General features: G+C 40.4%; 2 protein-coding genes across 2 annotated transcripts; both read left to right on the top strand.

Annotated features, from left to right (window-relative positions):
- The first annotated feature begins 17,864 nt into the window (after positions 1–17,864).
- Gab3 (GRB2 associated binding protein 3) lies at positions 17,865–68,177 on the top strand. Its single transcript, XM_042054371.1, has 13 exons — positions 17,865–17,875; positions 19,750–19,957; positions 21,843–21,947; positions 29,935–30,238; positions 44,031–44,250; positions 44,748–45,229; positions 48,890–48,945; positions 49,608–49,815; positions 51,728–51,809; positions 53,595–53,694; positions 63,630–63,746; positions 65,113–65,222; positions 67,823–68,177. Exons 1-13 carry the CDS (start codon positions 17,865–17,867, stop codon positions 67,848–67,850), a joined length of 2,031 nt encoding a protein of 676 aa, XP_041910305.1. The 3' UTR covers positions 67,851–68,177.
- Positions 68,178–110,032: 41,855 nt separating this feature from the next.
- Positions 110,033–111,324, top strand: LOC119805548 (EKC/KEOPS complex subunit LAGE3-like). Its single transcript, XM_038317513.1, has 3 exons — positions 110,033–110,445; positions 110,849–110,977; positions 111,154–111,324. Exons 1-3 carry the CDS (start codon positions 110,126–110,128, stop codon positions 111,296–111,298), a joined length of 594 nt encoding a protein of 197 aa, XP_038173441.1. The 5' UTR covers positions 110,033–110,125; the 3' UTR covers positions 111,299–111,324.
- Positions 111,325–122,112: the final 10,788 nt, after the last annotated feature.

The raw sequence follows: 122,112 nt of genomic DNA, 5'->3' as shown, positions 1-122,112 counted from the left end.
AATGATGATAGTGGTAGAGCAGAGATAAGGTAGTAGTTGAAAGTCAAAGAGAGAAAGGAGAGGAGAGAGGACCATTTTATTTCTCATAAATAAAAAGCCAGTGACCTAGGTGATGAGACTCAGGCTTAACAGAGAAAGAAATAGAGCCAAGTGATGACAAAACATCAAAACAATTCTAAAAGGGATGTACAGGGCCTCAGTCACATGCTTTAGATGAGTTCTGCTTATAGGACCTTGGAACACTAAGGATAGCACCTTAATGGGGAAGCCTCCTGAAAAGCTCCTCCACAGTTCTTTCTCTGAATTAGTCATAACCTAGAGCACAAGTAGAAGAATAAGATAGTGACCTGGTTCCTCTGCAGGCCAGATTTTTTTTGAGGGAGCATAACTCTAAAAGGCATTTGTGAGTAGTCTATGAATGTCATCAATTCATGGTTTTCTACAGAAAAAAATATGAGTTCATAATGTGAGAAGCGATGTATGCTGTGAATATGTTTTATTGCCATTGGTTAATAAAGAAGCTGGTTTCAGCCAATGGCTTAACAGAGTAAAGCCAGGCTGAAAGATATATATATATATCTTTCATATATATAGTATATATATATATATACACTCTCTCTAATATATATATATATATATATATATAGAGAGAGAGAGAGAGAGAGAGAGAGAGTAGGCAGAGTCAGGGAGAAGCCATGTAGCCCCACTGGAGACAGATGCCGGACAGAACTTTACCTGGTAAGCCACAGCCACGTGGTGATACACAGATTAATAGAAATGGGTTAAATTAAGATATAAGAACTAGCTACCAATGTTTAAGTGATTTTCCAAGCAGCGATTTAAATAATATAGTTTCTGTGTGATTATTTCAAGTCTGAGTGACCTCCTCCAAGTTCATTTTAGCTTGAGTAGACTCTTTCTCTTCCAGTAACTGCGATCTGCAATTCCTGTTTTAGGCCTGCTATTGGCTTGTCAGAAATCTTTTTACTTATACTTGAAAGAACTGAACATGCCTGGGAAATTGTATGCCCCATCCTTTAATTAGGAAAGGGAATGGACAATATTCAAAACATAGATGACTTGTTGAGAGCCCAGGGGTGAGAGGTATAGTGGATAAAGTGAAAGGAGTGATGAAAGGGGATAAGGGCTCAGCTGCATGAACTAGGGAGATGAGCTAGGTCAGTCATGATTGGAGTTCTGTAGATGAGGAACAATGATGACTACTACTAGATATAGTGAGTAGAGCCAGTAGAAGTCTAGGAAGATATCTTATGAACAGTCTGTAATTTAAAAAAACTTGGTTTTATTTAGAAATTTATCATCGTTCGTGTTCATTTTACTCAGACTGACAAATAGTATAAGAAAACTAAAATTCAAGGGGCCATCCATTACATACAAGAGCACAGAGGTTTTGAAGGTATAAAAATGGAAGTAGGAACAGACTGGGATAAAAGGGAATATGTTGTTTGGTTATTCATACCAGAATTTATTTAATCCTTTTCATGGACATTTAGTTTCTACTTTTTTGCCATTGCATGCATATATGAATCTTTTCCAATATGATAGACAAATATTTTTTCAAAAACTTTTTTTGTCTTTTCAGACAAGGCTTCTCTGTGTAGCCCTGACTGTTCTGGAACTTAGTCTGTAGATCAGGCTGGCCTTGAACTCAGAGATCTGCCTGCCTCTGCTTTGCTAGTACTTGGATTAAAGGTGTGCACCACCATGCCTGGTTCCATAAAATGTGTCCTAATATTTAGTTTTATTCTGTTTTACTTTCTATGAAAAGCCTAGTCATGCCTTTTGACCTTTTTCTATTAAGTCACTCACTTATATTTATCATGGTGCAACAGACAAGCCCTTTACATGTTTCACTTACTAAACTGTACAATTCCCTGTGTATTAATCATCTCAACTCTGTTCATAGCAGTTCCTCACCATAGAAATAATTTTACTCTTAGTAATTAAATCCGTTCCTTTATAGTTCTTGTGATTGGTTTATCCCTTTATAATGACATTTATATAATAACTAAAGGTTTAAAAGAAAATATTTTTTATAGTCTTGATCCACAGAAGGCCTTCAAACTCTTGAGGCACCCCCTAATTCAGTCAGGCTAGGCAAGCTAAGGGCGGTGCTGGAGTGGAAACAGGAATCAAAGTTGGTTTCCTTCCCCTGTGGAGCACCCTTTCTGTTTATGTGTCTGTCTCCCTCCCTGAGCTGTCAGCCTGTGGGCACAGGGGCTGTGGTGTGTTTGCTCAATCCCATTGTCTCCCCAAGTCCTAGTGTGGACAACACCAAAGTTGGGGTTTCTTCTCTTGTGGGTTGTACCCAATACCTTGAAAACATACTGTTTCTGGGAGAGGATCTTCAATACCAGACAGATGTCTGTGAATTCAGGCCTGCCTGGCCTACAGAGTGAAGTTCCAGGACAGTCAGAGAAGTCTTGTCTCAAAAAACAAAACAAACAAAACATGACTATAACTATATATAAAAATATGCATGTACTGGCTTTGTGGGAGCCTAGCCTGTTTGGATGCTCACCTTCCTGGACCTGGATGGAGTGGGAGGGCCTTGGACTTCCCACAGGGCAGGGAACCCTGACTGCTCTTTGGACTGGAGAGGGAGGGGGAGGGGGAGGGAAATGGGAGGAGTGGAGGAGTGGAAAGTTTTAATAAAAAATAAAAAATAAATTAAAAAATATATGTAACATGTATATTCCTCCAAGGTAGAGTCTTATAAGAATGTTCCAGTGACCTGTAAAGTGTGTGGGCAAAAACTTCTCTACCCTTTATCACAATGTCTATCAAGATATATTGTGATTATTTTACTTATTCATATCTGTAGCCTCAGTACTAAGCAAAGCTTTTCACTGAAGACTTTCTATTAGAGTAACTTAGTTTGTTACGTCTTCGCTGTAGATAAGAATTTATCTTTTTTATGCTAATGTAAAGCTATCTAAAAGGCTGAAGCAGCAACATGATACCAAAGCTGCTTTCTCATGCCTTCAAATGGATCCTTCTGTGTAGTTATTTCAGTTCATCACCACAAGGTCATGATTTCCTATTTCACAACAAGTGAGTCTGTTATGTTGTGGCTTTCAATGCTAACAAAAACACAGTGGTTTGGGGGCATTTTGACAATGAGAATGGTGTAATTACAAGTAAATTCAATCTAACTTTTCATACCAAATGAGACTTCCTTTTTTTTGACAAAACCTACACATTTAAAAATCTTTGTCTCCTAAAATCTAATCATAATCCATATTATAATATAAATATAAATGAGATGACATCTGAGAAAGGTATCTGACTCAGAATATTTTTATATTTGAGTTCTTCTATACTTAAATAACAGTTAATATTTGTCTTGAAGTTACTTAGAGGGAGATAAAGACTTCTTTAATATTTTTGTATGATGCTACTATGCTCTAATATCAAGTTGGATAAGGAAATTTCAGTATGGGAAAATATCAATTAATATAGATATGAGAAATATATATTAAATAAAAATTAAATCTATATTAAAACCAGCTGTTTTTCATTTAAAGGCAAAAAATTAAATTATATAATCTTTAGACAGAACATTTTAAAATTTATTCTTTGTGTTTTCACATCATGCATCTCCATCCCATTCATTCCCCCATCCCTTCATATTTACCCTCTGTCTTTGCAAACTGTCCCCAAATAAAATAAAATTTAAAAAGAAAAGAGAGAAGAAAAAAAATCAGTCTCATCATGGAAGTTGTAGTGTGACCCAGTGAGCCATGCAGTAACCCTTTTTTTATTCATATATCTTCACTTGCCAAGTGTTCATTGCAAAGTGTTATTGGTCTAGTTCAAGGGTTCTGGTTTCTGGTACACTATTGATGGTGGGTTCTCACTGGAACTCCTCTTGATTATTCTGCTGTTGTCTTGTGTAGTGGAAATCCTGTGACTTTGGGTCTGCTGGACTGGTCCCTTCACGTGCTAGAGCAGATCACAGATTGGGTAGATGTTGGGGGTGGGCTGACCCAAAAACCCTGGTTCTGGACCTGGGTAGTTGCAGGGTTGGTCAGCCTGCCAGCTCTCCTTTGTCCTCACCACCAAGGTGAGCTCTCCTGCATTGTCCTGTTGAGTTCATCCCTTGCAGGGATGAGCAAGGAGTGGGTCCAGTTCCACTGCTTTCATCTCTTCACTGTCATATCCCCCACACCTACATCTTGAGGGTCAACTCTACTGTGCTGCCAATGCAAGGTGTAGGGCCTTAGGGAGAGAACATTTTAAAACATAGTAGTGGAATAAAAACTTGAGAGAGACTTCAAGTTTTTGTTATACAAAAATAAAACTTGTGTAAATAATAGTATTTTCTATTTATTCTTGGAAATTTTCATATATGTGAACAATGATTTTTGATTGTATCCTGTAGCACCAATTCTAAATGATCTTAATAATAAAAAACCCAGAGTCAGATAGTAGGGGGTGAAAACTAAAAGATCAGAGAAACAGAGCAGCAGCCAGCCACTAGTTCTTACCTCTATAAATACCTCAGACAGAATGGGGTATCCTGTCTCTACAAGTCCTCAGACTGAATCTTGAATCTTGTCTCCTCCTGCCGTATATTCCTCTCTCTGCCCAGCCATATCCCTTCCTGTCTCTACTACCTACTGCTGGGATTAAAGGTGTGTGACTCCCAAGTCCTAGGATAAAAGGTGTAAGCCATCACGTCCCAGCTCTGTTTCTCTTTGAGACCAGATCAGTCTTGGGTAGCCCACGGTGGCCTTGAACTCACAGAGATCATCTGCCTGCCTCTTCCTCCCAAGTGCTGGGATTAAAGGTGTGTGCCACCGCTGCCTGGCGTCTATGGCTAAATAGTGGCTTGCTCCACACTATGATCCTCAAGCAAGCTTTATTTGTTATAGCACAAACAAAATATCACTACAGTATCCACTCTACCCCTACAACTTCTTCCAGGACCCCAACTACTCTTTTTGAAAAAAATAACAACTAAATTCAATTAGTGCTATGTCTTAGTTAGGGTTTACTATTGCTGTAAAGAGACACAATAACCACAGAAACTCTTATGAAGGGAACAATTAATTGGGGTGGCTTGCTTACAGTTTCAGAGGTTCATTCCGTTATGATCATGAAGGGGAGCATGGCAGTGTGCAGGCAGATGTGGTGCTGGAGCTGAGAGTGCTACATCTTGCAGGCAACAGGAAGGAAACTTGAGAAAAAGACCTCAAAGCTCGGCCCCACAGTGACACACTTCCTCTAACAAGGGCACACTTCCTAATGATGACACTCTTTTGGGGAGACATTTTCTTTCAAACTACCACATGCTCCCCATATGTACATGGGTGTAGGGCCATCTGATGGGTCATGTGAAACCTAACAGTTGCCATAACACCAGAGCAAAGAGACACTTCTTTCTCCAGTAGCCATCAATAGCCTATAAGTCCTCAGCTAGGGATGGAACCGCAGGAGGCTTTCCTCAGCTAGACTAGAATTTCATCTGGCTTGATCTGGTGCAGATCTCAGTCAGGTAGCCACAACTGCTTTGAGTTCATGTCTACAATGCCTACATCATATCCAGAAGACAGAATTTCACAGGGGTCCTCTGCATACTCCTATTCTTGCATTCTTTCTACCTTCTCTTTCTTTTTTAATAATAATAATAATAATAATAATAATAATAATAATAATATCACAAATTTTCACCTTCTCCCCTCCTCCCATTTCCCTCCCCCTCCTCCCCATTCCCCCTTTCCCTCCCTCTCCAGTCCAAAGAGCAGTCAGGGTTCCCTGCCCTGTGGGAAGTCCAAGGTCCTCCTCCCTCCATCCAGGTCTAGGAAGGTGAGAATCCAAACAGACTAGGTTCCCACAAAGCCAGTACATGCAGTAGGATAAAAACCCAGTGCCATTGTCCTTGGCTTCTCAGTCAGCCCTCCATGTAAGCCAAGTTCGGAGAGTCCGGTTTGATCACATGCTCCATCAGAACCAGTCCAGATGGCTTGGTGAGTTCCCATTAGATAGGCTCCACCGTCACAGTGAGTGGGCGCACCGCTTGCGGCCCTGACTTCCTTGCTCATGTTCTCTCTCCTTCTGCTTCTCATTTGGACCTTGGGGGCTCAGTCCAGTGCTCCAGTGTGGGGCTCTGTCTCTATCTCCATCCATCGCCAGATGAAGGTTATTTATTAAAATATTTATTTATTTATTTCTCATGTATACAATATTCTGTCTGTGTGTATGTCTGCAGGCCAGAAGAGGGTTTGAGCCTTGGGGTGGAGGAACCAGGTATATAAAGATGTCCCATCTAGGACTGAGTACTCACATTCACTTATTCTCAGACTTTTGGCCTGTTATCAGTCTCTGTATTAGTTGTTAACTACTACAAATAGAAAGTTCTATGACCAAGGTTGAGAGCAGCACAAATCTGAATATAAAGCATAGATATTTAGAAAATGTTTTGACAATAAGATTATTTGGCAAAACAAAAATTGTAGTTTTTCCTGCTAAGCCCAGTGACTCCCTAAGCCATGTTTTTTTAAAACCAGGTTTATAGTAATAGACATGAATTTCTTCTGTGCAGCAGACCTCAAATGAAAAAAAAAAGCAGTTGGTTACCCCTTTAACTGTTGCACCAGGGGTCATATCTTACCCAACAGGGCAGTACTATAGAATGCAGGGTCCAGTGCTGGGTAAGATCATTGGTATCTTTTCTTCCTAAGAAGCCTACCTAGAACATGCCAGTACTATACAAGCTAACCAGGAGGGAGAGAGCTTCTTGGTCAGTGCAAGATTGAGTTCTCTATGTCCTACAACCAATGTGTGTAGTTTCTTCAGCGAAGTTTTTACCATTGAGTACAGGTTCTTTATCTAGGTATGAGGCTATTTCACCCCTCATCAATAATCTTTTTACAGCGATGTAGGCTATTACAGAGATCCACAAGTAGCTAAAATGCAGAGAATAAGTGATTGTAGGGTGTCCAGCTCCAGTTGGTACATCTACAATGAAATCCCTACACCGAAAACTCATGAAACATCATTGTTAACCAGGTCTGAAAAATTGTAAAGACCAGAGGACCAGGATACATGCTATGAGATAGTGCCTTCTAGACACAACAGGAAGCTGCACCCATGAAATTTCAACAATATGGTTGCCTAAATAAGACCTGTGTAATGACACCAGTCAACATTTCATTGAATCTGTATATGCTTTTTTTTATAGGATGGCCTTTTGTTTTGGTGGTGTCTTTAGGGTTTTTATGTATAGAATTATATTATCTGAAAATTGGAATACTTTGACTTTTTTCTTTCCTATTTTTATCCCTTTTACTTTTTTCTCTTGTCTTACTGTTATAGCTAGATTTCAAGTACTATATTGAATAAGAATGGAGAGAGTTGATACACTTGTCTTGTTCCTGATCTGAGTGGGTATGCTTTGAGATTTTTTTCACTTAGGGTGTTGTTGCATATTGCTTTCATTATATTGAGATATATTCCTTTCATGCTTAGCCTCCCATGATTTTTTTATCATGAAGAAATGTTAGATTTTGTCAGATGTCTTTTATGCATATGTGGAGACAATTATGTGATTTGAAATAACCAAAAATAGTCCTTTTTTAATAAATCAGTTTTAATAAAAGGAGAAAGAGGGACACTTACAAAGCCAAGGCTCCAGCGAAGCAAAGGGTCAAGTGGGGGAAAAAACAGGGCGTCTGTCTCCCACCCAGTTCTTTTTAAAGGTACCCCTCTCCCCTGGGGCAGCCACGCCCCTGAACGCAGGGACTGGGCCAGCTGCCCCAACAGTGATAGTAACATTTAATGATTTGCAAATGTTGAATTATTCCTGAATCTCTGGAATGAAGCCAATTTGGTTATGACAAATGATCTTTTTGAAATGACCCTAAATTTGGTTTGTGAATATTTTATTTAGAAAATTTACAACTATGTTCAGTTAGAAGAATGACTTGTAATTTTCTTTCTCTTTCTTTCTTTTTTATTTCTTTCTTTCTCTCTCTCTTATGTGTGTATATATACATATATGTATACATAGACTACCCTGATGCCAAATATATATATACATACATATATATAAACATATACATATATATGTTTAGGAGCTTCATAAAAATGTTTAGGAGCTGTCATTTTATGAGATAATTTGAGTAGTATTAGTTATTTAAAATTCTTGTAAAATTCTGCAGTGAAATCATCTGGTCCCATGCTTTTTTTTGCAATTTTCATTTTTCAAGTTAGGAGAACTTTGTTAATAATTTTTTTGATGTAGGCACAAATTAGAAATGCCTTCATCGTGTCCTATAAATTTTGCTATTTTGTATTTTTGTTTTCATTCAGTTATAGGAATTTTTTATTTCTTTAGTGATCCATTTATCAGTCAATAATGTGTTGTTTTATTTATGCATTTGTGAACTTTCTGTAATTTGCTGTTTATAGCTAGCTTTATTTCATTGCAGTTAGGTAGAATACAAAATGTTATTTCAATATTACTGTATTTGTTCATATTTGCTTTGTATACTTCTGTGTAGTTGACTTTAGAGAAAGTTCCATGGACTTCTGAGAAGAATGTATATTCTTTAGTGTTTTAGTATAATGTTCTATAAATTGAATTTCTTTAATGATGTCATTTAATCCCAGTGTTTCTCTGGTTTTTTTTTTGGGGGGGGGAATGCACTATCACTGTATTGGGGTTAATATGTGGTTTTACATCTAGTACTCCAATGTTCAAGAGATGCTACAGTTATTAAGAACACATACTGACTGCTCTTTCAGAGGACCCAGGTTTTGTTCTTAGCATCCCTGGAGCTGCAGTTATGGATGGTTATAAGCTGCTTAGTGTGGGCGCTAGAAACTGAAGTCAGGTCTTCTGGAAGAGCAGCAAGTGCTCTTAATCATGAAGCAATTTCTCCAGTCACTCTTACACCTTTTTTGTTGAATTGTCCTGGTATTGTTTGTTACATCCTGGTTATTGTTAAGTAGGGTGATCTCTTAGGTATGCTTATCCTTGTCTTCTGTCCAAAGTATTCCTTCCAGTGTCCTTCATAGAATGTCCTCTATGGCTTAGTGCTCATAAATTCTTTTATTATATTTTTATCATGGAAATTTTTTTAGATTTAATTTTAATGGATAGTTTTGCTAGGAATAATAGTCTGGGTTGGTAATTGTGTTCTTTAAGAACATGAAATGCATCTTTTCAGACCCTCCTGGATTTAATGTTTCCATAGAATCATCATCTGTTGTTCGGATAAGCCCATCTGTAAATGATTTTACCTTCCTCTCTTGCAGTGACTTAATGTTCTATTTCTGTGAAGAGACACCATGACTAGGGCAACTCTTATAAATGAAATTATTTACTTAGGACTTACTTACAGTTTCAGAGGTTTAGTCCATTATTGTCATGGCAGGCAGACATGGTACTGGAGAAGAAGCTGAGAGTTCTACATTTGGATCCACAGACAGCAGGAAAAGAGAGAACCACTGAGTCTCACTTAAGCTTTGGAAACCTTAAAGCCCATCCTCAGTGACATACTTCCTCCAACAAGGCTACACTTCTTAATCTTTCTAAATAGAGCTACTGACTCCCTGATGACTAAGCATTCAAATGTATGAGTCTATTCTTATTCAAACTACCACATTCTACACCCTGGTCCCATAGGCATGTAGCCACATCATAGTGCAAAAAAAATGCATTCAGTCCAACTTTAAAAGTCCTTAAGAGTCTATAACAATCTTAACAATGATTAAAAGTACAAAGTTCAAAGTCTTTTCTGAGACTCATGGCAATCTCTTAACTCTAACCCCTGTACAATCAAAATGAAAAAGCAGATCACATACTTTCAATAAACACTGTCATTTGATATACATTACCATTCCAAAAGGAAGAAAAGAGAGCATAGTGAGGAAATACTGAACCAAAGCTGAAATTACCTGGTGCAAGTGAGAAGGAAACATGGAACATGCAACAAACCTGCTTAAGAGTTTATTAGCCGGGACGTGCATAGGCCTGGAGAAGTCAGTGTGCAGAGAGAGAGAGAGAGAGAGAGAGAGAGAGAGAGGAAGATGGTGCATCCAGGTTTTAAAAGCTGCCTAGAGCATGTGCACAGGGGGATTGACATGGCTACATCATACACAAATGATGGGGCTCACGCATGTGCACAAGGGCTTAGCTGAGTCATACTTGGATGATGCAACCATACATGTGCGCGAGGCCTTAGCTGAGTCATACATGAATGATGCAACCATACATGTACACAAGGGCTTAGCTGAGTCATATGTGGATCACGCAGAACCCTTTAACAACCCCGGGGGCCATTAGGCACTTCTGCCTGAGGGCTTGTCTGCACCTGCATGACCTCTAGAACCCAGAATTATCAGCCTTATGTGGCTGAAATCATTACAAAAGCAAGAAAAAAACAAGAAGTACAAAATACCAATTCTGCATATCCATGTCTGATGTCAAAGTGTTACAAGAAGGTGCTTATTGGTCCCTGCCACCTGGCTAGTTGAGAATCTAAATAACCACACAGAAACTGTATTAATTAAATCACTGCTTGGCCTATTAGCTCTAACTTCTTATTATCTAACTCTTACATCTTATTTTAACCCATCTCTATTAATCTGTGCATCACCATGAGGTCGTGGCCTACCAGCAAAGTTTTGGCATGTCTGACTCTGGTGGGCAGATCCGTGGCGTCTCTCTGACTCTGCCCTTCTTTCTCCCAGTCTTCAGCCTAGCTTTCCCTGCCCACCTAAGTTCTGCCTTGCTATAGGTCCAAAGCAGTTTCTTTATTCATTAATGGTAATCACAACACACAGAGGGCACTCCCACATCACCTTCCCCCTTTTTTTAAATAAAAAGGAAGGTTTTAACTTTAAAATAGTAAAATTGCATATAACAAAACAGGTATCAAACAAGAATTAGTTACAATATTTATATCTATTTTATCTTTTATCATAATGAAGGAAAACTATAACTATAACCATTTATTCTTCAACTCCATCAAAGACTCCAGAAGGATATAATATTACCTAAGTAAACAGGAAGTACATTGTGAGCAACTTCCAAAACTCTAGAAATGACAGAGACATCTCTCTGCCTGGACTGTCACCCAAAGTTTTTCTGTAACATTGGGGCATCCATCTTCAGCCTACAGGTCCATAGTATCCAACAGACTTTTCCATGAAGCAGGAAATTTCAAAGACAATTCTACTTATATTGGCAGTTTGCCAGTCACTTTCTTTTGTATCCTGCAGAATGTCTAGTAGAGCCTTTTATGAAGCAGGAATCCCGGAAGATCATCTCACCTTTAGGCAAGTTCAGCAGTCCTCTCTCTGCGGGTTCTCTGTGCCCAGTTTATGCATCAGTCCAGGCAAGAGCTGTTTATTGCCCAAATGGCTAGCCAACTCCATAAGGAGCCTCTTTGATACCCATCTTCCTCTTGAAGTAGCTTGTCCTGCCAGGAGCTGATGTATCTCATTGTCATGAAAAGTCCTAAGTTATTAAAACATTTTAAATGCCATATTCTGAAGGTCTCTGAAAGATTTGAAGAATACTTATCTCACTGAAATATATTTCTATACATCTAGAAAATCTAATTAACATGACTATAAGCTTGACTATTATAGATAAGTATCTATTAACTTATATTTCTTAATTATACATTACATTTTTAAATGAACTACACAATCACAATAGCTTAATCAAGAGCAGAAATATACATATTACAAAATTGACCTTAAATTTGTACCAATAAACCAAGATCCATATCAATGCAAATATCTATAGCAGATCCCCCTTTAAATGTAAACAAGCATTTATAGACAATATTTGGGAATATGGACATAGTTTTGTCCAAACTTCTTCTTGATGTTTATTGGGTAAAGTAATTTTTGAGGGGTGTTCACGGTGACCTCTCTGGGGGTCGTGGTCTATCAAACCATATTAATCTGGAAGGATTCCACAGGTTCTCATCCTTTGTGGAAACAAAAGAAGAACCTCTTTTCCAAAGTAACATATCCTTAGACTCAAATTTTGAATTCAAGATACCTTTGAAATATATATGCTGGATTAGCTTAGCAGTCCCCAGAATCAAATGTCTCTCTGCAGTCAAAAAATTCAAAGATAACACAATAATATACATAATCCAGACTCCCTGTGAATTTTCCATATTTACATGGCTTATTTTTCTTTACTCCTTTTAATTTATGACTATCTGTACTCTGTCTTTTTATCCTTTTTTAAAGCATTGACTTTATTTTATAACTCTCTATATTCTCTTTATTCTCTCTTTCAAGCCTATGTACATTTATCCAACACTATGACTCATCCGGATTTATCTTTATTGCATGTCTTTAATTACTGTCCAGGAGCACCTTTTAAAATGCTAAGTGCTTCTTAAAAACTTAACTGCACCATTACTATGATATATACGGTATTTTCTGCTTGCCCACCCAGACCAGCATGGTAGAGCTGCTCGAGCCTCTGAGAGCCATGCACACAGCCAATCCATGTCAGCAATCAAGCCACAGCACGCTGCTTACAAACCCCATCCAAATGCTTGGTTTCCTGAAAGAGTCAAAATTCGTGCTAGCAGCACAGCCCATGGCCGGGAAGCTGCCATTTTGAAGCTACGTGGGTGCTACTGCTGAATCTTAAGACCTCTCTCAAAGGAGCCACAGCATGCTGCCTCAAGCAAAGCCCATTTGGGGAAAAATGTGGCTAAACTTTGTTTTTTTAGTGTCTAGAATTTCTTTTTAAGCACTCTTAGGTTTTAAGTGGATTTTAGTTAACCATGTTGGCGCCAGTTTGTTGCAAGGAGCTGCTTGTTGGTCCCGGCCACCTGGCTAGCTTAGACCCAAAATAATCACACAGAAACTGTATTAATTAAATCACTACTTGGCCTATTAGCTCTAACTTCTTATTGGCTAACTCTTACATATTAATTTAACCCATCTCCATTAATTTGTACATCACCATGATGTTGTGACCTACCAGCAAAGTTTTGGCATGTCTGACTCTGGCGGCGGCTCCATGATGTCTCTCTGACTCTGCTCTTCTTTCTCCTAGCATTCAGCCTAGCTTTCCCTGTCTGCTAAGTTCTGCCCTGCCATAGGTCCAAAGCAGTTTCTTTATTCATTAATGGTAATCACAGCACACAGAGGGGATTCCCACATCACCAAAGTATTTTTTAGATCTCCAACTCCTTTTAGCTTTATTGACTGAAACATAGTTAACTGTTTTTTGCTGATTTTGTGCCCAGTCTGAAGTTTTCATTGGCAGGTATCTTACAACTATGGCATCTCCAACATCTTAGGATTTCGAACAAAAGCCAGGCTTCACCTTCACAGCTTTATGTAGTGGCCTCTTAGGGTCTCTGTGCAGGGGCACCCTTGATATATACCTGGCCTCAGTGGTTTTCCTTAGCCACAGGGGGAGATTCCACAATCCTTTTCTTCTATCCTTGATTCTAAAGCCAGAACCATATGGCCAAAGAGACAAACTTTTCTGCTTTTTCAGGCTGGAACTTGGCCTTTCCTCGTTCAATTACATTTCACCAGCTTTCTGTTTTCAATGATTTTCTTCACTGCTTAAAATTTTCATTAATTCCTTTTTACAAGTTGTAAGGTTAGCTGGGTGGGGTCTTGCCCTGAGGTCACCACTCCCTTTATTATATTTAGCATCAGGATTTTAAAAAAAACTTTTTATCTCTTTGAGCACTGGACTTACTCCTTACTTCCTGATGCTCTTTTTCTCCTAAAATCGCACATTTTGTATTTTTCCTTGCTCAGCTTGCTCTTTTTCATTATAGATCTGCACCCTATGCACTAGACCTCAGTTCGTGAGCTTTGGGCAAGGGGCTGGAGGTTGAAGAATACAGAGACAGACCGACACACAGACCTTTAAACACTGGTACCAAAAGCCCCTCTTTATTAGCACCATGTAGGCTTAAATACACTGCTTCTTGTAACTTCAATTAGAAGGTTCTAGGAGGGAAGAGCAGCTGAAGGCTAGGACTCATTAATCCCAACATCCAGCTGAAGGCCAGGACTCATTAGTCCCAACATCTCCCCCCTAAATTTTTTATATAACAGAAGACCCTCCTGTCTTAGGTCATCTCAGAAGAGTAAACCCTTACCCCTCTTTGGGAGGCCCTCTTCTGTAGAAGTTGCCTGTCTACGGAGGAGTCTTCATAGTTTGTGCAGTATTTGCAACCAACACTAGAGTACATTCCAGTTACTAGCCAAAAGGCTCAGAAGGACTTGCTAAGTGACCATATGCTGCATTCTCATGGGTTGTCTGATAACACAGAATTCAGAAATGAATGGCAACAGGCATTAAGATTGCCAGCAAGTGTAGAAGGAAGCGGCGGGGCTGCATCCCGCCACCCGGCCGCCGGCTAGCTTTACACCCGAAATAATTACATGGAAACTGTATTCTTTTAAACACTGCCTGGCCCATTATCTGTAGCCTCTTATTGGTTAATTCTCACATCTTCCTTTAACCCATATTTAGTAATCCGTGTAGCACCACGAGGTGTGGCTTACCAGGAGAGATCTTAACCTGCGTCCATCTCAGAGAGGAGAATCATGGTGACTCACTATGGCGACTGCCTGAAGTGTCTCCCCAACTCTTTCCCAGAATTCTGTTCTGTCTATTCCGCCTACCTAATTTTCTGTTCTCTTAAAGGGCCAAGGCAGTATCTTTATTAATAATGAAAGTAACACATAGACACTCCTCCATCAAGCAAGAGGGTCCCCAATCACCACTGGACCCAGCCTCCCATTTGGGCTATGGTATTCTACCAACTCTTTGACTAACACAGTTACAATCTGGTGTGCTAATTGTAACATTTCAAGGGCTATTCAAGTAACCATTGAGTTGTTTCACCACATAAGAGGCATTAGCAATATTAACAGATGTCATACAAATGCAATGGTAAGTGTGAACAAGACATTTGTTGTACTAGTCATAAGTCCATCTGCTCCTACAATAGGGCAGTCTGTTGATTTAAATTCGCTCTGCTGCAGACTCTTTGGTGTGCAGAGCCTGGAACTGCCACTGCCTTTTCCTTGCCCCGCTACATTCTCGGGCAGCCCAGTGGGGTCTGTGCTCCAGCTTGTCTCAGCTCCAGCACTTGTTGCATTTGCTGATACTTCTGGCACTGCTGTGGCATCCGCCAGGCTGGGCACCAACTGAGCTGAGGCAATGTGCCTTCCATCACAGCCACCTAGCAAAGCTCTGCTCCAGCTGCCTTCTAGCCCTAGCTGCATTCGTTCTGGGTCCAAACTGGTACATGGAGTGGAGCAGAACTCAGGAGAGCAGGCTTGCTGCTCTAGAACCACTGAAGGGGCCCCACTTAAATAATCTTTTAGGGAATTTGGGCGTTGTCAATCTGTCTGGCTACTTCCTGCTGAGCGGAGATGCTGCGTTCTTGGGGGTATTTACTGCAACATTTCAGGATGTCTCGGTGAATCAAACCACATGAATCTTGAATAAATCCTCAGATTCTCATCCTCTGTGGAGACAAAAGCAGAACCTCTTTTCCAAAGCATCAAACCCTTAAGCCCACACTTTAAAGTCAAAATACCTTTCTTAGCAGTTCCCAGAATCAAATGTCTTTCTCCAGTCCAGAACACAAAAGACAACACAATCAACATATCATACATCTGTACACATCTATCTTTTTGAGCTGTATACATTCTATCTTTTGGAGGTCATCAATTCACCCTCTTGCCTCCTGTTTCAGAGGGTGTGCCATCTTATTTCCCCAATACGTCCCCTCCAGCCGGGGACAACCCTGTTCGCTTACCCCTCTTTCTCGGTTGGACTTGCAGCACTTGCTGCCTGCGTGGCCTGGAACCGAAACCTAGGAAACCTAGCGAAGGACATCAGGATTAACACATACCCCAATCCACCCTCAACTTCTGAGGGCGACCTCTCAGCGTTCCCTAGTTCCCAAAATCTCGGTGGGGACCTCCAATTGCCGCACACTGCGGCCCCCGTGTCTGTGCTCTGTGTGCTAGAACCCAGTTTGTGAGCTTCGGGCAAGGGGCTGGAAGTTGAGAATACACACGCAGAGACAGACCGACAGGCAGACCTCCCAATGCTGATACCAAAGCCCCTCTTTAAGGTGTTCCCAGGTGTCCACAGAGATGTCCCCAGCTAGATCCTTGGGCATTTGAGGAGAGGGAATATCATGCATATCACCATAGAACCTTCATCTGGTGATGGATGGAGATAGAGACAGAGACCCACACTGGAGCACTGGACTGAGCTCCCAAGGTCCAAATGAGGAGCAGAAGGAGGGAGAACATGAGCAAGGAAGTCAGGACTGCGAGGGGTGCGCCCACCCACTGAGACGGTGGGGCTGATCTACCGGGAACTCACCAAGGCCAGCTAAACTGGGACTGATATACCATGTGATCAATCCAGACTCCCTGAACGTGGCTGACAAGGAGGGCTGACTGAGAAGCCAAAGACAGTGGCACTGGGTTTTGATCCTACTGCATGTACTGGCTTTGTGGGAGCCTAGTCTGTTTGGATTCTCACCTTCCTAGACCTGGATGGAGCAGGGAGGACCTTGGACTTCCCACAGGGCAGGGAACCCTGACTGCTCTTTGGAGTGGAAAGGGAGGGGGAGGGGGAGGGAAATGGGAGGAGGGAAGGAGGTAGAAAAAAAACAAAGCCCCTCTTTATTAGCAAAATGTAGGCTTAAATACACTGCAGTCAATGGCCAACAGGTGAAAATCCCATCCTCTGATCCTCTAAGCTAGGCACAGTTTCTGGTAACTTCAATTAGAAGGTTCTAGGAGGGAAGAACAGCTGAAGGCCAGGACTCATTAATCCCAAAATCCAGCTGAAGGCCAGGACTCATTAGTCCCAACAACTAATAACCACATATCAGAATCAATACTAGTCAATATAGATTTCAATACTTGAAATCTTCTTTGCCAATGATATTAATCTAAAACTCTTTAATTTAGCTTCAGGCAGATTCTTTTAGACAAGGGCAGAAAGCAGTCACATTCTTCCTTGAGTTATGGAACACCCCCACACCTGTGTGCCTTACCGTGGGTCCCACCCCAAATATAGATTTAGATATATAGATGATATAGATATAGATAAACAATATAGATATAATAAACTGGTTTTTCCTCAATGTCATATAAACAAAGTGTATGATAAAGTATGAAAACTTAAGAAACAATGTTTATCAATTATTATAAAAAGATAAACATAATAGTTATAAAACATATTACTAACAGTTTACATATGCCTTTGAAAGGAGTCCACACATAGGAAATAATATCTAGCTTTATTAGGCATCAGATGAACACAAAATTAAACAAGATACTCTTGTTTGGCCTACTAACACTGACAAAGTTTAAAAAGATGTTTCTGAGAAAGATATAAAAATGAAATTAATATAGACTAATAAGTATGTTTATATAAATCCTCTCTGTTGTCTCATTAAAAAATAAAAAGTATTTAAAATCAAGAAAAAATATAAAATCAAGAAAGAAACTCTAGATTAGCTACACATCTCATGTTCCCTTAGAGATGGCACAAATTTGACATAAGAAGAGAAAGATGTCTGAATAATTTCAGAGAAAAATGTTTAACCTGAAGAGGAGATGATTATGTCATGGATAATTGTCTTTCTTAGGGCAATAAGACAAAAAAACAGAATTTGAAGAAAAAGATATGTTTTGGAATAATCTTTTTCAACACTATAAAGATATCTCACTCTTATTGATTTCAAAATAAGCTGAATGGCCAATAGCTAGGCAGGGTGTTTGGGACAGAGCGGATGCTGGGAAGAAGATGAAGATGCTAGGGACACAGAGAAAGAAGGATGGGCACTATGGAGATAAGGTAATAAATTCATGAGGCAGAAAGAAAATTAATAGAAATGGGTTAATTTCAGTTATAAGAGCTAGTTAGTTAGAAACAAGCCTAAGATATTGGCCAAGATTTCATAATTAATAATAAGTCTCCATGTCATTATTGGGAAGCTGACAGTCCCAATAAAAAAGTCCAACTACAAAGCTAAGAGAGGGAGAAAAAATGGAAATCAAGGACTATCTTACACCAAAGAGAACTTTGAGATGAGAGAGTAAGGTAAATTGCTTGTTTAATTTATTTTTAGCTTGTACTAAATGTTCAGTACAGATAAATTGTTTAAGCTCCTTGTACCTGTTTCTCCATGTATATAGAATGGTATATGAGAATATGTATCTCGTGTGGGGTCACAGAGAGTATCAAATTATATAATCAACCCATCTAAAGCATTACAAATAATTTGAGGACACATGTTTCCTATTATAAGTTAATATTTTGAGGAGTCTGTTACTCTAGGATTTTTTGTTGTTACTTTGATTATAATAATCCCCTAAAAGTATGATAATATCTTTCATTTTTATTCAAGTAAAAGTATACAACAGTGACTATATTTTTTTTCATGGTTTATTTTTTTTTTATATTTAAAAATTTCCATCTCCTTCCCTCCTCCTCCCCCCTCCCTCCCCTCCTCCTCCCCCTTCCCTCCCCTCCTTCTCCCCCTTCCCTCCCCTCCCCTCCACCCATACCTCCCCTCCCTCCTTCTCAAGGCCAAGGAGCCATCAGGGTTCCCCACTCTATGCTAAGACCAAGGTCCTCCCAACTCCCCCCAGGTCCAGGAAACAGTGACTATATTAACCATTTGTCACTGTGCAGTTCAATGACAATAAATGCTTTCATATTGTGTGGACATTATTGCTATTTACACCTAACAATTTGGTGTGAGAGTACTTTTTAGAAAACATATTCTTGGGCTAGGAGATAGCCCTGTGGGTTAAATGTATACTGTGTAAGTATGGGAATCTGAATTAATTCCTGAAAACATTTTATATGCCTTCAGTATGGTATTTGTCTCTTTCTTCTATGCCCATAACTTGTTTACAGTTTATCCCTTTTCTTGAGTTCGACCCCTAGTACCCACATAAAAAAAGCCGAAGCTGGGCATGTGGGTACACATCCATAATCTCAGCTCTGGGAGTTGGGGAGAGGGAATACAGGTAGATCTTTGGGACTTGATAGTCAGCCAGGCTGATTAAATTGATGAGCTACAAGTTCAGTGAGAGATCCTGTTTCAAAAAGTAATGTGGAAAGCAATTGAGAAAGACTTCCAGTGTCAACCTCTCACACACATATATGTACCACAAAACAAAGTATATTCTCATGATTTCATGCCTTTGGAAGTACCTTTGTTTAGAGTATCTTCCCCTCTCCCACACTAGTAGTAGTTCAGCTCTGTCATCACAGTTTTCATATTAAACATCTTTGAATCTGTCCAAACTTGATTATTTACTTTGTGTTTCCATTACACTTCAGACTCAATCATAGTGTTTATTAGAGTTTTAAATGTAGTTGTTCCTGAGTTGGTTTTAGTTCATCGTTCCAACCCATTTTGAATCTTGATGCTGGTACACAATATATTGGTGACTGGTGACACAAGTCTGTAACCCTCATGAGTCTATGTAGCAGTTCTTATTGATTGCTAAGAGTATCACCCAAGGAATAATGAGAAATAATGCATAAAGAAGGTCAAACATGTGTCATGTAATGTGGCTGTGCTTGAACACAACCCTCTTGACTCTGTACTGAACATTTAATCTCGGGATTCCTCCTCCCAAGGCCCACATCACTGCAGAGATACAAGATTTCCCTGCCTCTGTTGACAAACTATGGAAGTAGATCCTGTGGGCCAGGTCATCTCCAGCACAATCACAGGAAGTTATCCCATGCCTGGGACAAGTCCCAATTCTATCTGGCAGGGAGCAGAAGGTTACAGACCATCAGGCTGAAGGGGCAACAGCAATCCCTGGGCTACTGGAACTTATCCAGGACAGACAGCAGCAATGCAACCTGCTCCTGGAAATTCCCAACCCTCTGCCCTTGGGTCCCCTGACCCCTTTGGCAAGGAAATAGAGTAAAGCTCAGCAGAAAATAGAAGATTAACCAGAATTTTGTTTTTTTTCAATGATTTTTGCCTTTTGCAATTTTTGAATATACCTAAACTTCCAGAGTACATTCAAGGTGCAATTACTGGAAAGAAAATGGGATCTCAGTGTAGAGGAACAGGTCTTTGAAAGTTGCTAAAATCCTCCAAGTTGTCGCCAAATGTTTTCTTTCATTTATGTTCTGGGATCACATCCAAGATTCTTAGAGGCCTTACAAATTGCAGTCAGTAATTGAGCAGTTAGATTTCCTAAAGACTAACCAGAATTTACTAAGTATATATCGTTTGCAGTAAGAGAAATGGAGCAAGGAAAATTTTTTCAGAATCAGAGAAACAAAAATGAGAAAAGACCTAAAAAGGAAATGAAGAATCAGTAAGTCAGACAAGATCAAATCTTATTCTTCTTTCCTTTCTTTCCAGTGTGTCTAGAGAGGCCAAAGGAGAAGTTTATAAGTGAAGTGAAAGAAATGTTTTGAGTATAAAAGTAAATTTTGAAAAAGAACCTTGATATTTCTATGTGATAGAACAGAATTTGCTGAAAGTGCTCTGAGCATGTCCTGCTATATTATTTATATATGCTATATATTACTACATTTGTATTCAAGTACCTCCCAGTAAACTTCTAGGTACAACAAGAGCACCAGCCTGAAAACCTTTCTGGTACGGTTTTAAGCTATCTTGAAATCTCATCAGCTAACTTAAAGGATGTACCATCTTCCTACTGTACCTCTGGTTTTTTAATTTAAATTTCCCATGTACGTGTGTGTGTGTGTGTGTGTGTGTGTGTGGTATGCATATGTGTTTGTATTTGTATGGACACACATGTATGCTAGTGCACATGCACATGTGTATGCATGCATGTGGAGACCAAAAGTTAACATCAAGCATATTCTTCTTTATCCACAGCATTTGAGGACATTGCTTTAAATGAATGAGAAAATTAAAAATAAGAGACAGGACTAGGGAGATAGCTCAATAAATAAAGCACTTACCACACAAGCGTGAGGACTTGAGTTCAGATCCCAGCACCCACATAAAAGCGGGGTGGGTGTTGTGGCCTGCCCGTAATCCCAACACTCAGGAGTCGGAGACAGGATCCCCAAGTCAAGCTGGTTAGGTAGACTGTACTAATTAGCAAGCTCTGGGTTCCACAAGAAATACTATGCCCTTGATAACATGTTACATGATAACAACATCTTTCAAATGCAAGTCAGATGCCTATACTTCAATCTGGAACCCTTCATCTCCCTTGAGGCACACATATGGTTGGTGACCAAGTCCTATCAATTAGGTTAACTATTTGTCTTCCATCATCTGGCCACAGCAACCTCTCTAACTTCAGTAACTTCACTTTCACTTCAAACCTCCTGGTGTTTGTGAACTTGGCTCACTGAACTTCTGTCAGCACTGCAGTTTCACACATCCCAAGGTTTAGCCCACAATAGGAATTCAATAAGTACTTTTTTTTAACTACAACATTGAGAAAATTTCCATTTAAATCAATGGTTTATGCTTTTGGATTGGAATCCAACACATTTTATGCTTTTTTACTTGTCTTACCTTTAGGACTTTTTATAATATAGAATCTATATTTTAAAATAATTTTGTATTGTGTATCTTTTTTAGGTTCATTATTTCAAAACCATTAGATTCACAGGAAGTTGTAAAAAGGAACATCCAGGAGGTTAGTGTAATGTTTTCCCAGTTCTCTTAGTATCAGCTTCTAGCAGTCTCACAACAAGCAAAGTACATTGATACCTATTAAGACCTACTGTAGGGGGCTCCTGATGTATGTGCACTTGTGTATTCATGTGTGCACAGGGTTAGCTCATTACCTTGTAGATTAATGTAGCTACCTCTTTGGCTCATATACAGAATTGTGCCACCTTAGAAATCCAAGAAGCATTGGATGCTGACATGTGTTCATTGGCTTCTGGAGATTTTCTGGTAACTCCAGATGTTCTCAAACTAGTTCCACTCCTAAACTAACCTTTCTTCATATGTAGTAGTGAGGAACATTGGGCTAGACCACATGCTATTGGAAGGTAAGTTCACAGTGACAGGCTTTCTCTTCATTTTCCTCTAATATAAGGCATCTCCTAAAGGTGTCTAATAAGAAACCACTGAAAAAACAGCTCAGAGAGATATCAGTGCCTGTAAGCAATCAGAACAATGAGAATGTAAGCACACACTCCTCGACAGGACAGTGTGTAGCACATCTATGATTCAAGAAAGGAAGAGGCCCACATAGGTTTTTTTTAGTCAGTTAAGTAAGAAAAACAAAAATAAAACTGCCATTGCTGAAATGACAATAATGAAAGATCAAAACCTAGAGCTTGAAATGAAGATAGTTGTGGGTTTTGCCCTCTGAGTTCGAAAGCCTGATTGTGGAGGCAGGTTACTGACCCATCCTGTGTACATGTGAAGGAAATGATTTCATAGCTTAGGGATTTCACCACTGCAGAGGGGCAAGGGGCCAATTCCGTTGAAACAAAGGGACAGTAATCACTCTTGCCAGAAAACAGTTTAAATCAGAGGCGTCTCTTTACAGCCTCAGATACTTTCAGGATGTTTCCCAGTACATTTCAGTGTCTTTTGACAATGGATACAATCCAGACAGGCCACTTCATTTTATTAGAGTGAATTCTAAAGCCAAAAAAGTGAAACTTGTTATAAACCTGCCAGGTTTGTTTTACTGTGCAAGTATAACTGAGTGCAGGAATAAAATGGTCCAACTTCAGCCTCAATTGTCCATCCTACTGATTAATAAATGTTCATCCTGAGTATGTTCTTATAATGTCTGATAGTCACATTTAAGCCTTTTCTGGCAGCCTTAGTTCCAGGTTAGAGACCATGTGTATCTAGTTGCTCCTAGACAATAAGTTTATGATAAGAAAATACTGTATATTAGGTTCATTATAAATCAATAAAGAATCTCTCTCTCCCTCTCCCCTTTTCCTTTCTTCAATGCTTCTGGTACCCTGATTATCTAGTGAACTTATTCAGATGCTGTAATATTTTGTAACCTCTGCAAGTTCCATTTCTTCTTTTGTATATTTTCTATTCTCTCATAATGTACATGTTTTTCTTTAAATATCAAAGAGTAATAGTTGTTTTAAAGTTATTTATCTGTTTATTCCATAGTCTTTCTCATTTTTAGATGTCTTTCTGATGATGATTGATTTTTCTTTTGGTTATAGGTCATATTTTCTGGTTACTTTGCATTTTAGTAGCATTTTGGTATATTATATTGTATTCTCCTAAATATTGTTGAAATTTTGGGCAGGAATTTCAGTGATTTGTATATCAGTTTTATCTTTCTAAGGCTTCTTTTAAAGCTTTATTAGAGCAGACCAAGAGTAGCCTATACTGTGGGCCTAGCTTAGCCTGTCTCTGAGGGTTAGCCTTTCTGGAGTTTGATGAATGTTCCAGGATTCTCCATCCTGGCAGATCAGAATTTACTATGTGAGTTCTTATAGTTACTCATTTTGTGAGTCCACTGAATTGAAGAACTACTAAGTTCTTGGAATTGTATTAGGGAATTTCATTGTCCATTACTGTATTCAGCCCTGTAATGATTGTCTTTCACATTGCATCATTTATTGGAATAGTTTTTAAATTGATTTTGTGGGTAGGAAACAAGTTCCAGAATTTCAATGATTCCACATTTGAGAGATTACAATCTGAAATTAAGGTTCCAGCAGAGTTCATTCCTTTTTAAAGTAGCTATCTTATCCCCATGGTTTTTTTTCCCGGTTTTTCAAGACAGGGTTTCTCTGTAAATTTGGAGTCTGTCCTGGAACTAGCTCTTGTAGACCAGGCTGGTCTTGAACTCACAGAGATCTGCCTGCCTTTGCCTCCCGAGTGCTAAAATTAAAGATATGCACCACCACTACCTGATTTTTTTTTTAAAGAAGAATCTTGTCCTGGAAGCTGAAGTGTAGCCTGGTGAGTCACACAGTTTACCCTTTAGTTCATACATCTTTACTTGTATTCATTGCTATGAATCATTGGTCTGGATTGAGGCCTATGGTTTCTGCTACACCCCCACATACACTTTCCTTCAGAGTTTTTCTTGTGTACAGCTTTGTGTCCTAGTATCTCTTTTTATAAGGACATCGATATGTAATGGGCTATAATCATATGTAATTATAGCTCACCCTAATTGTAGTGATGAGCTGTGGGCAGGCCTGCTTTTCGTCCTGCCCAGCTCCCGGCCACCTGGCTAGCTTATGCCCCGAAATAACAACACACAAATTGTATTCATTTAAACTCTGCCTGGCCCATTAGTTTCAGCCTCTTACTCACATCTTGACTAACCCATATCTAACAATCTGTGTAGCACCACAAAGTGGTGCCTTACTGGGAAGATTCTAGTGTACGTCCATCTTGGGCCGGAGCTTCATCGCGTCTCGCTCAGAGAGGAGAGGCATGGCATCTGCCCCAGAGAGGCGAGGCATGGCATCTGACTAACTTCCCATCATTCTGTTCTATGTACTCCACCCACCTAAGGGCTGGCCTATCAAATGAGCCAGGCAGTTTCTTTATTAACCAATGAAATCAACTCAAACAGAAGACCCTCCCATATCACCTAATGACCTTACTTTAATGTGGTAAAGATCCTATTTTTCAATTGGGTGACACTCACCCTATTTGGGAAGAGGGAATACAACAATTTGTGTAGGGAAATATAATACACTTATAATAGGGAAACATATGTTCAAGTGTCAGTCGCTCTTCTATAGAAAGTGTATCATGAGTTATAGGCTAGACTGGGCTACATAGAGAGCTCCAGACCAGTCTAGATTATACAACAAAACCTTGTCTCAGCAAAAAATAACATCTGTTCACACTTAAGACTATGATACATCTTTTCAGTTCCATGTAATTCACAGATCACCTCTCTATCATGTTATTTGTCTTTCAAAAATAAATCGTATTACATATATATATATATATGGTTTTATAACATAATATGATAGTGAAATGGTTACCATACTAAGATGTATTACCATATATCTCACAGCTATTGTTTTTGTGATAAGAGGAGCTAAAATCTAATTTTACAATAATATCCAATATAATATATTTTTAAATTATAGTCTTCTATAAATTAAACTTTAGATCTCTAGATTTCTTTAGCCTAAATGTCTGCTACTTTGTATACTTTGGCCTATACCTCCCTATTTCCTTGTATGCTTTACCTTCATTTACCACCATTTCATCATCTTTGGGCATTTGACTTTATAAAACAATTCCATAAATGAATGGAATCATATAATGTTTTTCTTTGTGTTTAACTTATTTAACCTGACATATTTTTCAAATATTCCTGATAAATGCTGCACTCCTTCCTTTTTAAAGACTGAATGGGGGCTGGAGAGATGGCTCAGTGGTTAAGAGCATTGCCTCATCTTCCAAAGGTCCTGAGTTCAATTCCCAGCAACCACATGGTGGCTCACAACCATCTGTAATGGGGTCTGGTGCCCTCTTCTGGCCTGTAGGCATATACGCAGACAGAATATTGTATACATAATAAATAAATCAATAAATAAATCAATAAACAAACAAACAAGTATTTTTTTTAAAAAAAGACTGAATGGCATTTCATTGTGTAGATGTACCACATTTTTTAAAACCATTTGTCCACTGTTAAACATTTCTGGTATGAACATGACAATGCAGGCATATTTACAAGATGTTGATTTTGTCTTCTTTTTATATATATCCAGAAAAGGAATTTCTGGGTCATATAGTAGTTCTAGTTTTAACTTTATAATAATCATACTAATTTACATTTCCCACTAAGAGTGTACATGGGTACCCCTTTTTCTCCACCCTCACAAACAATTTTCTTTTTAATAATAGATAACCTAACTGGGGTGAAGTAATGTCTTTTTGTTTTAATTTGTGTTTCCCTAATGATATTGAACATTTTTAATAACGCTTTGCCATTAGTATATTTTCTTTGTAAAGCTTCTCTTTAGATCCTTGTCTATTTGTGTTTCTCTTGAGACAGAGTCTCACCATGTAGCTCTGAATGACTTGAAACTCACTAAGTAGACCAGGTTAGCCTTGAGATCACAGAGATCCTCCAGTCTCTTTCTGCTGAGTGCTGGAGTTAAAAGTATATGCCACCACACCCATCCAGTTTAAGTGGGGTTATTTGTTGTCCTGATATTGAGTTGTAAATATCCTATCTTAAAATTTTTATTCATTTTAAATATTTATTTATTTTTAATTATGTATTTGTGTGTAAGGTGTTGTGTACCTGAGTGCAGGTGCCCTTGGAAGTCAGAAGAGGGCTTTCTGGAGAGCCCCTGGAGCTGAGGTTATAAGAGGTAACAGATGTGGGTATTGGGAACAGAATCTGGGTCTTCTGCTAGATCAGCATGCACTCTAAAGCAATGAGTCATCTTTCTAGTCCTAGAAGTTCTTTGTACATTTTAGAAGTTAAATCTAATCAGCTGGGTGTGAAGGTACATGCCTTAAGTCTCAGGACTCAGGAGGCAGAAACTAATGGATCTCTGAGAGGGAGGCCAATCAGGTTCCCACAGTGTGAATTTCAGGATAACTAGAGAGTTACACAGAGAAACCATGTCTCAACAAGAACAACAAAACCAACAAACCAACAACAAATCCAATGTAATCAGAAGCGTTGCTTGCAATTTTTTTCGCAGTCTCTTTTTCACAGTCGCCATTTAATTTTGTCATTTCTTTTACTGTACAGAACCTTTTTCTTCTCCATTATGTGTTGAACCTTGGTCTTTGACCTACTTACTTAGCAAACAGCTCCTAGGACACATTATTTTGGCTTTTGTCCAATCATAGTTCTCAGGCAGACATTTTAAAACCTAGGGAAACTCATGCTAGTAATCTTGTTTGATTTAGCATCAAGACTGCATTGTATCTTCCTCAAGTTACTTATGTAACTCTTTTTCCTTCTAGCCCTGCTGAGCTACTTATGAACAACTTCATGCCTTTTCCTTCTTTGTGTTTTTGTGCATGCTCCTCCCTCTGTATTGCTTTAGTCATAGTGTAGTCATCACTTCTCTTTGGAGCCTTCCCAGACCTTGATCTGACAGGGGTCTTTCTTTTGTGTTCTCTCTTAGTATCTTGGTTTTCTTTTATTATAACACTTGTCTCATTGACTACAATTATCTGATTATTCATCTTCCCACTTCCCCTGCCACCCACAAGACTGGGAGTGGCATGATGTGTGACTTGCTTGATTTGACTTCTTCAGTATTTGCATAGTATGTAGCATATTATTATATCAACTGGTACTTTTTGAATCAATGAATTATAATGTCTGTGTCATCTCCCCTCCGTGTTAAAAGAACTTAACATGAAACTTGCTTCTGTGCTCAATTTGATTTCCTCTTTTGGAACCATTTTTAAAGAAGTAAAACAAAGTTCCTCTTCACATTTCCTCACCAAAGTGGCCCATGGAAAGTTTGGGGTTCTCCAGGCCTTCCCTGGAAGCTTTCCTTAGCAGGCATGCAAGATATCATCCCGTCCTTTGTCCCTATTAACCCCAAAACTGTTTTCCCACCTCCTATTCTAAACCTCAGAGTGAGGTGAATTCCTCTCCTTGCTAATGACCTACTTCCATTCAGTTTTCTTGTTTCCAGTCATGTTTTCTTGTTGTTATTGTTTTTTGAGACTGGGTTTCAATTTGTAGTCCAGCTGAACTGGAACTCACTTAGTAAGGTAAGATAGCCTTGAACTCATTATGTCCCACCAGATTATGCCTCCCAAATTCTAAGATTAAATTATACCATGCCTGACAGTGCCTATTTTTGCAACAGGCATTTTTGAGTCATTAATTTTTCTCTTCCTCCTAGACTATTCCCATAAAATATTCATGCTGTTGTTTCTCCTGTTATACTGCCTCCATCTTCTGAGAGACAAATCTCTTTTCAGAGATTTACATGCATGTAAAAGCAGATCTAGGGAAGGGCTTTTCTGTCTCAACTCAACTCAGTGACTGTCCTTTTGCTTGCTATCCCTTATCACAGCCTAGAAAGACTTTGGATTCTTAAGTATACTTATGGGTCTTTTGTGACAACTGGTCTTTGCTTTTCAACAAAGACCATTTTTAGAGTCTCTGCTTCCCTGAATCTCATATTATTTGAATAGAGAGAGAATTGAATGTACTCCAAATGATGATTTTTCCTCCTAGCTTCTTGGCTTAAAAACTAGAGATACAGAGATTGAAGAAATTGTTCAGGGTTAAGAGCACTGGCTGTTCTTCCAGAAGTCCTGAGTTCAATTCCCATATGGTGGTTCACAACTATCTATGACTGTAGTCCCATGGGATTAAAAACCCTCTTGTGGTGTTCAGACAAAACACTCAGACACATGAAAACAAACAAGCAAAAACAAATCTTTTTGTTGTTATTGTTAAAGCTAGAGTTACAGAAGACTTCCTATTCTGTTGCTCACCATGCCTCTTAGCAGAACCACACATCCGGCTGTCACACATGCCATCACTTGGAAGAGAAAAACCACAGAGCTATAAATCTCTTCACTTGCATTTGTTGTTACCCTGTTGCCCTTTTCTGTGCTCATTCCCATTTGGTGCTAATATGTCCAATTGCTACAGCATAAAGTATATCTATGTTATGTATGTGGGATGGTTCAGTTGTATGAGGTAATGAAGGGATACCTTAAATAAAAAGGTGTGGAACTCAAGTTCCTCACTTCCTTCTCCAAACTGTGTCTATAAATTGTATCATTAGCCTCCCCAATACTGACCTGTCCTTAAAACTATGCAGTAAAGCAGATTTACAGATGGTATATTTTTTCTTTAGTACCAAATGTATCATTAGGAGGTTTGGTATGGTTATGAACTGTAATACCAGCACTTGGGAAATGGTGGCAAGAGAAAATCAGAAACATAGTATTAGGTTTTCTATTGGTGCAATGAAACACCATGACCAAAAAGCAAGTTAGAGAGGAAAGGGAGAGAAGATTTTATTTGGCTTACACTTCCATATCACTGTTTATCACTGAAGGAAGTCAGGACAGGAACTCAAGCAGGGCAGGAACCTGGAGGCAGGAGCTGGTGTAAAGGCCATGGAGGGGAGCTTCTTACTGGTTTGCTCCCCAAGGCTTGCTCAGCCTGGAATGGCACCCCCCCATCAATCACTAAATAAGAAAATGCCTTATGCTAGGTGATGGTGGCACACACCTTTAATCCTAGGACTTGGGAGGCAGAGGTGGGTGGATCTCCAAGTTTGAGACCAGAGTCTCTTGGTCTACAGAACAAATTCCAGGACAGCCTGGGCTACACAGAGAAACCCTGTCCTGGAAATAAAAAAAAGAAGAAAAAAAGAAAAGAAAAAGAAAATGCCTTACAAGCCTGCCTACAACCTGACCTTATGGAGGCATTTTCCTAATTAAGGTTCCCTTCTCTCAGATAACTTTAGCTTGTATCAAGTTGACATAAAACTGTCCAGAACACACACACACACACACACACACACACACACACACACACTACATTTACTTATTTAATATGTGTGAATGTTTTGACTGCATGTATGTCTGTGTACCACATGCATACCTGGTGCCTATGAATTCAGAAGAGGACATTGGATCCCCTGAAACTGGAGTTAAAGGTGATTGTCAGCTGCCATGTGGATGCTAGGAACTGAATACAGGTTCTCTACAAGAGCATCAAGTGTTGTTAACTACTGAGCAACTAGTCGAGCTCCCAGCCCCTTAAATAAAGAATTTGAGGTCACCTTTGACTACACAGTGAGTTTGAATCTATTGTGCCCTCTTTAAGACTCTAAGAAAAAGTGTTACTTTAGGATGACAGTTTTTCTTCTTTCTTGCTGTCCTTGTCCCTGCTATAAGGTTCTTGTCAGAGCTTAAGAAACATGAACAATTGGTCTAATAACTTCATGTCAAATTTTCTCTGCAGGCTTGGCGCAAGCGGTGGTTTGTTCTCCGGCGAGGCCGTATGAGTGGCAATCCTGATGTCTTAGAGTACTATCGCAACAAGCACTCCAGCAAGCCTATCCGTGTGATAGACCTCAGTGAATGCACTGTGTGGAAGCATGCAGGCCCTGACTTTGTTAGGAAGGAATTTCAGAACAATTTTGTGTTCATTGTCAAGACTACTTCCCGTACATTCTACCTAGTAGCCAAGACTGAGGAAGAAATGCAGGTGTGGGTACATAGCATCAGTCAAGTCTGCAATCTCAGTCACCTAGAAGATGGTGCAGGTAAGAGCAGGGTTGGAACTTCTTGAGCAAAGGGATTGTCCAAGATGCTTTGTTGGTGCTGGAAAACTACTGCAAATAAGTGGTGCCTGCCTCTGTGAGGTGTTTTGGCAATCTAATGTATATTACCAAAGCTAATCCTACTAATACAACACTTGAAACTGTCTTTTGCTTAGTAGTAGGATTCAGTTCCAAATGTGAAAAGGCAAAACTTGCCCATACATGTAACATTGGAGATCTCTGCTAGTAAACAACCTGAAAGTTGGCTCTGGGTCACTTTTTGGCATTGAGAGCAATTAACTCAATTCTTTCTTCCTTCTCCTTTCTCTTTTTTCCTTCCTTTGCCTTCTAATTCCACACCACCTCTTTCTCCATCTCCTTCCCTCCCTTGTCTTTGACTCTGTCTCCACATACTACCATTCCCATGTAATATACAAGAGGGTTATAGCCTAGGATTATAATTTACTTTCCTTTGTAGATTTTCTTTTTGAGCCTGTATTAGTCAAGGTTCTCTTAAGTAATAGAACTGATAGAGTGGTGTGTGTGTGTGTGTGTGTGTGTGTGTGTGTGTGTGTGTGTGTGTGTGTTTATTAGAGTGGCTTACATGTATGGTCTGGCTAGTCCAACAATGGCTGTCCCCTGATGGAAAGGCCAAGAATCAGATAGTTGTTCAATCCCGTGAGGATGTATATGCCACAGCTGGTCTTCATTCTACAATGGAATCTTTAAAATGTAGGTTCTAATACCAGCAAAGGAATGCCTCAGCAGCAGGATAGATGAACTTCCCAGAAAGAGTGAGGGAAAGCAGGCAAAACATAAAAGCTTCATCTTTCCATGTACTTTTTATGTGGACTGCTACCAGAAATTGTGACCAAGATTTAGGGTATGCCATCTCACCTCAAATGATTCAATCAAGGAAATCCTTCACAGCTTTACCTAGCCACTTGGGCTTTAGTTGATTCCAGATGTAGTCAAGTTGACAACCAAGATTAGCCATCACAGTTCCCTAGTATTATCTCACCAAATTCTGACAGTTGGAATAGGGAATTTTGAATCTGACTTCTTTAGCCTCTTTGTTTAGTAGAAAAAATTGTATCCCTAATTTTGGCACATACATCAACATTTCAGTAACTCTTAACTCTTTTTACTATCTACCATGAAAATATCCACATTATAACACCAGGTGGCAATGGGGAGTCAGGGTTGCATTTCTTTTTTTTTAAATTTTTTTCTTAAAATTACTTTTATTTTTTGAAATTAAAATATAATTATATCATTTCTCCCTTTCTCCCTCCCTACAGTCCCTCCCATAATAACCTTCCCCCTTTCTCAAATTCAGGACCTTATTATTATTATTATTATCATTAATAATAATAATAATAATAATAATTAAAAATTTCCACCTCCCTGCCTCCCATTTACCTCCCCCTCCCCCACTCCCCTCCTCCTCCTTCTCCAGTCCAAAGAGCAGTAAGGGTTCCCTGCCCTGTGGGAAGTCCATGGTCCTCCCCCCTCCATCCAGGTCTAGGAAGATGAGCATCCTAACAGACTAGGCCCCTCCAAAGCCAGTACATGCAGTAGAATCAAAACCCAGTGCCATTGTCCTTGGCTTCTCAGCAGCCCTCATTGTCTTCCATGTTCAGAGAGTCTGGTTTTATCCCATGCTTTTTTCAGTCCCAGTCCAGCTGGCCTTAGTGAGCTCCCATTAGATCAGCCCCACCATCTCAGTGGGTGGGTGCACCCCTCATGGTCCTGACTTCCTTGCTCATGTTCTCCCTCCTTCTGCTCCTCATTTGGACCTTGGGAGCTCAGTCCGGTGCTCCAATGTGGGGTTCTGTCTCTATCTCCATCCATCAGGGTTGCATTTCTAAGGCAAACATGCATGTTTGTAGTCCTTTCATGAGTCAGCAAAGCTTATTAAGTGATACTATTTAGTAACATTACTGAATTTTGAAAGCACTCAAATAAAAGGAAATGAAGTGACAGCAAGTACTTTATCTTTGGTATAACAGATAGAGCTTGCAAAGTCACAGTATATCCATCATGCCTAGAGCCTGACATCAAGCAAACCTAGCAGAGCCTCCCTGACCAACTCTTCCATTGGTGCTTGCTGCTGGCTCTCCACTATCCTATTTTCTACCTTCAGCCAAACTTTTTTAACTTTCTTTTTTATTTATTCTTGTGTCTTTCACATTAAGCTTCTTGATCCCATTCATTTCCCATCCCTTTGTATGTGCCCTCTGCTCTTGCAACTGCCCCCTCCCCAATAAATTAAAATAGAATTTAAGAGAAAAAAGAAAATATCTCGTCATGGAAGCTGTAGTGTGACACAGTGAGTCATGCAGTAAACACTTTCATTCATGTATCTTTGCTTGTAAGTGTTCATTGCAAAACGTTATTGGTCTGGTTCAAAACTTCTGGTTTCTGCTACACTTTGATATTGGGCCCTCACTGAGACTTCTCTTGGATATCCGGTTGTCGCCCTGTGTCGTGGAGATCCTGCAGCATTGGGTCTCTAGGTCAGGCCCCTTCATGTGCTCCAGAAGATCATAGATGGGGTGGATGTTGGGGTGGGCCAACTCATAATCCTGGTTCTGGGCCTGGGTAATTGTAAGGTTGGTCAGTCTGCCAGCCTCCCCCTCCCCTTCACCACCAGCAGAAGCTCTCCAGCTTTGTCTGGGCTAGTTCACCCTTTTCAGTGATGAGTAAGGGGCCAGGCCAGTTCTCCTGCTTTTAGGCCCTCCGGGTAGGCTCTTCCACACCTACACCTTCAGGGCCAACATTACAGTGTTGCCACTCTCCCAAGTGCTGCAGCTGGTGAGGAGCAGGGACAGCTCTCTAGCTCCTCTGTCCTCAGGGCCAGCTACAGCCACAGGCAGTGTAGTGGGGTGCCACTATGTGGCAGATGAGGGGTGGGGCCAGATCTTCCACACCCCCCTTGTCTGTAGGGGCCAGCTCTATTTTGCTGTTCCAGGCAAGAATCAGAGACCACTTTCCCTGAGTGCTGCAATTCGTAAGGAGGAGGGCCAGCTCCCTCACCCATCACAGGTGGCACGGGCAAGAGGGGTGGTTTACTCAAACTTTTACATCTATTTTTTTTCACGCACACTCGAATGTATCTCCTCTTTCTTTTTTCATCCAGCAGTTGTCCCAAAACATATATGTAGGATATTTCTCAGTGACTCCAAAAGGAACAGGAATAAAGAACCAGGAAGAACCTAGACAACCCTGCCCTGTTATGGAGTTGGAAGAAACCAAGAAACTTTCCCACAACTCCTTTTATTCCCTCTGTTTTTAGGAAAATGTAAAGATCAAGTCCTTTTCACCTGAAATCCATATTATAAAGGCTTTATTACAACTTTCCATATGCAGCTGCTCCCTTTATTTACAGGTGTTGGATTTCAAAATCTCTACTAGATGCCTGAAGCCTCAGAAAGTGCCAGTCTCTATTTTCGATGGTATATCATATTCTCTACATATATACACACACATTTAATGCCTTTCTATCTTACATAAGTGTTTATCATACATTATGACTGTCACCAGAAACTTTTTCATTTTGAAGTGGGACAGAAAAATAAATACCTATTTTTCTTCACAATTTTATGAATAGAAGGTGCATTCCTCTGTCAATCTTGCAAACAATATAAGATTTTTTTCATATTAAGTGAAAATGTCACTTGTTTGTACTAACTGAAGCTCTTTATGACATTTATTTAACACAGTTCTATTACTGGGATCATTACTCTTACACATTAAGGTTATTATTAAGAAAAAAAGTTACTTAAAAACAATCACCATGGTGCCATGACAACTAGATAAGAGAGGGCTGCTAATGCTGAGTGGGTACAATAGTGTAGACTGTGCATATACTGGACAGAGAGAAGATTAAAATCCCAGACAGAACATAGTGTATGCACAAAAATTTATCATAATGCCTCAGAATTTCTTTTTTTTAAATTTATTTAATTATTTATTTATTTATTGTTTATTTTTTTTTATTTTTGCATTAAGAATTTTTTTTCTCATGGTTTATTTTTTTTATATTTAAAAATTTCCATCTCCTTCCCTCCTCCTCCCCCCTCCCTCTCCTCCTCCTCCCCTTTCCCTCCCCTCCTTCTCCCCCTTCCCTCCGCTCCCCTCCACCCATACCACCCCTCCCTCCCTCTCAAGGCCAAGGAGCCATCAGGGTTCCCCACTCTATGATAAGACCAAGGTCCTCACAACTCCCCCCAGGTCCAGGAAGGTGATCGACCAAGCTGAGAAGGCTCCCACAGAGCCCGTCCATGCAGAAGAATCAGAGCCCAGAGCCATTGTCCTTTGCTTCTCAGTCAGCCCCCGCTGTTGGCCACATTCAGAGAGACGGGTTTGGTCGCATGATCCATCAGTCCCATTCCAACTGGAGTTGGTGATCTCCCATTAGTTCTGTCCCACCGTCTCCATGAGTGAACGCACCCCTCTCGTTCCTGACTTTCTCCCTCATGTTCTCGCTCCTTCTGCTCCTCATCAGGACCTTGGGAGCTCAGTCCAGTGCTCCAATATGGGGCTCAGTCACCTTCCCCATCTGTCGCCAGCTGGAGGTTCCCTCACGGTCCTGACTTTCTTTCTCATGTTCTCTCTCCTTCTGCTCCTCATCAAGACCTTGGGAGCTCAGTCCGGTGCTCCAATGTGGGGCTCTGTCATTTTCTTCATCTATCGTCAGGTGGAGGTTCTATGGTGATATGCAAGAAATTCATCAGTATGGCTATAGGAACTGGCCTTTTCAGGCTCCCTCTCCTCAGCTGCCCAAGGAACTAACTGGGGGTGTCTCCCTGGAAACCTGGGAACCCCTCTAGGGTCAAGTCTCTTGACAACCCTCAGGTAGCTCCTTAAATTAAGATATATGCTTCCCTGCTCCCATATCCACCCTTCCTATATCCCAAGCACCCCATTCCTCCGAGCTCCCCCCGTTCTCCCCTTCACACTTTTCTCTCCCCATCTTCCCTTGGCCCACTCTTGCCCAGCCCTCAAGTTCCCAATTTTGCCTGGCGATCGTGTCTACTTCCAATATCCAGGAGGATTACTATATCTTTTTTTGGGAGTTCACCTTCTTATTATCTTCTCAAGGATCCCAAATTTATAGGCTCGATGTCCTTGAATTATGGCTAGAAACCGATTATGAGTGAGTACATCCCATGTTCATCTTTTTGGGTCTGGGTTACCTCACTCAGAATAGTGTTTTCTATTTCCATCCATTTGCATGCAAAATTCAAGATGTCATTGATTTTTACCGCTGAGTAGTATTCTAATATGTATATATTCCACAGTTTCTTCATCCATTCTTCCACTGAAGGGCATCTAGGTTGTTTCCAGGATCTGGCTATTACAAATAATGCTGCTATGAACATAGATGAGCATATGCTTTTGTTGTATGATTGGGCATCTCTTGGGTAGATTCCCAATAGTGGAATTGCTGGGTCCTGGGGTAGGTTGATCCCGAATTTCCTGAGAAACCGCCACACTGCTTTCCAAAGTGGTTGCACAAGTTTGCATTCCCACCAGCAATGGATGAGTGTACCCCTTACCCCACAACCTCTCCAGCAAAGGTTATTATTGGTGTTTTGGATTTTAGCCAATCTGACAGGTGTAAGATGATATCTCAAAGTTGTTTTGATTTGCATTTCCCTGATGGCTAGGGAGGTTGAGCATGACCTTAAGTGTCTTTTGGCCATTCGAACTTCTTCTGTTGAGAATTCTCTGTTCAGTTCAGCGCCCCATTTTTTAATTGGGTTAATTGGCATTTTACCGTCTAGTCTCTTGAGTTCCTTATATATTTTAGAGATCAGACCTTTGTCAGTTGCAGGGTTGGTGAAGATCTTTTCCCAGTCAGTAGGCTGCCTTTGTGTCTTAGTGACAATGTCCTTTGCTTTACAGAAACTGCTCAACTTCAGGAGGTACCATTTATTCAATGTTGCCCTTAAAGTCTGTGCAGCTGGGGTTATGCGTAGGAAACGGTTCCCTGTGCCCATTTGTTGTAGAGTACTTCCCACTTTCTCCTCTATCAAGCTCAATGTGTTCAAATTAATATTGAGGGCTTTAATCCATTTGGACTTGAGTTTTGTGCATGGTGATAGATATGGATATACTTTCATTCTTCTACAGGTTGACATCCAGTTATGCCAGCACCATTTGTTGAAGATGCCCTCTTTCTTCCATTGTGTACTTTTGGCTCCTTTATCAAAAATCAGGTGTTCATAGGTTTGTGGTTTAAGATCTGGGTCTTCTATACGATTCCATTGGTCAACTTCTCTGTTTTTATGCCAATACCAAGCTGTTTTCAATACTGTAGCTTTGTAATAGAGTTTGAAGTCAGGGATGGTAATGCCTCCAGAAGAACCTTTATTGTATAAGATTTTTTTTGGCTATCCTGGGTTTCTTGTTTTTCCATATAAAGTTGATTATTGTCCTCTCAATCTCTGTGAAGAATTTTAATGGGACCTTGATTGGGATTGCATTGAATCTATAGATTGCTTTTGGTAGAATTGCCATTTTTACTATGTTGATCCTCCCAATCCACGAGCAGGGGAGATCCTTCCATTTTCTGGTATCCTCTTCAATTTCTTTCTTCAAAGACTTTAAGTTCTTGTCAAATAAATCCTTCACTTCCTTGGGTAGAGATACTCCCAGATATCTTATGCTATTTGTGGCTATTGTGAAAGGTGATACTTCTCTGATTTCCCTCTCTGCTTCCTTATCCTTTGTGTATAGGAGGGCGACTGATTTTTTGGAGTTGATCTTGTAACCTGCCACGTTACTGAAGGAGTTTATCAGCTGTAGGAGTTCTTTGGTGGAGTTTTTGGGGTCGCTTATGTATACTATCATATCATCTGCAAATAATGAAAGTTTAACTTCTTCCTTTCCAAATTGAATCCCCTTGATTCCCTTATGTTGTCTTATTGCTATTGCTAGAACTTCAAGCACTATATTGAAGAGATAAGGAGAGAGTGGACAGCCTTGTCGTGTTCCTGAATTTAGTGGGATAGCCTTGAGTTTCTCTCCGTTTAATTTGATGTTAGCTGTTGGCTTGCTGTAAATAGCTTTTATTATATTTAGGAATGACCCTTGTATCCCTAATCTCTCCAAGACCTTTATCATAAAAGGGTGCTGAATTTTGTCAAATGCTTTTTCAGCATCTAATGAGATGACCATATGGTTTTTTTCCTTCAGTTTATTTATATGATGGATTACATTGATAGATTTTCATATGTTGAACCAGCCCTGCATCTCTGGGATGAAGCCTACTTGATCGTAATGGATAATTTTTCTAATGTGTTCTTGGATTCGGTTTGCCAGTATTTTATTGAGAATTTTTGCGTCAATGTTCATGAGTGAGATTGGCCTGTAATTCTCTTTCTTGGTTGAGTCTTTGTGTGGTTTAGGTATCAGGGTAACTGTAGCTTCATAGAAGGAATTTGGCAGTGACTCTTGTGTTTCTATATTATGAAATACCTTAAGGAGTATAGGTATTAGGTCTTCTTGGAAGTTCTGGTAGAATTCCGCATTGAAACCATCTGGTCCTGGGCTCTTTTTGGTAGGGAGGTTTCTGATAACAGTTTCTAATTCTTCGCGACTAACAGGACGATTTAGAGCATTTACCTGGTCCTGGTTTAACTTTGGTATATGGTATTTATCTAAAAAACTGTCCATTTCTTTTACATTTTCCAATTTTGTGGCATACAGGCTTTTGTAGTAAGATCTAATGATTCTCTGAATTTCCTCTGTGTCTGTGGTTATGTCCCCCTTTTCATTTCTGATCTTATTAATTTGCATGTTCTCCCTCTGCCGTTTGATTAGTTTGGCTAAGGGTTTGTCAATCTTGTTGATTTTCTCCAAGAACCAGCTTCTTGTTTCATTGAATCTTTGGATTGTTTTCTGTGTTTCTATTTTGTTGATTTCTGCCCTCAGTTTGATTATTTCCAGTCTTCTACTTCTCCTAGGTGAGTCTGCTTCTTTTTTTCCCAGAGCTTTCAGGTGTGCTGTTAAGGCACCAATGAGTGCTTTCTCCGTTTTCTTTAAGTGGGCACTTAGTGCTATGAACTTTCCTCTTAGCACTGCTTTCAGTGTGTCCCATAGGTTTGAGTATGTTGTGTCTTTGTTTTCATTAAACTCAAGAAAGACTTTAATTTCTTTCTTTATTTCTTCCTTGACCCAGGTGTGGGTCAGTAGTTGACTGTTCAGTTTCCATGAGTTTGTGGGCTTTCTGGGGGTAGCATTGTTGTTGAATTCTAATTTTAATCCATGGTGATCCGATAAGACACAGGTGGTTACTAATATTTTTTTGTAACTGTGGAAGTTTGCTTTGTTACCAAGTATATGGTCAATTTTCGAAAAGGTTCCATGAGCCGCAGAGAAGAAGGTATATTCTTTCCTATTTGGGTGGAATGTTCTATAGATGTCTGTTAAGTCCATTTGGTTCATTACCTCCATTAAGTCTTTCAATTCTCTGTTAGGTTTCTGTCTGATTGACCTGTCCATTGGTGAGAGAGGAGTGTTGAAGTCTCCAACTATTAGTGTGTGTGGTTTGATGGCTGCCTTGAGTTCTAGAAGTGTTTCTTTTACATAAGTGGGAGCTTTTATATTAGGGGCATAGATATTCAGGATTGAGACTTCATTCTGATGGATTTTTCCTGTTATGAGTATAAAGTGTCCCTTTCCATCTCTTCTGATTGATTTTAGTTTGAAGTCAACTTTGTTGGAAATTAGTATGGCCACACCCGCTTGTTTCTTAGGGCCATTTGCTTGATAAACCTTTTCCCAACCCTTTACTCTGAGTAGGTGTCTGTCTTTGTGGTTGAGGTGTGTTTCTTGTAGACAGCAAAATGTTGGATTCTGTTTTCGTATCCAGTCTCTTAGCCTGTGCCTTTTTATAGGTGAATTGAGTCCATTGATATTAAGTGATATTAATGACCAGTGGTTGTTAACTTCAGTCATTTTTAGTAGTAGAGTTTGTGTGTTTCCCTTCTTCTCGTTGCGCTGGTGAAGGGTTGCTAGATGCCTGAGTTATTGTGGGCGTTGTTGGACTCCTTGGTTTGTGATTTTCCTTCTATTACTTTCTGCAAGGCTGGATTTGTGGCTGCGTATTGTTTAAATCTGTTTTTGTCCTGGAATATCTTGTTTTCTCCATCAATGGTGAATGCAAGCTTTGCTGGGTATAATAGTCTGGGCTTGCATCCATGTTCCCTTAGTGTCTGTAGCACATCTATCCAAGCTCTTCTGGCTTTCATGGTTTCCATTGAGAAATCAGGTGTAATTCTGATAGGTTTCCCTTTATATGTTACTTGACCTTTTACCTTTGCAGCTCTTAATATCTGTTCTTTATTCTGTATGTTTTGTGTTTTGATTATTATATGGCGTGAGGATGCTTTCTTTTGATCCAGTCTATTTGGTGTTCTGTAGGCTTCTTGTACCTTCATAGGAACATCCTTCTTTAGGTTGGGGAAGTTTTCTTCTATAATTTTGTTGAATATGTTTTCTGGGCCTTTGAGTTGTAATTCTTCTCCTTCTTCTACCCCAATTATTCTTAGGTTTGGTCTTTTCATGGTGTCCCAGATTTCCTGAATGTTTTGTGTTAAGAATTTGTTAGATTTGTTTAGTTCTTTAATCTGTGAGTTTATTTCCTCTATAGTATCTTCAGAGTCCGAGATTCTTTCTTCCATCTCTTGTATTCGGTTGGAAATACTTGTCTCTGAAGTTTCTGTTCGTTTACTCAGAGTTTCCATTTCCAGTCGTCCCTCAGATTGTGTTTTCTTCAATACCTCCATTTCATTTATCAGGTCTTGTACTGTTTCCCTTACCTGTTTGATTGCTTTTTCTTGTTTTTCTTGGGTATCTTTGAGAGATTTATTTATTTCGTCTACCTTTTTGTTTGTCATCTCCATTTCTTTATGGCAGTTTTTTACCTCCTGTTTAAGGTCCTCTATTATTTTCATAAAGTACTGTTTAAGGTCGGTTTCTTCTATATCTTCTGGGGTAGGGTGTTCAATTCTTGTTGTTTCGGGATGTCTGGCTTGTGGTGATGTCATGTTGCCTTTCATGTTGTTGGAGGAGCTCCTGCATTGGCGCCTGCCCATCTCTTCCTTCAAAAGGAGCCCAGAGGCGTTTGGTGTCCTAGACCAATCTTTGGTGTGACTGAAACTGGTTGGATCTCCCCAGTGCCAGAGGAGGACCTATTCCTTGCGTCACAATCTGAAGAAGTCCGCACTCCCTTGCAGGAATCCTCAGACCTGCCTGGAGGCCAGAGTCTGACTCCTCTGGGTGGATGGCCTTAGAACAGGAGCAGGACACCTGAGAACACTAAGGGAAAGCTTGGGAGACACAAGGACGGGAGAAACCGACACAAGCCTGCAGAGGGAAGTGGGGGTAGGGGGTCTGTGCTCTCTTCCAGGGCAGGTTGCCCCAGGATCCGCATTCACTCACCAGTTCAGATGGAATGTCAGGGCACAGGATCAGGGATTCCAGGCAGCCCAGGGTCGCAGCCCAGACAAAAGGGCCAAGGTGGGGGCAGGGCGGGATGGAATACCACACAGCGAACCTGGCAGCACCTTAAATTTATTTATTAAAAATTTCCGCCTCCTCCCTGCCTCCCATTTACCCCCCTCCCCTCCCCTCCCCCTCCCTCTCCTGTTCAGAGAGCAGTCAGGGTTCCCTGCCCTGTGGGAAATCCAAGGTCCTCCCCCCTCCATCCAGGTCTAGGAAGGTGAACATCCAAACAGGCCAGGCCCCCCCAAAGCCAGTATGCGTAGTAGGGTCCAAATCCCGTGTCATTGTCCTTGGCTTCTCAGCAGCCCTCATTGTCTGCCATGTTCAGGGAGACCGGTTTTATTGCATGCTTTTTCAGTCCCAGTCCAGCTGGCCTTGGTAAGCTCTGAATAGATCAGCCCCACCATCTCAGTGGGTGGGAGCACTCCTCGCAGTCCTGACTTCCTTGCTCATGTTTTCCCTCCTTCTGCTCCTCATTTGGACCTTGGGCGCTCAGTTCGGTCCACCAATGTGTGGCTCTGTCTTTATCTCCATCCATTGCCAGATGAAGGTTCTCTCATGGTCCTGACTTTCTTTCTCATGTTCTCCCTCCTTCTGCTCCTCGTCAGGACCTTGGGAACTCAATCCAGTGCTCCAATGTGGGGCTCTGTCTCTAGCTCCATCCATCTCTAGGTGAAGATTCTATGGTGATATGCAAGATAATCATCAGTATGGCTATAGGATCTGGCCTTTTCCGACTCCCTCTCCTCAACTGCCCACGGAACTAGCTGGGGCCATCTCACTAGATACCTGGGAACCCCTCTAGAGTCAAGTCTCTTAATAATCCTAAGATAGCTCCCTTAATTAGGATATATGCTTCCCTGCTCCCATATCCACCCTTCCTATATCCCAAGCATCCCATTCCCCCAAGGTCTCCCTATCCTCCCCTTCACGCTTTGCTCTCCCCATCTCCCCTTTCCCCCAACCCACCCCACCCTTTGAGATACCATCTAACACCTGTCAGATTGGCTAAAATCAAAAACACCAATGATAGCCTTTGCTGGAGAGGTTGTGGGGTAAGGGGTACACTCATCCATTGCTGGTGGGAATGCAAACTTGTGCAACCACTTTGGAAAGCAGTGTGGCGGTTTCTCAGGAAATTCGGGAACAACCTACCCCAGGACCCAGCAATTCCACTCTTGGGAATTTACCCAAGAGATGCCCAATCATACTACAAAAACATTTGTTCAACTATGTTCATAGCAGCATTATTTGTAATAGCCAGAACCTGGAAACAACCTAGATGCCCTTCAATGGAAGAATGGATGAAGAAACTGTGGAATATATACATATTAGAGTACTACTCAGCGGTAAAAAACAATGACATCTTGAATTTTGCATGCAAATGGATGGAAATAGAAAACACCATCCTGAGTGAGGTAACCCAGACCCAAAAAGATGAACATGGGATGTACTCACTCATAATCGGTTTTTAGCCATAAATAAATGACATCGAGCCTATAATTTGTGATCCTTGAGAAGACAATAAGAAGGTGAAACCAAAGAAAAACATATAGTTATCCTCCTGGATATTGGAAGCAGACAAGTTTGCTGGGCAAAAATGCCTCAGAATTTCAAATTTATGACTTCTGGGACTGAAGAGATGGCTAAGTGGTGAAAAGTGCACACTGCTCTGGCAGAAGACCTAAGTTTGGTTCCCATCACCCACATCAGGCAACTCATAACTTCCTGTAACTCCAGATCCAAGAGATCCAAAGATCTCTTCTTCTAGCCTTCGTATTCACTGCACACACACACACACACACACACACACACACACACACTTGCATGAACATGTACACACACATACATACACACATTTTTTTCAAAGAAAACATACTACTTATTTCTGAAATTTTCCATTTTATGGTTTCAGACTAAGGTTGATTTCAGGTAAATAAAACAATAGAAAGGGAAAGTACAATAAGAAGAAACAACAAAAAACTCAGTTCTTGTATTTTGCTTTTTGTTCCCTGATTCTTATTATAAACCTGACTAAAACCAGCCTGCAAGCCTTGTAGAATAGAGTGAACATTATGTTGCCCTTTGTGTTCTGCCTTCCACAAAGTCTCAGGGCATGACAGAATACAGTAATATTCCTTTCCACTATGCAACATGAACTCTAATTGTATCCCCAGAAGAATCTTCATTCTCTTGTGATATCTCATGAGTCTTTTCTGTCTGGACTCTTACAAGATTCTTATTTTCTAAGTTCCCACTAGAGTCATCATGAAGTTCTGCTTACAGAATTCCAGATCTTCTTTACCTCAGGTCTTGAAATTCCTAAAATCTTCCCATAAATCAGTTTCATAGGCATCTGAACCATATATTCAGTAACAATTATGGCAACACCCCTCCCCTAGTGTCAAATTTCTGTGTTAGTCAGATTTTTGTTGCTGTGGCAAATACATGACACAAATTGAAAGTAGAAATTTTCATATTTTACTCACCATTTTAGAAGTTTCAAACCATAGTCAACTGGCTCCATTGCTTTGGACCTGAGATAAAACAGAATATTATAGCAGTAGAAGAGTTTAGCAGAGGCTGCTTGCCTTGTTATAGACAGGAAGGAAGTGGGGGTAGGATGGAATACAGCCCCCCAAATATGCCTCTCTAGTGACCTGTTTCCTTCAAGGAGGCCCTACCTTCAAAAGCTTCCACAACCTCCAAATAATACTATCAAATTATCAATTACTCAGTAGATTGATCCATTCTTAAATGGAAATGTACATGATCCAGTCACTTTTCAGTGATTAGATTCACTACTCGGTATCAAAGTTCCAACACATGAGCCTTTTGGGGGGGAGACATATCCAAACCATAATATTTATATGCCTGAATGCATATATATTAGTATATACATATAGACTTGTTATGCACAAATATATTAAATGCATATGCAATATATATGTATATTTATTGAGTGATTCAACTCTGCTGCTGAGGACTGTTAAGCTGCATGTAGACTATTGAACTGCAGGTTTTCAAGCCAAGAATGCTTGTTTGAGTTTTTTCTTGTTTTGTTTTGTTTTCTCTTAATTGATTCAACACTTCACTCTTGGAACACTGGTCTCCTTTCCCAGACATTGTTTATAGCTTGAGGAAATGGTTGCCTACACCAGTACAAACACCAGCTGTGATTTGCATCTTCTATTTGGTTTTTGGATACTATTTGAGAAACTTTGAGTGAGTGTTATAGCCATTCTTAAAACACTAACCGGGGAAATGATTTTTCCAGCAGATTCTGTGGAGAGTCTTTCTCCCATGTCCTCCTCCCTCCAGCCATCTCCTGCCAGTCCACTTCATACTGCCCATGTTACCAACTCTGCCTTGCCAAAAGATGACCCAAACACTAATACAGTATCCACTGAGGAAAACAGAAGTGAGTCAGAGTTTCTCTTCCTTCCTGATTATCTGATCCTATCCAACTGTGAGACTGGAAGACTACACCATACCAGGTATGCTTACTTTTGGGACTCAGTTGGGCCTTTTAGAATGTTCTACTCTGTTCATAGAGCTCACACTGACTTTTGCAGAGTCTGTATCTGAGATGTGCTCAAAGAACATAGACAAATAAGTCAGTTTAGCAAGAATGTTTTCTAGTAGATGGGTATATTCTCATCTCTTTTTTACTACTGCAAAGGATGAGGGCAGATCATTAACAATATCACTATTAAAGATGAAGTAGTATTCTAAGTAAAATGAGTCATGGGTTTCTGCGTTGTGGCTTTCATTTCTCACCTTGCATTTCCTACTCATCTGATGCTATATAGGATGAAAAAACCCAGCACACTTTTTTCTGCACTAAGGAGTTGGTATAAATGTGTATTATAAAAAGATTAAGTCTCTACAAGTAGAAAAAGGGTGGCATATGGCAACTTAGAATGAGGTTTATGTGGATTTTGTGTGTGGATGTCCATATATCAATCAAATTTATATGCTTTTCTTTCTTCAGTTTTCCCACCAGATGCGATAGCTGGTCAAATTCAGACCGTTCATTGGAACAGACTTCTTTTGATGATGTTTTTCTTGATGGTCTGCAGCCATTTACCTCTAATACTTTGATCCAACCCCTACACCAAGGGAATGGATCTCAGGATGTGCCTTCCACAAGGCCCCAGCCTGCTCTAATCTGGAATAGAGAAATCAATGTCCCATCCAGGAACCACATGTCTTCCTCACCATTTCTGGAATCTTCTTTAAATCCCATAATTCATGTAGAAACAAAGCAAGTTTCCTTACCCAGTGGGGCAAAAGAACTAAGCATTATGTCCAATACTCCACCGCCTCGCCCTCCTAAGCCAAGTTATCTCTCTGAACGGCGCCAGGAAGATCAGCTCCTGTTGACTGGGTACAGCAGTAGCAAGAAGCCAGGGTACAGTATGGTACCAAGAAGAATCTCTCTCTCTGGCTTAGACCATGTCGGGTCATGGAAAGGTAAGGGTTGGGTACTAGTATTCAGGTACATAATTATAGTCAAGAACTATCCTCACACCTTATGTCCACATGGCAGTCTCCTAATGAAGCAGAGTATACAGTGAGAACACATAGAACTCTCCTGTTCCTCAGTACCTCCACCCCTATTTTGAGCCTGGCCACAGGGAAGATTCTTAGGTTGGTAAAGATATTTAAAAGGCCAGAGCCCTTGTCCAATGTGAATCCTTGCCCAGGTTGTAATCTGTTCATCTAAGACTGAGCTGCTGATTTTTGCTTGGAGTCACTTGAAGACATATAGTACAGAAGGTCATGTATGTAGTTTTGCTTCAGTTTGATCCCATTCTCTTCTCTGTTTCTCACCTGCATAATGATCTTAAAAACTGTAGATCATAGCTCCTTGTATTACTTATCAATTTTGTTAGTCTCATTCAGCATCCCAATTCACTTATTCCTTTCTCTTATACCTATGGGTCTTAGGCAGATTAAAAAAAACTCATTTTCTCTTGCTCCCTCTTCCCAAATACAATCCCACACTATTACTTACTAGGAATATATATCAAAGGAGTTAGTCTAAGTGTAAGGAAGGTGAATTGGTTTTCAAATCTCTCATTCTGATTAAGAAATATGTCACTCTGGAAACCCTCAAAGTCCTTTAATGATGTAACTAACCATCACATATCATATAACTCCAGTGAAATGGGTGTGTGCTGATTGCACAAAGGTTCTAAATGCATGGAATAGTAACAAAAAGTGGGGACAAATAGAAGTTGGTAAGAAAAATTTAGAAACTAAAACTGGACAGTAGTGGTACATGACTTTAATCCAGTACTTGGGAAGCAGAAGTAGGCAGATCTCTGAGTTCAAAGCCAGCCTGGTCCAGAGTGAGTTCCAAGACATCTAGAGCTGTTACATGGAGAAACCCTGTCTTGAAACACCGCCCCCCAAATTAGAAACTGGAGTGAATAAAACTAGTAGAATTGTGGAGTGTGACAATGAATTCAGTCTTGAGACAAACATGAAACAGGTTGTGTTCTTTTGGATAAAGAAAAACACAGAGTAAAATAGATTAAAATAGGGGTTTGGACCATGAAATAACAGTGAAGAGTAGAAACAAATTGGGATGGACAGAGCAGAGGGGAAATGGAAATTGACATCCTGTTCCTTTGCCATCCACCTGGATATGGTGTTTGTATGGGGACAGAATTGGGAAAGGCCCATTTTTTGTTCTTCTGGATGTCTATCCCATGATGGGGCTCCCTGTATTAGACAGGCTGTTCTGTTCCCTCTATCATAAATGAAACCCATGTGTATAAGGGTCTCAGTCTGGTTCTGCTTCCTGTCTTCTGCAATTCAGCTTGTACCAGCATTACACTTTCTTAATCATTGACTCTTTCTGTCTTGATAGAAATCAGAAAATTCTTGCACCTCCTCTTATCCATATAAAATTTGTAAGGATGACAACAGATTAATTAGCACACCCATAACTATCCATGTTTTACATTAGATCCTCAGAACTTTCTTATGTTGTAGCTAAAAGTTTAGACCTTTTGATCAACATCTCATTTCCTTGTACTGCTATGTTCCTGGCAACCACAGGGCTAGGCCCAAATTTTATGAGTTAACCACTTTAGATTTAACATGTAAGATCATGAAGCAGTTTTTCTTTATCTGGTTGTTTTTATTTGATATATCCTTTCAAATTAAAAGATTTCCCATTTTTATGGCTGAAGACCTTCCACTGTATACATGTACACATTACTGTGTGCATAAATGATCCTGTGTGTGTGCTTATGTATGTATGCAAATGTGTGTGCATGCATGTATATGACACATTTTTCCTTTTATCTGTTGATGGACATTTTGCTGTTAATGTATCATAGTAAGTGTGGGACTGCTGATGTCTCTTTGACAAACTGATTTCATTTCCTTTGGACATATAATCCTGGTCCTGTAACTGTTGGATCATATGGTAAGCCTATTTTTAATTTTTTGAAGAAAGCTTCACATTTTCCATCATTTCTGCACTAATTCACATTCCTATAACTGGTGTGTAAGTATTTTCCTTTTTCCACACTCTTACCAGCACTTGTGATTTTTTTATGGTTGTTATTGTAGCTGGGCTGAGTTGATAATCTAATTTTGAACTTCCCTAATGGTTAACATTGTTGAACATTTTTCATATATTTGTTGGCCATTTGTTGCCTTCTTGAAAATATCTATTAATTACCTTTTTTGAAGGTTTATTTAATTTTATTTTATATGTGTGGGTATTTTGTTTGTATATATATCTATGCACAATGTTTGTGCAATGCGTGCAGAGGCTAGACGAAGGTATAAGATCCTTTGAAACTATATATAGTTATAGTTAAGTTATAGATGGTTATGAGCTACTATGTGGGTTCTTGGAACTGAACCTTAGTGCTCTGCAAGCAATTAGTGCTTGTAACCACTGAACTATCTCTCCAGACTCTTGATCATTTTAAAGTTGAATAACTTGCTTTTTTGTTGCTAAGTCTTTGAGTTCCTTATAATATATTCTTATGCATTTACTATTTTATATTTATTGTCAAATTCATTTTATTTGTCTCTTTTGATGTTGTATGAAATTCAAATTGATTTTGTGTTTTGATACCATATCCAGATTTTCTAATATGTATATTTTTAAAGTTTTTTGTATAGATATATTATCTGCAGATAGTATTAACACCAGTTCTTATTTTTAACTCTTATATCAATTTATGAATAAAGCTATTGTAAACATTATTGCAGTTTTTGTTTGTTGATAAATTTTTAATTCCTCTGGATAAGTAAGGAACTCAATCGCTGGACCATATGGTTGAAAATAGGTTTAGGTTTTCATAAAACTACCATACTATCCTCCAAGGTGATCATATCATTTTGCATTCCTACCAGCTACTAGTATGTGGTGGTGTCAGCAGTCTGACTTCTAGCCATTCTATTGGTTATTTCATTTTTATTTCCTTAATATAATATGATGTAGAGTATCTTCTCATAAGCTTATTTGCCATCTGTACATAGTCTATAGTAAAGTGGCTGTTAAGCCCATTTTTAGTAAGATTCTTTCTTTATTGTTTATTTTAAAAGTTCTTTGTATGTGTTGTATAGCAGTCTTTTATCAGGGATATTTGCTTTTGAAATGTCTTTTCCTAGTTTGTTCTTGCTTTCCCTTTCTCTTGATAGTGTTATTTTTTAAAAAAAATAATGACATCAGTCCTTAATGCTGAACACAATGCTGTTGTTCTATGCTAAACTTGTTTTCTTACTTACTACAAATGGATATTTCAAACATTTTCTCCTGAAACTCACAGGTCTTTCTCCACTATCTTCAAGCTCAGAAAACTTTTTAAATACCAAATACTTGTTAATTACATGCTGTATTTCCTTCTGATTTATGAAGAGAACCAAAATCATTACACAGCATAAGTATCTTTAGAATATGGACTCATTTTCCATCTCTTGGGGAATGGTTTCTGACTTCCAGCTACATTTAATAGCAAGCTTTTTGTATGTAAATTATGTATTATGCGTCCCTGCTTCTCCAGAGCTATAGGCATAGGCCCTGGGGAGGATTCAGACTTGGATTTTAGTTTCAGTGGATATTGTCTTGTAGCACTCACCACTCCAGACTCTGTCTTTCAGGTGATGTACAAAGCCAGTCCCTGAGACACAGGGATAAGCGGCTCAGTTTAAATCTGGTAAGTTTGGCCTTTTTGTTCCTTTAGGTTTCAGTTTGACCAGAAATAACCTGACCTGTATGTGATATTTTCTTTAAGTCTTCTGAGATTCAGTACTCTGAATCTCTGAGAACTTTTTCAGTAATCCCCGAAAGATTTGAACTGATTTAGGTCACTATTAAGCACTGTATTATACTTGAAGCATGTATTGTTATTTTGCTCGTTGCTATGAAAAAAGTACTTGACCAAAGCCACTTAAGGGAAAGGTTCATTTACTTCATGGTTTATTCAGTTCAGGATTCCAAGATTCAAGGAGGTTGGTACTGTATACATTCAGAGTAGGACCTCTCTTTTCAGTTAAACCTCTCTAGAAATACTCCCAAAAATGTATCTCTGAGAAATCCCAAATCCAGCCAAGTTGATAATTATAATTAACTACCACCGAGCAAATCACTAATTCAAAACCTTTAGTGTCCTGGCTTCAGATCTTGGAGAGTTATCTATTCTCATGTGGATTCAGACACAGAATTTTGACTAGGAGCTTGTTCAATTTTCACTAGAAAATTGAGAGTTACTTTGGGGGTAATTTGGAACTGAAACTGAATACACAGCTATAATGCCTACTAGTATCAGTTTGCATTTGTGGTCTGTAGTTTCCAACCTATACTTATTCTGTCTTGCAGCCATGTAAGTTTTCACCGATGTATCCCACAGCTTCACTCACTGTTGAAGACAGCTATGTGCCCATGAGCCCCAAAGGCACTGTTTCTAGTCTGAGGCCCCATTACAGCCAGGATGACTACATCCCAATGAACTCAAGCATGCTACCCGAGTTACCTGCAGATTTGGAGCCACCTCCAGTGAACAGAGATCTCAAGCCCCAGAGGAAATGTAAGACATTTGACTAAGATTGTTGTGTTGAGTAGGAGGGCAAGCTCCTTCCTTATAGAAAGAGTCAGGCAGTGGTGGCTCACACCTTTAATCCCAGCAGCTACACTAGTCAGCCATAGGGGTCAGGAAGTGGTGGAACACACCTTTAATCCCAGCAGCCACTCTAGTCAGCCATAGGGGCCAGGCAGTGGTGGAACACACCTTTAATCCCAGCAGCCACACTAGTCAGCCATAGGGGTCAGGAAGTGATGGCACATACCTTTAATTCAGCACTCGGGAGGCAGAGGCAGGCAGATCTCAGTGAGTTTGAGGCCAACCTGGCCTACATGGTGAGTTCCAGGAGATCAAGGACTGTTATATAGAAACCCTGTCTCAAAAAACAAAAAAGAAAAAGAAAAAAAATATTATTAGAAAGAAATAAGGAAGAATTAGGACATTGGGGGTACCTTACGTCCAAGATTGTTATGATAAAAAGAGCCAGAGAACCTAAAGGTACTCAGTCAGGCTCTGAAAATGCAACCTACAAATCCAAGTTCATACCAGAGGGCTCATTTTTTGCTTAATTCCATAATGAAATCCCAGGAGTAAGTGGTGATAATCATAATGGAAGCCACAAAGCATCTCATTTAAATAGCTTTTGAATGTATAATGCTAGTCCTCTGGAAGGCAGCCTACTATAGTCTTTGACAGCAATTCATTAATGTCCTTCATACTCAAGTTCATTTTATAACTTATTACTCTGTCCATACCACATGTCAGCAGGGGTAGTGGAAAGACTTTAACTGTGAACCACATGACTACTGTGTTCACAGTGCAACGTTTAGCTCCTGTGTTATTGCTCCCAGGCAGCCCTTCTGATCTGTTAAGCATCATAGACATACAAGGAGAAGAAAAAGAAAGAGAAAAACAGATCAAAGTGAATTCTTTTTATATTTTTGAAATTCTTTTTATTTTTTTTGAAATGTGGGTATTTTGCCTGCTTTTATCTCTGTGAACCACATGCATTCGATGTCCACAGATGCCATAAGGGAGCATCAAATCCCCTGGAATTGTAGTTACTAACAGTTTGAACTACCATGTAGGTGCTAGGAACAGAACTGGATCCTCTGGAAGAGCAATAAGTGCTCTTAATCACTGAGACATCAAAACAATTTGGCAGCAAGAAGGTCTCTGTTAGCATGGCTTTCTGCCCATGTAGTTTAGTGGAGGAAATAGATATCAAAACAGCCAGAGAGGCCACTGAGGCAAGTACTAGTATGGAGGATGCTGCCTTGAGCAAACCAAAAGGAAACCATGCCATCTGGGGTCACATTCTAAACTACAATCAAATAATCACAGTTATCGTTTCATTATAAACTGTGGGGGGAATGCATGGAGCATAAGCAAACAAAAGCATGAGGACTGTGGTGAGGGATCTGGCACTGTCTGGAGGCTAGAGAAGGCCACCCAAAAAAAGGGTCCATTGAACTGAGATGTGAAGATGAGTAACTAGGGGACAACATGAGGAAGAATATTTAGGTGAGAGGACCCTTAGAACCTGGTGATCATTTCTGCTTCTTAGACATGTAGAGTGTCTGGAATACATTGATCTTCCTGAGGCTGTATATTTCTGTGTATTTGGTTAATACTGTGTTTCCAGTTTGGTTTCCATTGTGATTCATGACTGAGTTCCCAATACATGTTTGTTGACTAAATGTATGCTATGAGGCCATTTATTCAATGGTTGTCCTTATCCCTAGGGAGCCAGGCAAGAATGGAATGTTAAGATTCTCACTCATCATCAGTAATTTCTGTTAGTATATTCTAATTTGGCATGTAAAGGAAGAGGATTATGATAGCTTTTGTAATCTTTAAATTCCCTGCTTAAAATTCTTGAGTACTAACTATACTGAATACCTTTACTGTTTTTTAGCACGGCCACCTCCCTTGGACCTGAGAAACCTTTCCACCATCCGAGAACACACATCTCTAACCAGGACTCACACTGTGCCTTGGTAAGCCTCAAATCTTAGATCTCTCGTGGTTGAAACTCAATTCATCTTGCTTAAGGGAGCCAAAGGAGGAGTTGGTCTTGTTATCAAGAACCATGAGTGGTTTCTAGACCACAAAGAAAGGTATGTGACTGGGTTCTTCTGGATTCTGAAGCCTGGAAATAGCAGTTTTTGGAACGTCTCTCTCTTCCTTCTCTACCTGTTCTCTGCAGAGCTCTTTTCTTTGTTGCATGATCCTGCTCTGTATTAGTCAGGGTTTTCCAAAGAAATAGAACTGATAGAACAAATATGTATATATTAAAAGAGAATTTGTTAAAGTGGTTTACAGGATGTGGTTTGAGTAGTCCAACAGTGGTTGTCTCCCAACGGGAAGGCCAGGAATACAGTAGTTGTTCAGTCTATGATGCTAGATGTCTCAACAGTTCTAATCTGGTGCTGGAGTCCCAGGGAATTCTCAGAGAGATCCTGGTCTTCAGTCTCCATTAGAATCCTAAAGAAATAGGTTCTAACACCAGTGAAGGAATGCCTAAGCATCAGGATAGATGAACTTGCTAATGAGAGTGAAGGCAAGCAGTCAAAAGCAAAAGCTTTCTTCTTCCACATCTTTTTATGTGAGCTGCCATCAGAAGGTGTGGCCCAGATTTAGGGTGGGTTTTCTCACCTCAAATGATATAATAAGGAACATCCCTCACAGCTGTGCCCAGCTGCTTATGCTTTAGTTGATTCTAGAAGTAGTCAAGTTGACTACAAGTCAAGTTGTCCAATATTATTGATTACAGACTCCAAGCTTGCTTGCATGCTTCAATTCCAGAACCAACAAAGATGGACTATTTTTATAATCCTAATACAGACTTCCCAAGGGAGACAAAATTAAGGGATTCTGTCATATTGGAATAAAGTAGTGCACAGATAGCACTACTAACTAGAGAACTCCAACTTTATGAATTGTATCTGAGAAAAGAACTTTCAAAGAAAATGGGATTGTTTATGGGCTAGGTACACAAACCTTAACACATCTGTGCCTGTTCATTTTACTTTCTATAAGCTGCATTTTCCTAGCTCATGATAAATGCCACAGGACATGGTAACTTTTTTTGAGGTAGGGTCTCTCTATGTAGCACTGGTTGGCCTGGTGTTCACTATGTAGATTATGAAGGCATTGAACTCACATAAATCTGCCTTTTTCTGCTTCCTGAGTCTGGGATTAAAGGTAAAGGGATGCACCATCATACCCATGCAGACATGCTAACTTTGTAAAGCGGAATTCTGCAGAGAGCTTCATTTCCAGGCTGAACTGTAGAGACACATAGCCTGTTATTCTGTCTCAGAAGGAAGTTAGAAATTAATACACTGTCTTTCTTGTCCTTTCAGATGAATGAATACACTTTCATTCTTCTGGCTACTTTGAAAGCAAAAAGACCCCAAGGAAGGGGAGGGTTGTTGTTGTCTGATTGGTTTTTTGTTTAGATTTTGCTTTGGAGTATTTTTTTATTCTGTCAGTCAGCTTTATTGCTTTGAAGCACTTTTCTTAATTTGTTGTTGTTTACTAAATAAGATGTATTTGTATGTGTTACATGATGGGCTTAGGAAAAAAACAGTTGGGAAGCATTTGCTCCAGGGTGGGAGAGGGCTACTGAGAAGTGTCTTCTTCAAGAATTGTTTGGGCCAAAGGGAAGCTATGTCTGGAAAGGGAGGACTCAAACCCCACAGGGCTATGTCTGTTCCTGGCTATGTTTCACAGCAGCTGTAAGACATTGCATTGACCTCATCTGTATTTTTTGGTTTTAGCAATCGAACCAGCTTTCTCTCTTCACAAAGAAATGGTATTAATTCTGCAAGATTTTTTGCCACTCCTTCTTCCAAAGAAGAAGAAAGCTACATCCAAATGGTAATCTTGTATTTTTTTATGTTCTTTTCCTCTCCAAATCTATAATCTTGAGAGTTCGTTATGATAAAAGCACATTCCTCAGAAGTCTCTGTGCAGTCATAAAGCACACTTGATTGTAAAACCAGGTCACTTTTTTTTAGATTGGGAGCAAATTAATTTGAAGCTAATTTCCTTTTTTCTTTTTAAAACTGTATTGTAAGGGTGTGCATGTGTGTAGTATATGTGTATGCATATGTGCATATTGGTGCATGTGCACATTTGTATGCACATACATGTGAGGGTCAAAGGTTGACATCAGGAGTCTTCCATTATCTCTCTTCACCTTACCATTTTTCCCTTAATCTTAGGATAGGGTCTCTCATTGACCCCAAAGCTCACTGATTTGCTAGGCTGCTTGGCCAGAGAATTCCAGGGATTCATCTGTCTTCTCCCAACCCTGTACCTGAATTACAGATTTATGTAATCATGCCTATATTTTATATGAGTTCTGGAGATCTGAGCTGAGACCCTAACATTTGAGTGCAAAGCACTTTATCTTCAGAGTCACTCCTCAGCTCCCTTGAAGTTGGTTTTCTTTCTTGCAGTATTCAGCTTTTATACCATTTGAAGTCCACATTATTTCATGAGAACCTAGGACCTAAAGTCTGTGTTATGGAAAATAGAAATGGTAGCCAATTCTTTTTTTCAGAAAACTGTGATGTTCTGTTTGATTCCAATGGGTTTGTAATTCTCTAAATGTCCAAGGTCCAGGCTGTGAAAACAAGTTTCTTGGAGGCTTTATTTTATAAAAACACCTGCCTCTGAACTTTCTGGAGATTTTTCTTTTAGGATCTTTCTGTAGACTTGAGTGTGTAAAAAATGTTACATTTTTGTCCTTTGATTATCACAGTTCGAGAGTGCTAATATCTCCTTTTTGTCCTGTTGACCTATTCTCTTAATGTGGATTCTTTAGCTAGAACTGTATCTATTCACAAAATAGAAACAGGAAATTCCAGAGAAAATTTCACTATAAAAATTAGGTTTTGAAGAGATCTTCTCCATCCTTCTAAGGCAGGATGATGTTCAAGGCACTGATATATACTCTTAAGAAGATAATCTTATCCTCCTATGTATGATGAGACAAGGCAACTAAATTACATTGTGTGCATTATGAAATTTTCAAAGAATGTATTAAAATATATAAAAATAAAAGTCTAAAATGGATTACCTCTAGGACAGTAACAGCTGACTGCTTCATTTTGTCTTATTTGATAAAAGTTGTGCTGTGATTCACTTAACTATATGCAGGTGGGAAGTGACTCATCTATAAATCTGCTGTGTTCTTCCCAATATTTCTTACACTTAGTAATAGCCCTTGGGAAACTTCTAGAAGAAAACATTCCTATAAAGGATCCTGAACAGCTGTGCTCTGTCTCTGGAGAACAGAAAAGGGAAGTGAACCTAAAACATTATGGAAGCAAGTGTAAAGTTATTCCAGACACCAGCAGTTTGCTTCTGATATTTGAGACAGTAAGACTGGTAATTTCCTAAACAACACAGTTAAATATTGATTACTTGCATAAATGTGTATAGGTTGTCAATGAATATGTATTACTGAACAATATGACACAGAAGTTGAAGAGCAGACAATACTGGTTGATGGTAGATGTGAGCAAAGTACTATGTGGAAAAGGTGAGGGGGGTGTCTTCCCTCATTTAGCTGCATTTGTTTTAACTTCTGTTTGCAATATACTCTGAAATGACTTGCTTATACCTTGTGCCACACAATTGCCCAATATGATAGTCACAACTAACATAATGGCTTACAACCACTTTGGATTTTAATCAAATAAGGAAGTTGTGGGGGTCCCTGGTACAGTTTTTCTTGGTTTGCAGTTCTTTGAGTTTGGATATATAGAGATAGATGAATTTAGATAGACAGATAGATGGGAAAGAGGAAGGGAGGGAAGATAGGAGGGAGGGAGGGAGGGAGGGAGGGAGGGAGGGAGGGAGGGAGGGAGGGAGGGAGAGAAGAGAGAGAGAGACAGAGAGAGGGAGGGAGGGAGGGAAGGAGGGAGGGAGGGAGAATACTGAACTGAACATGGCCATCAACCCCAGATATTTACTCATTCTATCTCTTTATAATCTTTATACCATACTGCCACTCTAAACTCCTGGTATCAACTGATCTATTCTTTATAACTATTATTTTGGATTGTCAAGGATGTTACATAGAAAGAATCATACAATACTTTTGAGTCTGGCCTAATTTACTCAGAATATGATCTGAAATTCATCCAAATTGATACACATGTCACTACTCTCTCATTGCTGAGTAGCATTCCCTTGTATGGATTTTCCACATTTTGTTTACCCACTCACCCACTGAGGAACATTTGGACTCTTTCAAATCCAGGGGCAAGTAGAACAGTTATAAACATTTTATATTATTTAATATATAATTTATTTTAGTAAAATACATGTAGCACAAAATCTGCCATTTTAACCATTTTGGAGTAACTATGTTACTTTTACTTCACCACTGTTCATTTCCAGGCTATTTTTTATCATTTCAAGCACAAACTCTGTGCCCAATAAAAACTCACTCCCCTTTCACTTTCCCCAAGTCCCTAGTAACTTCTGTTCTATTTTACATCTCTATATTCTAGGTCCTTTATAAATGTAAGGCTAGTGCTGTTAAAATGGCTAAACAGATAAAGATACTGACCAACAACTGTTATGACCTGAGTCTTCTTCCAATATGGAGGCAGCCAACCGCATGTTGTGGCCTGTGTGTATACACACAAATGAATAAATGTTTAAAAAGTGGAAGAATACAATATTCTTTTGTATCTGTCTTTCATTTAGCCTAGTGTTTTTAATATTCATATATGTAATATGTGTGAATGTTATTTAATAAGAGCATACTATATTTTCTTTGTCCACTTATTGTTTGGTGGACATGTAGGTTGTTTCCAACTTTGGGCTATTGTGAATAATGATACTGTAAACATCAGATACAAAAATATATCTGAACACCTGCTTTCTCAAATCTTTTGAGTATTTGCCTACAGGTGGAATTGTTGGACCATATACATACATTCTGTGTTTTAAGGAAACACCAAAATTGTCTTCTACAATGACTGTGCCATTTTACATTCCTACTAGCAAAACCCAAAGATTTCAAATTTCTCCACATCTTAACATTTTTATTCTCCCCTTTTTGTAATAATTACCCTAATCAATATGAAGTGGATTGTCATTGTGGTTTTCATTTACCTTTTCCAAATGAATAATGACATTATATATCTTTAATGTACTTGTTTACCATTTTGTTATCTTATTTTGAAAAATTACTATATAATGCTGTATAATTTTTAATTAGTTTTTGTTACTGAGTTTCAGGTGTTTCTTCTATGTTATGAACATTAACCCTTATCAAATACATAATTGTAATTTATAGATCTTTTCCCAGTTGTCTGAGTTGTCTTTTTACTCTATCATCTTTTCCCTAAACTTTGGGATCTTCTACAAGCTTTTATGTGAATTAGATTTTTCTTTTCTTTTTTCTTTTTGTTGTTTTTTAATTTTTTATTACTTTAAAAATAATACCAATTAAAATTCCCACTTTCTCCCCTCCTCCCACTTCCCTCCCACTCCCCCCTACACCCTCCCCTTCCCCTTTTCTTTTCTTTTCTTTTTTTATTTTTTTAATTCTTTATTTTTTTATAAAAAATTTCCATCTCCTCCCCTCCTCCTCCCCCTTCCCTCCCCTCCCTTCCACCCATACCCCCACTCCCTTCCTCTCCAAGCCAAAGAGCCATCAGGGTTCCCTTCACTATGTTAAGTCCAAGGTCCTCCCAGCTCCCCCTAAGTCCAGGAAGGTGAGCAACCAAACTGACAAGGCTCACAGTGAGCCCGTCCATGCTGTAGAGTTCAAGCTCATCGCCGTTGTCCTTGGTTTCTCAGTTCTTTTCTTTTTTAAAAAAGTATTTTTTTATTATGTATACAATATTCTGTCTGTGTATTATGCCTGCAGGCCAGAAGAAGGCATCAAATCTCATTACAGATGGTTGTGAGCCACCATGTGGTTGCTGGGAATTGAACTCAGGACCTTTAGGAAGAACAGGCAATGCTCTTAACCACTGAGCCATCACTCCAGCCCCCCTTCCCCTTTTCTTAAGAGAGGGCAGAGTGCCCTGCCCTGTGGAAGTCCAAGACCCTCCCCACTACACCAGGCTTAGGAAGGTATGCATCCAAAGAGAATAGGATCCAAAAAGGCCAGTCCATGCAGTAGAGACAAATCCCAGTGCCATTATCATTGGCCCCTCAGTCTGCCCCCATTGTCAGCCACATTCAGAGGGTCCAGTTTGATCCCATGCTCATTCATTCCCAGTTCAACTGGAGTTGGTGAGCTCCCATTAGCTCAGGCACACCATCTCAGTGGGTGAACCCCTTGTGGTCCTGACTTCCTTGCTCATATTCTCTGTCCTTCCTCTCTTCAACTGGACCTTGGGAGCTCAGTCCAGTGCTCCAATGTGTGTCTCTGTCTCTGTCTCCATCCATCACTGGACGAAGGTTCTATGATGATATTCAAGATAGTCATCAGTCTGACTATGGGACAAGGCCAGTTCAGGCACCTTCTCCTCCACTGCCCAGGGTCCTATCTGGGGTCATCCCTGTGGACTCCTGGGAACCCCTCCAGAGCCAAGCCTCTTGCCAACCCCCAAATGGCTCTCTCAACTAAGGTATCTCCTTCCCTGCTCCCAAATCCTTCCTTCTTCCATCTCAACCATCCCATTCCCCCAATCTCTTCCCAGCCCTTCCCTTCTCCCCTCTCCCTCCCCATCTCCTTTTCCCTCTATCCTCTGCCCCCATGCTCCCAACTTTTGCCAGGCAATCTTGTCTGCTTCCAATTTCCAGGTGGATCTATATAAGTTTTTCCTTGGGTTTATCTTATTACTTAGCTTCTCTAAGATCAATGTCCTTCTCTAAGCTCAATGTCCTTTGTTTATGGCTAGAATCCACTAATGAATGAGTACATACCATATTCATATTTTGGGGTCTGGATTATCTCACTCAGGATAGTGTTTTCTACTTCCATCCACTTGCATGCAAAATTCAAGATGTCATTGTTTTTTGTTTTTTTGTTTTTGTTTTTGTTTGTTTTGTTTGTTTTTTGTTTTGTTTTGTTTTGTTTTCCGCTGAGTAGTACTCTAATGTGTATATGTGCCACACTTTCTTTATTGATTCTTCCATTGAGGGGCATCTAGGTTGTTTCCAGGTTCTGGCTATTACAAATAATGCTGCTATGAACATAGTTGAACAAATGCTTTTGTAGTATGATTGGGCATCTTTTGGGTATATTCCCAATAGTGGTATTGCTGCATCCTGAGGTAGGTTGACTCCCATTTTTCTGAGAAACTGCTACACTGATTTCTGGTCCCCTCAGCATTGGAGCAGGGTCTATTGCAGGGTTCCAAGGACCTCTCAGATGAAAAGGCAAGCTTGGGGGCAGGGTGGGATGGGAGAAAGAAAGCCCAGCGGCAGGAATACTCCCTGCTGGCTCTCCAGTCCCCTCAGCCCTGAAGCAGGTTGTGTTGCCAATTTTTCTTTTCTTGAGGGCAGTAGTTCTGAACTGGCTATGATTTTGACCCTCAAAGGTCATTGTCAGTGTCTAGATACAAAACTAGAGTAAAAAGAGATGGTGCAATTGGCTTATAGTGCTGCTACAAGGGCTAAAGAGATGTTTCAATAGTTAAGAGCACTTGTTCTTACAGGGGACCTCGGTTCAGCTTCCAGAACCCATGTTGTAACATGCTCAATACCATCTGTAACTCCAGTTCTAGGGAATTTGATGCTCTCTTCTGACCTCTGTGGGCACCCAGCATGCATGTGTCGCATAAATAAAAGTAGACTAAACACTCATACAAATAACAATAAATAAAAATTAAAAGAAATGTTGTTATATATTCTACAGTGAACAGTACATCCCCTTAAGGGGGAAAAAACAAAACTGTCCAGCTTAAAATGTAAAGACATTACCATTTAGGTGTGCATAACTAAGTTTTAGGTCAGTGTTTCTCGACCTTCCTAATGCTGCAACCCTTTAATTCAGTTCCTCATGTTGTGGTGACCCCCAACCATAAATTTTTTTTGTTGCTACTTTATACCTTTAATTTTGGAAACAATAACTGTCTCAGAGTCTAAGAATATGTACTTGTGTCATTATTAGCCTGTGATAGTGACACATAGATTCCACACTCTTCACCTAAAGAACCCTTCTCCTCAGTACACACATTATTTTATCAAAGGTATATTTAACTTTGAAAGATACTTCATAAAATATCTTTGTATCTTTATAAGACACTCTCTAAAGCATACTGGCATAGTGACTGCAGCATTTTGTCCTCCTGCTAGTAAAGTATGAGAACTTCAGTGTTTCTACATCCTTGTTTATATGCTTGCAATTACCAAATTTTTAAAAATTTAGGCATTTTAATAGATGTACAGACAGTGATATCTTGGTGTGGCTTTAATATTTATTTTTGTATAACTAGCAGCCATAATTTATACAAAATATTAAGTTTCATTATGACATTTTCATCCTTAGTCACCTTTTTACTCCCATATAATATTCATCTAGCTATAGTCACCTTAAAGTATTTATCTCCCACTTATAGTATTGTTAATAATTGATTTCTCCCACATTATGCACCTAGGAACAGTTGCAATTCTCTGCTTCTCAAAGGGTACTTTTTTCACTATACACTGAGGTAGGACAAGCATGGTGACAGCTATAGTTAGGTCTTTCCTACTCACTCTAAAACATGATCTGTTTATATTTAAGATTCTCTGGCATACTATCAGTGGTTAATAAAAATCAATCTATTCAGTCTTCCTATGTCCTTGGAAAGGAACATATGTCAAAGGTCACCTTGGGCCTTATTGCTATGGATAAGACATCAAACGTCATGTTGAAAAAGTTGAACATGAACACTTTTGTCTCATTCCCAATTTTAGAGGAAAGCCTTCAGTTTTTCCCATTTAGTGTATTGCTGGTTGTAGGTTTGTTCACTGAAAGAAGCCATATTTGTATAGATAAATATCATGTTTTCTGTCATATGTACAATACAAAGGAAAAGACAAGCAAAAAATAAAATTAGGCAACACTAGGCATTATTATATACTAAGGATATGTATTATATGGGTTTTTGTTTTGTTTTGTTTTTCCAGACAGGGTTTCTCTGTGTCATCAACTGTCCTGAACTCACTTTGTAAAGCAGGCTGGCCTCAAACTCACAGAGATTCCCTTGCCTCTTCCTCCTGAGCGCTGGGATTAAAGGTATGCACCACCACTGCCAAGCTATATGTATTAGTTATTAAAGCTAGGCAACTTATGCCAGGAAATTACATAAGGGGAGATGGGAAAAAAGAGGACAGATAAGAAAGATCTGAGTTAGGCAGCTGTCCTCCATATTCAGGATCTTGGGCCTTCAAACCCATGCACAGCTCCTTTATTTTCTCACCAGGACCAGGGCAATTATACTCTCCTACCTTGTTCCCCAGCATGGAAGGCTTTGCAATATGAGCCACCTACCATGCCAGATCTGCCAGTTCATCCATCCAAGCCATAGTGTAGGAGGAAGGAAAGCTAGTTTCTAAATATTATGTTGATAAAAATGTTACTAATTTGCATTGATTGTACAAAAGAGTTTTATTATGATATTTCCACATATTTATACAATATACTTTGATCATATTCAATCATCTATTGCTCCTTGTTGTCTGCCTTTCCCTCTATCTTTTGACACAATATCACAAACACGGTGAACAAATGGATATGAGATTTCTCTGCCCTCTGTTTTCCACGTCTGATTGACAGCCAAACCTTTACAACTGGTTCTGAAAGTTGGAAGATAATAGATCTCTAGGCTTTCTCAGCAGCCCAAAAGATTCTAAATCCTGAAATTAGGTGTTACTCACAAAACAAACCAATAATACCCCCTTCAGGAAACTCGAGGACTTAACAATTTTACTCATATATGCAAAGCTTTGTGTTAACCATTTTTTTCGAGACAGGGTTCCTCTGTAGCTTTGGTGCCTGGAACTCAGGCTGGCCTCGAACTCACAGTGATCCACCTGCCTCTGCCTCCCAAGTGCTGGGATTAAAGGTGTGTGCCACTACCGCCCAGCTGGTGTTAACCCTTTTAAAAAAGATTTAAAGTGTGCATGTGTGTGGAGGGGTATGTGCTCATGATTGTAGGTCTTCTTGGAGGCCAAAGACATCGGATTCATAAGTTGACTTTTCTCTCTGGAAGAGCAATATATGCTTTTAACTCTTAAACCATCTTTCCAGCCCCATATATTAGTCTTCTGACCATTTGCTTTTATTGCTGTTTGGTTGAATTATTTTTGGTGTTGTCTTGTTTTGTTTTGTTTTGTTTTGTTTTGTTTGAGACAGAGTCTCACTGGGTAGCTCTGACTGGCCTGGAACTCTTTATGTAGACCAGGCTGGTCTCAAATTCATATAGATCCACCTGTCTTTGCCTCCCTAGTGCTGGGATTAAAGATGTGTACTACCACTCTTTGCTTTGACCATTGATTTTTAAATATGAGTGACAACCAATAATTTCACCTGGCATTTTGGGAAAGCATAAAAGACAGGGCTCTAAACAGATAGGAAAAAAACAAAAACTGTAGTTGGTGTTGGCTGCTTTTTTGCTCTTTACTCTTTTGGGCTTTCAGGAAGCTTCCAAACAAACCACATGGAGGCTTATTCTTTTTTATGAATGCCCAGCCTTATCTTGGCTTGTTTCCTCTAGCCAGCTTTTCTTGGCTCAAGTTTTCCCTTCTATCTTTTGCCACTGGGCTTTTATCTTTCTGTATTCTATATACCCCACCCCCCTTTTTTCTTCTTATGCTGTGCCTGGCTGGTGGCTGGGTGGCTGGCCCCCAGCATCCTCCCCCCTTCTTTCACTCTTGCCCCTTGATCATTGATCCTTTCTTCCCAAATTTATCCTCCTATTTTTCTCTCTGCCTTCCAGCCCAACCTGTTCCTTTCTCCTGCCTTGCTCTTGGCCTTTCAGCTCTTTATTAGACCAGTCAGGTGTTTTGGACAAGCAAAGTAACACAGCTTCACAGAGTTTAACAAATACAACATAAAAGAATGCAACACATTTTTGCATCATTAAAACAAATCTTCCATAGCATAATCAAATGTAATACATCTTAAACTAATCAACAGTACTAGAAGGAGAAACCTTTTTAAAAAACTGTATTATTATCAATACTCAGTAAGATGAGCTATTAAAATGACAAGCCAAGAATATCTATTATCTTAATAAAGAACATTAACAAATTAGAAGTTCCTGCCAAGAGGATCTGAATTCAGATCCCCAGAACCCACATTAAAAATCTGGACATGGGGTCTGGAGATATGGTTCAGTGGTTAAGAGCCCTGGTTGTTCTTCCAGAGGACCCAGATTCAATTTCCAGCACCCACATGGCAAGTCACAACTGTCTGTAACTCCCATTCCAGGGGATCCTACACCCTCACAATAATACACATAAAAAATTAAATCACTTTAAATATCTGGACATGGCAGCAAGTGCCTCTAACACCTTATGGTACTGTATATGAAATGTCAACTTATTTGTTTCAAGACAGGGTTTCTCTGTGTAACCGTTCTGGCTATCCTGGAACTCACTCTGTAGACCAGACTGTCCTCAAACTCACAGTGATCCACCTGCCTCTGACTCCCTACTGTTGGAATTAAAGGCATGCGCCATCATGCCTGGCTGAAATGTCAACTCTTACTCAAATGTGCAGGCCCCAGATCACCCTTTTATGATCTGGCAGCAGCTGTTTGGATGAAGCCCAGACTAGCTTTTTTTTCCCCACATGCACCCTAACTATTCATTATTGATCTCAGTCTTGTGATGTTGGTTCCTAGGAAGAATATAGAACAGTCAATTCCATGAGTAGTAGTGCTCTTAATTGGACAAAGAAATTCAGCCTGGATTATTTGGCCCTGGACTTCAATTCGGCATCACCAGCCCCTGTGCAGCAGGTAGGAATGATTCCCAGGTGATTTCATTTTTGCTTAGATTTTTCTTTTTCTTTTTTTATTATTTTTTTATTTTATATACCAATCACAGTTTCCCCTCCCTCCTCTCTTCCTGTACCCTTGCCCCACCTCTTGACAACTCCCCCTCCCATCCACTCCTTCTCCATTCCTATGAGAGTTAACAAAGCATGGCATATCAAGTCGAGGCAGGACCAAGCTCCTCCTCCCACGTCAAGACTTGGCAAGGCATCCCTGCATGGGGAATGGGTTCCAAAAAGCCAGCTCATGTGCCGTGGACAGGTTCTGATCCCACTGCTGAAGATTTTTCTAATGATCAAACATGTGTATTCTCTTTAGATCTTAGAAGATGTCTATAATCAAAATGCTAAAATTAACCTTAATCCTGACCCCAGAAAGAATTAAATCCCAGTATGTTTTCTTTAGTATATTTTAGCTGGGTGCCTGTGTATAGATACATGTAATATTCATGCTCTCTGAATTTGGGGCCATAGAAGTTATAGAAAAAGCCCGTAGGCAAAGATGAGGATGAGGCAAATACAGGTTCTTGAGGCATAGGAAGAGTTTGTTTAGGAAGCAAGTAATGGCTTAGTCTGTCTAGTTATTAAGGAATGGTGAAAGGAGCTCTAAGTTGAAGTGGATCTCAGTGAATGCCCTTGAATGCAGTTTCAACTCTATTGGGTAGTATTCTTTTCTATACAGTAGGGATCAGAAATAATGCCACATACATCAAGGACTATGAGAATTGAGTGGTTAATAAGTGAGTAGCTATTAACTGATATCATACATTTGACAGCTTCATGATGATGGTATGTGAGCAAGGGATGGTCATGATCCACACTAAGAATTTATTGTTTGGTGGATAAAAAGCAGCCCATTGAACAGAATGTATAGAATGATTCCATTTGTGTGTCTCTTTACATTCCCAAACACTGTTCTGGCATTGAAGTGAGGGAAACAATACAGGAGGCACATTTGTCAGTTTGAGTAAGCTAGCCACTCAAAGCAGACAATTTCAGGTGCTTACAGAAACAAAGTAACATTTAGCTATCACTCCCGAGAAAGACTTTTATAGGCCAGGTTCTTTGTGTTGCAGACAACCTTCAATCCAGGGCTCTTGACAGAGGGAAAAAAAGAGAGAAGACTGAGTTTCAGGATGCTTCTACTTAGCGTCAGCATAAATCACTTCCACTTAGATCCTATTGATCTAAGCAAATAACTAAAGAAATGCTTACAAACATAATACACATATAGTATCAAGTTTCTATAGGGAGGAAAGGAAGCAAATGTAATCTGCCAAAGAACATTTAAATTAAGATGAAATTAAAGCCTTCTTGTTCTCCCCCTTCAGAAACTTCTTTCAGAAGAGCAGAGAGTAGACTATGTCCAAGTGGATGAGCAGAAGACACAAGCTCTCCAGAGCACCAAGCAGGAGTGGACCGATGAGAGGCAATCCAAAGTGTGAGAGGTGTGGGCTTGGGCAAATTGTGCAGCAGGGAAAGTTTGGGAGTATGTTTGCAGTTTTTTTCATTCAAAAAATATACCAATGACCAGTATAGGGCAAAACCTAGAATAAATGTGTGTTTTGGAAGTCTTGGTAAGAACTTTTAGAAGAAAGCCTATGCACTGAGTTCAGGGAGTCCAGTCCCCAACACCAGAGCCTGCAGCAAATGTTCATTTTTCCATCCTCAGGGATACTTGCCATTGATTCCATAGTCAGAGAGAAAGAGAAAGAGAATGCTACAGCCACATATGGAGAAGTAAAAAAGTGGAATTCATTCAGGCAAAGTAGGAACAACAACAAAAGATTACAAAAATGTTCTTCCAAAAAGCCTGTTCAAACTTTTGTCAAAATAGAGTATTAGGAGCAAAAGTTGGAACTAGTACCAACAGGATGATGTAATTTGCCTTCAGTATCTGAAATCCTATCCTCTACATGTAGATTATAATAATAAATTACCCTAGCAAAGGGGACTTGGAGATGGTCTTGTTACAACAACTGAAGACGTAGTTGAGATCAAATCTAGCAATGGTGGCAGGTGCATCTAAAGTCTTTACACCAAAGACTTCATCAATTCAGGCATTTCTATTCTCAAGACAACACAATTCCAGTGATGGGTAGTGAATCTGTGTAGATATTAGGGGATGGCAAAAGTTGAAGTGTAACTCCTCAGTAAAGGTTCCATGATGAGCAATAGTGGCACTATTAGATGACAGTAGTAGCACTAGTTCGCTATTCTGACACTGTTGCCTTTTGCCCAGAATGCTTTTGTATGTATCTTTTCCTATCTTCTAAGACTTCAGAAACAAGACATGGCAGAGACTATTGCTTTCACTTTGAAGAAAAGAAAACCAAGAAACAGGAGAGTAAAAATATTGACCAAAATCACTCACAGAATTGAGGCACAATATCGGGCTTATAGTTGTCCAGACTATCAATGGTAGTGCTATTCTTCTGCATTATATTACTGCTGAGAAGTCTTGTAAAATCCAACAACTGAGTCAGTCTTGGTGACCTGTAGGAAATACCTGCAGACATAAGATGAGCCATTACCTCACCTTTTCATGGTGATCTGCACTGGTGCTTTTGGTATTTGAAAGGGAAACATTTCGAGTAAGGAACTCTGTACAATGCTGTAGTACCTCCTGGTGGTCACTCTGAAATCTATTCTTGACCATAGTCTCATATGCAATAAACATTTTTCTTTGCTTTATAAGCTGATAGATGCTGGCAGAGAAATTTTTAGCACCTCAGGGACTACATACATTGTTGTCGATTTCCCTACAAGGACTAAAGCTTTTAAGTGATAGAAATGACCAGAAAAAAAATCTATTAATGCATTTATCTGCTTATTTATTTGTTTGTTTGTTTGTTTTGCATTCTGACTGCAGTTTGAAATTTTACAAAGAGTTCTACTCTCGGGTTTCCTGACTGTTTTTCTCTTCCACTTGAAAAATGACTTAAGTCCTGAGATTGAAAATTCAGCTGTTTCCTTTATGGTTCTGGAGGCTGAGGAACCCAAAACAAAGGTCTCAGTTGGGAATGGCGTGTTAGTGAATTTTCTTTCTGATCTTTCAGAGCACTTACAGAGAGAAGATATAACTGAACTGGGAAATTAACAGCTCCAGCTCTGCCACTTCATCCTGGCCATTGCTTCTTATATATGAACATGGACCAAATAGGCTGCCAGTTCTATGAGGGTCAGTGTAGACAGAGAAGTTGTAGGCTTTGACATCGGGTGTCAACATTGTACAGTGCCTCAAATGAAAATAAATGACAAAATATTTTTTTTCATATCATACAAGAAATCACTTTGGTTTTCAAAACAGCCTGTGAGAAAGGTCCTTCTTTTCTTTTCTTTTTTTTTTTGTAACTGACAAACAATCACAGAAATCCCAAGCAGGAACCCAGGACTGCAGACTGTCAGTCCTTATAGACAGGAACAGAGCTTCCCTAGGTATGAGATACTTGGTTCAAATACTGGAAAAAGCTAGTGCAGAAAAATTATAACCCTAAGGGTCAAGAGCCACACAAGGATGAAGATAGAAGTTACAGCAGGGAATTTCACTCAATATTCAAATTTATCTTATCTACAAAACATTTCTAAGAATGTATTTTCAATATTAGTACATAAGTAATACAACCCTTTTAGATATATTAAAAACAAGAGTGCCCTAAATAGGCACTCTTTTACAAGGTGAAAGATGACATCATTTTCAGGATATATACAATTATGCCCTGCTTTGATGAAACTACTGTAGGAAGCCTGCATAAGAGCACAGTAAAACAAAGTACAAGTAATTTGTAAGCTGGAGACAGCAAATGCTCCTAAGAAAGCTACCACTGAGAAAAAGTGATGCCATCTAAATCTTTTTTTTTTAGTACATATATGAGGGCTGTGTTTCTAACCCAGCACCTGGTGTGGTTTGTTGTAGGAATGATAGCAAAGACCACAGCAGTGGACACCTTCATGAGAACTCTAAGAACCAATTAAATAGGACAGTGCTGATATTAATTTTACTGTTTTCTGTAGCTCCTTTCCATTTTATTCCCAGTGCAGGATGGGGAACAGGAGGCCTTCAACCTGAAAGTTGGGGAAGTCGCAAACCCAGGACTGGTGAGGAGTTCAGCTTTTCTTAGGGAAGAAGAAGACCTGAGGCACACACAGCCTGCCTATAAAGGCAAAAAAACCTATCTGTAGTTGCTTCACTATAGAGATGGAATCAACTGAATCATCATGACATTTAGTTCAGTGTCCAAACTAAAGAAGCCCCATAAACATTCCTCTTCTGAATGATCTCCTTTAGTACCCCCTGTTCATATCATCTCTGTACCCACAATGACACTGAGTTTTCAATTTTGTTTCACTTTTACTATTTCATTTCTGGCATTAATAAAAGCTTTATAAGGAGAAATTGTGACTGAAGTTCTTTCTTATTAATTTTAATTGAAGATGTAAATAATATAGATGTAAATAAGTCACATGTTTGGAAAGCTTGATACTTGAGTAAAGGCTTCATTATATTTTCAAGTATGACAAAGTTAATCATACTTAGTTGCAGTGACATACCCGTGTTACTTGAATGCAAATAGTTGAGTTAGATGGATGTCACAAACAATACTTCTACTCAGACAAATCTTGACATCTTTTTTTTCATCAAAAACTAGATTCACGACTGTGAAGAAGGTTTGGTGGGTAAAAGTGGTTGTTTTGCAAATGTGTGTATCTGAGTTGGACTCCTCAAAACATGTGTAAAGTTGGGCATAGTAGCACATGTCCATAATCCCAGGGAGAGGAGATGGGAGGCAGAGACAAGAGAATACCCATGTTTACACATAGGAATCACACACATATTCACAGAGAACAAAGAAAAATAAAAATTAAAAACATTTTTTAAAACACCCTAGATTCATTTATGACATGAGCCTCTGTGAAACGACGACTTTCCCAATGCAGGGAGCCCCATCATGGGAGTGACATCCAGATGGATAAAATGGGCCTTTCCCAGGTGGATGGCAATGGAAAAGGAGTGATCAACTTCCATTTCCCTCTGCTTTGTCCAACCTAGTTTGCCTCTACTCCCCATTGTCTCTATTTCCATTAGTTTTAACCCATGTTTTTCATTCTGTGAAACAACACAACCGGTATTTATGTTGAATTTTCTAATTGTTTCAATGTTTGCCCTTACGTTTCAAAATATTTCAATTCTACTATTCTAAAATGTGAGTTTTTTGGTTTATTTTCATATACTTTGGTTAGGGAAGTAAGAATAATGGTTAACTCGATTAGAAAAACTATTGTTTTAAAAATATTTTATTTGTATAATTTTTATTTGGGTATATATATCGGTGTTTGTGGAGGCCAGAAGAAGGGTGTCAGATTCCTCAGAGCTGAAGTTATAGGCAGTTGTGAGCCACATAATATGTGTGCTAGGGCCCCCACCTTGGCCCTTTTGTCTGGGCTGCGACCCTGGGCTGCCTGGAATCCCTGATCCTGTGCCCTGACATTCCATCTGAACTGAACCTCCACCTGACGATAGATGAAGAAAATGACAGAGCCCCACATTGGAGCACCGGATTGAGCTCCCAAGGTCCTGATGAGGAGCAGAAGGAGAGAGAACATGAGGAAGAAAGTCAGGACCGTGAGGGAACCTCCATCTGGCGACAGATGGGGATGGTGACTGAGCCCCACATTGGAGCACTGGACTGAGCTCCCAAGGACCTGATGAGCAGCAGAAGGAGCGAGAACATGAAGGAGAAAGTCAGGAACTAGAGGGGTGCGTTCACTCATGGAGACGGTGGGACAGAACTAATGGGAGATCACCAACCCCAGTTGGAATGGGACTGATGGATCATGCGACCAAACCCGTCTCTCTGAATGTGGCCAACAATGGGGGCTGACTGAGAAGCAAAAGACAATGGTGCTGGGCTCTGGTTCTTCTGCATGGACGGGCTCTGTGGGAGCCTTCTCAGCTTGGTCGATCACCTTCCTGGACCGCGGGGGAGTTGGGAGGACCTTGGTCTTAGCATAGAGTGGGGAACTCTGATGGCTCCTTGGCCTTGAGAGGGAGGGAGGGGAGGTATGGGTGGAGGGGAGGAGAGGGAAGGGGGAGAAGGGGGGGAGGGAAGGGGGAGGAGGAGGGGAGGGAAGGGGGAGGAGGAGGGAAGCAGATGGAAATTTTTAAATGTGAAAAAAAATTATTAGAAAAAAAAAGAAAGAAATAAAAATATTTTTAAAAAATATAAGAAATATAAAAGAAAAATAAAAAATTAAAAAAAAAATATGTGTGCTAGGAACTAAATTCAAGTTTCCTGGAAGAGGAGCAAAAGCTCAAAGTACTGAGCCATTTCTCCAGGTCCTGAAAAACTATTATTGATTGTAAAGGGTAATAACTTTCTGAAATGAAGGAAGGAAATGTTCTGATTCTTAGTATAAGTAATGGTTACATGGATATATACACATACATAAAACTGATCAGTCTATAAATTTGATATTTTTACATGTGTTGCATATAAAATATACCATGATAAAACAGTTACCAATAGAGGATAGAAGAAAGACATTTGAGGGATTAGCAAGTTCCTGTAAGATACACAGCTCTAAAAAAAACTAGAAGATACAGGAAACATTATATTGTCTTGGATATAGAAGACATTAAGCAGCAAGGCATTAAAAAAGTTCATTTCTGTTGACAGTCCCATTCAATTAAACAAATTTTAGTGACCACCTACTATGTGACAGGCACTCTTTTTAATCATTCTTTTCATTTTCCATACCAACCCCAGTTTCCCCCTCCTCTTCTCCCATCCTCTTCCTTCCCCCATTCAAACCATCTACTCCTCTGAGGAGTTAAGGCCTCCCTTGGGCAGTCAACAAAGTCTGGCATACCAAATTGAGGCAGGACTAAGTTGCTCCCCTGTGTATCAAGGCTGAGCATGATATGCCACCATAGGGAATGGGCTCCAAAATGCCAGTTTATGAATCAGAGATAAGTACTGGTCCCACTGACAGCTCCCCAACAACAAATCAGTCCAAATAACTGTCATCCACATTCAGAGGGCCTAATTCAGTTCCATGCAGGTTCTGCAGATGTCAGTCTAGAGTACTTGAGCTCCTATTACCATTTTGATGAAAGAAAGACAATTGCAGTGATATTCCATATGTATTTTAATTAATAAAGCTTGCCTGAAGATCAGAATGCAAAGCAGTCATACTAGTCAGCCATAGGGACAAGGCATTGGTGGTGCACACCTTTAATCCCAGCAGCTACACTAGTCATCCATAGAAGCTGGACAGTGGTGGTGCATGCCTTTAATCCCAGCAGCCACACTAGTCAGCCATAGGGGCCAGGCAGTGGTGGCACACACCTTTAATCCCAGCAGCCACTCTAGTCAGCCATAGGGGCCAGGCAGTGGTGGCACACACCTTTAATCCCAGCAGCCACACTAGTCAGCCACTGGGGCCAGGCAGTGATGGCTCACACCTTTAATCTCAGAAGCCACACTAGTCAGCCATAGGGACCAGTGTACTGAGGAGCAGCGGGCAGGCCTGCTTTTCGTCCTGCCTGGCTTCCGCATGGCTAGCTTTACATCCGAAATAACAACACACAAACTGTATTCATTTAAACACTGCCTGGCCCATTAGTTTCAGCCTCTTACTCACATCTTGATTAACCCATATCTAATAATCTGTGTAGCACCACGAAGTAGTGCCTTACCAGGAAGATTCTAACGTACGTCCATCTTGGGCCCGAGCTTCATCGCGTCTGGTTCAGAGAGGAGAGGCATGTCATCTGACTAATATCCCAGCATTCTGTTCTGTCTACTCCACCCACCTAAGGGCCGGCCTATCAAATGAGCCAGGCAGTTTCTTTATTAACCATGAAATCAACTCAAACAGAAGACTCTCCCACATCAGACCAGGCAGTGATAGCACACACCTTTAATCCCAGAAGCCATACTAGTCAGCCATAGGGACCAGGTAGTGGTGGCACACACCTTTAATCCCAGAAGCCATACTAGTCAGCCATAGGGACCAGGTAGTGGTGGCACACACCTTTAATCCCAGAAGCCACACTAGTCAGCCATATAGGCTGGGCAGTCGTGGTGCACATCTTTAATCCCAGCACTAGAGAGGAATATAAAGTGAGATAAGACAGAAACTCGCTCTCTTTCAGACTGAAGATTTCATAGTGGTAAAAGGTCTCTAGTGGCTTAGCTGCTTTGCTTTTCTGAACCTCATGTTCAACTCCAGTATCTGTCTCTGGGTTTTTGGTATTCATGCTACAGTTGGCACCAAATGTTTGGGGTACAAATTCACACACACAAAAGCCATATACAACAAGAGTCACTGCCCTACCAGCTATACACAACAAGAGTCATTGCCCTACCATCTAGGTTTTTCTTTTTTCTCTTCTGGCGTGCTCTCCCTGAACCACTTTCTTGGGGTTTCTCAAACTAGGTAGCTGCCCTGAAATTCAGTCAGGCTTTCACTGTTCAATGTAGCAGCAATAAGTTTAACATCTTCATCAACATCAGTAGAAGATTTCATAAGACAATTGGGGATTCTTAAAGGGAGGAATTAGTTTAAAAAAAGTTTTTCCCATATTAAAAAGTGGAGAAACCATTACAATGGACGGACTTGGGTCTCTGTATGATAATATGCTAGACAGTTTGAAAGTGGAATGATTAAATGGTAGGAAAACTAATTTAGATGAGATTTATATAATGTCAACTGTAAGCAATATCAGCTTTATCATTTTGTTTTATCACTAAAAAAGTTGGTTAATCTGAGAGCTAAGATATAGGCCTTAGAAAACCTAAAAAGACAAATCACACAGATATTCAAATTCAGACAGGAATCTAATGGAGAACCAATTTCAACATTGCATTATAAGAATAGAGAGGAACAGGCCTGGCAGTGGTGGTGCACACCTTTAATCCCAGCACTCGGGAGGCAGAGGCAGGTGGATCTCTGAGTTCAAGGCCAGCCTGGTCTACAAGAGCTAGTTCCAGGACAGGCTCTAGAAACTACAGGGAAACCCTGTCTCTAAAAAAAAAACAAAAAAAAATAATAGAGAGGAACAGCCTAAGGTTTTCAAACAACCAACCTTTATATATATATAACCTTACAGGAATTACCAAATGGCAAAGACTCTGTTACAGGTAACTGGACTTCTGTGCCAATGTTAGATTTAAGGAGATTCAATGTAGCAATAGTCTCAGATGGCATGCAGTCACCTTTTGTGAAGCAAATGTTAAAGTTGTGGTCAGTTTGTAATAGAATTATCCCTCAAGACTAGATAAAACTGGTTAAAGATGTTTTAGAGCCTGATTCACAATTACAGTGGAGTACCTGATTCAGAGAAGAGGCTGAGATTATTGAACAATGGAGCAGACCTAGACATAGGGAAATTCCCCAAGATCAAATATGTGGAGGAGATTATGCTACAATAGAAAGGGAATCTACGTATGATGACCACACACTGTATTTAAGTCATATAGCAGGTTTGAATGCTTGGGACAGAATTGGATAAATAGGAAAGAAAATTGAGTCATTTACTAAAGTTATACAGAACCCAATGGTAGCCTTTACAGATTTCTTAACAAAGACTGACTTTAGCAGTAAACAAAATAATACCTAACTCAGATGCTAGACAAATAATTGAATCTCTGGCTTTTGAAAATGTCAGTTCTCTATACAAAATGATAATTAGGTGATTAAAGGCAAGATCAGAACCTTCATAGGAATAGATTCAAGATTCAATTAATATTGAATCTCGTGACCATGATGATGCATGGATAGGAGAGATAATTTTGAGAGATTTGAGGAAAAAATGAAATGCCAAATGTTATAATTGTGGCAAACAAGGTCACCTTAAGAAGGATTGTAAACAGGATGTTCCTAGAAACAAAGTTTTTTTCTAATTCATTCAGAATGCATTCTCCTTCTGGACTATGCAGAAGGTGTGGCAAAAGCAGTCATTGGACTAATGAATGTAGGTCAACAAGGGATATTCATAGTAATCCTTTGTCTTCAGGAAACTCTGTGAGGGCCCTCTCACAGGACCCTATGCTAAATCCAGTTTAGTTGTTTCCTGCCATCATAGAGGAATCTCCTTCCCATAGCAATTAAAGACCCTAATGCCTATTGTAAGAAAGCATATTGCTCTCTATAGTAGAAAGTTATATAAGAGAAAACAAAAAATCCAGGAAAAACCATAAAATGAGTATTTTGATAAGCTTCTATGAATGAACAAAAACCAAAATTAAAAATAAACACAGAGGTTTATATTAATTATACAGTGTTTAGCCTATTGCTCAGGCTTATTACTGAGTAGTTCTTACCATTTATATTCATCCATAATTCTTGTCTTTGCTTAACCATGTGGTATGATATCTCTTCTCTGTAAGGCATTATTATCTAGCTTCCTCTGTATATGGCTGGTGACTGACTCTCTGTCTTTCCTCTTCCCAGAATTCTCCTAGTATGGTTGTCCTGCCTATACTTCTTGCCTGGCTACTGGACAACCAGTGCCCTATTAAACGAATATGAATGATAAATCTTTATAGTGTACAAGAGCATTATCTCACAGCAGATACCTATTCTGATGGAAAACTACTTTGAGTTCAGAAAAGTCTGATTTGATAATCATACATTTGCTAGATGTTATAACCATCATAGGTATATTTGTGTAGGACGATAAGGCCTACCAGCCAAAAGGAGCCGGCCTGGAGTCTGTCATTGTCAGGAGTCTTGATTGTGCCAAGCCAATAAGGAGACACCAAGTGATGTTTCCTGCTGTAAGCCTTCTACCTGATTCCTGGCATCTGTGTTTGCTGACATCACGCATTTTCACCCCTCTTCCCTGAGGAAGACATTCAGACCCAGCAACATCTGGCACCTAGAATAGGGACTTCTAACACAGATTTTGAGCTAGCCTGGTCAGAGTCCCTTTTTTCATTGTGGTTGTAATTTTTGTGCCTTGCTTGGAAATCTAATCGTATTCCTCTCCTTGCACACAGTGCTGCACAGAATCCCCCAAACAGTGTATTTTCAGTGAGAAGGCCTCTCAGTCCCTTTGACAGGTAAACATGGGGACACCCCTGTGTTGTAGTAAGGCTGCTTTTTTGTTCCCACATGCTCAGCCCCAAAATAACCACACAGAAACTATGTTATTTACAATACTGTTTGGCCAATAGCTTAAGCGTATTTCTGGCTAACTCATATCTTAATTTAACCCATTTCCATTAATCTGTGTATCGCCATGAGGTGGTGGCTTACCAGCAAAGTTTCAGCATGTTTGTCTCTCATGGTGGCTCCATAGCTCTCTTGACACTGCTTCCTTTCTCCATGCATTCAGTTTAGTTTTCCCTGCCTAGCTCTACTCTGCCTTATCAGGCCAAGCCAGTTTCTTCATTAAGCAATGGGATTCACAGCATACAGAGGGGAATCCCACATTACCTCCCCTTTTCTGTTTATATAAAAAGGAAGATTTTAACTTTAACATAGTAAAATTGCATAAAACAGTTATCAAGCAAGAATTACAGTTACAATATTTATATCTATTTTATCTTTTATCATATCTAAGGAAAGCTATATTATTACTATCTACTCTTCAACTCCATCAAAGACTACAGAAAGAAATATTACCTAAAGAAACAGGGAGTAAATTGTAAGCAACTTCCAAAACTCTAGAAATGACAGAGACATCTCTCTATCTGGATGGTCACCCAAAGTTCTTCTGTAACACTGAGGCATCCATCTTCAGCCTATAGGCCCATATTACCTAACAGACTTTTCCATGAAGCAGGAAATTTCAAAGACAGTTCTATCTATATTAGCAGTTTGTCAGTCATTTTCCTCTGTGTCCTGCAGAATGTCTGGCAGACTCTTTCATGTAGCAGGAACCCCAAAGGACCATCTCACCTTTAGACAAGTTCAGCAGTCATTTCTCTGTGGGTCCTGCATGTCCAGTTCATCAAACAGTCCAGGCACAAGCAGTCTCTTGCCCAAATGCAAACTCCATAAGGAGCCTCTTTGATGCTCATCTTCCTCTTGAAGTAATTGATGTTGCCAGGAGTAGATGTGTCTCGCTGTCATGAAATGTCTTAAGCTTTTAAAACATTTTAAATGTTATATTCTATAGTCTTTGAAAGGTTTGAAGACTATCTATCTAACTGAAATTTATCTCTATATATCTAAGAAAACTTAAATAACATGATTAGAAGCTTGACTATTATAGATGACTACCTATTAACCTATATTTCTTAATTATACATCACATTTTAAAATTAGCTGTACAAACACAATACCTTAATTGTTATAAGGAGGGCCCTTTGTTCTTCCCAGCCACCTGGCTAGCTTAGCCCCTGAAATAACCACACAGAAACTGTATTCATCAAAACACTGCTTGGCCCATTAGCTCTAGTTTCTTATTGGCTAATTCTTACATTTTAATTTAACCCATTTCTATTAACCTGTGTATTGCCATGTGACTGTGGCTTACTGGCAAGATTCTAACCAGCATCTGTCTCAGGCAGGAGATCCATAGAGTCTCCCACCCTGCCTGTCTTCCCAGCGTTCAGTTCTGTCTTCTCTGCCTACCTAAGTTCTGCCCTATCAGGCCCAAAGCAGTTTCTTTATTCATTAGCCAATGAAAGAAAGACATGAACAGAAGAACCTCCTACACCACTTAATCAAGAACAGAAATATACATATAACAAAATTTACCTTAAATTTGTATCAATAAACCAAGATCCATACCAATGCAAATCTCTATAGCATATCCTCCTTTAAATGTAAAGAAACATTTATAAACAATATTTGGGATTTTGGGCATAGTTCTCTAGACTTCCTGCTGATTGGGGTCACTGTTAATCAGGTCTTTCATGGTGTATCCTGTATGCTGGGTTAGTCTCAGTCAGGAGTTGGGTGAAGTAATTTTTGGGTGTGTTCATGGCAACCTTTCAGGAGGTCTTGGTCTATCAAACTACAGCCTGAAATGAATCTATAGGTTCTCATCCTCTATGGAAACAAAAAAAGAACCTCTTTTCCAAAGCAACATATCTTTAGACCCATATTTTGAATTCAAGATACCTTTAAAACATATATGTTGGTTTAGCTTAGAAGACCATACAATGAAATGTCTCTCTATACTTAGCTCCTTCAAAGTCAAAAAATCAAAGAAAACACAGTAATATACATAATCCAGACTCTCTGTGAATTTTCCATCTTTATTTTTATTTTTCTTTTTTATAACTGTCTATGTTCTTTTTCTTCTCTCTCTCAAGCCTATTTACATTTATCCAACATTGTGGCCATTTAGAGATCTTTTCCATCTGAATTTGTCTTTATTGAATATCTGTAATTATTTTCTCACCAGAAGCACTTTTTTATTTTTTTTAAATAAGCCCCTCTTATGAACATAAGCTGCGCCATTGCTAGGGGAAACACAGAACTTCCTGCTTTCCCTGCCCAACCCAGCATGGCAGAGCTGCTTGCTGCCTCTGAGAGCCATGCACACTGCCCCATATCTAGGCACACAGCTGATGGAGGAGTGTCTATGTGTTACTTTCATTATTAATAAAGAAACTGCCTTGGCCCTTTAAGAGACAGAAAATTAGGTAGGTGGAGTAGACAGAACAGAATGCTGGGTAGAAGGCAAGGGGCAGACGCTTCAGGCAGTCGCCATAGTGGGTCGCCATGCTTCTCCTCTCCAAGATGGACGCAGGTTAAGATATCTCCTGGTAAGCGATCCACCTCATGGTGCTACACAGATTACTAAATATGGGTTAAAAAATTAGCCAATGAGAGAAATTAGCCAATAAGAGGCTGAAATTAATGGGCCAGGCAGTGTTTAAAAGAATACAGTTTCCGTGTAATTATTTTGGATAAAGCTAGCCAGGTGGCGGGACGCAGCCCCGCCGCTCCTTCTACACACAGCCAGTCCATGTTGCCACCAAGCAAGCCATAACACGTTGCTCATAAACTCCATTCAAATGCTTAGTCTTCTGAAAGAGCCAGATTTCATGCTGGCAGCATGGCCCAGAAAGCCAGCATTTCACACAGCATAGCTTTTTTCTGCTACTGCTGAATCAGGAAAACCTCTCTTAAAGAAGCCATGCCTCTGCTTGCTTCTATCAAACAAAGCCCACCCAAGAAAATGCTGCTACCAAATCATGTTTAACTCTGTTCTTTTGTGACTAGGATTCCTTTTAAGCTTTCTCAGGTTTTATGTGGATTTAGTTAACCACATTGGGCAGCAATTTGTTGTAAGGAAGGTCAGTTGTTGGATCCTGGCTGCTCAGCCCCAAAATAATCACATAGAAACTGTATTATTTAAATAACTGCTTGGCCCATTAGCTTCAGCTTCTTCTTGGCTAATTCTTACACCTTAATTTAAACCATCTTCATTAATCTGTACATCACCACAAGGTCTGTCTCCAGTGGCAGTTCCATGACTTTTCCTTCTCTCTCCCAGCATTCCATTTTGTTTTCCACACCTACCTCTATTCTACCATATCAATAGGCCAAGGCAGTTACTTTACTAACCAGTGGAATTCACAGCATACAGGGGGGGGGGGAGTCCTACATTAATAAAGTACTTGTGGCCCTTTATTTGTCAATTTATAAAAAAAGCCCTTTCAAGAAACCATAGAACCAGCTAGTCTGGGAGCAAATGCCCACCTTAGCACCTTCAGCTTTACAAAAGTGAATGTGGGTCATCAGTCCCTTAGAATCAATGGTGGTAAGGTTTATACTAACAATGTAGACAAAAGACAAATTATTCTTAGCCTTCAGATTAGTTTTGCAGGAAATTGTGAGATTGATTTTGAAATTAAACAATATTTCTGTAGAGCTGATGTGAAAAGTAGTCAGATTCAGGTACAATGTGGGTGATCCTGGAGCCCTTGATTGCTGACATGCCTTTCATTGGAGCATTGTCAGTGTATGTTTCTACATGTATGCCTCTTTACAATTCAATGACTTTCTGGGCTCTTGGAAGATTTCCCATACCACTGGCATCACCTACAATCCACAGGGACAAGACACTGTAGAGAGGTCTAATGGAGATCTTAAGAAACTGTTGGCAGCACTATCTTGCCAGAGACTAAGAGAGATCCTCATCTGTCCTTTCCCATGTGAACTTTCTCAGTTTTGATGACAAGGGACTCAGCCCAGCTTACAAGTACTAGAAATCTCTGCCAAGGAACACACCCTTGCTAGTGAAATGGAGAGATCTTATCTCCTTCCAATGGCTGCTGCCAAACCGCTGCTGACCCATGGGAAAGGGTATGATTCTGTTTTTTCTCAGACTGCCACAATGCCAATATGGGTTCTGGAAAGAGATGTATGCCTAACTATGGATCAGTCTGCTTCCACCAAGGAGGGAATAACCCAGGATGGGTAATGTATATTCACCTCTTTCTTGCTCTCATTTCCCCCAAAGAAATTGGTTTATTAAGGGCAGAGGTTATAACCTTTGACTTCTTATTTTTTGAAAAAGTTTGGCACAATATAAAAAAGGCTATTGGATCCCTCTTGGATGATTATATATGCATTAATTGTTGGGGTGGTATTGCTAATCTTTATTCTCTTTAAATGTCTCATGCAGCAGATACAACATCAGCAGACAGCAACTAAGGTAACTCTTCAGTTGTTAAAGACTCTTAGGCATCCTTCTTGCATTCTTCCGTAGGAGGTTAAACATGCCTAGTCATTTATAATTCAAAAGGTTACTACCTAGTCCCTCAACCCTGGAAGCTCTCCAGGAATGAATGCTCTTTGAGGGATGGTAATCAAAGACAGGTAAGAGCTTGTTTGGCAAGCCAACCTAAGACAGGCACAGTCCAGTTGCTGAGCCCTTTTGAGGCAGGGTCAACAAGGCCTGAACAAAGAACTCTGGCTTTTGCTGAGTGCCCCATGTAATAAATAAAAAGGTTGAATATGTAGGAAGTTAAGGTCTACCGGGCCAAAAGGAGCCAACCTGGAGTCTGGTACTATCAGAGGTCTTGACCATGCCTAGCCAATAAGGAGTGACCAAATGATGTTTCCTGAGTGCCTAGTAACAGATGTTGTCAGAAGTCCTGATCATGCCTAACCAATGAGAGACAAGCATGAGATGCCAACTGTCAACAAATGGATCAGAATGCCTGGGTGCTGGAAGGGTATATAAGTTTTTGCTCGTTGTTAAATAAATGAGTCTACTGTAAGCCTACCTGGTTCCTGGTGTCTATGTTAATTGACACCACACATTTTCACCCCCTCCCCCAAGGAAGACACTAGGAGACAGAAGTTTTGGTACCACCTAGTCCTGCAGCCATTCAGTCCCAAATAAACACACAGAGGCTTACATTAAATATAAACTGGCTTATTGTTCATTTGTGTTACTGACTAGCTCTTACCACTTGAATTCACCCATAATTTTTGTCTTTGCTTAGCTATGTGTCTTGGTACCTTCTCTCAGTAAGGCATTCTCATCTGGCTTCTTCTGCATTTAGCTGGTGACTGACTTTCTGCTTTTCCTCTTCTCAGAATTCTCCTAGTCTGGTTGTCCTACCTATACTTCCTGCCTGACTACTTAACAAACAGTGTTTTATTAAACTAATATGAATGACAAATCTTTATAGTGTACAAGAGCATTATCCCACAGCAGATACCTATTCTGGTTTTCAATGGAAAACTGCTTTGAGTTCAGAAAAGACTGATTTGGTAATCACACATTTGCTAGAAGTTATGGCCATCAAGTGTATACCTGCACAAATAAAGACAGACAATGCTCCAGCATATATCTCTAAGAAAATGAAACAATTTCTGCATAGTATACTATAAAGCATATTACAAGTATGATACACAATCCTACAAGGCAGTCAGTTATAGAAAGATCAAATCAAACTCTAAAAGATATATTACTTAAGCAGAAAGGGATGATATATATATCCCCAGAAATAGATTGCATAATGTATTATTAAGTTTGAATTTTCCAAGTGCTAATGAGAAAGGAACAACAGTTATAGAGAGACATTGGAGAGTAGAAAAAGCTACAGAATTATATCAGCTGGTATACTTTAAAGAGATATTGACTTCATAATGGAAACCAGAGCACGTGTTACACTGGGGAAGGAGAAAGGGAAGGGATTTTTATTTTCTTTCTGAAGGAGAAAAAAAGCTATGGATACCTTCAAAATTGATAAACATTCAATTTGAACAAGAGATACCTCTTAATTAGAAGAGATAATAGCTCATTAAGCACCATGACCATTTAATATAAACTATTCTATAAAACAAATGTTTTTCTTTTGATCAAATATAACTTGTCAAAATAAAATTTTCCCAAAACTAAGGTTGGGGAAGAGTTTTTTCTCTCTTTTTAGACTAATAAACTTATCCAGTTAAGGAATCTGAAGACCACTGGACAAATGAGACCTCTGATGAAAAAGGACAAATCATCCAGAAAAAAAATGTCTAAAGAAAAAGAGTAAATTGGCCTATGGGTATACCACATTTCCAACAGAATAAAGTTTTATTAATCGTCCCAAATGTTTGTTTCTGCTGTTTTCTAGAGACATATAATGCAAATGGTCTTTTTGTAGTCCCAATCCAATTAAAGATTAAAGTTAGCTTTTGGGGTGTGGATCTTTCCTTCTCTAAATCCAAGCTTGTTTATTAAAGTGAAATCCAAAGTCTCTGTCTCATGTCAGAAGAGCCACCTGATATAGAGCAGAAGAAAAACAAATATTTAAGAAGTATTGTATTACCACTAATCTCATAATCCTTTGGTTTTATATTGACTTTTTGACAACTTTTCTTAAGTTATCAAATTTATAAGATATATATATGTATATATATACATATATATATATTGGTTGTTCAATGGGTTGTGGGTATTTGTCATTGTTTTGGATGCTTGGTTAAAAGTTGTTATTCATTACAGTCAGGAGAAAAATTGAACAAAAGATTAGATGCAAATTTCTTGTTTTGAAAAGAAAATGGGGATATAAATATGATAGGATGAAAGAATAGATTATTGAATCTACCCTGAAAAGTAAAAAGAGCAAATATAGATTTGATAAGATAAAAAGGTAGATTATTGAATCTATTTTTTTAAAAGCAACTACTAGTTTTAAATGTTTTACATTGGATGGATTTTTTTAATATTTTATGCCAATTTTGTATATTGATACAAATTTGAGATTAATTTTGTTAGAACAAACTATACATATATTTCTATTCTTGCTCAAAGAACTGTAATTATATAACTCATTTAATGATGTGATACAAATTTCTGGTCCTTGAAAATTATTATTACCAACAGTTTAGGATAATAAGGAAATGCAGGTTAGTAGTTAATCATCTGTTATAATCAAACTTGTAGTCGCATTAGGTATGCTTTTAAAGTCAAACAAAGATATATTTTAGATAGATAGGTCATCTTCTAACACTTCAGAGATATTCAGAATACGGCATTTAAAATGTTTTAATAGCATAGGTTCTTTTTGTAGTTTTCTTTAATTTTTCCATTCAAAAATTTACACTTCCTCCTCTCCTCCCATTCCCCTCCTGCTCCCCTACTCTCCCTCCTCCCTCCCCCTCCCTCCTTAAGAGAGGGCAGGGAACCCTGCCCTGTGGGAAATCCAAGGCCCTCTCCCCTCCATCCAGGTCTAGGAAGGTGTGCATCCAAATAGACTAGGGTCCCAAAAAGCCAGTACATGCAGTAGAAACAGGTCCCAGTACCATTATCGATGGCTTCTCAGACTGCCACCATTGGCAGCCACACTCAGAGAGTCCAGTTTCATCACACACTCATTCAGTCCCGGTCCAGTTGGATTTGGTAAACTCCCATTAGATCAGGCACACTGGCTCAGTGGGTGGAACAACCCCTCGTGGTCCTGACATCTTTGCTCATCTTCTCCTTTCTTCTGCTCTTCATCTGGACCTTGGGAGCTCAGTCTGTTGCTCTGATGAGGGTCTCTGTCTCTATCTCCATCCATCGCCAGATAAAGAGAAGATCTTTACCAACCCCGCATCAGATAAAGGTCTGATCTCCAAAATATATAAAGAACTCAAGAAACTGGACATGAAAATTCTAATTAACCCAATTTTAAAATGGGGTACTGAACTGAACAGAGAATCCTCAACAGAAGAAGTTCAAATGGCCAAAAGACACTTAAGGTCATGTTCAGCCTCCTTAGCGATCATGGAAATGCAAATCAAAACAACTTTGAAATACCATCTTACACCTATCAGAATGCCTAAAATCAAAAACACCAATGATAGCCTATGCTGGAGAGGATGTGGAGCAATGGGAACACTCGTTCATTGTTGGTGGGAATGCAAACTTGTGCAACCACTTTGGAAATCAGTGTGGCAGTTTCTCAGGAAATTGGGAATCAACCGACCTCAGGATCCAGCAATACCACTCTTGAGAAAATACCCAAGAGATGCCCAATCATACTACAAAAAGCATTTGTTCAACTATGTTCATAGCAGTATTATTTGTGATAGCCAAAACCTGGAAACAACCTAGATGCCCCTCAATGGAAGAATGGATAAAGAAAGTGTGGAATATATACACATTAGAGTACTACTCAGTGGTAAAAAACAATGACATCTTGAATTTTGCAAGCAAATGGATGGAAATAGAAAACACTATCCTGAGTGAGATAACCTGGACCCAAAAACATGAATATGGTATGTACTCACTCATTTGTGGACTCTAACCATAAACAAAGGACATTAAGCCTATAGTTCACAAGCCTAGACAAACCAAATAATAAGGTGAACCCAAAGAAAATCATATATAGATCCTCCTGGAAATTGGAAGCAAACAAGATCGCTGGGCAAAAGTTGGAAGCATGGGGGTGGGTGTAGGGGTGGGGGTATGGTTGGGGGAAGGGGAGAGGGGGAGAGAGAAGGGAGCAGGGAAAGACTGGGGAGAGCTTGGGGGAATGGGAGGGTAGAGATGGAGGAAGGGCAGATATAGGAGCAAGGAAGAAGATATCCACATTAAGGGAGCCATTTTAGGGTTGGCAAGAGACTTAGCTCTAGAGGCAATACCAGGTGTCCATGGGGATGTCCCCAGCTAGGTCCTTGGGCAGCAGAGGGGAGGGTACCTGAACCGGACTTGCCCCACTATCACGCTGATGATTATCTCAAATATCAGCATAGGTTCTTTTTTATTACAATGACACATGTCTGCTCCTGTCAGCACCAATATACTTCAAAGAAGATAATGGGCATCAAAGAAACTTCACATGGAGTTTACTTTCTCTGTTGCAAAAGTAAGTCACTGGGAAAGAAAATGCCCTTGCCTTGACTGCTGACAGTATGCTGTCCTAATTGGATATGCAGGACATAAAAGAGAGTCTCAAACATTGTCAAGACAAGGAGGGACAGTCCTCCAGAATATCCTACTTCACAGAAAAGGCTGGTCTGTGTGTGCTTTGGTGCATGCATATGCTATGTTTGTGGAGGGCAGTGATCAAACTTGTGTGCTCCTCCTTGAGTGTTTTACACTTTTATTCCTTCTTTTTTCCTTCCTTCCTTCCTTCCTTCTTTTCCCCCTTCCTTCATTCCTCCCCTCCTTCCTTCCATCCTTCCTACCTTTCTTTCTTCCTTTCTATCTATCTTTCTTTCTTTCTTTTTGGAACATTAGGACCTGTGACTTACTAATTAGACCAGGCTGGCTGGTCAGTAAGGACAAGGATCTAACTTTTCATCTTTCTAGTGCCGAGATTACAAGAATGTCCCATTATACCTTACTTTTTATGTGGGTATTAGGGATTCAAACTTAAATCCTCATTCTTCCATGGCAAGTGCTTTACTGATTAGAGCTATCACAGCAGTGGTGACAATAATTTTTTGATATGTTAGGAGAGAGTCATCTTAGATATGGATCATCTAGGATAAATCTAGTGAGTATGATTTTGTTGTTCATAGCATAAGGGTACTAGATGGCTTAAGTAGCCTTTTGTTGAAACCATCCATACACCAATGTTCGAAATATCCATCTTGATATCTATTATTTTCTATTGTTGGCAGAGTAGTACTAGAAAGGGAAGGTTTTAAAAAGTTTCTATGTGACTGTGTTGTTTGTCTGTTATGGTGCTCCTGATCCCTGGGAAAAGACTATAAACTCAATACAATTATAATTAAAAATTTGATTGCTGCTAGCAGGACAACAATCCCTGAACCAAATGAGATTTTCGTGAGAGGGAAGACAAGTGAAGGATTTTAAAAGTCAAAAACCACAAAAGGACCTTGACTATTGGCACAAGCAAGCCAAAAGCTGTTTTACTCTGCCAAGATTAGGTAGTCAAGGCAACCTGAATGTCTGCATAAGCAGGTTACAGAGGCCAAAATTCAGTTAGTCATAACATAACAAATAGATGGCAGTGGCTTTACATTTCTAGATGTGGGGAGTTGTGTTCCAGGTACTGAAGTTAGAGACAAATGGCCAGGTACCAAGATGGATGCTTAGAATAAATTTTTAAGGTTATTAAGATCTCCTTTTCAAAGTTCTTTCTTAGTCCCTTTTGATGTTGAGCTATATTAACAGGTCATTGGAAAATATACTATTCACCAACCATGTTTGAGATGGAAGACAAACCTATTGTACTGTTGTGATTGATTCTAACCATCCCTTTGAAGAGTGTATGCCTACTATGGAAACCCAAAAGCACTAAAAATGCTAGAGTTCATAGGTACAATTATTTTGTGTCCTATCTTGGGCATAGTCAGGAGCCATAATAATAAGTTTTCACCTTGAATACCATAGAAAGATAGAAATAAAAAGCCAGAACCAAAGACAAACAATAATACCATATGACTTTTTGATGAGGAATGAACAAGCAGTAAAACTTTTACTCATCTGCTCATTTGAACATATATTTTAGGTCACTTATGTGTTTACTGTCCCAAGAACTCAAGTGAGTATTTTGGGGAGCTTTTTTTTTCAAAATGCCCCTTAACTGAGAAAGTGATAAATCCAGCTTGAGAGTTCCAGAGACTTGATGAATGTAGAAGATGAAATTATATTTTTTAAAAGGCTTTTCCTTTAGCTGTTAGCCCTGGTTGCCTTCTCTATGCATTTTAATTAACACCTACTATCCTCGTTAAATAAGAAGTTTATCTGTGTCTTTTACAATAATTTTATTAATTCTTTAAGAACATCATATAATGCATTTTGAACATACTCCCCCAACTCTCTCCTTACTACCCTCTCCATTCTCCCATCCCTTCTTACTCAACTCTGAAATTACTTACTTTTTTCTTCTTTTCCTATCAAGTCTATTGTATTGTCCAGATAGTCATGGGGCCTGTCCTGGGTATGGTCAGGCTCCCAGTACTCACATAATTTTAGAAAAGGTGACTCTCCCTCTCCCAGTACCTTTTTAAATGGCCATCGTTCCTCAGCTAGTGGTGGGATTATGTATCCAACTTCCACTTTTTAATATATTGTGCAGTTTCTGTAACCCATATTCTTTGGTAGCCTGCTGAAATTCACTGAGGCTATAGGCAATGTGGCTTAAAGACAAAGCTTCATCATTTCAGAAAGATCTGAATATAGGGGTTCCTGTGAAGTTTTTGCACCCCAATAAGCCACTCTGCAGACACAATAATCTGAATCAGACCAAATCAAACCAAATTAGAAAAAGCCCTTCAAAGGACACCAAGGCTCCCAGATGGCTTTCCAGACCCTAGAGAGTGGCCAGGAAAGGATGGTGTGGGAGAATTGTCTGTATTCTGTCAATAATGTTTTAAATAAAGACTGATCGGCCAGGCAGGAAGTATAGGTGGGTCAACCAGACAGGAAGTAGAGGCAGAGCAATGAGAACAGGAGAATTCTTTGAAGGAGGAAGCCGATTCCCCCAGTCCTTCCCAGACCACTGAAGAAGCAGGATGTGACCTACCCCACTGAGAAAGGTACCGAGCCATGTGGCTAACATAGATAAGGATAATGGGTTAATATAAGCTACAAGAGCTAACAAGAAGCCTGAGCTAATGGGCCAATCAGTTTTATAACTTATGGAGATCTCTGTGTGATTTTCTCTGGGAGTAACTGGCTGGGGGATTGGGCAGGACAGAAACCCCAACAAGCAGGACCCCTTGTTACAGAATGGTGCACAACGTCTGACCTGCATGTTACAGAGTGGCCAACATGCGGATAACTGCATCCACAGAAAGCCTGAGAAAGCTTGGAAAAGAATAAAGCATGGCTTCTTGGTAGCAGCAATTTCCCAGATCTGCTCTGCTTGCTAGAGGCAAGCAAGCACTTTCATTTAAGAGTGGCTTCCTGACTCAGCTTTAGCTGCAAAACCTTGCAGCTCTTTTAAGAGGTTCTGCCATGAAACACTTAAATGGTGTTGATGAAAAGCTGAACACATGCTTTTCGGTTTTCAGCTGTAGCAGGAAAAAAGTTGTGCCGTTTTAAACTGCTGGCTTTCTGGGCTGTCCTGCCAGGGCAAACTCTGACTCTTTAAGGCAGGAGGTCTGACTACAGAGACAGAATTTGACTGTTGTTTTTGGATACACTGTTACAACTTGCTTGCTGGCAAGGACCTTGAAACACCACAGAGTTGTGGCGATAAATGTGGCTACAGCAGGTATCTCAACCATGAGGCTGAAATCTCAGAAAGCTAAGAAATGGGCTGGATCTAGCCGTCAAAGCCACGGCTTTAATCCTCTCCATACTGCTTAGCAAATTAAAGACTCATGTAGTCAGAAAAAGAGAGATATACAATAAAGAGAGATTCAAAGACAAAGGAAACCTCTAAATGGTTTACAGTGTGTTAAAAAATATATGCAGGCTAAAGGTTAAGAGTTCTTAAAGTAAAAGAGAAAGAAAGAGAGTAGTTGGGTGTGGTGGTACACACCTTTAATCCCAACACTTGGGAGGCAGAGGTGGATTGACCTCTGTGACACACCTTTAATCCCAATCCTGTGCGGCAGAGACACACAGATATCTCTGAGTTCTAGGTGTGGTAGCACACACCTTTAACCCCAGCACTGGGGAGGCAGAGACAGGTGGATCTCTGTGAGTTCAAAGAACAGCCTGGTCTACAGAGGGAGTTCCAGGACAAAGATACACAGAGAACCTGTCTCAAAAAGCCAAAAGTTAAAAGTAAAAATATGCCCACATTCCCAAAAAATGGACTATGGATATTTTCCTTTGTTTAAAAAAAAAGAGGGGGAAATGGTGCGGGAGAATTGTCTATATTCTGTCAATCATGTTATAAATAAAGACTGATTGGCCAGGCAGGAAGTATAGACAGGTCAACCAGAAAGGAAGTAGAGGTGGAGCAATGAGAACAGGAGAATTCTTCGAAGGAGGAAGCCGATTCCCCCAGTCCTTCCCAGATCACCAAAGAAGCAGGATGTGACCTACCCTGCTGAGAAAGGTACCGAGCCATATGGCTAACATAGATAAGGATAATGGGTTAATATAAGCTACAAGAGCTAACAAGAAGCCTGAGCTAATGGGCCAATCAGTTTTATAACTTATGGAGATCTCTGTGTGATTTTCTCTGGGAGTAAATGGCTGGGGGACTAGGCGGGACAGAAACCCCAATGAGCCCAGCTCTCATGTTACAGAAGGAAAATCAGATAACCACGTGTTTGTTGTCTAGGTTGCTGTTTAAATATCCTATGTGAGTGGTCGTGAGCATCTCTGGGAATGTGTCATCGTTTGGCAGGTTTTCTCTAGGTGGATTCTGGACTAAGGCAACTCCCATGGGAGGGGGCTGAAAATTGAACTTCCACTCAAACATTCCAGATTCTTTGGATATACAGATGCCAGGGGCTGGGATAAAGCCTGAACCCAAATATTCCAGACTTTTTGGGTATATGGATGCCAGGGACTGGGTTGACGCTTCCACTCAAACATATCAGACTCTTTGGGTATAGGGTTGCTGGCTCAAGTCTGTCTATTTCCTGTGGTCATGGAGAGATGGGGGCGGGGAGGGAGAGTTGGGAGTTGGTGGGCTCATGCTCAGCAGGAAGTGTGGTTGGAGAGGCATCTGGTTAACTGCCATCCTGGAAGCCTCAGACAACTATTTCTTAAGGGAGATGAGAAGGCAGGGTGCTAGGAGAAAAAAAAATATATTATTTTTACTGGCCCTATGAATGGGGCTAGCCATAGGAAGGGTAATTGATTGCCAGAAATGAAGAAGGACACTAAAAAGAAATCCCACACTAGCTCAGAATTAAGTATAATAAGGGGTTATTTATTTAAGGGTAGACTCACAGATCAAAATCCTCTGCATGAATAGGGAACAAAAACAAAATCACACTACTGGAAGAGAGCAAATGCTCGTTTTACATCAGCATATATAGAATAAGAGGCCATGCCCAAGTGGGTGGGTAACTTAAAGGCTACTGGCTGTAGGAATTCCTATAGCACCTCCTACTTTTGTTTAAATAAGAGAGTATTAAGCCTAATGCAAAATTATATACAATAAGAACAAATATCAGATATAAAAATAAGAATTATAACCAGCATAAACAATATCAAGCAAGAAATATACGATAAGTGTTTCTTTTTTTTCCAGTTTATTTATTTTTTATTAAAAATTGCCATCTCCTCCCCTCCTCCTCCCCCTTCCATCCCCTCCCCTCCACCCACACCCCCACTCCCTCCCTCTTGAGGCCAAACAGCCATCAGGGTTCTCTACACTATGTTGAGTCCAAGGTCCTCCCAACTCCCCCCAGGTCCAGGAAGGTGAGCAACCGAACTGACAAGGCTCACACAGAGCCCGTCCATGTCGTAGAGACCAAGCCCATCACCATTGTCCTTGGCTCCTCGGTCAGCCTCCACCATCAGCCACCCTCAGAGAGTCCGATTTGGTCACATGTTCCATCAGTCCCATTCCAAGTGGACTTGGTGGTCTCCCATTAGTTCTGTCCTGCCGTCTCAGTGGGTGAACGCGTCCCTCATAGTTCTGACTTTCTCATGATCTCTCTCCATCCGCTCCTCATCAGAACTTTGGGAGCTCAGTCCGGTGCTCCAATGTGGGGCTCTGTCTCTATCTCCATCCATTGCCAGCAGAATGGCTAAAATCAAAAACACCAATGATAGCCTTTGCTGGAGAGGATGTGGAGTAAGGGGTACACTCATCCATTGCTGGTGGGAATGCAAACTTGTGCAACCGCTTTGGAAAGCAGTGTGGAGGTTTCTCAGGAAATTTGGGATCCACCTACCCCAGGACCCAGCAATCCCACTCTTGGGAATTTACCCAAGAGATGCCCAATCATATTACAAAAGCATCTGTTCAACTATGTTTATAGCAGCATTATTTGTAATAGCCAGAACCTGGAAACAACCTAGATGCCCTTCAGTGGAAGAATGGTTGAAGAAAGTGTGGAATATATACATGCTAGAATACTACTCAGCGGTAAAAAACAATGACATCTTGAATTTTGCATGCAAATGGAGGGAAATAGAAAACACCATCCTGAGTGAGGTAACCCAGGCCCAAAAAGATGAAAATGGGATGTACTCACTCATAATTGGGTTCTAGCCATAAACAAAGGACATCGAGCCTATAATTCGTAAAAATCCTAGAGAAGCTATATAAGAAGGTGAACCCAAAGAAAAACATATAGTTATCCTCCTGGATACTGGAAGTAGACAAGATTGCCGGACAAAAAATGGGAACATAGGGGTGGGGTGGGATGGGGGGAGGGGGGATGGGGCGAGAAAAGTGTGAAGTGGAGGATGGGAAGAGCTTGGGGGAATAGGATGGTTGGGATATAGGAAGGGTGGATATGGGAACAAGGAATTATATATCTTACTTAAGGGAGCCATTCTAGGGTTGGCAGAGGCTTGACTCTAGAGGGGTTCCCAGGTGTCCAGGAAGACGCCCCCAGCTAGGTCTTTGGGCAGCTGAGGAGAGGGTGCCAGAAATGGCCAGATCCTATTGCCATACTCATGAATATCTTGCATATCACCATAGAACCTTCACCTGGCATTGGATGGAGAAAATGACAGAGCCCCACATAGGAGCACCAGACTGAGCTCCCAAGGTCCCGATGAGGAGCAAAAGGAGGGAGATTATGAGCAAGGAAGTCAGGACCTTGAGGAGTGCATTTACCCATTGAGACGGTGGGACAGATCTAACAGGAGACCACCAAGTCCAGTTGGAATGGAACTGATGGAACAGGGGACCAAACCGGGCTCTCTGAATGTGGCTCACGGTGGAGGAGGACTAAGAAACCAAGGACAACGGCAATGAATGTGAACTCTACAGCATGGACGGGCTCACTGTGAGCCTTAACCTTCACCTGACGATAAGTGTTTCAATAATTATCCTATCCTAAGGAGTTTAAGTCTTGTATTATAAATAACTTGGCCAAGTCATGAGAAGAAAGTAACTACAACTATCTAGTCTACAACCCCATTAAAGACCTGAGATGGGAAATAATATTACTTGAGTAAACAGGAAGAGCAATCAAGCAACTTCCAAATTGTGCAATAAATGACAGAGACAACTGGCTACCTGGGCAATCACCCAAAGTCTCATTTGCAACATTGGAGCAACCAACTTTGGCTACAGTATAAAGGCAGAGCAAGATTTCAGTCACAATAGTCCTGTTGATAGCCTCACCTCCATAAAGAATCAGAAGCTAATTGCCTGAAATATAAAATTAGAGGCCTTGCTGTCAAGAAAACTTAATCTCTGGAAAAATGAATGCATCTAGAAAGTATTATATCAAGCAAGGTAATACAAACTTCAACAAAATTGCTTTAGCAGGCTTTCTTTTGAGCCACCAACCAGCTCCCAAATCATGACATGGAGACTTATTAGTTAATGAATGCTTGGCCTTATCTTATGCTTGTCCCACTAGCTCTTATAACTTAAATCAACCTGTTTCTATTCATCTATGTTTGCCTTGGAGTTTTTACATTTCTTTCATTCTGTATGTCCTACCCAGTGTCTGACTGGCTGGTGGCTGCCTTACTAGCTGACCCCAGGGCACCTCCCGTTCTTTCTCCCTAGTTCTCTTCTATCTACTGAGCCTAGATTCCTCCTCCTACTTACTCTCTCTGATCACCATCCCCACCTTTTCCTCTACTGCCTAGCTACTGGACATTTAGATTTTTATTATATCATTCAAGTGCTTTAGGCAGACAAGATAACACAGCAACATATTTTTACATAATTAAACAAATGCAGCATAAATAAATGTAACACACCTTTACACAGTTAAAGTAATGTTTCTCAACATAAACAAATATCACACATCTTTACATAGTTAAAGTAATATTCTACAATATTGATCCTGTCATATAATTTCTGTATATATGTATATGAATTGAAAGGGGGTATACAAAATTTGCATATAAGCTATGAAATTAGTAAGGAGACCAGTTAGGTGGAAAAAAATGTTGGGGGGAGGGAGGGTAATAGGGCATATTAGATATGAAATAAAGTAAAACGGAGGCTGAGGAGAATCAATTGAAAGACATGTGGGGATTCAGGGGAATAGGGGAAGAAAATCAGCAAAAACATTTTTTTATTTGAAAATACCATAATGAGACCTAATACTGTGTGTTCTAACTAAATGGCTTTTTAAGTAAAAAAAGAAGAAAATGTAAACTCTTGCCTTCAACTTCAAGATTTAAATAAAGCTAACCTATTGATGGTTATGGTTAAGTCAAAGCCCAACCGGACCAAGAGCTTCCTCATCCTAGAGTTAACATCTGGGTCTCTGATCTGAGAGTCCTTTGATCCTGTGACCCTAAGCACTCCAGTGTCCTATTTTACCACACTGAAGGCAAGGAATATTATTAGAAAGATGCCAATATTGGGCAATTTCTCTTCCAATGGCCTTTCCACAGACAGACAGCATTTATTTGAGAATCTATTTCCTCTGGGAAAGAGAAACCATCGGGAAATGTTGTTATCCTGTAATGTAGTGAGGAGCAGTGGGCAGGCCTGCTTTTCATCCTGCCTGGCTGCCGGCTGCCTGGCTAGCTTATGCCCTGAAATAACAACACACAAATAGTATTAATTTAAACACTGCTTGGCCCATTAGCTTCAGCCTCTTACTGGCTAACTCTCACATTTTGATTAACCCATATTTAGTAATGTGTGTAGCACCATGAGGGATGGCTTACCTGGAAGATTCTAGCCTATGTCCATCTTGGGTCAGAGCTTCATTGCATCTGACTCACTTCCCTTCTTCCCAGCATTCTGTTCTGTCTACTCCACCCACCTATGTTCTAACCTATCAGGCCAAGCAGTTTCTTTATTAATTAACCAATGAAATCAACAGATTGATAGAAGACCCTCCTCCATCACTGTAAGGCTGAAGGAATTTCTGCATACCTTTCTTTTTGTCTTTCCCTGTTAGTACTAACCCATTTTTGTCCTCTCTTTCCCTTCTGTAGTCTTTGGTCATTGAAAACAGACTTTCCTATATTGTTGACCATCAATAGGTGTCTTGGGTATTAATGATAAAGTGCACAATTTCCTTCTAGTATCAGGAGCAGATTGATAGAAATTTGACCCATGTTGGGGCAGCTGGCCCAATCCCTGCGTTCAGGGGCGTGGCTGCCCCAGGGGAGTAGGGTACCCTTAAAAAGGACTGGGCCCCGGAAGGAGCCCCTGTTCTTGTCCCCCGCGTTACCTTCTGCTTCGCTGGACCCTTGGTTCTGTAAATTCCCTTATTTTCTCCTTTTATTAAAACTGATTTACTATAAAAGGACTATTTTGGTTATTTCCAAACCCCTCCGACCACTGGTACACGTGGTGCCCAACATGGCCAGGGACCACCCTTACCCCACAGTCTGCTGCGGTCGGCAGATTTCTACTCGCAATTCGCAGGCGGGCTGAACCGGCTCAATTCTAATTCAGCGGATTGAGCGGCGCCCGGCCTGCGGCTTTGCTCCGCCCAGGAGCTGTTTGCCCGTGTTTGCTTAGGCCACCTAGTGGGCCGCTCCGCACTGCAGGACCAGACGTTCCTGCTCGTTCCTGCTCCGCGGTGTCACCGCACGCCCTATTCTTTGAGCTGCCTACATCTTAGTGTGGGAAATCAACTGCGCCGATCTGAGCCGGGCTGAGATTGTATTTCCCTTCCCCCCTTCCATCTGCTCCGGCACGTCCCCGTAGCCCGCTTGCCCGCCAGCTGTTTGTGCAGCTCTTGCAGGGATTCAACGCTGATTTTAAGCTAGTAGATCGTCCTGCCTGAGCCTCCCTGTCGCCGCCGTTTCTCCAGCCGCTGCGAGCTCTGCTCTGCATCCGCAACGCCATCTTTGGTTTCCCAAAAACACATGAACCTAGGTGCACTGCGCCATCTATTGGCAGACAACGGTAATTACAGGTAATTTTTCATTTGATTGAAATTAAGCATTCAGATTGAAAATGTCTGATAATATCACTATTAAAGGATTCTATAATTTGTTTAATTACACGATGACTGAATTTTTGAGCGATACAGATGTGGTTTCCTTTGGCTGGATATTTACAGGGCTTGGTATCTTCTTTATTTTTATTTTTTTCATTACAACGTGGTTGGAAGATAGAAAAGTGATAGAGTCCTTACAGGCAGGAGTTAAAAAACTAAACAAGGACATAACTGGTTTGGAAAACACTAATAAACAGCTTGAAAAGACGGTTGCAGCTCTCGAGGAAAGGAATAATAGAGTTTCCTCTAAGATGGCTTTGTCAATTGAGAAAAATATGCAAGAGTCTCTTAGAGTTTCCTCTGAGATGGCTTTGTCAATTGAGAAAAATATGCAAGAGTTTTGTAAACGGTTTGAAGCTCTCGAGGAGAAGTTTGAATCTCGTGAGGAAAGGAATAACAGATCTTTCTCTGAGATGACTTTATCACTTGAGAGGAAAATGCAAGATATGGAGGCAGGAACTGCTGATTTGAATCATAAGTTGCAATCCCTGTCGGTAGGAACTGAAGCATTATCTGAGAAGATTCGAACCGTTGAATGTATTAACAAGACTTTATCAAAGGGCTATGAAAGATTACTGGACAGAATTTCGATACAAGATGGCACCATTCATGCCATAAAAAAATCTGTCCAAGGATGAGACGTTATCGGTGTTGGACAAACTTCATACCTTTGAATCCTCTATGAAAGCCTTGGAACATAATACTGGACAAGAGATTGAGGCATTGCAGAAGGCAATGGTAAATAGATTTGAAAAGATCGAGGAAATTATGGACTCTCATGAACAGGAGCAAATAGTACAAAAGAAAGTCCCAACCCCATCGATAAATAGAACTCTCCGGGATAGCTTTAACAGAACCCTGCCTATATTCCCAGTGATAACTACAGAAAAGGTGACTGGTTCTAAAAACCCTAAGGTCACCAAGGAATATACATGGGAACCCATCCGTATGAATGATCTGAAAGAAATTAAACAAGCTGTTATGAATTTTGGGATACATAGCTCCTTTGTTAAGGAGATGCTAAAGTCTTGGTCCATAACCATGAACCCCACCCCAAGGGACTGGTTGGACCTAGTCTCAGCAGTTCTAGAGAACGGACCTCAATTGAGCTGGAAGTGTATGTTCAGACAAGAGGCTAGGCTTTTAAAACAGCAGGAAAGATCAAAGGGAGTTGACATCACCCTAGATCAAATTATGGGTGAAGGACTTTATTCTGATCCTCTAGAACAAGCTAATTATGATGAACACACTTTATCCATATGAACTACCGCAGCCTTGAAGGCTTGGGACAGGGTTCAAGACCCAAGACAGAGAACGGAATCATATATCAGAGTTAAACAGGGTCCGAGAGAACCATTTGTTGACTTTTTACATAGACTAACTAAAGCTGTACAAATAGGGATATCTGACCCAGAAGCAAGGCAGGTAATAATTGAGTCCTTGGCTTATGAGAATGCCAATGTAGAGTGCAAAAGGGTTTTAACGCCTCTAAAGATCAGATCAGCATCCCTGGAGGAATGGGTCTTACATACAATGAATATTGAATCGGCTGAGTTTCACACTGAGACCTGGGTAGAAGAAGCCATTGCCAACGGTAAAAGGAGACATCAAAATACCAAATGTTTTAATTGTGGCAGAATGGGACATATGAAACAGAATTGCAGACAAAGGATTTACAGAAATAATAATAATAATAATGCCTTTTCCAGGAATAACAGGAATAGGAGGCCTCAGCCTTCAGGGTTATGTAGGAGATGTGGGAAAGGTAGGCACTGGGACAGTGAATGCAGATCGTCAAGAGATAGGCAAGGAAATCCGCTGCAGGCGGGAAACGCCATGGGGGGCCTCTCGCAGGCCCCCATGGCGAATGTGGTCCAGTCATTTCCCGTTACAACGGAGAACATGCCTTGTCAGGACAATTAGAAATCCCCATGTCTGCTGTTGGAAGCAAAAATAGCCCAAAAGATGAATTACGTGTATTTTGGCAAACTTCTATAAGTGATCAAAGACCGAAGTTAAGAGTGTGTGTAAATGGCATTTTCATTACTGGCCTGCTGGACACAGGAGCAGATGTTAGTATCATTACTCCAGAATCTTGGCATCCGTATTGGCCACTACAGGATGTAAATGTTCGACTCTTGGGAATTGGGACACTATCTCGAGTAAGACAAAGCACGAGATGGGTTAAATGCATAGGACCAGAAGGACAAATAGGAAAATTAAGGCCATATGTAGCTAATATTGCAGTAAATTTATGGGGTCGTGACCTATTGCAGCAATGGAATACTCAAATTAACATTCCTGCTGCCTCTAGAGCATATATTTCTGAGGAAAACATCAAAAGGTATTACAGATGGTGAAAACCAGCCATTCGGGCTGTACAAGAACACAAACCAATGGATGCCCCTCCAGAATCACCAACGGCCCTACCTCTAAAATGGTTGACTGAGAAACCAATATGGACAAAACAATGGCCTTGATCTGAGGAAAAGTTGCAAGCTTTAGAACAGCTAGTACAAGAGCAATTGGATGCTCAGCATATAGAAGAATCTACCAGCCCTTGGAATTCTCCTGTATTTGTGGTTAAGAAAAAATCTGGTAAATGGAGAATGGTGACAGATCTCAGAAATATTAACAAGGTTATTCAGCCTATGGGCTCTCTGCAATCTGGACTTCCTCTGCCTTCTTTATTAACAAAAGGATGGCCTCTCATAGTTATTGATTTGAAGGACTGTTTCTTCACCATACCTTTACAAGAAAAAGATAGAGAAAAGTTTGCCTTCACAGTGCCTACTTATAATAACTCTCAATCTACCAAGAGATACCAGTGGACCGTCCTCCCACAGGGCATGTTGAACTCTCCCACCCTGTGCTAATACTTTGTGAATCAACCATTACAAATAATACGCAAGATGTTTCCCAAATCCATTATCTACCATTATGTGGATGACATTTTATTGTCTGATTCAAACGTGGATACCTTAGAGAGACTGTTTGAAGAGGTGAAAATAGTTCTACCTAAATGGGGATTACAGATTGCTCCCGAAAAAATTCAGAGAGGAGATTCTGTTGATTATCTAGGTTATAGAATAGGCTTGCAAAAAATTAAGACACAAAAGGCACAAATTAGGAGAGATCAACTACAAACTCTTAATGACTTCCAAAGGTTGTTGGGAGACATTTCCAGCCTTCGACCGGCTGTTGGGATAACACCTAATATGATAATTCACTTAAACAAAACCTTAGATGGGGAAAGAGACCTAAACAGTCCCAGAGAATTAACAGCTGAGGCAGAAAAAGAACTGACAATGGTTGAAGAAAGATTGCAGGAAGCACATGTGGATAGGGTGAATCCAGAACTCAGTTGTATTCTTGTCATATTGCCTTCAAAAATTTCTCCTACAGGAATTTTAATGCAAAGAGATGATGTTATCTTAGAGTGGATCTTTCTACCTCATAAGCTAAGTAAGAAATTAAAAACCTATGTGGAAAAGGTTTCTGAACTAATCATAAAAGGCAAATTGAGACTTCGTCAAGTAGCAGGCATGGACCCAGCAGAAATCATAGTGCCTTTCACCGCTGATGAGATACGAAAATTATGGGAAGATAATGAACCATGGCAAAGAGCTTGTGCTAACTTTTTAGGAGAAATTAATAACAACTATCCAAAAAGCAAAAGGCTTAACTTTATAAAGAGAACTTCTTGGATTCTTCCTCGAATAGTCCGTGATGCTCCAATAACTGGAGCCCGCACGTTTTATACTGATGCTAATAAATCGGGGAAGGCAGGCTACAAATCAGAAGGCTTGAGTAAGGTGGAACAAAGTCCTTACGACTCTGTCCAAAAGGCAGAGTTATTTGCCATTGTTATGGTGCTAAGGGATTTTAAGGAACCTCTTAACATTATTACTGACTCACAATATGCAGAAAGAGTTATCTTACATATTGAAACTGCTGAATTCATACCTGATGATACTGAACTAACCTTATTGTTTATCCAGGTACAAGAAATGATCAGGAACAGACTTTGCCCTATGTATATAACACACATCCGATCCCATACAGGTCTGCCAGGTCCTTTAGCACGAGGTAATGCAGATATTGATCAGTTATTGATTGGTAGTGTGCTGCAGGCTTCCGAATTTCACGAAAAGCATCATGTCAATAGCAAAGGCTTGAAGAAAGAGTTTTCTATTACATGGCAACAAGCTAAGGAGATCGTAAAGAAATGCCCTACTTGCTCTTTCTATAACCAAGCACCACTGCCTGCAGGGACTAACCCAAAGGGCACTAAAAGGAATGAAATCTGGCAGATGGATGTGTTCCATTTCGCAGAATTTGGAAAATTAAAATATGTACACCATACCATTGACACTTATTCAGGATTCCAATGGGCAACTGCTTTAAGCTCAGAAAAGGCCGATTCAGTAATCACTCACTTATTAGAAGTTATGGCCATCATGGGTATACCTGCACAAATAAAGACGGATAATGGTCCAGCTTATGTCTCTAGGAAAATGAAACGGTTTTTTGCTTATTACAACATTAAGCATGTTACAGGTATACCCTACAATCCTACAGGTCAAGCAGTCATTGAAAGATCAAATAGGACTATAAAGGATATGTTGAACAAGCAAAAGGGGGTGGAAAATACCCCCAGAAATAGATTACATAATGCTTTACTAACCTTGAATTTTCTCAACGCTAATGAGAAGGGGACAACGGCTGCAGAAAGACATTGGATAATGGAAAAGTCTGTTGAATTAAATCAACCAGTTTATTTCAAGGATGTGCTGACCTCACAATGGAAGCCAGGGGATGTGCTGCGTTGGGGAAGGGGTTTTGCTCTTGTCTCCACAGGAGAAGAAAAATCGTGGATACCATCAAAGTTAATAAAGGTTCGGTTTGAAGAGGAGAAGCCCCTTGGAAAAGAAAAATAACAATTCATGCACAAGGATGGTGAACATACTGATGGTAAGAGACCTATAGTTCGGGGGCAGGGTTCTTTTCTTATCTCCACAGGAAGACGCTCACCTTCGAAGGATCTGAGGGACCCTGGATACCTTGAATACTGATGGATGGAAACCAATTGCAACCCATCAAGGATCAGCATTAACATTGGGTAAGCTCCGTGAGTATAAAAAACAATTTTTTGAATGTGTGTCAATATGCATTTCTTTATAGATATTTAGAGCTGGTTTCTTGGAGTTGGACTCTGGCCCAGTCCCTCTCCAATTTCAAGCTTGTTTATAAGAGATTTCTCAGGGTTTCTGTCTCAGGTTAGGAGTCATGTTATGAGACAGAATACTAATAACAATGATGTTGATAATGGTACCGATATATTTGCCTTCTTTGCCTTCCTTCATATCTATGGTTGTCTTTAATGCACCTTTCATTGAAGATATGCACGTATACGTCTATATGTGTCTTTGTAGATAATGCTTATCTTTCTCACAACAAACGACAAATTTTTTCTTCAGTAATCTTTGCAGTTTCCAGGATGAAGACGGGGCCCCACAACATCAACTCCAACTGGTTATTATGACGTCATGTTTTTGTAGCGCTAATATTTGGCCTGTTTTTTGGTACCAACTGCACAGAACACTTTTGAATAGTGCACATTTTTGACAACATTCTGGCCTGATTTCCTCAAAATATTCAGAGGCTGGACACATTTTTCCTAGATGAAATGTTACCCTGGGTACTCTACCATCATTTGCTTTCACAGGACCCCCTGAAAAGAAAAGTCACCCCTATGTCAGCTGGAAGCAATCTTAAATGACGATGCCCCCCCTCCCAACAAAGTTTACCCTCAGGTTTAGGGACACTAATTGGTGGCTGGTATAGGGTTGTCGGGTTGTGGAAGGCTTTATATGGACTCAAGGGTATAAATTATGTATATATATATATATATATATATATATATATATATATATCAAAAAAGGGGGGGAGGGATTAACTGGTGATCTGAAGGAATAATTTATTTTTGTGAGTTATTGTTTTTTGAAAAACTATATGAGTGTTGATTCTTGTATATTGATATATTGAACATTGTATGAGAGTATGATACTACCTCTGTTTGAAACAATTGTTATATTGACATTGTTTACTATATTACAATGTACATCTCTACCTCTGATATTATTTATTTAATGACATTGTTTACTATATTGCAATGTACATTTCTACCTCAGATATTATTTATGTAATGACCCTGTTTACATTTGGAAATCATTGTCTTCATTTATTTGTTAGATAAGTGTTGAGAATTATATGTTGGTCATATTTATATTTAGGATAATCAGGTTTTTTAGACACATAGAGGTTGTATTTAGTATAGATAGCATAATCTTCGACCTCTTTGAAGAGCTATAGAACATGGCCTTTAATCTAACCTAGAGTTTTGTAATTATGAGACACAATCACTCCTGGCAACAATGCTCTACTCCCGAGAGAACGTTGAACACCAAAGACACTCCACTGGGAGTTTGTCTTCTACTTGGCAGAACTGGTCTTGGGGCAAAGAAAAGCCCATACCTCCATTACTGACTAAACTACGAAATATCCATAAGTGGATAAAACAGAATTGTCTTATCTTGCCAAGACAGGATAGGATAGTTATACTAAAGGTTCCTTGCCGTTGTATAATGGTATGTCAGGTTTCTTCAGGCCTCAGCCAAAGTTGGTTGCCTCAACATTGCTATCAAGATTTCGTGTGGTTGCCCAGGTAGTCAACTGTCTCTGTCTTCTGTTGCACATTTTGGAAGTTTCTCGTTTGTGCTTCCTGGTTGCTTTGGTAATATTACTTTCCTTCTCAGATCTTTGATGGGGTTGAAGATTAGATAATGGTAGCTACCTTCTACATTATTTAGACTTCCCAAAGTAGAGTGATTAGAAAAATTTTTTGTTATATGCTCCTCGCCTGATATTGTTTACTTCTTGTAATTTTATATGATCTGTTCCCATTGTATATAGTTGTATTTGGTTTCTGAATCTGCCTTATTTAGACAAAAGGGGGAGATGTTGGGGCAGCTGGCCCAATCCCTGCGTTCAGGGGTGTGGCTGCCCCAGGGGAGTAGGATACCCTTAAAAAGGATCGGGGTGCCGGAAGGAGTCCCATTTGCTATCCCCTGCGTTACCTTCTGCTTCGCTGGACCCTTGGTTCTGTAAGTTCCCTTATTTTCTCCTTTTATTAAAACTGATTTACTATAAAAGGACTATTTTGGTTATTTCCAAACCGCTCCGACCGCCGGTACAGACCCAGAGATGTATTTTCCCATTAAAGGAAGTATTAGTAAACAGTTTCCTAAAGGCACCTTTAAAAAGCAGTAGGTATTTTATTGCACCTTCCCCATCAAGAATTGTCAATTCAGCATAATACAGTGGTATTTACTTACTGCTTTTTAGTCCCTCAAGAACACAGACAACATTGCCACATAGCATCCTCAGTATCCCATCTCTGAGAATCCACAAAAAATGCTTTAACTTACATGGGATACTTAGAATCTAACACATGTAACTGCTCTACAAAATGTATAGCCCTTTGAGTCAATCTGAAGTCACATTAGTTCTCTTAAAATCACTTAAGTTCTGTCTTACAATAGCATTGACATCCTTCCTAGAAATCTCATCACTTTGAAAGAATGTCAAAAATTATGTATATATTTCTCAGAATTATCTAAAAAGCTTCTATGAAACTTTGTTTAAAGACATGCATAAAGAAAAGTTGTTGAATCCCTAAGAAATTTCTAGAAAAAAACACACCTGCAGGTTGGTTGGTGGGTGGAGGAACAATGATGGCACTGACCTCTTATTGTCCACTAGATGGCAATGTTAGCAAAGGTTTTCATTCTTATAACGATTTGTCAGGTGGTATAAGCATTCCCCAATTGAATGGCTCTATCTGACTTTATTTTTCTTGGATCTAATTTACATTTTGGCATAAATGTGGATATTCCCTTACAACAGAGAAAACTTATATGTAAGATACCTTGGGTCTTTGCCCAGTTATCTGCAAAAGAGAACTATTTGTAAAATAAGATTTCTTTTAACCACAAATATAGAAGAATTCCAAGGGCTGGTTTTTTCTTCAATATGCTGAGCATCTAGCTGCTCCTGTACCAGCTGTTCTAAAGCCTATAGTTTCTCTGTTGTTAAAGATCATTGTGCAATCCATACAGGTTTGTCTGTCAATCATTTTAAAGGTAGGGCTGTTGATGTCTTTGTAAAAGAGCTGTTGTGCCCTGCTCTTTTACAACCTGAATGGTGGTTGATTGTTCTTTATAATATCTTGCAATATTTTCCCCAGAAGTATACATTAATTTATGGTTTGATACTAACATTGGGGAAATGTTAATCTGTGTATTACATTGTTGAAATAAATCACGTCCCCACAAATTTTTTGATATGTTAGCCACATATGATTTTAATATTTTTCTCTGTATTCCTGGCCGGGCTCAGGAACAGGTTATCAGACAAATGACTTGGGGTTGCAAGGAGTGGGGCAGCGCTACTTGTGGAATGCACAGGTTTGTCATGCAGCTCCTCAAATGACAGCAGCTTGGAATCAGAGTGAGTGTGGCAGTGCTCCTAATTTGTTTTGATTTTATGGGAGTTCATAGTTAAGAGAATTTGGACATGTAAATTGATATATTTGCTAATGTTTATGGGGACTTTAAAAGTTGGATTGAATGTATTTTACCTTGAAACATGGTTGAGTGATGGAGGAGAGTTATCTGTCTATGTTTCTCTCATTGGTTAATTAATAAAGAAAACTGCCTTGGCCCTTTAAGAGGACAGAAAATTAGGTAGGTGGAGTAGACAGAACAGAATTATGGGAACAAGGAAGTAGAGTTGGGGAGACGCTTCAGGCAGTCGCCATAGTGAGTCTCCATGCTGCTCCTCTCCGAGATGGACGCAGGTTAAGATCTCTCCTGGTAAGCCACACCTCGTGGTGCTACCCAGATTACTAAATATGGGTTAAAGGAAGATGTGAGAATTAACCAATAAGAGGCTGAAACTATGGGCCAGGCAGTGTTTAAATGAATACAGTTTCCGTGTAATTATTTCGGGTGTAAAGCTAGCCGGTGGCCGGGTGGCGGGACGCAGCCCCGCCACTTCACACTACAGATTGGCGCTCCAACGTGGTGACTAAATCCACTCAGGTTTTTAACCTGAGAGGGCTTTAAATAAAGGAGAGAGAGTTTAACACAGCTTTCTGCTGTTTGCCTGGACGTGCCGTAGAGAGATTTTCTGTTTCTGCAATAGCGGCAGAGAAAAGCTGAGTCATTTTAAAACGCAGCTTCCTGGTGCTGTGCTGCCAGTGCAAATTCTGGCTATAAACCATTTCAATGGCTTTTATAGGACTGGATATTTGTGTTCCCGCGTGGGATCGGAAGGAGAGTGCACTGAGACCGGTCCAAAGGCTCAGAGATCCCTGCCTGCACCTGGGCAGATGGCGGAATCAGGCTTAGGCAGGTGGAAGAGCATGGCAGATTCCTGCCACAATACAGAGAGATGTTTTCAGACTGCGCAGTGCTCTGCATGTCAGATTTGGCTGTAACTTGGATGAAAAGAGTTTTTGTGCTGCACGCTCAGTCTCAGAGTTAAAGTGCTGAGTGCGGCTCCTACCTGGCGGCCCCAGAGCTAGTAGAAAATGGTACATCCTCCATTTTGAAATTGGAGAGAGGTGGAGCCAACATCCAGAGCAGCCGGCAGCTCTGCAGCTCAGAGCTGCAACCGATTCAGAGTCACAAGCGGCTCAGCTATGTTGGACTGGGCGTGGCAAGCCTGCAGTACCTGTTTTTGACCTAGGAATGTCACAGCTTAGATTCTTAAGTGTGTAGCGATTTAAAAGCACAAAACAAAAGTGCTCCTGGATAGTAAAAAAATTACAGATTCACAATAGGAAAGATTCAGACATAGAAGGCCTTTAACTGGGTCACAATGTTGGATAAATGTACGTAGGCTTGAGAGCGAAAGAGAAGAAAAATATAGAAAATAAAGTTAATGCCTTTAAAAAAAAGGGTAAAGTCTTTAAAGAGACAGAGTACAGATAGTTATAGATTAAAAGAAGTAAAGTGATAGAGTAAAAATAAGCCACGTAAAAATGGAAAATTCACAGAGAGTCTGGATTATGTATTTTGTTGTGTTTTCTTTGAAATTTTTGACTGTAAAGGAGCTAAATACAGAGAGACATTTCATTATATGGGCTGCCAGGCTAGACCAGAATGGACATTTTAATGGTATGACTTCAGAATTTGGATCTAAGAACATGATGCTTTGGAAAAGAGTTTCTTCTTTTGTTTTCACAGAGGACGAGACTCTGTGGATTGCTTCTATCCCAATATGGTATGATAGACCACGCCCTCCTGAAAGGTTGCTGTGAACATCTTCAAAAAATTACTTCACTCAACTGCCAACTGAGAGGAACCTAGCACACAGGTTATACCATAAAAGACCTAAATAACAGCGCCCCCATTCAGCAGGAAGCAGTTTGGAGAGAAATAACTGCGCCCATTTTCCCAAATATTGTTTATAAATGTTCTTTTACATTTAAAGGGGGAGATGATATAGATATGAATTTGCATTGGTATAGATTTTAAGGTCAATTTTGTTATATGTATATGTATTTCTGATCTTGATTAAGCTATTGTGATTGTAGTTCATTTTAAAAACTGTAATGTATAATTAGGAAATATAAGTTGTTAATGGATAATCATTGATAATAGTTAAGCTTGTAGTCATGTTATTAGATTTTCTAGATATGTAGAGATATATTTCAGTTAGATAGACATTCTTCATATCTTTCAAAGACTGCAGAATATGGCATTTAATGTTTTAATAACTTAGGGTTTTTCATGACAATGAGACACGTCTGCTCCTGGCAGCACCAATCTACTTCGAGAGGAAGATGGGCATCGAAGAGGCTACTTATGGAGTTTGTTAGCCATTTGGGCAAGAAAATGCTCTTGCCTGGACTGTTGCATAAACTGGACATAAAGAACCCGCAGAGAGAGGACTGCTGAACTTGCCTAAAGGTGAGATGGTCTTTCGGGGTTCCTGACTCATGAAAGAGTCGGCGAGACATTCTGCAGGACACAGCAGAAAGTGACTGAACTGTCTTTGGAATTTTTCTGCTTCATGGAAATGTCTGCTGGATACTGTGGGCCTGAAGCCCGAAGATGGATGCCCCAACGGTACAGAGGAACTTTGGGTGACTGTCCAGGCAGCGAGTTGTCTCTGTCATTTCTAGAGTTTTATAAGTTACTTATTTCTTGTTTACTTAGGTAGCATTGTATCCTTCTGGAGTCTTTGATGGAGTTGAAGAATAAATAGATAGTTATAGCTTTCCTTAGTTATGATAAAAGATAAAATAAATTTAAATATTGTAACTGTAATTCTTGCTTGATAACTGTTTTGTTATATGTAATTTTGCTATGTTAAAGTTGAAGCCTTCCTTTTTTGTTTAAACAGAAAAAGGGGAAATGATGGAGGAGAGTTATCTGTCTATGTTTCTCTCATTGGTTAATTAATAAAGAAAACTGCCTTGGCCCTTTAAGAGGACAGAAAATTAGGTAGGTGGAGTAGACAGATCAGAATTATGGGAACAAGGAAGTAGAGTTGGGGAGACGCTTCAGGCAGTCGCCATAGTGAGTCTCCATGCTGCTCCTCTCCGAGATGGACGCAGGTTAAGATCTCTCCTGGTAAGCCACACCTCGTGGTGCTACCCAGATTACTAAATATGGGTTAAAGGAAGATGTGAGAATTAACCAATAAGAGGCTGAAACTATGGGCCAGGCAGTGTTTAAATGAATACAGTTTCCGTGTAATTATTTTGGGTAAAGCTAGCCGGTGGCGGGACACAGCCCGCCGCTTCACACTACAGTTGAGAACCTATAGGGACATGAGGTGGAAGAAAATTGATTAAAAATAATGTGCTTTGGTGCAAAGCTTATACTAGGTGGACTTGTGATGGGCAATGTTGTCAGCTTAACAAAATCTACAATCACCTGGGAGATAGGCTTCTGGGCATGCCTATGGAGGATTATCATGATTGCCTTAACAGAGACAGGGTGACTTGGCTACTTTGAGTGCCACCATTCAAAAGCTGGAATTCTGGGCTATAAATGAAGAAACAGACCTAAACTGCAGCATACTTTCATCATTCTTTGCTTCCTAATTATAGATGTGCTATCACCAGCTTTATTACTCTCTTGCTGTCTCAACTTCCCTACCAAGATAAATATTACCCTTCAAATGTAAGATAGAATAAATCCTTTATCCCTTCAGTGGCTTTGTCAGGCTATTTCATCACAGTGGCAAGAAAATAAGGTAAGAAGTCAAGGTTGGAGTGCCAGATGGGGGATATCAGTGGAGGTGGAGCCACAGGCACTAAACTTTACCTGAGATAAAGTTCCGATTCCTAAAACCCAAAGATTTTTATTCTGAATATGTCAATTTGGTTGGAAGCAAGCAAGATCACCAGGCAAAAGTTGGGAGCATGGGGGTAGAGGGGAGGGAAGAGGGGGAGAGAGAAGGGAGAAGGGGAGGATTGGGGAGAGCTTGGGGGAATGGGATGGTTGAGATGGAGGAAGGGTGGATATGGGAGCAGGGAAGAAGATATCTTAATCAAGGGAGCCATTTTAGGGTTGGCAAGAGGCCTGATGTAATTATCTTTTCTGTCTCTTTAAGAGACAAGCCATGCCTACTCCCTACCTCATCCGCTGAGGCAAGCTGATCTTCAGCTTCCAGCCTGAGTTCTCTCTCTTTTCTATCTCCCTCTTGAAGAGGCAGCTTCTGCCTATCCTCACTTCTCCCCTTCCCCCGCTTCTGTCTATCGCTTCTCTCTGTCTTCTCTTCTCTCTTCTCTCTCTTTCTCTCTCTGCTCTTCTCCCCTTTTCCCTTTCCCTCCATAACCCACCTAATAAATATCCAACCTCACTCTGCATGGTGTGCCTATCTCTCATCTGCCGCCACCACATGGCTCGCCACCCAGGACCAGCCAACAAAAATTTAAGCAGTCTCTCTTCCAGCATCAGGAAAATAATAAAAGGGTGAAATAGAGAAGAACCAAAACAGCCAAACTGTTAGACTGGAAGATGAAATGGAAGGCAGCAAAACATACTTATTAGGAAAGACTTAAACATTAGGTTAACCTTAGCTTCTTCTGCCTAGAGGCCTAGGGGAAAAATGAGGGCACAAAGTGTTGCATGACTTGCACCAATAAGGCAACATAATCCATACAGAAGTTTATTAAAAGCTCCAAGTGCCCAGAATCTTCACCAGTCAGATCACTAAAAGCAAAGGTAAGAAAGAAAAAGTGACAACTCCACTGTTGTTTCTGGTAAATAAAGGTGTGTTCTTGGGTCATAGTGGTTTTCGAGTGATCTCATTGACCTCTTAATGACTCTCCGATGGTGACTGAACCCACCTGTGAGACATCATGACCCACTCAGACCCCCTTTCTGTACTCATATTGGTAGTGCATTGGCTGACACAGTGAGCTATCTCTGAACTGTGCCCTGGAGGAGCTGATCCTATGGGGAGGCCTGAAAGAGCAAGTCTTCTGTGCTCACCAAGGAAGGGAAGGTGAAGATACCAGTGGGAGGTTCAGTTAAAATAGGCCTCCCTATTACTAAGAGAATTGTATTGAACTAGGTTGCTCTCAGGCCTCTTTACCTATTTCACACTACTCAAGTGTGCCTCTGGGTCCCAATGAACCAATCCCTGAAGGGGAAGCCCAGCCCCTTAGGCTAATATTTACTTATGAAATCTTGTGGGTGTGCGGCCCGCCTTCTCTTTGTTTTCTTGCGCTCCTCGCTGGAACCTTTGTAAGTTCCCTTTTCTTTCCTTTATTAAAGCTGAATATTATATATTAAAGCTAGTCTGGTTAATCATAACTGCCAATCAACCACAACCCTTCATTTTGGCGCCCAACATGGGGCATTTGGGAGCCTTTAGCTCCAGTTCCCGGGCTGCGTGGCAGGGATTCTGCCTTGGGCTTTTGACTGCTTCATCAGGTCGTCCCACACACAATTTTGCGCCACAGCCGCCTGTGCACTCCTGCACTCAATCTCAGCACAGTTTCCCAGACTAGCCTGTCCTAGCCCTGCTGGTACAGAGCACAGGACGTGCACACATGACTCAGCCTGAGCGCACTAACCCCTCAGGTGGTGCCAGTCCAGGCTGGCCTCGAAATCCAGATCAACCTGCCTCTGCCTCCTTCAACAAATCCTACTGGCCTGTGCCACCAGAACCCACTATTTTCCTGGGTGGGTTCCCCTAGGAATCCTTCACATTCTCCATAAACTCTATTTACAATTGAATATTCCCACCACAACAACACACTGTATGGAGTCATACAAATGAAGTAATCTGCTTCTGACTCACTTGCTGGGGTCTTACAGAATCCATCCAGCCCTGACTCAGGCCATGGGCCAAACCAAGCTCTGAAGAGTCCAACTATTTAGATTGTTCAAAACCCTCTCTTGGGGAACTGTATACTTCAGATTCAGGCAGGATATCACACGACACAAGCTGGGGACAAGAGGTACAGATGAGTCCCTCACAGGTCTGTAACCTGAGTCTTCTGACTCTTGTGTACCATCAGGGTCATATGGGACAATGAAGATGTTCAGGTAACCAGGTTGGCCTTGTCCATACTCTGATCTCAGCAGTCCCTATGAATTCATCTATAAGCTGTATGGACACCAGATCATTATTCACTTTGAGAGGCAAGCCATACACTCCCCCCAAAATTCAGCACTACCAGATACCAAGAAACACCACTTCCATGCACTAGATTCAGCCTTGCCCTTCAAGAGCAGGAATAAAGCTCCATCCTTAAAGGACAGCTTTCTTCACTATGAATGGGAAAAGCACCTACACTCCACAGTCTCCTGTCATGGACACCAAACTAAGGCCAATGTCCTAGCAGAGGGTTCCTTGATACTATGCCCCACATTATGTCAAATGAGTCCCAGACCTTTGAAAATGCTGTTACCACCCATAGGGACAAATGCACCTATGATCATCCTACTGACATTTTCTCCATCCATGACCCAGGTCTGGGAGAGAAGCAAATGTACCTCTGGGTAAAACCCATGCCATTCCATGCCATGCCATCCCCAACACAGGGTCCAGCTTTAGGAAGATGATTACGGGGATGCAGTGAAGATCTGTCTCTGATCTCGGCCAGCACTAATGTCTTTCAGTCACAGTTATCAGTGTCATTAAGGGATGCCCCTCTGGTGAGGGATATAGGGATGCATTGTGTACAAGGGTATTCTGGATTCAGGAGGAACAGTTTGGCTCAGGAGAGACATCTCTCAGGGTCCCAACAACTACGGGTATGCCAGACACAGACTGGATCTGCTTGCTGAGGCCAACTTGCAGCACCATGCACTACCGGTGCCACAGAGAGCTTCATAAGCCTAGGGCTTTCTGTGTGCCAAGGAAGCAGTGACACTCGAGGATGGAGAAGAATCTACACTGAAAGGTTTCATCAGTACAAGCCACCTAGAGGAAGAGCCCAGTTAGGAAGCAGGAATTCTGCCTGGGGGGAGGGGGGGAGGGGGAAAGCAGACACACCCACCAAGAGCCAGGCAGTAGCTCAGCAGGAGCCACCCCTAGCAAGAACTTGCTTGCAGGGAGCAGGAGATATTGGTGTCTTCCCCTCCACACTCCCCCCCACCCCCATCTACCAAAAGACAGGCAGTAGCTCAGCAGGAGCCAACCCTCGAGGGAACTTGGTTACGGCTGAGTTGTTGGTGTCCCGCCCCCAGACACACCCACCGAGAGCCAAGCAGTAGCTCATCTCGGCGATTGTGCGAGCACAGTGGGCCTCACGTGGTGTGCTCGGCGGGGCTCATAACCGTCACCTCATCTCCGTAGCTGAGCCTGAGTGGTGCCATGGATTGAGCCAGGGGAGCTGAGTGGAAAGTCAGAATCGCCATGCAGGATCCTGGCGAGGCCTCAGGTGGTAGAACAGGGGTTGAAGAAGATGAGGATGGACAGCAGAGACCTCGAGCTTCCGATATCCAGGCTAGCTCTCAGAGTTCGGCCGCAGAGGGTGACCAAGACGAGGTCCCTCGTGAGAGTGGCCCACAAGATGCCAGTAGCCAGTCTGTTCCAGGCAGGTCCTGTCCAGGGAGCCCTTTAGGGTTAGGTGTGGCAGCCGAAGAGGCAGCTGTCGTTCCCCAAGACGAGCTGCCACCACTTCTCCCTGGACCCAGTGGAGATGTTGCAACAACTGCAAGTCGACTCCTGGAGTTGTATCCTTTCCTGGGAGACCCTTGGCCAGGGCTATGGGAAGATAGGAAGGATGAAACGTGAAACGAAGTCTTTCGGGTGGGTGAGCAGGAAGGTTGACAGCAGGGGAAGGAAGAGTCAGAGTGGTACACTCTGGACAGTAAGTCCAAGAAGAAACGTCATGCTGGCAGGACAGGGAGTTGCCTAAGCCCGAGAAGACTTCATAATGTGGAAGAAAACCTGAACCGTTGGGGAGGCGGGAGGTGGATGACACTTGTTTAGCATCGTCAGAAAGAAGATTCTGGGGCAGTCTTGGTCTTGGGTTGCACATGGGAGCAGTGTCAGACAGGCCTCAGAAGTATACCAGGCCACATAGCAATAGGAAACCTAATAGTGGATGATACCTTAACCATCGCCCCCTTCCAGCTCTGTAAGAGTGCCTTTCAGGTCTGCTGTAGAGGCAGACATGGCCCGCAGGATCCTGGTCGCCAATGCCCAGCGCCAGCTACTAATGGTTCCACAGGAGTACACCGTGAATGACAGTACCTTGGTTGTGTCAGTTTTCCCAAAGCCTGGAGTAGGGGTGGCTTCGGGGTTGGGAGGCAGTGTGCGCTCTAGGGGTGTCCTAATGGAGAGACACCGGTGGGTTAGATGTAAGTGGGAAGGCATGGTGTGAGGGACCTGAACAGATCCCTCATTTCCCTGATGGTGTTTCTTTCTCTCACATTTAGTAGGTGGACAACTGACGACACCAGTCTCTTCCAGATTTCCATCAATAGCTTCCTGGACCAGCTCTCCCTGGTGATGAGAAATATTCGGCACTTCCAGTTTGTGGCTGTTGTCAAACGAGGAAGAGGAAGGATTCATCACACCTAAACTTCCTCCCCCTAAAAGACAGGACAAAGGCATTTCGTGTTTTTTGGTAATTGATACCTTGCCTTCAAATTTCAATGTTTAGATGCGATTTCCCCTTTATCAGTCCCATGCTTGGCTTGTTTCCCTTTTGCTTAAGGAAAGGGTGCTTAAATGTTTGTTGCTGAACAAAATAAAACCAACATATTGTGGTTTAGATGTTTTTGGTTAGGTTTTGGTCTGACATTACTTTTGGCTATGGCAGAAGCCTCCAGTTATCTCATCTGTGTACTTTGGTTGGAAGGAAAGTTCTGAAATTTAAAATTTCTCACAGTACAAGTCAGGGAAAGATATTTTAGTAAATGGAAAGAAAATGGCATTATTTAAAGTCAGTTACTTATTCAGCACACAATATGGTTATCTTTGAAGTAAGATTTTTTTTTTGTTAGAATATGATAAAGAGCGTTGCTAGCATGCCAGAGTCCCTGAGTTCAACCCCAAAGTACTACCAAAAAAAGGGTGTGTGTGTGTGTGTGTGTGTGTGTGTGTGTTCTATAGAACTAAGTATATAAAGGCAATAAAGACATTTTTAGGTTTATCCTTTAATATTTTTTCCTGGAATATTTCTCTTATGGAATACTAGCTTTTCCATTTCCTCACACTTTTCAGGAAAAATTTATGTTAAAAACATCCTATATACAGATTAGTAAATGTTTAGGCTTATCCACTTTTTCCTATATAATAAATAATTTAGTTCATGAAAAATTACTTCCTTAAGGTATATTAGAAGAGGCAGATTTCCTGAATTAAACATTTATATAGTCAAGTATTAAATTTCTCCACGTATACTACTCGACCCTTTTCTAATATGGGCCTTACACTCACCAAATCTCGGTCTTCAGACTCTCTTTCATGACCACTGGGTTGATCGTTTTCATACAGAAGTGAAAAACTGATTTAGTTTGAGAGGACAAGAAAGAAACACCAGAGCAGGATATTTGAGGCTCCAGGCCTTCTTTCAGATTAGTGCAGAGCGACATCGAGACAACTGGTTGTGCTTGTTAAGTAGTGGCTAGCTGTGTACAAGCAGCCTGCATGCGAGAATCTTGCTAAACTCACTCATTAGTTCTTGTGACTGTTTATATATACGTACGTATGTGTGTGTATGTATGTTTGTATATGTATGTATATGTATGTGTAGTAAAGGCAATTTTATTTCTTTCTGATCTGATACTGTTTCTTGATTGATTGTTTTCTTTCTTCACTCTGTCTTGGATGTTCCCAGTCCTTCTGTCTATCCCTGGTATGTGTTGGGTGGGGGTCAGGTCTCTCCGAGAGCCATTCCTACTGCCTCCTGAATGATGAGGTTTTGTATGCAGGTGGACAGGCACGGCCACAGGCTCCTGGCTCGATTGGGTTGGGCAGTTACCTGTGATCTTGTGAGGACTGTGTGTGGGGTGACCCATTCCTGGTCTCCGGTAGTTTTCTCATGTGCTGGGCTTGCAGGTCTCTAGCTGAGCCCTCTGGGAGAGGCAGTGCTCTGTCCCTCGGCAGCTGCCTCGACTTAGTCTCAAGGGCTGCAGCTGCCCAGATTCTCACAACCATCTCTTCAGCTCTGGGTGTCTCCTGGGGTCTACTGACAGTTTCTCCCTCCAGGAGGATGGGCACCAGATGTTGTGCGATTTCCAATTGGCATTAATACTAAAATCCCAGAGTCAGGCATTAGGGGGTGAAATCTGAAAGCTCAGAGAAACAGAGCCGCCAGCCACTAGTGCTTACTCCAAACAAAATCCTCAGACAGAATGGGGTATTTTGTCTCTTTAAGTCCTCAGGCTGAATGCCATGCCCTACTGTCTCCTCCCACCTTGAATTCCCCTGTCAGCCCAGCCATATCCCTTCCTGTCTCCATTTCCCTAGTGCTGCTGGGGTTAAAGGCCTGTGATCTCCAAGTACTAGAATTAAAGGTGTGAGCCACCACTACCTGGTTCTATGTCTCAGAGACTGGATCAATTTCGTGTAGCCCAGGGTGGCCTTCAACTCACAGAGGTGTGTGTGTGTGTGTGTGTGTGTGTGTGTGTGTGTGTGTGTTCTATAGAACTAAGTATATAAAGGCAATAAAGACATTTTTAGGTTTATCCTTTAATATTTTTTCCTGGAATATTTCTCTTATGGAATACTAGCTTTTCCATTTCCTCACACTTTGCCTCCCCTCTACCTCCCGAGTGCTGGGATTAAAGGTGTGTACCACCACTTTTGGGTCTCTATGGCTAACTAGTGAAACTCTCCACACTCTGATCCTCAGGCAAGCTTTATTTGTTAGAGCACAAGCAAAATATCACCACACTCATCTACTCTGTGTCTGGACTTCCATTGATCAGTGTCCGTCTCAGCCCCATTTCCTGTGCCTTTAGTGTCCTGCACCCCGTATACTTTGAGGCTTCTGTCTTGTGGGTGGGTAGATCCAGCTCCTGGTCGGCCATGTGTGTGAACAGTGCCTACTTGCAGTCTTGGAAGGATCTGACACTGGCCTTAGCAACTGACCTGAAGCAGCTGGGGCTGGAGAGGAGGGATGTCTACTGACTCAGTATTGGTGCTATTGGCCGAATTAAGAGTCTCTTCCTCCCTTCCTTCCCTTCTCTTTCCCTCACTGGTCATTTAATGACCTCCCTTATATCGTTTTGATGCTCAGCCCCCATCATGATCCCGCTGCAGTTCCCCTATATTTTGATTTTGAGAGAGATTCACCCATTTTAGGTAAAAATTGCCCTTCTCTCCTATTGGCTTAGCTTTGTTAATGTCACACAGGTAACATTTCAAACCATGTCAGTCACCCAAAGTCTCATTTGCAATGTTGAAGCAACCAAATTTGTCTAAGGCCTAAGGTAACTGACATACCATTTTCAAAGGCAGGAAACTTTTCAAAACTATCTTACCCTGTCTTGGCAGGATTTGACAGTCCTGTTTTATCCATTTACGGATACTATGTATCTTTGTCAGTGGTTGAGGCATGGGCATTTCTTTGCCCAAAGGCCAGTTCTGCCAAGAAGACAACAAGCTCCAGGTGGAGTGTCTTTGGTGCTCATCATTGTCTCGGGAATAGATCAGTGTTGCCAGGAGTGATTGTGTCTTACTACCATGGAACTCGAAGTTAGATTAAATGTCATTTTCCACAGCTCTTTGAAGAGGTTGAAGATTATCTATACTGAATATAATCTCTATGTAGCTAAAGAACCTGATTAGTCTAATTATAAATATGACAAACAGATGACTATTGAGCTATAATTCTCAATACCTATCTAACTTAAAGACTAAGACAATAAACAACTGTGCAATAAATGAGGACAATGACCTTCAAATGTAAACAATGTATAAATATCTTGATCAGAGGTAGTAATGTATACTGCAATATGGTGAATATATATCAATACATAAACAATGTTTTAAACAGAGGTAGAAGCATACATGTGTACAATATTCAATAAATTTAACTTTGTATCCATATACAAGAATCTATGCCAATGTAATTATCTATAAACAATAACTCACAAATACCAATCTATTATTCCATCATCCAATTCCCCCCTTTTTTTCTAAAAAGATCCCTGAGCTTATAAAATTTCTCCCCCAACCCTCAACCGTATACTAATTATAATCAACCCCTAAATGATGTCCCTAAACCCGAGGACAAACTTTGCTGGGAGAGGGGGCTGGGAGCAGGGGTCACTGTCCTCTAGAATTACTTCCAGCTGTCATGGGGGCGATGTTCTTTTGGGGGGGATCCTGTGAAAGTAAAATGATGGTTAAATTTCAAGATTAATGCCTGGTAAGACTGTAAATAGTCTCTGAGTATTTTGTGGAGGTCTGGCCAGGATGTTGTAAAAGATGTGCACCATTTCAGCTAACCAAGTTGGAACCGTCTTGTGCAGCTGGTACCCGAAACAAGTCTTGTAGTAGCGCTATCAGTATCATGACGTCATATCAACCAGGTGGAGTTGTTGTTATGGTGTCCCATCTTCTTCCTGGAAACTTCAACAACTACTGCAGGAAAATTTATTGTTCATTGTGGGAAACTTAAACATTAATCATATAGACATATACAGACATACATATATTCAATGAAAAGGTATGATAGATATATTCAATGTAAGGTATGATAGATATGAAGAAAAATAAAGATGCTTTCTAAATTCTTTTTTTTCCTTTTTGTCCCATATCATGGCTCTTGACATGAGACAGAAACTTTGGTTTTTTTCACTTAACAACAGGCTTGGAATTAAAGAGGGACTGAGCCAGTGTCCAACTCCAAAACCAGCTCTATATATTTATAAATATAAATACATTTATATATATATATATATGTATATATATATATATATATATATATATATTATGTGTTGAATATTTTCACTCATGAAACCTATTTGATTTTCTTATTGATCCTTATTGGGCTGTAAATTGTTTTCATCTGTCAGTATTCAAACATCCAGGGTCCCTTGAATTTTTTTGAAGATGAGTGTTTTCTTGTGGCGATAAGAACAGAACCCTGGCCGGGCGGTGGTGGCGCACGCCTTTAATCCCAGCACTCGGGAGGCAGAGGCAGGCGGATCTCTGCGTTCGAGGCCAGCCTGGTCTACAAGAGCTAGTTCCGGGACAGGCTCTAGAAACTACAGGGAAACCCTGTCTCGAAAAACAAAAAAACAAAAAACAAAAAAAAACAAACAAACAAACAAAAAGAACAGAACCCTGCCCCCATCCTATGTTTTTCTTACCACCTGTATGATTATCACCACTGTGGATGAGCTATCATTTCTCCTTTCCAAGAGGTTTCTCCTCTTCAAACTGAACCTTTATTAATTTTGATGGTATCCACAATTTTTCTTCTCCTGTGGAAACAAGAGCAAAACCCCTTCCCCAATGCAGCACATCTCCTGGCTTTCATTGTGAGATCAGCATATCCTTGGAATAAACCGGTTTATTTAATTTAGCAGACTTTTCCATTATCCAATGTCTTTCTGCTGCCATTGTCCCTTTCTCATTAGCGTTAAGAAAATTTAAGGTTAATAAAGCATTGTGTAATCTATTTGGGGGGCATTTTCACCCCTTTTTGTTTGTTTAACATATCCTTTATAGTTTGATTTGATCTTTTTATAACTGCTTGACCTGTAGGATTGTGTGGTATAAACCTGTAACATGTTTAATATTATAATAGGCAAAAAACCGTTTTATTTTCTTAGAGACATAAGCTGGACCATTATCTTTTTTTATTTGTGCAGGTATACCCATGGTGGTCATAACTTCTAGTACAAGTGTGATTGCTGAATCAACCTTTTCTGAGCTTAAAGCAGTTGCCCACTGAAAACCTGAATAAGTGTCAATGGTGTGGTGTACATATTTTAATTTGCCAAATTTTGCAAAGTGGAACACATCAATCTGTCAGATTTTATTTCTTTGAGTACCCTTTGAGTTAGTCCCTGCAGGTAGTGGTGTTTGGTTATAGAAAGAGCAAGTAGGGCATCTCTTTATAATCTCCTTAGCTTGTTGCCACATTATAGAAAACTCTTTTTTAAACATTTGCTATTGACGTGATTTTTTTATGAAATTCAGAAGCCTGCAGCACACTTCCAATCAATAATTGATCAATTTTTGCATTACCTTGTGCTAGAGGACCTGGCAGACCAGTATGGGATTGGATGTGTGTTATATACATAGGGCAAAGCCTATTCCTGATCATGTCTTGCACCTGGATAAACAATGAAGTCAGTTCTGTATCATCTGGAATAAATTTAGCAGTTTCAATATGCAAGATAATTCTTTCTGCATATTGCAAGTCAGTAACTATATTAAGAGGTTCTTTAAATCCTTAACACCATAAGAACGGCAAATAATTCTGCCTTCTGGACAGTATAAAATGTACAGGCTCCAGTTATTGAAGCATCACGTACAACTCGAGGAAGAATCCAAGAAGTTCTCTTTATAAGGTTAAGTCTATCACTTTTGGGATAGTTGCTATTAATTTCTCCCAAATAATTAGCACAAGCTTGATGGAGGAGTGTCTATGTGTTACTTTCATTATTAATAAAGAAACTGCTTTGGCCCTTTAAGAGGATAGAAAATTAGGTAGGCGGAGTAGACAGAACAAAATTGTGGGAGAAAGGAAGCAGAGCTGGGGAGACGCTTCAGGCAGTCGCCATAGTGAGTTGCCATGCTTCTCCTCTCTGAGATGGACGCAGGTTAAGACCTCTCCTGGTAAGCCACCCCTCGTGGTGCTATATAAATTACTAAATATGGGTTAAAGCAAGATATGAGAATCAACCAGTAAGAAGCTACAGATAACGAGCCAGGGGCCAGGCAGTATTTAAATGAATACAGTTTCCGTGTAATTATTTTGGGTAAAGCTAGCCGGGTTGTGTCACACAGCCCTGCCGCTCCATCTACAGATTGGCACTCCAACGTGGTGACTAAATCCACTTAAAAACCTGAGAGGGCTTTAAATAAAGGAGAGAGAGAGTTTAACACAGCCTTTTGCTGTTTGCTAAGACGTGCCGTAGACAGGTTTCCTGTTTCGGCAATAGCGGTAGAGCAAAAGCTGGGTCATTTTAAAACGCGGCTTCCTTGTGCTGTGCTGCCAGCACAAAATCTGGCTTTAAAGCATTTCAATGGCTTTTATGGGACTGGATGTTTGTGTGCCCGCTCAGGATCGGAAAGAAAGTACTCTGAGACCATGCCAATGGCTCACTGCTCCCTGCCTGCACCTGGGCAGATGGAGGAATCAGGCTTAGGTGAGCAGGAGAGCATGGCGGATTTCTGCCACCATACAGAGAGATGTTTCCAGGCTGCGCGGTGCTCTGCGTGTCAGATTTGGCTGTAACTTGGATGAAAAGAGTTTCTGTGCTGCACGCTCAGTCTCATAATTAAACTGCTGAGTGCAGCTCCAATGTGGACTGCTGGGTGCCTGGAACTGTGTGCGGCTCAGGGGCACCAAATGACTGAGGCAGGAGCAGCTCGGCAGGAGCAGCTCTGGCTCTGCCATGCTGAACTGTGCTGATCTCAGGCAGGATCTATCGTAATTACAGCGCAGTTAAGGTTTAGACTTGGCTGGACACAGGCGGTACTGTATTACCTCTACATGGTGCGACTTAAGTTTTTAAGAAGTGCTTAAGCATTATAAGAAGTGCTCCTGGATAGTAAAGAGTTACAGATTCACAATAGGACAGATTCAGACATAAAAGACATTTAAATGGGTCACAATGTTGGATGAATGTTAAGTAGGCTTGAGAAAAAATATAGTGGATAAAGTTAATGCCTTTAAAAAAAGGGTAAAGTCTTTAAAGAGACAGAATAAAGTAAAGTGATAGAGTAAAAATAAGCCACGTAAAAATTGAAAATTCGCAGAGATTCTGGATTATGTATTTTATTGTGTTTTCTTTGAAATTTTTGACTGTAAAGGAGCTAAGTACAGAGAGACATTTCATTATATGGGCTGCCAAGCTAAACAAGAATGGATATTATAATGGTATGACTTCAGAATTTGGATCTAAGAATATGATGCTTTGGAAAAGAGGGTCTTCTTGTGTTTTCACAGAGGATGACACCCTGTGGATTGCTTCTATCCCAATATGATATGATAGACCACGCCCTCCTGAAAGGTTGCTGTGAACACCTTCAAAAATTACTTCACTCAACTGCCGACTGAGATGAACCTAGCAGACAGGTTACACCATGAAAGACCTAAATAACAGCGCCCCCATTCAGCAGGAAGCAGTTTGGAGAGAAATAACTGCACCCATATTCCCAAATATTGTTTATAAATGTTTTTTACATTTAAAGGGGGAGATGATATAGTTATGAATAATTTGCATTGGTATGGAATTTAAGGTCAACTTTGTTATATGTATATGTCTTTCTGATCTTGATTAAGCTATTGTGATGTGTAGTTCATTTAAAAATGTAATGTATAATTAGGAAATATAGGTTGTTAATGGATAATCATCAATAATAATCAAGCTTGTAGTCATGTTAGTTAGATTTTCTAGATATATAGAGATATATTTCAGTTAGATGGGCATTCTTCATATATTTCAAAGACTACAGAATATGGCATTCAATGTTTTAATAACTTAGGGCTTTTCATGATAATGAGACACGTCTGCTTCTGGCAGCACCAATCTACTTAAATGTAAAAGAATATTTACAAACAATATTTGGGAATATGGTTGCAGTTTTTTCTCTGCAAACTGCTTCCTGCTGTACGGGGGCGCTGTTATTTAGGTCTTTCATGGTATAGCCTGTCTCCTAGGTTCATCTCAGTTGGCAGTTGAGCAAAGTAATTTTTTGAGGGTGTTCACAGCAACCTTTCAGGAGGGCGTGGTCTATCATACCATATTGGGATAGAAGCAATCCACAGGGTCTCATCCTCTGTGAAAACAAAAGAAGAAACTCTTTTCCAAAGCATGATATCCTTAGATCCAAATTCTGGAGTCAAGATACCTTTAGAACATATATGTAGGTTTGGCTTGGCAGCCCATTTAATGAAATGTTTTTTTGTACTTAGCTCCTTCACAGTCAAAAAATTTAAAGAAAACATAATAATACAGAGAATCCAGGCTCTCTGAGAATTTTCCATTTTTACGTGGCTCATTTTTTTATTTTTTTAATTTGTAACTATCTGTACTCTGTCTCTTTATAGACTTTTCCCTTTTATTTTGAAGGCATTAACTTTATTTTCTATATTCTTTTTCTTCTCTCTACCAAGCCTACATATACTCATTTAACACTGTGACCCATTTAAAGGTCTTTTATGTCTGAATCTGTCCTACTGTGAATCTGTAATTCTTTACTATCCAGGAGCATTTCTTAAAATGCTAAGCACTTCTTAAAAACTTAAGTTGCGCCATGTAGAGGTAATATGATACAACCTGTTTCCTGCCTAGTCTAAACCTTAACTGCGCTGTTATTATGGTAATTGTGATAGTTCCCATCTGAGGTCATCACAGTTCAGCATGGAGGAACAGAGCCAAGCTGCTTGTGACTGAATCAATTGCAGCTCTGGGTTGCAGAGTGGTGGGCTGTTCTGGATGTTGGCTCCACCTCTCTCCAATTTCAAAATGGAGGATGTACCATTTTCTACTAGCTCTGGGGCCGCCAGGTAGGAGCCGCACTCAGCACGTTAACTCTTGAGAATGAGCTTTTTATCTCAACTACAGCCTAATCTGCCAGGCAGACCAGTGCACAGCCTGGAAACATCTCTGTTTATGGCAGCGGGAGTCCGCCATGCTCTCCTGCTTGTGTGTGCCTAGTAAACCTCATCCGGCTGTCTGCCCAGGTGCAGGCAGGGAGCACTGAGCCATTGGCATAGTCTCAAGAGTACTTTCTTCCTGATCCTGAGTGAGCACACAAACATCCAGTTCCATAAAAGCCATTAAAATGCTTTATAGCCAGAGTTCACGCTGGTGGCACAGCGCAGGAACCTACGTTTTAAAACCACACAGGTTTTTTCCTGCTATGGGTGCTGAGTCAGGGAAATTTCTCTGTGGCACGCCAGCAGCAAACAGCAAAAATCTTCGTTCAACTCTCTCTCCCTTTTTTTAAAGCCCTCTCAGGTTTTTAAGTGGATTTAGTTACCACATTGGGTGCCACTCTGTAGAAGGAATGGCGGAGGGCTGATTCCCACCACCTGGCTAGCTTTACCTGAAGTAATTACAACGGAAATTGTAATCTTTTAAACACTGTCTGGCCCATTAGTTTCAGCCTCTTATTGGCTAATTCTCACATCTTGCTTTAGCCCATATTTAGTAATCTGTGTAGCACCACGAGGGTCACTTACCAGGAGAGATCTTAACCTACGTCCATCTCAGAGAGGAGAGCTATGGCGTCTGCCTGAGGCATCTGCCTGACTCTGCTTTTTTCTCCACAATTTTGTTCTGTCTACTCCGCCTACCTAATTTCTGTCCTATTAAAGGGGCCAAGGCAGTTTCTTTATTAACCAAAAAAAGTAACACATAGACAGATGACCCTCCTCCATCAAGAGAGTATGTTGGGAAAGAGTGACAAGATCAGGAGAAGAGGAGGAGAGTGAAGAGGAAGGAAAAGAAGGGAAATAATGCCAGAAAAAGGCTAAGAGCCCAATGATTATGTTTAGGATGGATGGTTAGAATGAGAGAAAAATATGCCAGAATAAAAGGAGTCAGCCAGAGCCCAAAGGAGGGATTTCTCCACAATGTTGTCTATTTTCTTCCTCAGAGTGGTTCCACTCACAACATCCATCGTACATGGCAGGTGATGGAGGACCCTGGTCACTTAGGAAGGAACAGACTGCAAAGCTAGGATCACCATACTAATGTCTTGGGCACCATATGGACTAGTCTCCTGCCGCAGGCCCAGCCCCATTCCTGGTAGTGCACGAGGCACAAGGGATGCTGCTAAAGAAAGATCCTGACTGCCTTGGCTCTGACCTCTGGGGCTATGGCAGAAGTTAAAGGGACAGCTGGAGATCTGGGGTCTTAATGCTCTGGGCAAGCCACGGTGTGGTTAGGTGTGTCCTAATGTGATGGGAAAACTCTGTCATCCAATCACACCTAGTTAAGGTGGGGCTACCTGGGGCCCAGAAAGAAAAACTGGGAGGACCCAGGTGCATGCTCTCTCTGTGTGTAATTCCTGCTGGACACAGAGGAAGTTGGACTCCCCATTCTCATGGGGTGAGTTTCCCATTACAAAAACCATTAAAAATATAATTGTTATTCTTTTTTTACAGGTAAAACATTTGATTGAATAGATACTTTTAGCTTTCCCTATGTATTTGCCAAAGAACATTACATGAAATTTCAGGTTGCTCAACATCT

The sequence above is a fragment of the Arvicola amphibius genome, chromosome X (assembly GCF_903992535.2).
Source record: "Arvicola amphibius chromosome X, mArvAmp1.2, whole genome shotgun sequence".
Lineage (NCBI taxonomy): Eukaryota > Metazoa > Chordata > Mammalia > Rodentia > Cricetidae > Arvicola > Arvicola amphibius.
This window is presented reverse-complemented; position numbering and strand designations above follow the sequence as displayed.

Excerpts from the sequence above, each read along its gene's own strand:
- Gab3 (XM_042054371.1), top strand. Across the intron at positions 30,239-44,030 it reads TCACCTAGAAGATGGTGCAG|CAGATTCTGTGGAGAGTCTT; the intron begins GTAAGAGCAGGG and ends TGATTTTTCCAG. Across the intron at positions 53,695-63,629 it reads AAGAAAGCTACATCCAAATG|GAAGAATATAGAACAGTCAA; the intron begins GTAATCTTGTAT and ends GTTGGTTCCTAG.
- LOC119805548 (XM_038317513.1), top strand. The coding sequence starts at position 110,126 with ATGCAGGATCCTGGCGAGGCCTCAGGTGGTAGAACAGGGGTTGAAGAA. Across the intron at positions 110,446-110,848 it reads GCAAGTCGACTCCTGGAGTT|CTCTGTAAGAGTGCCTTTCA; the intron begins GTATCCTTTCCT and ends GCCCCCTTCCAG. Across the intron at positions 110,978-111,153 it reads AATGACAGTACCTTGGTTGT|TAGGTGGACAACTGACGACA; the intron begins GTCAGTTTTCCC and ends TCTCACATTTAG.